This window comes from Raphanus sativus, chromosome 8 (genome assembly GCF_000801105.2).
Source record: "Raphanus sativus cultivar WK10039 chromosome 8, ASM80110v3, whole genome shotgun sequence".
Classification (NCBI taxonomy): Eukaryota; Viridiplantae; Streptophyta; class Magnoliopsida; order Brassicales; family Brassicaceae; genus Raphanus; species Raphanus sativus.
Window position 1 is genome coordinate 6,991,956 of NC_079518.1, and position 111,271 is coordinate 7,103,226.

At 33.9% G+C, this 111,271-nt stretch overlaps 19 protein-coding genes, 1 long non-coding RNA gene and 5 pseudogenes across 27 annotated transcripts; 10 read left to right on the forward strand and 15 right to left on the reverse strand.

The window, feature by feature from the left end:
* Window positions 1-1,277, reverse strand: part of LOC130498936 (disease resistance protein TAO1-like) — a 2,644-nt pseudogene extending 1,367 nt beyond the window's left edge.
* A 410-nt stretch (window positions 1,278-1,687) lies between these two features.
* Window positions 1,688-5,300, reverse strand: LOC130498680 (probable disease resistance protein RPP1; annotated as a pseudogene).
* Window positions 5,301-5,365: 65 nt separating this feature from the next.
* Window positions 5,366-6,766, reverse strand: LOC130498937 (protein SCO1 homolog 2, mitochondrial-like). The gene is made up of 6 exons (XM_056992803.1): window positions 6,687-6,766; window positions 6,345-6,393; window positions 6,160-6,262; window positions 5,998-6,087; window positions 5,789-5,921; window positions 5,366-5,693 (listed from the first exon to the last, which is right to left on the reverse strand). Exons 1-6 carry the CDS (start codon window positions 6,764-6,766, stop codon window positions 5,585-5,587), a joined length of 564 nt encoding a protein of 187 aa, XP_056848783.1. The 3' UTR covers window positions 5,366-5,584.
* Window positions 6,767-7,603: 837 nt separating this feature from the next.
* LOC130498682 (disease resistance protein TAO1-like) lies at window positions 7,604-10,903 on the reverse strand. The gene is made up of 4 exons (XM_056992234.1): window positions 9,945-10,903; window positions 8,665-9,781; window positions 8,266-8,541; window positions 7,604-8,171 (listed from the first exon to the last, which is right to left on the reverse strand). Exons 1-4 carry the CDS (start codon window positions 10,448-10,450, stop codon window positions 7,791-7,793), a joined length of 2,280 nt encoding a protein of 759 aa, XP_056848214.1. The 5' UTR covers window positions 10,451-10,903; the 3' UTR covers window positions 7,604-7,790.
* A 729-nt stretch (window positions 10,904-11,632) lies between these two features.
* On the reverse strand, window positions 11,633-13,562 carry LOC130499216 (protein SCO1 homolog 2, mitochondrial-like). Its single transcript, XM_056993246.1, has 7 exons — window positions 13,301-13,562; window positions 12,933-13,071; window positions 12,770-12,845; window positions 12,453-12,677; window positions 12,284-12,373; window positions 12,077-12,209; window positions 11,633-11,993 (listed from the first exon to the last, which is right to left on the reverse strand). The coding sequence occupies exons 1-7, from the start codon at window positions 13,369-13,371 to the stop codon at window positions 11,885-11,887; spliced, it is 843 nt and encodes a 280-aa protein (XP_056849226.1). The 5' UTR covers window positions 13,372-13,562; the 3' UTR covers window positions 11,633-11,884.
* Window positions 13,563-14,266: 704 nt separating this feature from the next.
* LOC108819828 (F-box/kelch-repeat protein At4g39753-like) lies at window positions 14,267-15,637 on the reverse strand. The gene has a single exon (XM_018592857.2). It carries the CDS (start codon window positions 15,567-15,569, stop codon window positions 14,418-14,420), a length of 1,152 nt encoding a protein of 383 aa, XP_018448359.1. The 5' UTR covers window positions 15,570-15,637; the 3' UTR covers window positions 14,267-14,417.
* A 1,664-nt stretch (window positions 15,638-17,301) lies between these two features.
* On the forward strand, window positions 17,302-18,640 carry LOC108819829 (F-box/kelch-repeat protein At4g39753-like; annotated as a pseudogene).
* A 1,370-nt stretch (window positions 18,641-20,010) lies between these two features.
* On the forward strand, window positions 20,011-21,261 carry LOC108819830 (F-box/kelch-repeat protein At4g39753-like). 2 transcript variants are annotated; one of them, XM_056991730.1, is made up of 2 exons: window positions 20,011-20,856; window positions 20,932-21,261. In XM_056991730.1, exons 1-2 carry the CDS (start codon window positions 20,056-20,058, stop codon window positions 21,181-21,183), a joined length of 1,053 nt encoding a protein of 350 aa, XP_056847710.1. In that variant the 5' UTR covers window positions 20,011-20,055; the 3' UTR covers window positions 21,184-21,261. The 2 variants fall into 2 exon arrangements, with proteins under 2 accessions (XP_056847710.1, XP_018448360.1); XM_018592858.2 differs by having other exon boundaries at window positions 20,015-21,261.
* Window positions 21,262-22,546: 1,285 nt separating this feature from the next.
* Window positions 22,547-23,928, forward strand: LOC108822544 (putative F-box/kelch-repeat protein At4g39756). Its single transcript, XM_056991938.1, has 2 exons — window positions 22,547-22,653; window positions 22,735-23,928. Exon 2 carries the CDS (start codon window positions 22,746-22,748, stop codon window positions 23,874-23,876), a length of 1,131 nt encoding a protein of 376 aa, XP_056847918.1. The 5' UTR covers window positions 22,547-22,653; window positions 22,735-22,745; the 3' UTR covers window positions 23,877-23,928.
* Window positions 23,929-33,652: 9,724 nt separating this feature from the next.
* On the reverse strand, window positions 33,653-36,176 carry LOC108820754 (probable trehalose-phosphate phosphatase H). The gene is made up of 12 exons (XM_018593762.2): window positions 36,075-36,176; window positions 35,796-35,989; window positions 35,569-35,709; window positions 35,400-35,471; window positions 35,182-35,274; window positions 35,010-35,063; window positions 34,775-34,876; window positions 34,618-34,695; window positions 34,466-34,535; window positions 34,307-34,377; window positions 34,069-34,161; window positions 33,653-33,939 (listed from the first exon to the last, which is right to left on the reverse strand). The coding sequence occupies exons 1-12, from the start codon at window positions 36,076-36,078 to the stop codon at window positions 33,883-33,885; spliced, it is 1,029 nt and encodes a 342-aa protein (XP_018449264.1). The 5' UTR covers window positions 36,079-36,176; the 3' UTR covers window positions 33,653-33,882.
* Window positions 36,177-44,622: 8,446 nt separating this feature from the next.
* LOC130498666 (ethylene-responsive transcription factor ERF060-like) lies at window positions 44,623-45,663 on the reverse strand. The gene has a single exon (XM_056992218.1). The coding sequence runs from the start codon at window positions 45,516-45,518 to the stop codon at window positions 44,691-44,693; it is 828 nt and encodes a 275-aa protein (XP_056848198.1). The 5' UTR covers window positions 45,519-45,663; the 3' UTR covers window positions 44,623-44,690.
* Window positions 45,664-47,959: 2,296 nt separating this feature from the next.
* Window positions 47,960-49,241, reverse strand: LOC108819831 (inositol-3-phosphate synthase-like; annotated as a pseudogene).
* A 212-nt stretch (window positions 49,242-49,453) lies between these two features.
* Window positions 49,454-50,942, reverse strand: LOC108821939 (protein NEN4). Its single transcript, XM_018594934.2, has 4 exons — window positions 50,309-50,942; window positions 50,096-50,142; window positions 49,951-50,014; window positions 49,454-49,852 (listed from the first exon to the last, which is right to left on the reverse strand). Exons 1-4 carry the CDS (start codon window positions 50,744-50,746, stop codon window positions 49,622-49,624), a joined length of 780 nt encoding a protein of 259 aa, XP_018450436.1. The 5' UTR covers window positions 50,747-50,942; the 3' UTR covers window positions 49,454-49,621.
* Window positions 50,943-51,069: 127 nt separating this feature from the next.
* Window positions 51,070-52,736, reverse strand: LOC108821938 (uncharacterized). 3 transcript variants are annotated; one of them, XM_018594932.2, is made up of 2 exons: window positions 51,519-52,735; window positions 51,070-51,339 (listed from the first exon to the last, which is right to left on the reverse strand). In XM_018594932.2, the coding sequence occupies exon 1, from the start codon at window positions 52,705-52,707 to the stop codon at window positions 51,520-51,522; it is 1,188 nt and encodes a 395-aa protein (XP_018450434.2). In that variant the 5' UTR covers window positions 52,708-52,735; the 3' UTR covers window positions 51,070-51,339; window position 51,519. The 3 variants fall into 3 exon arrangements, with proteins under 3 accessions (XP_018450434.2, XP_018450433.2, XP_018450435.2); XM_018594931.2 differs by having other exon boundaries at window positions 51,070-51,347; XM_018594933.2 differs by having other exon boundaries at window positions 51,339-51,454; window positions 51,519-52,736.
* Window positions 52,737-53,134: 398 nt separating this feature from the next.
* LOC130498372 (uncharacterized) lies at window positions 53,135-54,305 on the reverse strand. Its single transcript, XR_008937272.1, has 2 exons — window positions 53,706-54,305; window positions 53,135-53,395 (listed from the first exon to the last, which is right to left on the reverse strand). It is a non-coding gene; the product is annotated as an uncharacterized LOC130498372 (long non-coding RNA).
* Window positions 54,306-56,341: 2,036 nt separating this feature from the next.
* On the forward strand, window positions 56,342-58,048 carry LOC108821940 (uncharacterized). The gene has a single exon (XM_018594935.2). The coding sequence runs from the start codon at window positions 56,427-56,429 to the stop codon at window positions 57,870-57,872; it is 1,446 nt and encodes a 481-aa protein (XP_018450437.2). The 5' UTR covers window positions 56,342-56,426; the 3' UTR covers window positions 57,873-58,048.
* Window positions 58,049-59,841: 1,793 nt separating this feature from the next.
* On the forward strand, window positions 59,842-68,104 carry LOC130498790 (ABC transporter D family member 1-like). Of its 2 annotated transcripts, none has more exons than XM_056992390.1 (26): window positions 59,842-60,085; window positions 60,577-60,682; window positions 60,860-61,130; window positions 61,214-61,438; window positions 61,534-61,731; window positions 61,849-62,303; window positions 62,592-62,727; window positions 62,807-62,885; window positions 63,350-63,588; window positions 63,667-63,971; window positions 64,052-64,163; window positions 64,249-64,398; window positions 64,581-64,680; window positions 64,760-64,868; window positions 65,025-65,115; window positions 65,386-65,510; window positions 65,607-65,756; window positions 65,841-65,913; window positions 66,110-66,290; window positions 66,383-66,541; window positions 66,657-66,803; window positions 66,877-67,110; window positions 67,257-67,426; window positions 67,540-67,592; window positions 67,679-67,757; window positions 67,837-68,104. In XM_056992390.1, the coding sequence occupies exons 2-26, from the start codon at window positions 60,621-60,623 to the stop codon at window positions 67,930-67,932; spliced, it is 3,999 nt and encodes a 1,332-aa protein (XP_056848370.1). In that variant the 5' UTR covers window positions 59,842-60,085; window positions 60,577-60,620; the 3' UTR covers window positions 67,933-68,104. The 2 variants fall into 2 exon arrangements, with proteins under 2 accessions (XP_056848370.1, XP_056848372.1); XM_056992392.1 differs by having other exon boundaries at window positions 59,845-60,085; window positions 67,263-67,426.
* Window positions 68,105-68,244: 140 nt separating this feature from the next.
* Window positions 68,245-69,527, forward strand: LOC130498791 (uncharacterized). The gene is made up of 2 exons (XM_056992393.1): window positions 68,245-68,926; window positions 68,991-69,527. Exons 1-2 carry the CDS (start codon window positions 68,245-68,247, stop codon window positions 69,005-69,007), a joined length of 699 nt encoding a protein of 232 aa, XP_056848373.1. The 3' UTR covers window positions 69,008-69,527.
* A 7,254-nt stretch (window positions 69,528-76,781) lies between these two features.
* LOC108837109 (uncharacterized) lies at window positions 76,782-78,386 on the forward strand. The gene is made up of 2 exons (XM_018610179.2): window positions 76,782-77,269; window positions 77,370-78,386. The coding sequence occupies exons 1-2, from the start codon at window positions 77,231-77,233 to the stop codon at window positions 78,369-78,371; spliced, it is 1,041 nt and encodes a 346-aa protein (XP_018465681.2). The 5' UTR covers window positions 76,782-77,230; the 3' UTR covers window positions 78,372-78,386.
* A 4,236-nt stretch (window positions 78,387-82,622) lies between these two features.
* Window positions 82,623-84,068, reverse strand: LOC108822545 (F-box/kelch-repeat protein SKIP6). Its single transcript, XM_018595657.2, has one exon. The coding sequence runs from the start codon at window positions 83,916-83,918 to the stop codon at window positions 82,821-82,823; it is 1,098 nt and encodes a 365-aa protein (XP_018451159.1). The 5' UTR covers window positions 83,919-84,068; the 3' UTR covers window positions 82,623-82,820.
* Window positions 84,069-84,217: 149 nt separating this feature from the next.
* On the reverse strand, window positions 84,218-86,201 carry LOC108822546 (uncharacterized). Of its 4 annotated transcripts, none has more exons than XM_018595659.2 (7): window positions 85,982-86,201; window positions 85,463-85,574; window positions 85,272-85,339; window positions 84,910-85,149; window positions 84,753-84,819; window positions 84,539-84,647; window positions 84,218-84,442 (listed from the first exon to the last, which is right to left on the reverse strand). In XM_018595659.2, the coding sequence occupies exons 1-7, from the start codon at window positions 86,006-86,008 to the stop codon at window positions 84,358-84,360; spliced, it is 708 nt and encodes a 235-aa protein (XP_018451161.1). In that variant the 5' UTR covers window positions 86,009-86,201; the 3' UTR covers window positions 84,218-84,357. The 4 variants fall into 4 exon arrangements, with proteins under 4 accessions (XP_018451161.1, XP_018451160.1, XP_018451163.1 ...); XM_018595658.2 differs by having other exon boundaries at window positions 84,907-85,149; window positions 85,982-86,199; XM_018595661.2 differs by having other exon boundaries at window positions 84,777-84,819; window positions 85,982-86,198.
* Window positions 86,202-87,317: 1,116 nt separating this feature from the next.
* Window positions 87,318-89,735, reverse strand: LOC108818703 (ubiquitin carboxyl-terminal hydrolase 3). The gene is made up of 6 exons (XM_018591628.2): window positions 89,437-89,735; window positions 88,960-89,076; window positions 88,638-88,736; window positions 88,339-88,539; window positions 88,091-88,272; window positions 87,318-88,018 (listed from the first exon to the last, which is right to left on the reverse strand). The coding sequence occupies exons 1-6, from the start codon at window positions 89,551-89,553 to the stop codon at window positions 87,613-87,615; spliced, it is 1,122 nt and encodes a 373-aa protein (XP_018447130.1). The 5' UTR covers window positions 89,554-89,735; the 3' UTR covers window positions 87,318-87,612.
* An 11,411-nt stretch (window positions 89,736-101,146) lies between these two features.
* On the forward strand, window positions 101,147-104,838 carry LOC108830734 (adenylyl-sulfate kinase 2, chloroplastic-like). Its single transcript, XM_018604326.2, has 6 exons — window positions 101,147-101,477; window positions 101,571-101,720; window positions 101,848-101,966; window positions 104,167-104,251; window positions 104,337-104,383; window positions 104,464-104,838. The coding sequence occupies exons 1-6, from the start codon at window positions 101,147-101,149 to the stop codon at window positions 104,563-104,565; spliced, it is 834 nt and encodes a 277-aa protein (XP_018459828.1). The 3' UTR covers window positions 104,566-104,838.
* Window positions 104,839-105,721: 883 nt separating this feature from the next.
* Window positions 105,722-106,361, forward strand: LOC130498938 (DNA repair protein recA homolog 3, mitochondrial-like). The gene is made up of 3 exons (XM_056992804.1): window positions 105,722-105,826; window positions 106,003-106,089; window positions 106,185-106,361. The coding sequence occupies exons 1-3, from the start codon at window positions 105,722-105,724 to the stop codon at window positions 106,359-106,361; spliced, it is 369 nt and encodes a 122-aa protein (XP_056848784.1).
* A 3,958-nt stretch (window positions 106,362-110,319) lies between these two features.
* Window positions 110,320-111,265, forward strand: LOC130498708 (cytochrome P450 79B1-like; annotated as a pseudogene).
* Window positions 111,266-111,271: the final 6 nt, after the last annotated feature.

A 111,271-nucleotide genomic window follows, 5' to 3' on the forward strand; every position in this document is an offset into this window, starting at 1 on the left:
ATCTTACATTTGCTGACCAAAATAAATTTGATACCTATATATGGGGTCAGATGGTCCCTTTTCAAGTTTTTCCCCAATATTGGTTTTACAGCATAAGCTCGTAAAGAACCGTAGAAAAGAAAAGAAGCCCACTTTGAAAGGAGGAAGATGAATCAATCGCGACTCTCAGATCATCTCGCCAGAACCATAGTTGCATACTTTGAATGACAAAAGTACTAGCAAAATCGTTTGACCGATGGAAGGAAAAAGGAACTTAGTAGGTTCATTCTGTGAACATCTGTCTTTTAGTGTTTGGTCATTGTGAAAGGGAAGTAAGAGGATGATTATTGCAAGTTCCTTAAGGTTTGGTCCTTAATACACATATATGTATATGTATATATAATATATGCGTATATAATTATTTGCTAAGGACTTTACGGAAACCGAAACCGTTTAGTCCTTAATTAAGGTTCTTAAAGAACCTCTTGTGAGAGGTCATCTGGATTATACTCAACCCCAATTCAGCAAGTACCTATACACCCAACATTTGAACATTTTAGCTCTCCTTTTTTCTTATGAACAAACAAGATTATGATTTGTTATTCGAAAAAGGTTCTGTGCCTGTTGAGCAGTTCCGACAGGCAATCGAGGGCTAAGATCTGTCCTTCCATGGCTACTTCTATCTTGTCGATGTTGAATTATCTAATGTACCTTGCGATAGAGGCTAAGCTGTCACAACAAGATGTGAGACAGACCGTTTGCTTCACCCAACAGCTCCTCTACGATTGAAAGCAGGACTTGTAGGCTGGTTAAGCAACATAACTTTAGAAAAAAATTGGTCAACCCAAATGTTTGAGTTTTTGACAAAGAAACACATTATAAAAAGTCAACTGCAGTGATGTTAGGCTTGCTTCACGGCATGTTGACTAACTGCAATGGTTTCTCGTAAGGGAGAGAATACAACTGAATGATGATAATGAAGTTGAAAGCCAAAATAATTGCTAAAATAAATTGATTCATCTTCTATGTGTTTTCTAGTTATAAGAATGGTTGCAGTTATCTCATGTCATATAAATGATACCTTTCCGTCTGTCATTGCAGGACGTATGACGCAAAATTTTACCAGGGAATGAAAGATGAAATAGAATCACAAAAGAAAGTTGTCTCTTAACACCATCATCTTCCCGAACAAGCTCTGGTGATTTTGCACTGCCATTCTTCGAATGCTTCTCTCTCTTGCTTAGGTTTATGGTTTGTCTAGATCTCAATGTCGGAAGGTTCAAAATCTTCAACGACATATCTGACTGAAGCTCTAAACAAAAATAAAAATAGAGGCCCACATTTATATTGTAAAATTATACAAAACAATAAAAAAGGGATAAATCAGAAGGCATAAAAGAAAATTTTAAATCGTGGAGAAATAATAGGGGTCAATATTCTCTTTTCAGTTTTGGTACTAGTTTTTTTTTTTCATAAGTGCTCCAAATTTGACGTCAAAAAAAAATTCTCCAAATTTAGTTACATAGCTTTCTTTAAAAAAAAATAGGGGTCATGAAAGAGTGGGGCCCATAAAAGAGTGGGGGCCCTAGGTTCAGGTTTCAGTTGGCTGTGCCCAAGGACGCCACTGTCTGTGAGTTGGAATATTCCACATTCTTTTATCTTCAATCTTTTGAAATTGTACGACGACTGCTTATAGTTGATGTCGAACTCAAAAGACAAGCTCGGTGGAAGTGACCTCCTCTGTTTGAACCTCAACCTCGAATGTGTACAGATGCCACACGAAAAATACTTCTACTTTTTTATTACAATAAGTGAGAGAATTCCCTCCAGACGTTATGGTACAACAGACAGATCCCCGGTATGTATCGTCCCTACCAGAAAATATGACGCAAGCCTTAAATTTTGTTGATTTGCAAAGAGGCATTTGATTCAACTTCACAGTTACAGAACTCCCGGAAGATCGGTAAGTGAAGCACATAGGTACTGATATAGCTGGAAAGACCGCATATTGATTGGTCCGCGTGTGGATGATGAGATCTTTAGCTTCTTGATTCAGTTTGAAGCAGTATGCGAAGTTAAGACGAATATCTGGATTGCGAAAGGAGCAATCAAGTCTCTCCAGGGACCCACAATATTCTGCTTCTAAATACAATAGGGAATCCGGAAGCTGTGGGAGCGATACCAGCTTCTTCATTCGTTTCATTAAAAGTGTTTGTAGAATAGATATTCTCCATATGCATGGATCAAGCTCTTGAATGTTTGTGGAACTCTCAGGATAAATTTCCAACAAAGAGCAATCTGAGAGATCGAGTTCTTCTAGAGATTCCAAGTTGATGCTGGCCAGATTAACCTGTAACTTTGAGCATCCCTTTAACTCCAATTTCGACAATCTACCAAGGTTTCTCATAGAGGAAGGGAGATCCACCAGACTCACACAAAAATTGAGGTTTAGTTTTTGGAGATTAATTGCGTTCCCGATAGAAAAAGGAAGCTTCACCAGGCTTGAGCAAAAGCTGAGATCCAAGTCATATAGATTAGTGGCAGCTGAGAGATCAGGAAACTCTTTCAAACTTTCTGAATGTCTCAAATCCATCCACTTGAGATTTTTCAGCGGCTGTTATGACAAAATAAAGGGAGAGGAGAACAGCAAGTTGACACAATTAGTATTAAACACATAAGAAAATTGGTTAGATATCCTAACTTGGGCAGTTATTTTCAAACTAAAAATTCTACTTACTTTATTTTCTTCCCACAATTTCTCAAGTCTGCTATTATTCATGCGTAGTACGACAAGGAACTCTGGATTGAATCTTGAAGGAAAACATGCCATGGGGAACATCGGCCAAATTAGTACTTTGAGTTTTCGGGATATGTCGTTCATACTTAGCCGACTGATGCCATAACTATGAATTTTTAAGAATTGAAGATTAGACAATCTTTCAAAGCCTCTTTCACTCGTCCATGTTATTTCCTCATTCCGCTCAAGATTTATTCCTATAACACTGCTATTACTCTGTAAAACAGCCCAATGGAACACAAAGAGAGGATTGTTAGTTATTAAATAATCTCACATTTGAAGAGAGTACTGCAATGAAAATATCAATCTCAAAACGTACTGCTTTATCATCACTAAGTACTTCACCAATATCCCTTGCATCATTCAAAAACTGGCGTTTTCCAGGTTCACTAACACATTCTTTTCTCACAATTTGTCGTCCTAGTTGGACTAGCAACTCAGGCATCTTTATCCATACCATATCCATATATACGAGAGATTTTTCACATAAGACGCGAAGCCCTCGTCTCACATCCTTAAAACATCTTTCTAGACATCTTTCCACCACACCATCTTGTTCACCATCGAAAAAGCAGGCTATATGGAGAAATAAACTTTTATCTTCATCATTCAAGGCATCATAACTAAACTTTAAAATGCTCGCAATTTCTCCATCTCGTCAAGGTGTGTCCTTAATCTTGGTACTGCCTCTGTCCAATCTTGCTCAGACATTCCCCGAAAATAAGATCCCATAACCCTCAGCCCCAAGGGAAGTCCACCTACAAGATTCCTAACTTCATAAGAAAGCTTCTGGAAACCATCCTTAGGGTATTTCTGATCAAAAGCATACATGCAGAACATTTGAAGAGCTTCATCATTTGATGGTAAATCCACCTTGTGTAATGGTTGATCCCACTTGCTTTTAAAACCCTTTGATCTTGTGTTGTGACTATAATCCGACTCCCAGGACCAAACCAATAAGTTTCTTTTGCCATGGCTTCCAGTTGTACTAAATGATCTACATCATCAAGGATGACAAGAACTTTCTTGTCTTTCAACCTATCTTTGACGACTCCCAAATGTGAAATACTGATACCTGTCTCGTTGGTTAGTTGAGACATAAGCTGCTTCTGTAAATGCAACTTCACACTGTAGTCATCGGAAGAAGCTGGTATTGCATACTTTGTTTTGATATTATCTATAAATACACTCAGTTGGAAATCTTGAGAATGTTGGTTGAATAAAGATCTAGCAATAGTGGTCTTTCCCAATACCAGGCGGACCCCAAATCCCTATTTTTCTCACTTCATCTGAATCTAGCAGTAACAACGGTCTCATTCTTGTCATATGAGATTCCATCCCAACTAAGTCTTCAAAATCACTAGATGGTGCAGAAAGGTTTAACTTGTTTGAAACTTCAGTGGCAATAACTTCAATCATCTTTGCTTCAGTCTTCCTGAACAAGGGGATGATCAATAACTCCGTCATTTGGTCATGGAAAAATTGCACGTATTATACAAATATTCTATCAAAGAAAGAAACCAACACTTATTCAATATTTCGATCCAGGGTGGCTATTGTTTAAAAGCTACGTATGTATAAGATTGTTCATGTGTTAGAAAGATTAAGAACATGTGGGGGAAGAAGAGGACGACTAACCAGTTGGTTGAATGGTAACCTGTGATTTGAGCCACTTCTGTCAAAGCACATTTCCACCTTTGGATGTCTTCCTTTGTTTTCCCTCTACAAGTTTTTCGGAAGACCTTCCCAAAATCACCGGTCTGCTTCTTTACATCAGTTGGATCCACTTCATAGAAAAGGGGCATCACTGTTTGACCAAACCTTTCTCTGCACTTTATGATCTCCACCAGCTCGTTCAAGCACCATGTCGACGAAGCGTAGTTCCTCGAGAGCAAGACAATAGCAATCCTCGATCCTCTAATAGCTTCTATGAGCTCAGGACCGATCAGCTTACTCCTCTCCATATCATCGTCAAAGAATGAGTTGATTCCTTTGCTTCTCAGCTCCTTGAGAACGTGGCTGAGGAAGGTTTTGCGGACATCTTCCCCGTGGAAGCTTGGGAAGACATGATGTATCCAATTACGAGGCAAAGAAGACACAGGAGCCAAAAGAGTTAAAGAAGAAGAAGCCATTTTGGTGTTTTCTTGATGTGATCTTGATTTTTTGTTGAAAAATATTGTACCTAAAAGGGCGTAGAAGCATATTGCAGCAGCAGCAACATTGGTACCGGCAAAAAAAGAATCCATTGCTATGTTGAAGAGAAGATCACGATCGTAGAGCTTTTTAGTTAGGAGGAAGAATTAACAAACAAAGATAGACTCTTTCTATATACAAACACGGAACTGATGATCCCGTTGACTTTTAAATATTTGCAAGACAGCTTCGTGGAAACAGAAAGCCCAGCACGATGTTAGAGACAATTCGAGCATTGACAAAAAAATCTTAAAATAATCTCTTAAAAATTCGTTTCTTTTTCAGTTCAAAAGAAACTATTTTCTTTTCAATTTTCTTTAAATCAAAAAGCACAAGATTACCTTACCATCCTTAATGAGATTTGATTATTACAAACCCAACTCACCATAACTTGGAGATTACTAGTGGTGGCTATTAGATGGTGATTACTAATTTACTAGTAGTGTAAGATTAGATGCACAAGGTAAAAATGCCAATTTTGTTATAAACTTGAGAATCCGGAATCTTTTATCATGACCAAAGGACTTAGCAAAATCGTCTAAATGAAATTTGACCAATGGAAGGAAAAAGGAACTTGGTGTTTCCTTCAATGAACATCTCTTTTTTTGTGCTTGGTCACTGTGAAAGGGAAGAAACTTCTTTAAGAACCTCTTGTGAGAGGTCATCTGGATTATACTCAACTCCAAAGCATCTCACAACCTCCATCTTCGGATTCAACAAGTACCTACACACCCAACATATGAACATTTTAGCTCTCTTTTTTTTTCTTATCAACAGACAAGATTTTGATTTGGGCATTCGAATAAAGGTTTTGCTTACATGTTATGAGAAGTATCAACGAGGTAATCATCTCCATCTTCTTGAACCTTCTTGAAATAAACACGATACTCCTGTGCCATTTGCCTCATTGCACTTGCTGATCCAGTCAATCCAAGTATTCTATCGTCAAATTCTGCAAATAAGAAAGAAAAAAAAGAGTTATAAGCAACTCAACGGTAGAGAGTATATAAAGAAGCTGGAACACGAACCTTTCAAGTAGGCATGGAGATGAGAAGGTGTGTTTCGTACAGGGTCAAGAGTAACAAAGACAGGCAGAATCTTTTGGTCATGATTAGACTCTGATCAAGACAAGAAAATGCTTAGTAAGATAAAAAAATGGGCTCGAGCTTTGTTTTAAGTGGATTCAAAACCTAATTTATCAACAGCTCTGGAGATCATCTTAAGCAGATAACAAAATGCTGTTGTATTAGAACCACAGCCACAACCGATCCTATTGCTGCTGCTTGGTTGACACTGCATAACATAAGGAAGCAGAGACAAGAAGATCTGAGAAACTCTCTTATCATACCAAAAGAAGTATCTCTGTATCACATACCTTTCGGAACAGCTCTCCTTTCGTCTTTAGTGTTTGGTAAAGGAAGTAACTTCGTTAAGAACGTTTTTGTGAGAGGTCATCTGGATTATACTCAACCCCAATTCAACAAGTATATACACCCGACGTATGATTTCTAGGCTGATTAAAGCAACATAATTTTAGAAAAAAAATGGTCAACAATTTTTTTTGACAAAGAAACACGTTGTAAAAGTCCAACTGCAGTAAAGTTAGGCTTCTTGCTTCATGGCATGTTCACTAACTGCAATTAATGGTTTCTGGTAAAGGGAGATAATACAACTGAATGATGATAATGATGTTGGAAGCCAAAAAAAAATAAGAAACAGAATCACAAAATTAGTTGTCTCTTTAAGTCTTGAAACCATCATCTTCACGACTAAGCTCCGGTGATTTAAAGCTATCATTCCTCCGAGGCTTCTCAGTCTTTACTTGGGTATCAAGGTCTGTCTCAGATCTCAATCACTGAAGGTTCTTAATCTCTATGGACATCTCTGAAGCTCAATAAAGGGACCTCCGGGAGCTGGAATATCCCGTATTCTTTTATCTTACATATTTTGGATTTCGAACCGAGAAGCTCGAAATCAAAAATAAGCTCGGTGGAAGTGACCTCCTCTGTTTCAACCTCAACCTCGAATGTCAACAGATGCCCCACAAAAGATACATCTACTGCCTTTTTACAATAAGCGAGAGAATTCCTTCCGGACGTGATGGTACAACAGACAGATCCCCAATATGCTTCATCCACATCAGCACAAATGATGCCAGCCTTAAATTTGGTTGATTTGCCAAGAGGCATCTGATTCAGCTTCACAGTTAAGGAGCTCCCATAAGATCGGTGACTGAAACAGATAGGCACTTCTTCAGCAGGAAAGACCGCATACCGATAAGTAGGCGTCTGGATGATGAGATCTTTAGCTTCTTGATTTAGTTTGAAGCAATTTTTGAAGTTGAGAATAATATTTGGATTGCGAAAGGAGCAATCTAGTCTCTCCAGTGTCTCACAATCGGAAGCATCGAGATACAATAGCGAATCCGGAAGCTGTGGGAGTGATACCAGCTTCTTCATTCCCCTTAGTACTAGTTTTTTTAGACTAGATACTCTCCCTATGCATGGATCAAGCTCTTGAATGTTTGTGGAACTCTCAGTATAATTTTCCAACAAAGACCAATCTGAGGGATGTTCTCCTAGCAAATCCGGAAGCTGTGGGAGTGATACCAGCTTTTTCATTCCTATTAGAAAAAGTTCATGCAGACTAGATATTCTCCCTATAGATGGATCAAGCTCTTCAATTTCTGTTGAACTCTCGGTATAATTTTCCAACAAAGAGCGATCTGAGGGATGTTCTCCTAGCCAATCCGGAAGCGTTGGGAGTGATACCAGCTTCTTCATTCCCCTTAGTACAAGTCGACGTAGACGAGATTTTCTCCCTACCATGGATCAAGCTCTTCAATTTCTGTTGAACTCTCAGTACAACTTTTCGCCAAAGAGCAACCTGAGAGATCGAGTTCTTCTAGAGATTCCAAGTTGATGTTGGCCAGAACAACCTCTAACTTTGAGCATTTGTATAATACCAATCTCGACAATTTACGAAGGTTTCTCATAGAAGAAGGTAGCTCCACCAGACTCGAACAAAGACAGAGATCCAAGTATTTCAGATTAATTGCGCTCCCAATAGAGGAAGGGAGCGTCAGCAGGCTTGAGCAACAGTTGAGGTTCAAGTCATATAGATTAGTGGCAGTTGAGAGATCAGGAAGCTCTTTCAATCTTCTTGAAGAACTCAAATCCATCCGCTTGAGATTGCTTAGCGGCTGTTGACACAATTAGTATTAAACACATATAAGAAAATTTGTTTAAGATAGCCTAACTTGGACACTTATTTTCAAAACTAAAAATATTACTTACTTTATTTCCTTCCCACAATTTCTCAAGACTGCTATCAGTCATGCGTAGTTCGACTAGGAACTCTGGATTAAAATTTGAAGGAAAACATGACATGTTGAACTTCCGCCAATCTAGTACTCTTAGTTTTCGGGACATGTAATTCATACTTTTCGGATTGATGCCATGACCATGAATTTTTAAAAACTGAAGATTAGACAATCTTTCAAAGGATCTTTCACCCGTCCATGTTATGGCCTCCGTATGCTCAAAAGATATTCCTATGACACTGCTACTACCCTGTAAAACAACCCAATAACACACATATATATATATATATATATATATATAGGATTCTTAGTTATTACGTAATCTCACATATGTAGAGAACAATGCAATGAAAATACAAATCTCAAAACTTACAGCTTTATCATCATGAAGTACTTCACCAATATCGATTGCATCAATCAAAAACTGGCGTTTTCCAGGTTCACTAACAGATTCTTTTCGCACAACTTGTTTTCCAAGTTGGACTAGCAACTTATCCATATATATCCATCTATTTTCAATAGATATGAGAGATTTTTCAGATAAGACGCGAAGCCCTTGTCTTACATCCTCAAAAGATTTTTCTAGACAACTTTCCACCATACCATTTCGTTCACCGTTGAAAAAGCAGGCTATATGGAGAACTAATCTTTTATCTTCATCATTTAAGGCATCATAACTAAACTTTAAAATGTTTGCAATTTCTCCATCTCGGTCAAGGTGTGCCTTTAATCTTGGTAGAGCCTCTGTCGAATCTTGCTCAGACATTCCCCGAAAATATGAGCCCATAACTTTTATCCCCAACGGAAGTCTACCTACAAGATTCACAACTTCACAACAAAGCTTCTCGAAACCATCCTTTGGGTATTTCTGATCAAAAGCATACATGCAGAACATTTGAAGAGCTTCACCATATGATGGTAATTTCACCCTGTGTATATGGTTGATCCCACTTGCTTTTAAAACCCTTTGATCTTGTGTTGTTACTATAATCCGACTCCCAGGACCAAACCAATAAGTTTCTTTTGCCATGGCTTCCAGTTGTACTAAATGATCCACATCATCAAGGACCACAAGAACTTTCTTATCTCTCAACCTATCTTTGACGACTCCCAAATGTGAAATACTGATACCTGTCTCGTTGGTTAGTTGAGACATAAGCTGCTTCTGTAAATACAACTTCACACTGTAGTCATCGGAAGAAGCTGGTATGGCATACTTTGTTTTGATATTATCTATAAAGACACTCAGTTGAAAATCTTGAGAGTAACGGTTGAATAAAGATCTAGCAACAATGGTCTTACCAATCCCAGGCGGGCCCCAAATCCCTATTTTTCTCACATCATCCGAGTCTAGCTGTAAAAATGGTCTCATTCGTGTCATCTGAGATTCTATCCCAACTAAGTAGTCGAAATCACTGGATGGTGCTGAAAGGTTCAACTTGTTAGAAACTTCAGTGGCAATATCTTCAATCATATTTGCTTCAGTCTTCCTGAACAAGGGGATGATCAATTAACTACGTCATATAGTCATGAAAAAAAATAATATTTCGATCCAGGGTGGCTGTTGTTTAAAAGCTACGAAAATATGTACATATATGTTGTACATGTGTTAGAAACATTAAGAACATGTGGGGGAAGAAGAGAACAACTAACCAGTTTGTTGAATGGTAACCTGTGATTTGAGCCACTTCCGTCAGAGCACATTTCCACCTCTGGATGTCTTCATGTGCTTTACCTTTGCAAGTCTTTAAGAAGACCTTCCCAAAGTCACCGGTCTGCTTCTTTACATCAGTTGGATCCAGTTCATAGAAAAGGGGTATCACTGTTTGACCAAACCGTTCTCTGCACTTGATGATCTCAGCCAGCTCGTTCAAGCACCATGTGGACGAAGCATAGTTCTTAGAGAGCAAGACAATCGCAATCCTCGATCCTCTTATAGCTTCTACGAGCTCAGGACCTATCGATTTACTTCTCTCCATATCATTGTCAAGGAATAGGTCGATTCCTTTGCTTCTGAGCTCCTTGAGAACGTGGCTCAGAAAGGATTTGCGGACATCAGCCCCGTGGAAGCTTGGGAAGACATGGCGTTCACAATTGGGAGGCGAAGAAGAAGAAGAAGACGTTGGTGCCAAAAGAGTTAAAGAAGAAGAAGAAGCCATTGTATTGTTTTCTTGATGATGAGATCTGGAAGATTTTCTGTTGAAATAATTGTATCAGAAAGGGATAAATAGGAATTTAATACTAGGATCAAGATCTGGGAGGAAGAATTGATAAAGAGGAGGCTTTGTTAACACAGAAACTGTTGACTTCTGAGACTAAGAGATAAAAAGATAAAGCGAGAAAGGAAGTTTCGTAGAAAAAAGAGGTCGTCCAGCTTTATCCCTTCCACTTTTAGCTTTTCTGAGGTTAATGAAACTTCAAAACCCTTCCTTTTGTCTTCTTCTTATCCATCTGGAAGATTTTCGGTTGAAAAATATTGTACGCGTAGAAGCTGATTGCAGCAGCAGCAACATTGGTAGGGGAAAAATAGAATCCATTGGTATATTCAAGAGAGGATCACGATTGTATAGCTTTCTTGTGAGGAGGAAGAATTAACAAACAAAGAGACTCTTTCTATATGTACCAACACATAACTGATGATCTATATGGTAGGGAAGACAGGTTCGCGGTAACAGAAACCCAGCACAGTGTTGGAGATAATTCGAGCGATGACAAAAAAAAAGTTCTACCAATAATCATCTCTTAAAAATTCATTTCTTTTTCAGTTAAAAAAATTAATCAATTTTTTACCATTTTCCTCAAATTAAAAGTTTAAGATTACCTTACCATCCTTAATGAAATTTGACACACTCAACTCACCAAAATTTGGACTTCTCAGTGGTGGTTATTAGATGTATTCAGTGGTGATTACTAGTAGTGTAAGATGCCATTTTGTTATAAGCTTGAGAATCCTAATTTTTTTATAATTTCTTTTCTAGCAAAAGGTTGCTGAAGAAACCATAATTAGGTTGGTTGAAGGTCCTGAGAAAGATAAACAAACGTGACAATGGGATTGATCTGTAGATGTTGTATCTTTAGGTTTTTTGCTCTAAGATTTTGTGGCTTTAAATCTAAATTTTATTGTTTTAGAATTGTTTCGAATTTTTAAAAGCATTAAACACAAAGTTATAGAAAATTTCAATTTTTGGTGCTAATATATTATCTTTTAAAGATTTTAGGTTCTAATTTAGCTTGATTGTTTTGATTTTATTGGTCCAAAAAGAATTATGATCATGTAGACCCCCTATCTAAGCAAAAGTAACAAGAATATTTGTGGGTTTTCGGTAATGGATTTTATCAAATAATTTCCAATATTGTTTTTTATAACATAAGCCACAAAGAACTACAGAAATGAAAGAAGCCCATTTACTACGCCCACTCTGAGAGGAGGAAGATGAATAAATTGCTACTATCAGATCAACTCGCCAGAACCATAGTTGCATTGCATGACCAAAGGACTAGCTAAATGTCTAAGAAAATTTGACCAATAGAAGGAATAAAACTAAAAGGGAACTTAGTGTTTCATTCTGTGAACATCTCTCTTTAGTGTTTGGTCATTGTGAAAGGGCAGTAACTTCTTTAAGAACTTCTTGTGCGAGGTCATCTGGATTGTACTCAACTCCAAAGCATCTCACAACCTCCATCTTCGGATTCAACAAGTACCTATACAACCAATGAACTCTCCTTTTTTTCTTATGAACAACAAACAAGAGTTTGATTTGGTACTGGTAAATGAGGTTCCTTACATGTTGTGAGAAGTATCAACGAGGTAATCATCTCCATCTTCTTGAACCTTCTTGAAATAAACACGATACTCCTGCGCCATTTGCCTCATTGCACTTGCTGATCCAGTCAATCCAAGTATTCTATCATCAAATTCTGCAAATACATAAAAAAAAAAAGTTATAAGCAACGCAACAGTCGAGAGTTTATAAAGAAGATGGAACACGAACCTTTCAAGTAAGCATGGAGATGAGAAGGCGTATCTCGTACAGGGTCAAGAGTGACAAAGACAGGCAGAATCTTCTGGTCATGATTAGACTCTGATCAAGACAAAAAAAAATTGCTTAGTAATATAGATTAAAAAAAATGGATCGAGCTTTGTTTAAGTGAGACTCAAACCTAGTTTATCAACAGCTCTGGAGATCATCTTAAGCTGGTCAGGTCCAACATCAGGGGAAAAAGAGTAACCAAAGTAGAGGAGAACCCATTTATCACGCAAGTCTTTCTCAGTAACAACCTTGTTCTGTGTACTCATAAGCGTGAACGGACCTCCGATAATAGGACCTCTGACTGTTGTATTAGAACCACAGCCACAACCGCTACTATTGCTCCTGCTTGGTTGACCTTGCATATAACATAAAGGAAGCAGAGACAAGAAGATCTTTAGAAACTCTCTTATTAAAACCAAACGAAGAGAGAATCTCTGTATCAGATACCTTTAGGAACAGCTCTCCTTTCGTCGTTGTAATGAAGAAAGGCTAAGAATCCAGTAAACCCAAGCGCTAGTGCTGGCTGAGCATACAAAAACGAAACATCGAATCAAAACTCAAAACAAGTGAAATCTAACAAAGAGATGTTTTTTTTTTTAAAAGAGTTTACAGCAGCATAACGAGCACGCGAGCGAGAGTAAGTCTGAGCGGTTCCGAAAGGCAACTGAGGTTTAAGATCTGTCCTTCCATGTGTCCCCCCCTGTCTTGTCGATTGACTGTAATTGAATGACTGAGTTCTTCTAGATGACCTAAAATTTTTGTAAAAAATTGAAGATGAAATCTGTGCTTCTAAGTCGTTACAATGTCTAAAGATCGAAACTTTCGAACTTCAATTAGCGCGAAAACCCCCAATAAAAATCGAAGCTTTTATTGTACGGAGATGAAGTAAGTAACAATCGTTCTAAAGCTAAAACCCAGAACAAGCCCTAACGAGTAGGGATTAGGGTTTAAAAGAAAGGAGAGGAGAATATGACTAACCCTCGGAGAAAACTGGCCGCCTGATTCGCACCTTGTTTGCAGGAAAGAAGAAGACGCCGAACAGCAAACATTTTTTTTTACTTTATTTTCTTCTTATTGTCGGAAAATAACTAACATTCAAATCAAACCAAAGCTTAGAGCCATTTTTCCCAATTCGTCTACGAAACCAAAAAAAAAAAGAAAATCACTACTTTTTTCTCCTCCTGTCGAATCTTTTTCTTGGTCAGAAGGCAAAAAGAAAGTTAATTTACTTGTGTTTTTTTCTTGGTGCCCAAGCTCGTCTTCGTGTTTTTCTTTTTTTTGTGTAAATTATTGTTTTGGGCCGACAAGTTACATTATTGTTTCGGGCCCTTTTAAATAACAAAACTGATTGGGCCTCCGTTTCAAGTTGGATAATATACAACAAAATCCAGCTTCGAGATACTTCGTTTTTTACGGTCTGTCGATAAAGAGAGAGAGAATCAGTACTTGGATGTCTTTCTGATCCATACCTATGTTTTTTTTTTCTGAAAAAAAATCCATACCTATGTTATGTGAAGCGTATGGTATTTGACTTATATCAATCGCACATCACGACAATTTCTAATTCAAAGTATAAAACCTCTCTGACCACTCTCCATTCTTTAGCCTTTGCCTCACACGTACAACAAGAAGTTTTCTATACCACAACTGTACTAACTACTAAACATTCGTTTTTTTTCCTACAACATTCCGTTTATTTGTCCTCAGAACGTAAATATAATAATATCTGCTAAGGAAAAGCTTTCTTTGGACCATCTATGTTGTAATGGAAAAGTGGCCAATCTGGGAGCCAGGGTCAGGTATAGTGATTCCCATGTTTGAGTTTTAGGGTCCATAACCTCGCCCTGATTCTTGGATTCATTTGCCCACAAACTCATAGAGATTTAAAATCAACAAGAAAACTTTTCCTCTACATTTATTGTTCTTTTACAATTTTAAAGCCAGCACCAAGTAAAAACAAAAACAAAAAAAAACAAGTGGCACGACCAAACGAATTAATAGAGGTTAAGCAAAGCAAACAAAGAATAAGGTAATAGATCTATATGACTCGTCGGCGCTGCCTAAATATTCTATACAATTTTTTTAAGAAATAAATCTAAAAGCAATTCGCTAAAGAACGCAAGTAACTGTATGAACTTGGAACCGTAAGCACAACATTAGACCACTCAACCTTTCCCCAAACTTCACCATCTTGGCGGTTTTCAAACGAAACCAAAGCACAACAAATACTCTTTTGTAAATTACGACGAGGCAGCGCAAACTTGTCCCAAATGATTAAGAGTTTCCCACAGTACTCACCTGTTTCAATCAAACCACGTCGACAGCTCTTATTCAATGAAGACAACCCCCTGACCGGTCTCCACTCGTCACTCTCTGTGTCATACCACATGCAACTCTTCCTACGACAAGAGTAATGTATATCACCTACCTTACACCTACTTTCACCCTCGACTTTTTTTTCCGCAACGTTCCACTTACGTTTTATGGGATCATAAACAGAATCTTTACCCTCGTTGCTCCTAACGTATAACTTTCCTTCGCTAATCTCTATATTTTTTATCACTGAAGAGAACCGGAGCTCAGCTGTAGGGTTAGGTAAAGGTTCCCATGTTTGAGTATTTGTATCGAAAACCTCACCCCAACATGATTCTTTTACGGATTTATTTCCATCATTGCAACCTCCCATTACATATATCTTCCCATCTAGTTCGCACGCAGCAGGATACGCTCGAGGTACAGTCATGTTGGGGGAGTCACGCCATTCAACACGCTCCTTGTTGCGGACTAGCATGGACGGGGACGGAGGATAGCTTTGTCTGAGTGCGTATTTATCTGAACCAACCGTACAAATATACAACGGTCCGTAAGAATCATAGGAAGAAGGCACTTGTACAAAGACAGATCTCTTGTTCTCCTGCTCGCCAGGTTTTATCCAGAGGGTGTACCATGTTGGAATAGGACGGTCATGAAATTGTAAACATATAGAAAAGATTTCTTCTTGTGTTTGGTGGTGAAACCGTGCGTGGTTGAGCTCAATGGATAAGATGAGGGAGTGAAAAGTTTTGGAGACTAAGGAGAGTTTAGGGTAGTAGGACATCGATACGCGGGCTAAGCAGTTTAGTATGATTACATCTGGAAGCGACAAAAACGACTGTGGAGGTGGGTTCGGTTTCCTGTTTTTCCACGGTGGTTCGACAATGAGACTTGTAGCCGCAGAGGCGACGGCTTGAACCCAAGAGTATAACATTAGTGTAAACCCACGATTAGGTCTTTCCGAAAACACTATCAAGTTTATAAATACTTCCGTTTTTGATATTGAAAACTAAACGCCTGATTTTGTTTACAAAACTAAAACATAAAGGGCTTAATGAATCAAGGATTTGAGAAAAATTTAAGATTTGAGTTAACAGAAAAAAATCTTATTAGATTTGAGTGAATCTTCAAACAATTTGTTACAAGTTTCCAAGGTTTTTAAAGAATTTCAAGAGTTTTTCTTAAATCTTTATGTTTTAATATTTATTCAAAATAATATATTATTTTTAAATTACTATAGACTTGATATTTTTATTGTTTTATTAATATATAAAATATAGTTTTAAAAAATCGATTTTAAAAAAATCATTTCAAACAGTATGTTTTCATTTTAAAATGTGAAGTAAATTTTTTATTATTTTATGTTTCAAAATACCGTCGCTTGAAATAGTATTGGATTCATTGTGTTTTTACAATAAAATCCATATTTTCTAATAAGCTAAAATTTAGGAGAATTTATACAAATAACTAATTTCATAAATTTAGAGACCTGCGTTTTGGACAGAGTAAATGTATGAATAATATTTAAAATATATTGTATTGAAAACTTAGTATAATTTGGTGATAAATAATTTATTTAGCAGAATAGTGATAACAAACTTATGTTTTAGAAAACTTTTCATATGATGAATTTCTTCGTTTCGTTTTATGGTGCACAAACTTGTTAGATTCCATGACACATGCTTGTTCAAAAATTAATTGATGGTACATTTCTTATTTCCAAAATATATGTAAATACACAAATTAAATTTATTCATTACATTATTATTAGTAAGTTCTTTTGCATTCAGACACGCAATTAATATACGTAAAATATGTATTTTTCCTGTTATAATAAATATCTCAAAAATGTGTAAAATGCAAATTTCTATATTTATGATGTAACTATGACCAATGAATCAAAGGAAATAGTGTATTCATTACTATTCCTAATTGTTTTTACGTACCATTTATAAAGATATATTTTTCTTTCCAATTCCTTCTCGTTCTTTTTATTATAGGAAATAAAGAATAATTTTTTTTCACTAAAATTGATAAATAATAATATCTCTTTATTCCTATAATTTATTTGATTTTGTATTTTTCCTACTCATAGACCCCTAATTTTACATCCGCATGATCTTGGGATGTGATCTCTTCGAATAAAGTATATTAATGTATTTTATAAAGACTGAGAAATTTAAAAGTTTTAATTTAATACATACTTACTTTATTGAAAAAGCAATTATAAAGTAGAGATTAGTACCTTACTTATTTAACAAATGAATGTACATTTATTTATAAAGACTACGAAACGTACCTATAGTTAAGTTTTTATAAAATAGAGCTTAATACCTTGGCATGTTATATATTACTAACTATATCATATAAGGTGTTTATCAAATATATAAAATCAACATTAGTGTATGTATAAGTTGAAAATGTAAACCAGAAATATAATAAAAATATGTATTTACCATTAAAGATATATAAATTCCAAAAAAATAAAATATGTAAAAATATAATAACTTATCTAAAATTAGTAACTTAAATTTTCAAATTTATCATTTTTAAAATTTGTGCAAATATATGAGTATGATTTGTTTTAAAATCAACACTATATGTATAAAATTTAAAAAATTTAAAACCAGAAATATAATAAAATTATGTATTTACTATTAAAGACCTAAAAATCCAAAAATAAAAATATGTGAAATAAAAATATACACTTACGTTCCTAACCTAATTGTGTGTTTACCCTAATGCTACACTCTTCGGTTCAGGCCGCGCTATACAGTACAATGATAGACTCTTCGGTTCAAGCAGCCGCCTCTGCGTTAATCAAACCACAGTGGAAAAAGAGGAAACAGGATCCATCTCAAATTCTCAATCGTCGTTTTTGTCGCTTCCAGATGTAATAATTCTAAACTGCTTAGCTCGCATATCCAAGTCGTACTACCCTATACTCTCCCTAGTCTCCAAGACCTTTCGCTCTCTTATCTTATCCATTGAGCTCGGCACCGCACGAGTTCACCACAAAACACAAGAATCGCTCTTTTCTATATGTATACAGCATCCCGACCGTCCTCTTCCCTTATGGTTCGCCCTCTGGATACAACCTGATCAAATCGAGAAGAAGAAAGCTACATTGGTACAAGTACCCTCTTCCTATACTTCTGGAGAACCATTGTTCCTTTGTACGGTTGGTTCAGGTACCTACGCATTCAAACAATGTTATCCTCCGTCCCAAGTCATGTTAGTCCACCACCATGGGAACCTTTTATGGAGTAACGCACCTAAAATGACTGTAGCTCGAGAGAACCCCTCTGCATGCGTGCTCCACGGGAAGATATACATATTTGGAGGTTGCAAGGAAAATGAATCCGCGGAGAGCTGGGGTGAGGTTTTCGATACAAAGACTCGAACATGGGAGCCTTTACCTGACCCTGGAGCCGAGCTTCGGTTCTCTTCTGTGATTAGAAAAATAGAGATTACTAAAGGGAAGATTTACGTTACGAGTAAGAGGAGAAAGACTCTGTCTATGATCCGGAAACACGTAAGTGGGACGCTACAGCAAAAGCACCGGTGGATGATGTTAGGTGTATGGTAGGTAATATACATTACGCTTGTCGTGCGAAAAGTTTCATTTGGTATGACAAAGAGTGTGACGAGTGGAAACAGGTCAAGGGGTTGTCTTCATTGATTAAGAGCTGTCGACGGGGTTTGATTGAAACAGTTGAGTATTGTGGGAAACTCTTAATCATGTGGGACAAGTTTGCGCAGCCTCGTCGTCGTAATTGTCAAGAAAAGACTATTTTTTGTGCATTGGTTGCGCTTGAAAAGCGCCAGAATGGTGAAGTTTGGGGAAAGGTTGAGTGGTCTAATGGTGTGCTTACGGTTCCCCGTTCATACGTCTTCTTGCGTTCTTGCGTTATATGGACTTGATCAATTGTCATCTCTTTTTTTTTTTAGTTTTTTGTCGAGAATGGCTTTTAGATTTGTTTCTTAAAACATAGTTTCAAATCATTGGTGGCTTTGCTTAGCCTTTAATTAGTTTGGCGTGACATTATGTCACTTTTTTTTTTCTTTTCTATTCTGTGTTTGGTGCTGAATATAAAATAGCAGAAGAAGAACACATTTAGATTAAATGTTTTTCTAGTCGATTTAAAACCTCAAAGGAAGCTGGGGGCAGATAACTCTATGAACTGGGGCTAGGTTTTCAACGTTAAGGTGGCAAATGTTATAGTAGGTGTTGTAGTAGGACATAAATTATATAATTGAAACTTCTGGAAACGTTGAGTGGTCTCATGTTGTTCTTTCGTTTAATTTCACTTCCCGATTCATACGTTTCCTTGCGTCGTGAGTGATGCTGGTATGATCAATTGTGATCATGTTTTTTCTTTGAGGGTCAAAACTGGCTTTTATTAACGTTGATGTGGTTAACTATATGAAAAGTTGCGTTGCTTTGCTTAATCTTTATTAAATAGTTTGGTGTGACACTATACATTTGTGCTGATTGTAAGTTTGGTGTTAAATCTAAAATAATGTAGATTATATTAATTGTATGCTAATAAGTGTCGGAAATTGTCTCTATCTTTAACGATCTTAGACTCATTTCAAACATATCAACCATACAGAAGTTCATTTCAAACATATCAAACATACAGAAGACAGAAGTTCATTTCAAATTTGGACCACAGGTCGATTATTGACCTATAATCAAACTTTATCTAGGCGCACGAGAGTTTCTTTGGTGAGAAACCAGAAGAATCACAAGAATCTGTTTTTCAATTGATTAGTCACATGAGTTTCCAGAGCCCAAGAAAAGGCCTTGTGTGAAACCTTCTTTTAAACTTTGATTATTATTGCCATGATTTGGTTCAAGCGGTGATGAATCCCGTTAAATGGCCACGTTTTAGAGCATTACTTCAGAGGATGAATTTGCTATGTGCGTCCTTTGCATCAGTTGCCTTTGAAACCGAGTTGATGTCCTCTAACAAAGTGGCGACAAAGATTGCAAAAAGCGTGCTCCGTGATGGCAGGTTTCAGTCTTACTCGGCATTAGGAGGACTGTCTTGGTTTCATCAACTTATTCATATAGATTCATCTTGTGGTCGTAGATCTTTTTTAGATTGAGCTTCATCAACTTATTCACATAGATTCACCAACCCTAAATTGCAAAACTTAGATGAAATAATAGATAGGAAATTTTATTAACAAAAATGATAATAATTAACCAATCTAATAGTCTCAAGTTAACCAAACTAAATTAAAAAAAAAATCTACACACTATATATCGAACGGGTTCTCTTTGTGTTTTAGTTTTCTAAACCGGATCGACTAGATATTAAACAAAATCAAGGGGTGAGTTTCCAATATTATATAAAACAAAGGTACTTAATATACACTTACGTTCCTTACCTAATCGTGTCTTTGCCCTAATGCTACACTCTTCGGTTCAGGCCGCCGCCTCTGCGGTAGTCGAACCACCGTGGAAAAAGAGGAAACCGAATCCATCTCCACCGTCGTTTTTGTCGCTTCCAGATGTGATCATTCTAAACTGCTTAGCCCGCGTATCCAAGTCCTACTACCCTATACTCTCCCTAGTCTCCAAAACCTTTCGCTCTCTTATCTTATCCATTGAGCTCAACCACGCACGGTTTCACCACAAAACACAAGAATCGCTCTTTTCTATATGTATACAGCTTCCCGACCGCCCTCTTCCCTTATGGTTCACCCTGTGGATACAACCTGATCATATCGAGAAGAAGAAAGCTAAATTGGTGCAAGTGCCGTCTTCCTATGCTCCTCAAGAACCATTGTTAGTCTGTACGGTTGGTTCAGATATCTATGCATTCAGTCAACGCTATCCCCCGTCGCTATTCATGTTAGTCCGCAATAAAGAGAGTGCAATATGGCGTAACGACGCACCTAAGATGACTGTAGCTCGAGTGAATCCCGCTGCATGCGTACTCCACGGGAAGATATACGTAATGGGAGGCTGCAAGGAAAATGAATCCCCGGAAAGCTGGGGTGAGGTTTTCGATACAAAGACTCGAACATGGGAGCCTTTACCTGACCCTGGAGCCGAGCTTCGGTTCTCTTCAGTGATTAGAAAAATACAGATTACCCAAGGGAAGCTTTACGTTAGGAGTAACGAGGAGAAAGACTCTGTCTATGATCCGGAAACGCGTAAGTGGGACGCTACAGCAAAAGCACCCGTGGATGCTGTTAGGTGTATGGTACGTAATATATACTACGCTTGTCGTGCGAAAAGTTTCATTTGGTATGACGAAGAGTGTAACGTGTGGAAACAGGTCAAGGGGTTGTCTTCATTGAATAAGAACTATCGTAGTATGATTGAAGCAGTTGAATACTGTGGGAAACTCTTAATCATTTGGTACAAGTTTGTGCAGCCTCGTCGTCGTGAAAAGACTATTTGTTGTGCACTGGTTGCGCTTGAAAAGCGCCAGAATGGTCAAGTTTGGGGAAAGGTCGAGTGGTCTAATGGTGTGCTTACGGTTCCCAGTTCATACTTTTTCTTGCGTTCTTCAGTGATACTGACTTGATCAATTGTCATCTTTTTTTTTTTGTTTGTTGTCGAGAATGGCTTTTAGATTTGTTTCTTAAAACATCGTTTCAAATCATTGGTGGCTTTGCTTAGCCTTTATTATTTAGTTTTGACGTGACACTATGTCACTTGTTTTAGTCAAAAAAAAAAAGACACTATGTCACTTGTTTTTTTCCTTCTTTTCTATTCTGTGTTTGGTGCTGAATATAAAATAGCAGAAGAAGAACACATTTAGAGTAAATGTTTTTCTAGTTGATTTAAAACCTCAAAAGGAAGCTGGGGGCAGATAACTCTATGAACTGGGGAGGTTTTCGACGTTAAGGTATTGGAAAATGTTATAGTAGGACATAAATTATATAACTGAAACTTCGGGAAACGTTGAGTGGTCTCATGTTTTTTCGTTTAATTTCACTTCCCGATTCATATGTTTTCTTGCGTCGTGAGTGATGCTGGTATGATCAATTGTGATCATGTTTTTGCTTTGACGGTCAAAATTGGCTTTTATTAACGTTGATGTGGTTCACTCTATGAAAAGTTGCGTTGCTTTGCTTAATCTTTTATTAAATAGTTTGGTGTGACACTATACACTTGTGTGGATTGTAAGTTTGGTGTTAAATCTAAAATAATGTAGATTATTAATTAGTTTTATGCTAATTGGTGTCGAAAATTGTGTCTATATTTAACGATCCTAGACTCATTTCCAACATATCAAACATACAGAAGTTCATTTCAAATTTGGATCACAGGTCGATTATTGACCTATAATCAAACTTTATCTAGGCGCACGAGAGTTTATTTGGTGAGAAACCAGAAGAATCACAAGAATCTGTTTTTCAATTGATTAGTCACATGAGTTTCCAGAGCCCAAGAAAAGGCCTTGTGTGAAACCTTCTTATAAACTTTGACTATTATTGCCATGATTTGGTTCAAGCGGTGATGAATCCCGTTAAATAGCCACGTTTTAGAGCATTACTACAGAGGATCAATTTGCTATGTGCGTCCTTTGCATCAGTTGCCTTTGAAACTGAGTGATGTCCTCTAACAAGTGGCGACAGAGATTGCAAAAAGCAAGTTCCGTGATGGCAGGTTTCAGTCTTATTCGGCTTAGGAAGACAGTCTTGGCTTCATCAACTTATTCATATAGATTCATCTTTGTGCTCCTAGATCTTTTTTAGATTGAGCTTCATCAACTTATTCACATAGATTCACCAACCCTAAATTGCAAAACTTAGATGAAATAATAGATAGGGAATTTTTATTACTACTACAAACGAGGACTATTAGAATTTTAATTAAGTCAAGGGGTCAGTCTTCAATTAGGTTAATCAAAAGGTATATATATACACTGTGAATGCTGGTTGAATAAAAAGACCTAATCGTCTCTTTTCTTAACAATGAAATCTACAGCAGAAACAAGGCAAAGAGAATCTCCATCTCGAGGCTGGTTTGTTCTCAATAAGGCGAAAAGGTATTTTTTTCACATAAGATCACTATATGCTAATTCATGTTTTATCATAATCTACAAAGCGTCATCTTACTTTTGTTACAGTCTCAGCCGCTATGAGTTCCGATATCAAACAAAAGAAGAAGAAAACGAATTCATCTCCTCCATCATTGTTGTCTCTTCCAGAAGAAATCATTGTAAACTGTCTAGCTCGAATATCGAAATCGTACTATCCAAAACTCTCCCTAGTCTGCAAGTCCTTCTGCTCTTTGCTCTTATCCATGGAGCTCTACGTGGCTAGACTGGAACTCGGAACACATGAAAACGTCCTTCACGTCTGCTTTCAGTTGCCGGATAAAACCCGTCCCTCGTGGTTTAGTCTCTGGTTAAAACCTGACCAAACCCTAACCAACAACATCGGTAAGAAGAAGAAACAGAACTCCAGTGGTAATACTTTGTTGGTTCCAATACCCTCGTCCTATTCTCCACGTGTACCGATGTTCACATGTGCGGTTGGTTCAGATTTATACGCTATCAGCAAATACAATATTACCCCGTCCTCTGTTATGTGGGTCCGTAATACGAGTACTTACGCGTGGCGTCAAGCCCCTAGCATGACGGTGGCTAGAGCTAATGCCATTGCGTGCGTGTTTGATGATAAAATTTATGTGATGGGAGGTTGCGTTGCGGACGAATCCACGTGTTGGGCTGAGGTTTTCGATCCAAAGACTCAAACATGGGAACGGTTACCTGACCCTGGAGCTGAGCTACGCGTGTATTCGATTAAGAAAGTGGAGGTGAAACTAGGAAAGATATACGTTAGGTGCACTGATGAGATGGAATGCGTTTATGATCCGAAAGAAGGTAAATGGGATATTCCAACAAAAGAATTTGTGATCGAAAGTGAATGTGACATAGATAATGTAAGGTATCGATGTGGTCGAGAAAGTTGCTTGTGGTATGACGTAAAGCATGATGAATGGAAAGCTGTTAAGGGTTTGGCTACACTGAATGGGAACCGTCGTTGTTGTTTTGTTGAAATAGCTAACTACGGTGGGAAACTGTTGATCTTGTGGGGAAAGTTTGCGCCGCCTCGTCGGCAAAACAAGAACATTTGGTGTGCGGTGATTGCGCTTGAAAGGCGCAACAACGGTGATGAAGTTTGGGGAAAGGTTGAGTGGGCTAGTGTTGTGCTTACGGTTCCTCGATCATATGTTTTCTTGCGATGTGAAGTGAAACCGGTCTGATAAAATATTTGTGATCATGCTTTTGTTTTGAGTCTGTTAATTTGACCATCGACAATGCCTTTTCTAATGGTTGTGTATAGTTGTTTTTTATACTTAGCTCTTTAAACAATCAGTTGTCTAAATAAAGGACTATATTCAAATCATTTAGGCTTCGATTGGTGATCACGAATGGAAAAAAGCGAATAAAATGAAAAATAAAATTTCATTTGAGGAATTGAAAAAAAAGTAAAAATTATGCATTTTGGTTCATTTTGTTCTTCATCAAAATTGCATAAGAAAATCTGTTTTTATAAATTTATTCCTCTTTGAGGAATTTATAGAAAATAGTGGGATCCATCTGCTAATAATTTGACAAAAAAAATTAATGTAACTGGTAAAAAAATTAATGTAATTGGTTTAAATTTTGAGGAACAAAGAATTTACCATATATTTTTTTTTCAACGTAGTCACCAATTGAAAGCCATAAAAGCATGATTAACACTAAAACCCCAAATGAGTTTCTATTATTTTTTTTCTTCAAAAATTAAAAACGAACTAATCGTAGATCGCCACGTGTCAATAAGGCCCGCAAATAGTACGAAAACCCAACCAGAAATGCCTCTTAACTGGCGACTTCCCCCTTGATTTTAATGAAATTGTGGGTTTTCCACCCCTAAAAACCACCTAAAGACGCGGGTTGATCATGCTCTAATTGGTAACACGAATGGGAATCCTGATTGCGCTTTAATTAATGAACTAGATTTTGACCTGCGGTTTCAAACCGCGGGATAATTTTTCGAAACAATCTAAATTTATTTGATATAAATTTGTGTTTTTTATTGTATCTACATTTGGATGTTATAAATGAAACATTATATTGAGTATTTTAAAATCTGTCTCGACTCGCTGTTAAATCGACAAATTTTGTGGTCTCATATATAATCCAGTTTAGTTTTTAATAAAAAAAATATTTAAAGTTCTTATAAAACCATAATAACAGCTAATACCCAGGATCTGACTATCGGTTGAACTAATAGATGACCCAATATGCAATCCGGTTTGACTTAAATTATTATAATTAGATTATTCTAATATATATTCATGAATGTTTAGATGAATGATGAATATATAATGAAAGTGATGTTCTAATTTTAATACTATTTTTAGTCAAACTAAATTTTCATCTTGTTGTAAGCGTAATGGATCAATATTTGAGAAGATGCATATTAAAAATAAATATATTTGAGCATCAACAATTTTTATACGTCTATTACAATTTACTGATTTATGTTTGTAAATATAATTTTCATTTATTTAGTAAGTTTACTTTTGTTAGTCACATGTTATTAGATTTTTTGATGTTTTGTTTATGACTTATGTTAAATTTAAAAGTTAATTTCATTAATCGCATTAATTTTGATTTATATTTGTATTATATATTAATTTTTATTTATATATTTCTTATATATATATATAATTATATTTTACAACTAATTAAACTATTGACACATACTATCTTGCATCAATTTATGTTTTAATGTAGTGTTTTATGATATAATTGTGTTAATATACTTGTTGAATTAATTAATATTTGATAAATATATTGCATGTGTTTGAATAACCGTAAAACTATGTTCGCAAAAATATCAATAATAGCATATTTTATTGTATACTAATTATTAATAGTATCAAACTATTACTATATATATATATATATATATATATATATATATATATATATGTGTGTGTGTATATGTATATCTAATTTTAATACTCTAAATATATGAATTATATTTTTATATATTTAGTGAGGGTTTTGAAAAAAATGTTTTTTTTGCATTTCGATTAATATATAGCTGTATATATACAAATTAATAGATATATATCATTATTTATCACATTAATAATTAAAATATAATTAATTTATTATAAATTTCGTATTAGTTAAATTATATTCATTAGTTTAAAAATAATAAATTAGTTAGTTAGCTCCTTATTTTTAGGCATGATGTATATTTAATATTAATTAAGTTAAATATAACTAATTCAAAGTTACAAATAATTATTTTTCAAAAATAAAAAGATCAAAATGATCATGTGGATTATAAATATATTAACAAAATTAGTTGATGTGATTTAAAATTATTTTATTTTGTTATAATTTATTACAATTTATATATTACTTTTGGTTTATTTGGAATAAAATTTATCTTTAGTATTCACATTATACATTTAAATACACATATATTTTAAGTCTTGATATGTTTTTATTTTATATCATAACTCTTAACTTGTTTAAAATTGTTTTAAACTTGTTTTAAATATATTATGTATGTGGAATGATAATAAAAACAAAAAAAAAGTTAAGTATTTTTTCAAAGGTTTTTAGATTATAAAACATTTCTTATATAAATATTTAATCAAACCGATTTTTTTTTGCACGTATGTAGGAATTGGTTGCATATCGAATAATATCTCATTATTAATAAATACTTGTTAGATTAAAAAACATTATGTGATAATAATTAATGTATTTATTTTAGTTGGACTGTTATAACTTTTTTTTGTAGTCCAAAATATAGTCGATAAATATTGCTCCTATTTTAATAGTATTGATAGACAGAACTAGATAATGAATATCAACAGGCGAGGCAAATTGGCATTTACACTGATCAGTGTCAAACAATTGGTAGTTTAGTTCTTCTTTGTCTTTAATCATACTAGAGTATGAATAGTTTTAATAATAACTAGATCTGGATCCGTGCGACCGCACGGATATTAATTTTCTGTTTTATTTTTTATTTATTTATACTAAATGATGTATTTGTAATACTTGATCGTTTTACATTGACTACGTTATGGATGTGTATTTGGATACCCACTGATTCGGTTAAAATTTATTTGAGTTAGAGATTACCGAATTTAAACATTTCAGCAACATTCAAATATTTATAAATTTTGGTTTCGGTTTGATTCGGGTATTTGCGGGTTCTGTTCGAATACGGATAACCTGTTTGAATTATTTTAAAATTTTCAAAATTTATATATACTTTAAATTTCTCAAAACATATAAATTTGAGTAATGTAAGCCAAAATACCTAAATTAAAAATTAAAAAACAGGTTGAACTTCAATATCTGGATGGAGAATAAATATATATTTTAAATATTTTTTGGTGTTTGATTATTGTTTATCTACTTTATATGTTTACTTTTTACTATTTTTACTATTTTTAAATAGTTTAGACAATTTTAAGTTGACAAAAAATACATTAATCTAACACATTAATCTAACTAAAACGACAAACATTAAAATAGGAAAGAAAAAAACACATTAATCTAACTGAAAAGACAAGCATTAAAATAGGAAACAAAAAAAACACATTAATATAATTGAAAAAGACAAGCATTAAAATAGGAAATTTAATTTAATTCTCAGTGGCATGTAATTGTAAATAACACTGAAAACTAAAAGATATTCTATATGTGTACTTCTATTTTAATATGATAGATTTATATCTTACATTTATTTCCCAAATCCAAATTTGTATGTCTAAGATAATCCAATCCCAGCTATTTAATTATTTGTACACAAAAACCCGGTAAGTGAAGGTCCAACAAATGTCAGCCCACTTACTGAGAGTGCAAATCCAAGTTTCGATGTTCTTCTATTTACTTCTGTTCACCTAAGGAACTAAATGATCAACACTGAGCAGTGTCAAACACCTATTGTTTATAAAAAAATAATAGTTGGGCAGTGGAACTACTTCGAGCCACCGGCTAACGTGTCTATACGAAAAAAAAAAATCATATGATAATCACCTAGAAACATCTTGTGTGGTACAAAATCCACAGACTCATGCTCATCTTAATCGAAAATCAATTAAAAGAAAAAATTAGTGGCCACTCGACATGTTTTGTTCTTCATATTATTTTACTGATGATCAAAATTTCTAATCCCATTTGGAGACTAGTGGTTGGTGATACCAGTTAAAATCCGGAAATTTAAAAGAACAATACAAACTTTTTCTCCTACAATTCCACATGGTCTCGTTGGAACGCAAGGTTCTTGCCATCTCTTATTTCTATTTCTTTTTATTGTTTTTTGTACTTTCTTTAACCGTATTCCCTTATAAAAGTATTACTTTCTTATTTCCCTTGATTTGTTTAGTTTAAAGCCCATTAGTCATTCACTAAATCATTTGGACTTTGTAAAAAATAATTATAACACAAGTTAGAGAAGATTGTCCAAGTAAAATGTTGACACATAAGTTCTGCTCCCTATAATGAGGGCATCTGAGTCACATGCTTCCACATGCTGCCAAAGAGTTTGGAACTTCTCATATACATATATAGACATATATATATATATATAAGTTGTGGTATGCGTATGAACACATCATTCAGAGAACACGTGTTAGAAAGTCATTCATAAGAACACCTCAAGATGATCAAAGATGATTCCAGAAAAAAGGAATCTTGGTCATGTGAACTGTTCTTGGGATTTCTAATGAACAACTATAATATATAACTTCTTTTACATTGTAGATACATCCAATGAGAGGTATTATATAATACATAGTACGCAAGTCTTGCTGGTTGGATTAATTAATTGAAGGGCTTCATTTATCTGATTTTTCTTGTTTTGATTAGTTGCTTATTGTTTTACATATTATAAATTTAAAAAATTTCATACGTGTTTCTTCTTTACGTATATTTCTTTAAATATATCTATACTATTTTTTGCAAAATGAAAATTTTCTTATGAACTCTCACGTTAAAATTAGAACGGTTACTGTCATTGATACTTTTAATAAATTATTATATATATTTTTATGTAGTTGATTTAATGAATTCATTATGATAAAAAATCATTGTAAAAAAGGGAACTATGTATGATAGCAATGGTGTTTGATATTATCTAATGATGATCGTCATCTATTTTTGTTTTACAAGTAAATTTAAATAATAAGAAATATTATTATCTCAATTTCTCTCTTTTAAAATTTCTTCTAAATTGTCACCAACTTTTATTATTTACATTGCTTTTATTTTAGTTGTGTACTTTGAAGTTCTTATTTAGTTTCATACATATTGATGGTTACGAAAAAATAACCTGGGTGATGAGTTTTTAGATAGTTTTTAGTTTTTAGTTTTAGATTTTTGGCTTTTGGTTTTTAGTTTTTAGATTTTGATTTTTAATTTTTGGTTTTGGACTTTGAAGTAGTTTTTAGGTGTTGGAAAAACATGAATGCTGATTTTAGTTTTTAACTTTTGGTTTTTCTTTTAAAATTAATGAAATATTTATTTTACTTTTTTGATTTGTTGTAGTTTGGGTTTCTAAAAAACTTGAATGATGATTTTTTAGTTTTTAATTTTACTATGTTATATTATTTTTGAACATGAAATAAAAAATTAAAAATAATATATTATTTGCTATGAAAAAACAAATAATACAAGATACTACCACTTCACTTACATTTATTTATTAAATAAAACCATTTAAAAAAATGCAAACTAAACAGATAAACCAAAATTCATATATATATATATATATGACAATACATAATTAATGCAGTAAAAAGACAATATATAATAAAAAACTAATCAAGATAAAAATTATTTATATTTAAAAACCTTCTATAATGCAAATATTATAAACAAAAATTTCAATAGTTAGATTTTTAAATACTATTCACTTCCACACATATTAAACAATATGGAATTGATTGTTATTTTCTTATTTAAACATACTAAATAAAATTTAAATATATTTTATAAGTTTTGATAAACTGTATATAATATTTTAAATATATTTTGAGTTCTGAATTGTTTTTTCTTTTTTCTTTTTGGCTTTTCCAAAAATTTGATTAATGATTTTTGTTTTGATATTTTAACATAGAAGTTAATTTCTTGTTATCAAAATAAAGTTAAAACTATTAAAAGAATGTATCACGAATTTCATAAATTGTACCAATGGTAAGCATATTATTCTTAGTAAACATTTTTCTATTGAAATTATCATTCTTATTTTATATTAATACATAAATATAATAAAAATATTTTTTCTTAAATGAAAAATCACCTTAGATAAAGAAGAAACCATAAAAACTTGACTTTTGGTTTTTATGTTAAAAATACAGTTATTTACAAAACTAGTTTTCCTACATTTTAGGGAATCTATTTTTTTTTTCAAAATCATGATAGGATGCAAAAAGCTTTTGGAAAAACAAAAGTCAAAAACTAATAAAAAAATTGCAAACAATCATACTCTTACAGAAATAACAATGGTTAAAATGATGAAGGTTTAAATTTTTTTACTTTATTTATTGTATGCTTGATATATTATCATTTTCTTAGTTTTATAGATTTTTTGTGATGTTTAAGAATACGGAAATGAAACAGAAAAATAAAATAAAATAAAAATTGGAGAAAAATGACAAAGAGCATAAAATAAATAACTATGATGATGATCTTATACATATAATGTATATATAAGTATCTGTAAAATTGTTACAAAAAAGTATCTATAAAATTATTGTTCCCGCATGTGCCGTTAGAACACCTAATTTCATTAAACTATTGAAATATTATTGTTACATTTAACAATAAATATGATTTGTGGAGTATATATATAGAAAGAGATATATACACATAAGTAAAATAATTTGAAGAAAAATCAATTATTGGACACGTTTCTTAATAATTTAATGTTTTTTCTGTGTTAAAGTGCTAAACATTTTGATAAAAGGAAAGTGATATCCAAAAATTCTAATTGATAAACCACATGGTCTAGTGTTAAGCAAATTTTGATGAGCTAAACGATCTAGTTCGAAAAAATTCCATGACTAACAACCGAATCTTTCTATTTCTATCTATAGTGGACAGACCTTATATACTAGCCGGTTTGGCCGCAGCCCGTCTTATACCCCAGATTTATCCCAAAAAAAAATCCAATTTATTGTATGTGAAAGTGAAGCACGTTAGCTTGAATACGTTTGCATTCACTTGATATCAAACTTCATAGAACACATGCACTATTACTTATTTGTAATACTTATTCTCTTTTTTTATACTAGTTCAATACTTTCTTGAAAGAATGAATGTTTTAAGATTGACATATGAGTAAAAGAAAGGTCTACGAACTTAGAAAATAACGGGGAACAATAATTGGTCGAATTCTACTATTATTGTGCTTCTAGGATTATGAATTTTAGTCAGTCAATAATTGGAGCCTGAGATATTTATTCTTCAAAGACACAGTTGGAGAAATTAAAGTTAAAAAGGTGAAATTATAGAGAATCTATCTCACCTTTTCTGGTGGATTCCAACTCTTCTCTACTAACTTTTTTTCTTTCCCAACAAGGTTTACGATATTGTTTGGAGTCATGCATTGTTAACCTATGCTTTTTTCTTAGTTGAAATGCCTAAACCGATGGAAAAGGTGTTTAAGCCAAAATAATAATAATGATATAGTACATATATTAAATTTGGCTTGATTTAATCATAGTGGACTTTTATAATATAAGATCAAAGTCTCAAAGCTTGTCCTTCAGTTTTGCATGCTGCCTCTTTCATATTTTAAATTCTACAAATAAGTAATTTTGTTCTCTAAATTTTAATTTTATGAGTAACCATTTTTAAAAAGAATATGATACATGTACTTGCGACCTTATAAGTAGCTATTTTGTTGATAAATAAATTTAGCAGTCAATTAAAAAAAATATAATTTCTATTCAGTGTGAATTTTTTTAAACAAAAGAATATATTTATTAATTCCAATTCATCAACCGGATGCGTACATACTACATTCGGCCAAACGCCAATTGAGATGTATTCAAGAGTTTTTGCCAAAAACTGTAGATGGTAGAATCTCAAAATAGAAAAAGTATTTTGTGAGGTTTGGCAAATAAATATGCACATGATAGAATTTTTAATTTTTAAATGCCATTATTTATTAATTAAACGTAACATGATGTCATGATGATGATGATGATGATGATGATGATGATGATGATGATGATGATGGGATTTCCTTGCTAAATGCTAATTATTTGGTAAAATAGTTGGGATAGTTCGAAACTTATCGTAAATATGTATTTATATTTACAGAATATTGCCGAACGATTCAATTCTCAGACGCATTATTATTTATGAGGCACATATGATTCTATGAAATATTTGGATCTAGAGCTGCTTCCCTTATTAATAAAAGCAAATTAGGGTTTGTATAGTGGATATAGGTTAAATACTCTGAGGTTCGTTGAATAATTTGAATAAAAAATACATTAGTTAAATTTAGTGGTAACACGTGTCAATGGTGTGATTGAAAATCTCAGACAAGCTTCACATTTCACGACCCAATTGGCTTAAGATAGTTATTTTTTTTGTAGCATAGGAGACGACCTAAGAACTTAGGGTTGTTAAAAATATATACGCACTTCATAGAGATTAAAATATTACTGCGATATCAATTTTGGAGCATTAACATTTAAACTAGTTAATAGAGTATAGTTTAAAGCCCACAGGTTAAAGCTATAAATTAATACGCCACCAAATCTCACAACGATTTTCATGTGGCATGTCGGGAGAAATGGGTGTAGTATCACTAATGGTTTGTTCTAAAGTTGACAGCCAATAACGTAAGACAAAACCTTAATTATCGAAGCCTAAATAACGATAATTATTTATCTAATTACCTATATTTATTAACAAACCTTTCTTCCTAATATCTCATGACTACAAACACACTTATAATCAGATCCTCGTCTACGATATAAGAAGTCAATCAAGTTGGTCCTTTGATCATGTTATTTAATTAGAGCTAGTTGTTTTTTGTTTAAGGAAAATATTGAAGTCCTATATGCATCTTCTATGTGAGTCAAAATATTGAATTGACCACATGGGATGATGACCCTATAACAATTCAAATATTAACACTAGATTGTCTAGATTCTATTTTTTTTGGAAAGTATCAAAAATTTACTAACAAATAACTATGAATGAAGGAATTAAATAAATAGCAAACGGTTTTTAAATATTTTTAATAATTAATATTTTGTAAAAACTACTGCATATGAAGTTTAGTTTTAAAAATTACTAATATATATATATATATATATAATTAACAGAGAAATGGAAACAAATAAAAGGCGGTGATGTGTGATTTAATCATTTTTACAAAGATTTGTCATTTTTTGTAAAATAAAATATGCAAAACATAAAATTAAACCTGAACAATAACTCCCAAAACATGGTTAAGAACTTTAAAATGGCAGTCAATTATAACCTACTAAAAATGAAAACAAAAATAAAGTAGTAGTCGATAAACTACTGTAAAAATTAAGAAGTATCTCACTGCCAAAAAAATTATACAGTCAAAATAGCTAATTTGGCAATATAATATAAACCAATTTTATTTATTTCAAATATATTAGTTTAATACTTTTATATATTAAATGGAAATCATGATTTATTAAAGTATATAAAACACACAACTCAAAATTTTGATTTAAAATAAGTTAGTAATATTCATTCAAAAAAGAAAATAAGTTAGTAATAAATCTGATTGACCATTATCAAACTTCCAACCCTGAACTGAACCGTGCTAATTGCATCAATATCTGCTAGAATTTGTTTACTTTGATCAATTGTCATTATTTTGAATTTAAAATCCAAAAAACCTCATTAAAAACAGAAATATAAATTTAACTGTTTTAGTTTGAAATGAAATGAAAGAGTTACTTATACCATAATAGGTTCATTTCATTTTTAGAATCATGATAATATTTAGATCATATATGTCAAGTATTTATATACCTGTGCAAATTAAATTACAAAACTAATCGCAACTATATAAACTATGTTCTTTTGAGAATTGGCAACAATTACTATTAAGATTTTTTACATACGCGTTGAATACACTTTTTTCTTTGTTTGTCAAAGATGCGGTGAGAACAATGAGATAAGGAAAAAACTAGATTAACAAGTTATTAAAAAAAGATCCTTATAATGTACTTATAGCTCCCATCATGCGCCAGATATCAGTTGTTTCCATTCCACTAAACGTTGCAAGAAACCCATAACCTGTGAATAATTTAAAAATGGTGTACGTGATCAGTAAAAAAATATGCACAATAAAGAACAGTTTAAGGAACTGTAAATTATTCAATAGGAACTTAATAACTTAGATCGAACTATAAACTTCTATAATACCTCATGAGGCTCTTGCAGAGAATACGACGCGTTAGTCTCCTTCTGAAATTTGGATACAAGAATGCCAAGACCTTGTCTTTTGTCTCTTAATACCTATAACATCAGTTGAATCAAATTTATATACATTGTTAAAAATAACATTTTCTTGGGAAAAAGAACAATAACTATTTAATTTTGAATATTACAGTAATTACGATGAAGTTGATTAAAAAAATTACGATGTTCTATTTATATATACCTTAAACGCATCTTCGTCTGTGCGATCATCGCCGATGTAAATGGGGAAAACGTCAGTACAATTAGCATATCCTACGCAAGCCAGTATTAATTTTAATTAATAATATTGATCTCAACATTACTCATGTTAGTCATAATTAATTAGTGGTGAAGATTTTACCAAGTGACTCTAACAAAAACTCTAGTGCTTTGCCTTTATCCCACTTAATGATAGGACGAATCTCCAAAACCTGAACGGTTGTAAGAAAACATAAACCCATTAATTAAGAAATTAAACATAAACCCATTAAGTAAATAGTAGTAATATCTTACTTTTCTTCCTTGAGTAATACGGAGTTGAGGGTATTCCTTAATTACTGATCGAACTTGATTAGCCAGATCACTCCAGTTCTGTCGATATATAAATAGTTAATTGATCGCTTCATTTTTTTCCACTAATAATGGAATATTAAATAGAATATTATCGTACTTTCTCATCTACGCGTCGGAAGTGAACAGAGGCGCAAAACTTATTGTTCTCAACGTTGGCTCCAGGAGTTACTTTTGTTTTCTCCACTAATTTTTGATAAACCTGCACAAAAACATTTTAAATAATGTAAGTAAAGTAGTTTTTTAAATTATTTAACAAAAACATTTTAAATAATGTAAGTAAAGTAGTTTTTTAAATTATTTATATGAGACTAAATCTTGAAGGCGAATATGACCTCGTCGATCATGGGGAGGAACTCTGTAGCTGGTTGGCAAAGAAGAGATTTATCCTGTAATTTTCATAATAACAGTGTTAGCAAAAAAAAAAATTCATAATAAAATTTGAAAATGAGAAATATATAAAAAGACATTATTTACATCGTTAATAATTCATAATAAAAACCTTACCTCCTTATACTTGGACCCTTGCGCTGGTCCCTTGATGTCCATGCCATGACTTCCAGCATAGTACAACTCAGTCAATTTCACGAAATTATAAACCTGAAAATTGTCAATTTGTCATTGCTGTAATTAGATTCAGGTATTTAATCATGACTAGTAATTAATCGCGGTTACTGTGTTACAAAATAAATAAATTAATAGCGTTACTTTATAATTGAAAGTACCTTTTCTCTGCACCTCCCACTAACTATGGCAGTCGGAAAACAAATTGCTAGTTTCCTTAGTGTACTTCTCATCTAAAAATCAGACCCAAAAAGAGAATAAGTAAAACATATTTTCCTTTTGAAAAATTAGATTTTAGTGTTCATATTTATATAGGTTTTAGAAATGAACCTTCTTAGACATGAAAGCTCGATCTGGATCATCAACAATGGGGGATAAAGTGCCATCGTAATCCAAGAACATAACGATTTGTTTTCCTTCAGAAACATGAAGAATCTCTCCGAACATATCTAAAGCTGATGGATGCTCTGTCTGCAAAAATTATATAACCCTCATTTATTATAAGAGAGTAGATAAGCAGATATAAAAGTTTGATGATCATTGAAAGATATACGTACGAGCCAAGAGCTTCGTTTCATCAAAGATTTGAGATGAGTAGGAGAACAAGCTCTCATAGAATCAACCCATGAATTGACTCCATTGTTGATATTAAGATCTTGAAGAGCTTTCTTCTTCACCGTTGTTACATCCGTGTTTGATATGTTTCCTGTTTCTTTTTCCATATGTTTTGTGTTTTCTTCAACGAACCTTACTGAAAGTAACAGAGAGAACAGATGAGGACAAGTGAAATACATTGAAGTATGTTTATGTATTATTTAACAAACTCAACAACTTACCCATGGTCTTTTTTTTTCTTGCAAATTTGAGCCGAAAGAGAAAGAGATTTGAGTTGTGAGAATGTAATTTTGTTTGTGGGCTTGAGAGAGACAGAGGCTCAAGTGTGGTATGGTCTGAATTTATAGTTGCAAATTATTGTAGGAAAATAAAACATAAACTTTAATGTTTGGGCAATATTTTCACTTAACTAAAAAAAGAAAAAGGAAAACCAGATATTGCGGTTTGTCTGAACGCTGGAACCCATTTGACTGTGGGGCCTACAAAGCGGCTTTCCCGCTCTCACCGATCGTTAAGTTAACTTCGCGTTGCAGCGTTCCAAGCAACCGCTACGTGGTCCCCTTCCATCACTAGCAGTCTAGCACCATATTCTCAGTTTCTTCTATTTTTGTATTGCAATATTAACAAAATAATATTGTGCATTAAACTGTAAAATTGTAGTTTTTTGGGGGTTTATGAAAGTTACAAGATACATAGACTTTCAACATATGCTAGTCTTCTGGTTAATTGTTTTCTTAGTTTACTTGCTTTTTCAATAAATCACGAGTTCTAACTAATAATGAGTGAATATGGGTATACTATACACTAACATAGAAATATTATATTATTCTTGTAGAAAAAGTTAAATTTAAATTTATTAAAGACACAAATCTAATTTTTGCGTGGAAAACATAGCCCATGACCGGGTGAAAGGTACGGTCCACGACTGATTTTCTTCCGAATATTCATACGGACGGATCCGTAATTATGGTAAGTAGAACAATGTGACTTAGTTTTCGTAACAAAAATATTGAATTCAGAATGTGTTTGCTTCCATAACCCGTCCAGTACCATTAAACCACAAAATCCTGCTCAAAATATAATATTGTTAATTAGTCTAATTCTTTAGTACCCATAGTTTCAAAAGGTTTACTCCTTGATTCCAATAAAAATGCGTTCATACAAAATATTTTCCTGCAGTGAGATATTTGTGAAGTAAATACATCTACGCATATCTTAACCCCTTGAGCTAGCTATCTTGGAAACTATGGTGATATCGACCGTTCTATGTTTTCTTTTAAAGTCGCCTTATTATAAATGTGTTGCATCCCTTGTTTTGAAAATATTAAAATAAATATTAGGCAACAATATTTATTATCTAATTAGGAGTACGATTAAAAAAGAAACCCCGTATTCTATTACATTGCTCCGCAATTAAAAATTTTCAAAATGAGTTGAAGATTTTTTTATTAAACAAAATAATCACGTTAGCGCATTATTTTAACGGTTACGATTTACGATTAAAGACTTTAGTGGTGCATTAGCCAATCATACCGCTAATTTGTAATTTTATAAAATGACAAGTGTCTCGTAGTTGCATCGAACATCTCCATTAATAGTTTCTGCTAGCTAATAGCTATAGTCTATAGACTATATAGATGTTGAATTTTTTTTAAATACCACGTGGGTAAGCAGTTATCACTAATAGAGATTCCTCAAGAGTTCGAATCACAGTTTGTGTGCAAAGCATATATTCGGGTTTATTCCGTCGTAAGTTTCGATCCAATAAATTATCCAAGAATGATTTGCAGAATAGATTATGGATGGTATACGAAAATTAAAAATCTATTAACCATCCAAGTTGATCGAACATTTCATTGATATATTTAAAATCTGCCTGCCCCCGGGCGTATGCATATATATCTGGATTTAATTATGAAAATTTGAAGAATCTGAATAGGGTTCTTAGTAACTTCTAGGAGAAGGAAACCTCATGAAAAACATGATTGTGGGACTAAACGAGTCTAATATTATTCTCGTGGCCTCTCTTTTCAAATAGTTCGGTTTACATTTGCTTAGAACTTTTAATTAGCATATTTAGGATAGATAACATGAAAAGTTCAAACGTCTAACATGCATAAAAACAACTGATATCACATTTTGATATTAGTTTGACAGGTCCATAAAACATAAATGATCACTCCAAAAGTAATAACGCCTAAATTTCAATCAAATTTTTTTTTTTTTTTTTTTGAACACCAAATATTATAAAAACTCCCAATCAAACTAGTTGGGGTTAAAAGAGTGCAGAGCCGATTTGGCCAAAGAGTCTGCCATACAGTTCAAGTTGCGCGAGATGAAAACAAAAGAAATACACAAGAAACTAGAAGATAGAGCCTCAATGTCTCAAATGATTCCGTAGAGGTCAGTCGAGTGATACTTCGAGGAGATGGCAGTGATAAGTGCCTGACAATCTGATTTTATACAGATTTTAGAAAATCCAGCTGCTGAAGCTTGGAAGAGGGCTGACCGTATAGCGAGAGCTTCTGCTATGAGCGCCGAGGAGACGTGTTCAAAGACTCGAGAACCCTGTAGGAGAGTGGTGCCATCGGCGTTCAAAACACACCAGCCGCATCCTGCTCTGTTCGTCGTCGCCATCCAAGCTGCGTCCGTATGGCAAGAGAAAGCTGCGTCTGTTCGTTGGTGCAGGGGAACTTGCATAGTAGTCCTCGTTTGAAGCATTGGAGTCTGTGGCTGAGCTAAGCTCCACTCTCGTACGCTAGTCACCGCTTTGGATATAACATCCTCAGGACTGAAAACTCTGTTTTCAAAGATCCTATTGTTCCTAGCTGTCCATATTCCCCAACAAATCCAAGAGAAGAGTGTTGCCTTAACGCCAAGAGGTGGGAGATTATCAAAGGGAGCTGTAGTCAAAAATGCCGTCGCAAAAGATGGTATATCCAAGGGATTGAACTCCTGCTTCCACATGTTGCCAGACCAGACACGTTGTGCATATTCACAATGCAGGAACAAGTTTATCTGCTTGGCTAGTTATATACAATGCATAAAAAGTTTTTTTTTCGTCGCATTACTTATTGATACCAACTTGAGCAAACCTGAAACTAGTATAAAAATTATGCAAATCTCCAAATTAGTGTTTGAAAAAAATCCAAAATATCATACAATGATAAAACAAAATTCAAAATACTACAAATTAACTAAAAATAAATTCTTTAACTTCTAAACTCTAATTCTATGTACACCTCCTAAATTCCTTTTTTTTGGAAAATTCTACCTCCTAAATTTTAAACTCTAGGCCTTGGTCGCTAAAATTTAAATCCAAATAGGAAACATATATTTGTTTTTTATCTTTAGTAAAAAATTGAGATTTTTACGTCTAATTCTTTTTCATTAAACATGACTTGCTGCTATTTAAAAATATTTTCTACAAATTAAATAATGATATGTATACGTAACTCGCATGTTACAAATATTTACAGTTACAAAAAAAATGTTACAAATATTTCTACGTGAGTTCGTGTGTGTTAATTGCATGATGGTAATACATGCGTCTAATTGCATGGCATTTTCAAAAACAGAATTCCGGACCGACACATCACATGTAACGAATCGAGAGTGTCTCTCTACCAAACATGGGGATCCCTACGAGGCACAATAGTACACATGCAAATAATTTCCCCAGTTGAGTTACAAAAAAAAAAAAAAAAAAAAATTTCCCCAGTTATGTTAATCCTCTCTTATCGAATCTTTAATTACCTCATCGAATGATATTTAAGTGGTATGATGGGCTAATTAACTACGCTTGACCAAAGAAAATTATGGAACAAGATTATAAATTTACTAGCTAATAATTCGCGCCATACACATAACGAAATATTTTATACATAGTTTAAATATTTTTTTAAAGTATTTTTTAAATAATAACAAAACACATGTAAAATATATTTTAAGGATTTTGTCAAATTGAAATTCTAAGAATGTTTTACTTTATAAATTTAAGTATAATACATATTTCTTAATTTTTCAAATCAAATTAATGGTATATAGTCTAATTTAAATGATATTATGTTAATATAAATGTATGTTACATAAACTTGATAATCATATGATTCATAATCATTTGTATTTTGTTATAACAAAAAATTAAGTCAATCTAATAACAGTTAATTTTCCATATGCAAGTATGTAACAAGTAAGTTTCACAATTTGACATCATCCACATTTATTATCGATCCCTTTCTCAATAAGTTAGCACTTTTAAGAAAACCAAGCATAATCTCGCGCGTAGGCATCAGACATTTTTATACTATAGTGTTTGACCATATAATTATATTACATGACATTTTGGATGCGACAAGCTCTTATTGTAAACCACCAAACGAGTAAATTCGAGTACTGTATACTTTATGAAAAAAGCATAGAATAATTATAACCCCGTTAGAGAAAACATGATAAAAATCCTAATATCAAAAATATTACATTTTTTCTTTATGGCAATATAAAAAACAAAAACAAAATGAGAGAAAAAATGTGAGAGAAAAAAATCTTTGACAATTGAGTCAATGGCTTTGACTAAACTGTTAATGGCAACCGCTTCTCCAAACTTTTCGGCGTAACTCGTGATTGGTGGGTCCTAAGAGTGCAACCTCGATAAAATTCGCCACATGGGACAGTCCATGGGTTCACATCACAGGTCCTGCCAAGTCATCATTTACCTGCTTTCCGTCCGGTTATTACTTTTCTTCCATAAAACTAAAACCAAATATATAGTTGTGATGAAATTTATGATAATCTATCTGTACGCTAGGTTTTGTTAAATTTCAAAAGAAAATAAAAAGTTGATAGCCTTTAATTTGAGAATATTAACAGATCAGTATATGGACGTTGCCTATGAAAGGAGAAAAGGCAACGATTCTTTTTGTCAATATATATTTCACTATTCCATCAAGTTGCTCTCGTTTCTTTAATAACAAGTTGCTCTATATTTTCATTCTAGATACCAAATTCTAGTTAATTTTACCTGTCATCCCAACTAACCAGTAAAACATTTTAAATCGTTTAATTTCTTTATCGTTTAATTTATTTTGTAGAGTTGATCCACGCCTACATTATGTGAACCTATGCAATAAACATTGTAATTAGTATGTGATATGAAGAATATTATAGATCACATAGATACTGTTTACAACTATTAAACTAAGATTTTGGGTTCTGAACTTCTGATATTATTGTAATGATATAATCTTAGGCCAAAATGCCCCAATCATTGAGGCCTTTTCCACTATTCATAAAGTAATAAAGCAGAAGCTATATATTAGTTTTTAAATTACTATATATATATATGTATATATATATCTAAATAGCTCAATTATAGTATCTAGAAATGATCGATTTGCTAAGGTTCGGCAGATAAAAATGAACATGTACGTATATACGATCATAATGAAGTCGTATAACTGATTTCCCATGTCATATTTGATTCTTACACTCTCTATATGAAAAAATACATTATTTCAAATGTACATACTATGTAAATTATTCTTGAACAATTGTAGTGTTGGGGCTAAATATGTAGTGCAGAAAATTCATCTTTAAAAAACAAGCACGTTCTTACTTTAAAATCATCGATACATGTGTTAAAAGGAGAATGTCTTAGGTTACTCTTTATCATCTCCAAGAGTCGCCAATCTACAACTTGAGTGGCTTCTCTTTATATCTCCATGGCCTTCAGACCTTTAATGGACCGACACTTTTTCGATAACTATAGCTATGGATTGATATGATCTTCCTTTTAACATATCTAAAATGCATATGTTAATCATCGCAGCTCGTTTTCATGCGATGAAATTCAATATATACACTTCTAATTATTAAAATGTGATCTCCACTTGTATGATATATTGATATCTAGTTGAATTGTCGCGATGTGAAATGTCTATGCTACATTGAATTCATAATACCGTTAAACGCGCAAATAAAATAACTCATGTAAAGCATGTCACTGTAATAATGAATCCAGTTTACACTAAAAATACATATAGTTAGCCATCCCACGCGGACCACACCGTGGATACACGTAGCTAGCGATGTCGATCTCGGAATTATTTTAGTTTTCTTTTAGAAAATGATCATCTGTTTAGCCATTCTAACAACGTGAAAAGACAATCCATTAGAGATCATGTAAATCGCTTGACGGATTTGAACAGAATCCATGTTGAATGATTGTAATATTTGTAAAGAATTAATAGAAATGGATCGTAGTAAGCTTCGCGTTGGAGTTGTTCACTTTCGACGTGTCTTGCATTAGAGATTAACCCAAAGCCCTCCAATTTCTTGTATGACTGGATATATAAGAAAACAAATATTATTCTTTATATAAAATAAAGTTGAAGTATCCTATAATTATCTCTTTGTCCCTAATCGACCAATCACGTACCCTTCTCTATCACATGAATATATAATGAACACAGAATATATTATAAACACAGATATTTAAAGTTTGACGTGTATATTACTGTATACACGTCTAATCTACGCTACAAACACTTATATAGTTATATCATATATCTACTCCCAATTGGATACAAGCATGTCATATATGTACATATGTATAATATATATTTCCGATTACTTTAATCGAACAGAATTTGCCAATTACTTTTTATCAATCAAAATTTGGCCATTTAATTTTTTTTTGAATGAATGTAAAATTTTATTCAATCAAACTTGTACATCAAGTGCTAACTGTTTCTAAAAAATCTGTACATTTAAGAACTAGACCAAAATTGCCTTTAAGAGTTTGAAACTCTTGTTCCAAACCAGGTGATCAATCCTTCCTCCCAGTGCTTTTTTTTCCCAGTCCCTTCCTCCCATTTAATTTTAAAATAGCTTTTAATTAATATTCATATGCATTTTTTCTGTATAAACAATTAAATTGTAAATTTTATATTGATTAATAACACTGAGATCGATTATGATATTTTATTAGTTTGGAGAGAGATCAGTTTATAAAAAGATTATATATGATCTAATATTTATTTTTTATTAGTTTATGAAATATTAATTTATTTTTTTAAAAAATATATTAATTTATAGGGGTTATAGAGTTTTTGGTCAAAAGGGGCTTAAACTGTATATAGGTACATATTTGGCATGCGATGGCAATTGTCAAATTTTAACTTTCATACACCTATGGGCCGATGATTTTTTTTTTTTTGGAACTACTCCATGATGTTTTTTAACAATTTTCTTTTCTTTCTGAAACCTTATCGGGCATGGTTTTACGAATTAAATCAGAGTTAACTCGGACTTTAAATCAGAGAGGCGCCACACCTAACCCGTTAAGTGCCAAGTCCAATTATTTTGGGGCCATATTTGAAGAATATATTAGTATTATATCAGTCCACATTCCGGCCCAGTTATCTCAAATTTTGCCTTGTGTGTTAATAACATGCTCAAAAGGCCTATAATAGTTCTAACTAAATATAGGTAGTTAAATGTTTCAAAAGAAGAATGATGCGATGTTTTGATTGTTGGTTAGGACTTTTGCGATTGCTTTGACATTTGGTGGCTTTGTTTACATCATTTGTAAGATCAAACACATACAAATGATTATCTTCTTGAAAGTGTTGATTTTTGGATCTATTAACAATGATTTTGGCCTTTTGGATTTGAAAAATTAAATAAGAAATTCGCCTCAAACTCTTAATTTTTTTAGAAAAATTAAATACACAGATTTTCAAATTTATAATTTTTTTTTATTAAAATCTTTACTAGATTGCCTACGGTCTCCAAATCTCAGGCCGACTGGTTCTGTTTCTAAGCGGTTATTTCATCAGTTGTTTGGTTTCTGACGGTTTTGGACTTCCAGTAAAGACCTCATATATTGGTGGATGAAGGTGTTGTCGTGGTGGGCGATGTGTCACTCGCTTCATGTCAGTTAACCTTGTGTCTAGATACATGGCAACTTGATCGATTCGTCGATCATATCTCTTTCTTATAGGGTTTTCGTCTTGAGCCTTTGGCCTCTTGATGTAGTTAAGTTGTTTGGATCTTTGAGGTTTTCTCTTTTGTTTTTAATAACAATCAGATGATTAAAAAAGTAATAGAAATATGACAATGCAGCATTAGTTTATTCAAAGTACATGCCAGTATAAACAAATATTAATAAGTTATAAAATTTCAAAAGTTCACAAGACATCTATGTCAATTTATTTTTGGCCTTATGAACACTGTCTTTATGTGCTGAAAGAAAAGAATCACAATGTTGGATAAGGCTCCTCTTTTAATTTTTCCTGTATATGTTAATAATACTACTATACTGACAACATATAGACTTTTAAAATTAGTGATAGACATAATTATTAATCTTTGCCACATTTGTTGTATTCTAAACTTGTGTGGTATATATGTGTTTCCCATATGTCAATTAGGGACCCCCCTCTCTGGTCCTCTGCCTTCCTCAACAGACCCTGGACACAAACACAACATGAAATTTAAAATAATCGCCAGGACAAAAACTAGCCATTCATATTTGATAATGAGAATTCATTAGAAGAAATAGAAAAAGGAACAAAATGAACATAAAATCGTAAAGAAAAGACTAATAATTTACATTCAATAGAAAAGAGACTACACACTAAATTCTCTGATTGGCCAATGACAAGGTTTCTGAAAAAAAAAACATAAACCAGCCAGACCAATCACATGGAAGAACAACATAGATAACAAAGCCTTAATTAAGCAAGTCTCTAGCTACAACTGTAAAAATTTAGTTGCAGAGATTAACTAACTAGCTAATATGAGACATCATTAGACACTGAGTCAAAGACAGACTCCTAAGATTCAGACAATTTGCTAATCGCATCCCAATCAATCTCCACAGAAGGAAACTTCTCCAGCACGAAACTCCCAGTGTCATCAAACCCTAAATCCGAAAACTCCAAGAAAGCATTAGTAATTCCAGAATCCGGCGACGAAGATCCCACCTGAGACTCATAGGAAAGAGAATTTTCATCAGCTCTGAAGAGCCCAAATTCACTTTCTTGATACTCTGTTTTTGGCGGGAAAAGCTCTGTTTCAGAACAGGGGAGATCATCATCCTCTGTTTTTCTCAAGCTCTGACAAATCGCCTCGAGCTTTGCCTGAACAGAGGGATGAAGAGGCTTCAAGCTTCTATCACCACCACCGTACCCATACTCGTGCCTAATCTGTGGGAAGTTAAGCCTAGCTAATTCTCCTCGGAGCTTGTAAGCAGCTTGATCATAAGCCATCGCTGCTTCTTCAGCTGTGTTATAAGTTCCAAGCCAGAGTCGGGTCCGGTTCTTGGGTAAACGGATCTCAGCAACCCATTTTCCCCAGTGCCTTTGTCTAACTCCTCTGTAGAGTTTCTGAGTTGTCATGTTCTTCATTGGCACGGGCTTTAGGGAGAGGGATGAGTTCGTGGGGTTGTGTCTCTGGTTAAGCTGGTTTTGGATCTGGTGGACTTGGTAAGGTGTGAGCTGGTTCAGACAGAGAGGTGTTGTTTGGTTGAAACCGAATATTGAGTTTGGAGTTGGAGGAAGAGAAGAAACAGAGTTGGTGAAAGGTTTAAGTACTTTCATGAGCTCCTCTTTGAAAGGATCGGAGAGATCTGTGCTGCTATTGAACGTATCTATGGCTGCCATGGATCTTAAAAGGAGAGATGTTTGAGATTTAGATTGAAGTAATAACAGAGAAGGATCAAAAACAACCTTCTTGGTTTAATTGATACTTGGTGTTTTTTTGTTGCTCTTGGTTTTGCTGGATGCAAACTTCTTTGCTTATATAATACAAGAAATTAAGACCCTCCCCCTTGAATTCATAGTATATGTTTTTAAATTATATAAAGTAGGTCAATGCAATTTGTTTTTCATTATTATATCTTTGTCTACATTTTGTTTGATGCTTTTGTTCTATTCACATTTTATTTTATTTTAAATTTGATGTCTCACTCTTATTTTGGAAGGTGTTTTCAATAAAATGCCGAAAAGAATATTTTCAGCAATAAGTATACAAAAATTTTATAAGAGCTAAAAGTGTATTGTTGGATTCTGAGGCAAGTTGAAAGGCAAGTTTGCCTTCAAACCACTTATATATTCTTTTTGCCAAAATATTTTTTCTTCATTGCGTCAAATTATAACACCAAATAACATGAAATTTTTATATACTATATTATATATAATGTGGATTAGAAGTGAAACGCTTTGAATAATTAACTGAAGTAGATATATCATCCATGCAAACAAAATGAATAAACTGCAGTAATATACCAACCATTAGAATATTTGGTGGTCATAATATTATTCACTGTTTCAAAAGGTAGATTATGTGGTCCAAGCCATGAAATTGTATCGAGTATACCTCACAGAAGTTTAACTCGTCAGAAATTATATATTGGTATGCATATATAAATCTATGTTTCGTAGTAACTTATATAAATCTATATATGTTAAAGTGGGGAATATGAAAATTTAATATTAAGTAAAGGCTTAAAAGTTTGTGGAGTTGTGAGCAAGGACAATAGTGAGAGAACGTCAAGAAATATTGAAGTTTGATGGAAAGAGGTGAGAACTCAAGGGTGGTTCAAAGTTTGCGTCACAAGGCAGCTAATGGATATTCTTCTTCACCAATAAAGCACCACTTTCTTACATCAGCATATGGTTGTTTTCCCTCTACGTTTATTCCCAAAAAAAACACTAAATTTCAAATTAACGGTAGATTTCATAACAATTAAGAGCAGCCCTCCACGTAATTATATTCTCTTATTGTCTTACTTCAAGAAAAGAGATTCTTCAAGACTATATTACGCGAAAGAAAGCCAGTATGGGGCCAACTATTTAGAGAACAAGAAAATAATTTATGGGACCTGCTTTTGCGTGTTCACACGTAAGATCCTACATGGAAGTCACTATCTCTCGGTTCTGTAAGACCTGACAACTGACAACTGCTAAAGAGAGATTGAAAGAACCCTATCTTTGATCTAATCTAAAGTTATCGAGATAAACTCTGATTACACGTCTGATAAAGTTAGCCGATAGAGAATCTTAACTTTCGATATTTTTCATTCAAAAGATAGCTTTTATCCTTGATCGGCAATGTTAACTTTAAGAATATTCGTAGATAATGATCTAGAATATGGCAAAGACACGTAAACCCACACACAAATCTACGCCTACCCATAAAACAGCTCTTAGACCTTAACTTATCGCATCAAATTTTCAAGTTTTACAACCATTCACTTTAAAATTGTAAGAATGATTATGAAGTTCATGTACATTTTTTTATAATCCCTTATTTTAAGAATGATTATTAGCATGACAACCTAATCTTATCATGGACAATAGTTAATCTCCAAAGTCATCCACGAAGTGTATTTAAATTTATTTTCTAATTGTATATGGACAAGATCATGGTGATGTAGTGACCACTAAACACATCGAGTAATTATTATAGAGATTTGGATATTGTTTAAAATTCAACGAAGCTAGTTGACTTTTATAAATGTCAACTCTTCCTCCACCATTGGAGGCTTGGTGGTCAAGATAACATCAAGTGAAAACTATGATTCCCTGACGGTGACCGAACTTTTTGACTATTGTTCTCTGGTGACTATGATTTTTCTGATCCAACCTAAGCAACGAAGCTCTTGTTCAATAACTAAAATCCATTCGTGTGAACACATAACCGTATTTTCAAAAAAAAAAGAAACACATAACCGTCATTTATAATCTTTGCTTTCTAATTCTAGTTAAATCAAAACAAGTATATTTTTTATAGAATGAAAATATGCAAGGATGTATTCAAAATTGTTCGTGAAGCCTTGAACTATTCTTTCTAATATTTACTTAGTAGATATAGAACTAAATTTAAAATTTGAAAATTAATAGGAAAAATACTAAATTGACAAAATTTCTCTGTACTGAAACAAAGATCAAATATATATAAAAGTTGTTTACACACATATGAAACCGATCATAAAGCGATTATGAAATTAAGGTCCAACCTAGAAATACTGCACAAGATACTAAGTACTAACCCATCCGGATTACAATAAATACAAGTTACTTAACACCCTACAAAGATCAAACTATAAGCTCTTTGATCTCTGAAAACAAAAGCATTCATAAACATATAATAATTAAAGAAGGATACAAAAAAGCCTTATAACATAAAGTCTTGTAAATTCTTCTTGTTTACTTTTATTCCAAAGATCATGTTGTTTTCCGGCGCCAGCCCAATGCACGCCCTTAGAATCTTCTCCAGCATCGCCCGCTACTTTGACAGTGCATTAACCACTGGTGTATCCGGCGGCACAAGCGGTGCCTTGGTGAGCTATCTGTGTATTGAGGCCACAGGATGGAAAGAATGAAACTTCCCCTGCCAACAAAAAAGAAAAGAATCAAAACATCAAAACCAGGGTTCACTGAAACCCCAAATAACTGATTTTGTGAACTGACAAATTAAACTCTCCTTGGATTTGAACAAGATCCAAAATAATTGGAAGAGCTAAAAGAGAGTCCTCACAGGTATTGTGCATTACAATAGTGTTCTTCCTTCCCATGAATATCTCTGATGTCTACTCATCCATGGCTCGCTTGCTATCTGGTACATACGGTACATACTGCAACACACACACACACACATTATATCAATGGACAACATTGCAATTTTCAAGAGACAAAAAGTCTTGAATGTTACTTATTGATAGCTTACCTTGATAACAACTACATGGTCTGGATGTTCTCCGGGCCCAAAGAGGATACCGTTACTACCAACCATATCGTCCACCACATTGCTTTTGGGTATCTCCTTAGATCGAAATGTTTGTGGAGCTGAGAGGTTCATTCCATCGTTGTTCCCCAAGTGCTTATAGCTCACAATTGAAGTAGGCTGTTGTTAACAAAAACACACGATGAAACAAAGTCTTCTGAAAGGTTTCTTGACTGTCAAGAAACATTACTTGAAAACAGACCTTGATTCCTACACAACCAAGGAAACCAAGACAGATTTCATCTTGGTTTGACCACTCTTGAAGTCATCTCCACCGATTAAAACATTGTTCTTGATAGCCAAATCAATAAGACTTGGAACAAAGGTGTTCTGAGGACTCCCACTGATGAACGGGATGCCTTGAAGAACACAAAATAGCGTAAAGCGTCGAATGAGAGAGATCTCAGACTCATCCCTGACCACAGACTTCATAAGATCCTCAATTGTATCGTTTAACCCGACGATCACATTGCTGTAACGCTCAGTGTTAGCCGTACCCATGGCGTGTGCTAAGTTCATATCACTTATGTCCCATCCTCCAAACACAACATTATCTGGATCAGTTGTGACCATGCATGCACGTTTGTACTTTAATAATTTGCCCCCCTTTCTAAAACCTTCTTCTATACTATTTCTCAACACCACATATTTCTCTTTATTCCACTGTTATTTTTTCACTCTTAAATCATGTTATATGTATTGGTTATAACCTGTCTTATTTAGTTGCAACCATTTTACAGTTTTTTGTTCTTACAGATAAATTTATTAAAATTTGACATGGACATATATTGTTTTGTTGATATTCACTTCAGACTGAAAACATGATTTATTGATAAATGAAGTAGCTAATTACTTTGACCCAGAAATGAAATAGCCAATTAACAAGTGTTGAGGGTATAACTTCTACAATGTATATACGATTGAATTCCTTTTTTATTATTTTAAATAAACAAATTAATAATCACTAAGGATATAGTAATCATCTAAGCAAAGAATGAGAATGTTTCATCAAGTTTTGAAGAGCTTGGTTGCCTTGAGCTTTGCTTAAGAGATTCTTTGCATTCTGTGTCATCTGTATTACCTTCCCGAGACTACCACCCTTCGAGTAAGGCACAGCCCTTGGAGCCATTTGTTTATTACTTCGACTTCTTGTCATGATCTTTGAAGAACTTTGCCATTTTCCTTCCAGTTGATTGGGAAGTGTAGATTCCTGTATGAATACATATCATATAATAAATGAATCCGTTTGAATATATATATAATGAAAAATATAAAGAGAAGAGAAGAAAATATGAGAATACGACATACCAAGAAGAGCACTGTTGCACAGTGCTTGAGGACCTCTAAATTCATTCGAACATCGTCAAGACTCCTGCAATTATCAACATATATATATGTGTAACATTGTTTGCGGAAAATGTAACATGAACACACACAAATAATATTTATGTACCTGTGTTTTTGCACTCCAAGACCAAAATAGGCAGCCAAACTTGCCATCTACACAGTTTTAGTCTTTTTAGATTTTGCAAAGACCATGATGTAAATTCTCTTTTATCAAAATACGTATATCCTATACTATATGATTTTATAATAAAGTTTTAGGTCTCTAATCATTTTTTTTTTAATTACGCCTTATCATTTAAGAATATCGGATGTATATTACCTTCATGTTACCAGCTCTTTTACCAAACTTGTTGCTTAACAACCCCAAAGAATCAATGATCCCTGAGGGCTCAGGCGCAGCTTTACCAATCTCAGCAAAAGCTTCTTTAATTCTAACGCAATCAAACCTTCTAATGTTATGACCTGCCCAAATCCGACCGTGCAACAAACCATAGATCTTTTCAGCCACATCTTCGAAGCTTGGTGCCTCCCCGACCTTAGCCCTCGTGATCCCATCTGACCTAGACGACCTTAATGAGACCACCGATAGGTCTTTCGGCTGTATAAGCGTTGTGAAGCTCTCTAGCTCCTCTAGCTTTCTTGGACATACGATGATCGCACCAAACTCTAGGATGTGAAAATGTTGTCCTGTTTTGTTTGGTACGGTTGTTTCCAGATCAAAGAAGACGATTTCGCTGGGAAATGATTGGATCTCCATATCAATTTTTTTTGGTTTCTGTCGATTTGTAGATCCTACGTGTGTATATATTGTGGGTTTGTTACTTGTGATACAAGCTAACTGTAGGTTTGTGTTGGAGGTTTACTTTGGTGGTTATTTAGCTTCATGGAGAAAACTTTGCTGTGTAGGGTACGTAAGAATCTCTGCTTATTCTTTATCTAAACCAATAAAAAGGGTTCTTATGAAAGAGTTCGTTGGTATATCCATATTGTAAGAGAATTTATCCCTTTATTTTTTTATATTGCCCCCAAAATACTTTCTTATTTTAATTAACTTTCATAAGCGAATATATTTTACTATAATGAATCAACAAACTCTCTTATTAGTATTTAACGGCAAGTGTAGCAAAAATCTTTATAGGAAGATGTATATGGCAAAGAATGTAAGAAAGGTACCAAGTGTTTGGGGGCAACAACCATTTCCTAACTCACACAACACAGAACGTACAAAACATATGCAGCCAATACTCTCCTATCAACAGAGACTTGAGCTGGAGGCCAAACCCAGCAAGATCAAGATCCCTTGGTTCTTTTCTTCGGTCTTTGGCTAATTACGTTTGCTTAGCTGAGTACCTGCAATTCTGAATGCTAAACGATCAACTTACATACTTCTATATACTACTTCAGCTTCACAGACAAACAGTCTTCTCTCATGTCCACCTATCTAGATCGTTTACTACTTCTCAACCTATCCAAGTAACCACAACATCTAATCATCAATCAGTTCTAAAGGAAGTTGAAGAACGCAGTACCTCAAACTCTGGTACAAGAAGAATCAAAGTCATCAGGAGCAACACGAGCGATCCAATTATTCAACGTCCGCTTAACATCAGCATGGTTAACATAAGCCAACTCATACATACTACACAAGTTCCCAACCAAGCTCTCGTTCAAAGCCGCGGTCGGCACTCTCTCCAACGCACTCTCCAACACCTTAATCGCATCAGACAAATCCCTCGAGTACATCAAACAAAGCGCCTTGTTATTAACCGCGACAACATCCGAGCCATCTCTCTCGATACACTCTTCATACTCTCTCACAGCAGAGACGTAGTCCTTCTCCACCACATAAACCAAAGCCCTGTTCCTCCCTACAAGATTCTTGAACTGAGTCTCACTCACCAAACTATTACTATTCATCTTCTCGACGCGAGCAAACGTGGCTTTAGCTCCTTGTATATCACCGAACTGCATCTGAACAGAGCCTAGCTTGGAAACCAAAACAGGATCCAAAGGATCACGCTTTATCAACTCTTTAATCAACTCCAAGGAAACACCAAACTCCTTGTGACCTAAGTGAAACCCTAACAAACAACTCATCACAAAGATCTCTCTTTTCTTCCACACCTCATTCGCCTCTTTCTCTCTAACCCTCTCTCTTACGAAGCCGAGCAAAGTGTACAACCGATCCAACCCTTCCTGGCGATTCCCGATCTTCGTCGGAACCAGGGCGTGCATCCACCGGAGCGAGAAAGGCACCATGGATCCCTTCCGACCCGGGTAGATCTCGGGGAAAGACTCGTACCTGTAGAGATCCCCGTCGAAGTCGTTGTGGAGGGAGTCGAGCTCGCGGGAGGCTTCGTCGGAGCGGCGGAGCTTGGTGAGGGCGATGACTTGGTAGGTTAGGTAGGTGAGGTGCTCGTGGGGCTTGGTGAGGAGGAAGAGGGCTCTGGTTTGGGAGATTTTGTCGAGGATCGCTTCCCATTGCCCCCGGGTAGAGAGATCGTGGAGGGAGGCGAGGTCGTGTGTTAGCTCGTCGAGGGAATCGGATCGTGGTGGATCGGCGACGGCTGGTGACGGTGGGGTTGATTCGAATGCTGTCGTCGGTTCGATTGGTTGTACGGTGGCGGGATTGGTTGCGGCGGGGGAGGGGTTGGATTCGGGTCGGGTTTCGGATTCGGGTGATGTCGGATCCATTGACGGAGATGAGTCGGAGAACATGGTGGAAGAGCAGGTTATGAGAACCTCTCTATGATTAGACTGTTTGATAGTTTTGATACTCTTATAAATGGGCCTAATAAAGGCCCATTTTAGTTCCGGCCCATGCTTAGCACATGGTGGTCCTTCTCACTTATTTGAGCAAACGATTTAAGAAAACGTATGTTTTTTTTTTACTAAAGAAAACGTATGTTTCGTTTAGCTTTTCAATAAAACTTATACAAATCAAAGTTTCTGTAAAGATTGGCTCTTGGAGATGCTCTGATGAAATCTAGAAAGAAAAGTTAGCGTATAAAGATAGTATACAGTATACTGCTGGCTTTCTCCCACTATTTGCATAGGATCCGGCGATTTAGAGCATCCTTATTGCTAGGACCAAAATGATGTATCTTAGTATATTTTATTAGTTTTTTTAGATTAAAAAACAAACTTAAGATACATTACTAAATGTGTAGATTATTGCTAAAAACTTTTGGTGTCTCTTAGATAATAAAACTTGAGATGGAAGAAAGAGTTTGAGATGGAACTTGAAACAAGCACATGTAGATTAATGATATATTAAGACAAGAACATGAAAACCATTGAACTGAATCAATAGTGGCACTTATTCCTCTGCCTATACCAATGATATATGTAGGTATCCCTTCCCACTGCAATGTAGCAGTCATCAATATTCCAAAGCTGTATTAAGCTGTATTAAACCATTGAACTGAATCAATCATAAAAATATGAACCTTAAACTGAATCAATCATAACTTTGATCAATGTACAAGAATACAAGTTGAAAACTTGAGAAATGTAAATATGACCCCTGTGATTTCCAGTTGCTATAATAAGAGTTTGATCAATCTCACTAAGAGTTTTTTTTTTTGCCAGAAAAATCTCATAGAAACTAAATGCATTTCATAGAGTAACAGAAGCAATAATCAATCAGAGTTTAACATTTACATTGATTCGTTCTACAATCAATCATCTACACAACTTATCATCAGAATCATTACCTTCGATTCCTAACGGGCTGCAGTTGAATCGAGTGAGTCTAAGGATCGATCCGATTTTTAATACTCCCTTGTTTGAAGAGGACGTTGGAAGCGGCGCTCAGCATATCTTCTTGAGACTGGATCCCGTCTGATACGGCGACCTTGTACCTCTCAACGCTCTGCTCCTGGTTCCTCCGCGCTTGCTGAATCATCTTAATCTCTATGACTTGCAGGATCGGCGTCATCTCCTTCTCCCCCTTCACTTCTCCGCTCAGCATCTTCGCGATCGCTCCCGCCGTCAGATTGGCCGCCGCGCTCACTGTAGAGAAACTCGGATTTTAGAATCTGTGGTAGAGAAGATGAAAGAGTGGGAACTGGAAAAGAGAGGGAAGCGGTGGTGGCCGGAGTGATTGCCGTGGGAGAATCCATAGAGATAAAAAGAGATGTGGAGAAGAATATTAGACAGGAAGGAGAGAACGACGTGTGTCCAGAAGAACCCTTCTCCTTTGTCTCTTAATTAACAGACGTCCTTAGACGTCCTTAGGTAATTGCTATTTTTTCTTTTTTCTTTTTAATCCAAATATACTAAGAGATGGGTTAAGACACCCCGATAATCATGCTCTTAGGGAACAGAACATTAATGTTATGGCAGATGAACAGTTATTTAAATATCAAGGTATTACTCCATTTAGGATATGAGCCTTATAAATAGGAGTAATTATTTATTCGCATTACATGATTACAAATTACATTAAATATAGTGTGCCAAAATTTTGTCAATTATTTTCCAATTCATATGAGTCCAAAGTCCACATTCACATTTTGGGATCTGTTCCCGAGTTTCGGTACACATCATATTCTAGATCAGAGGCCTTGGGTCAACGAATCAAAAAAAGTCTCAGATAACATTAGTATTACTTTTCCGATGAAAGTTACTTTACCTACTATAGTAAATAATCTTATATCTATTCAAAATATCAGGTATCTCTCTATTTACAAAACTCCTGCAATATTTCCGTTCTAATCGCACTTGTATGCATCTAATTATGTTTTCACGAGTTCACTTTTTTATTAAACTCCCTAGTCAAAGACTCGTGAGTCAAAAGTCGTCGATCATTGACTTGGGAGAAATAGGCGAGTAAGTGTTAGGTGTCCAACCAATTTTTTTTTTTCTTTCTTGAAGCGTGTTTTAAGAGAACTAGTACTGAATTTGCGGTGTTCATCAAGCAATTATCGAGTGTTTGTACGCCGTGAGTATGAGTTAGATAGTAATTAACACTCAGATCGTTTGTTATATAAGACAGTGATCTACTTGTTATAAAATATTCATGCAACAACACTTTCTGATTAGTTAATGGAATTGATTCACCAACTGATTCATAAGAAAAATGATTGGTTATTATATTCATCGATATTATGATTTTGTTTATGACCATAAACTCGATACCTGCAGTACTAATGAGTCGAATTCAAGCAATCAATTTCATTTTTTTTTTGTAACACAGCAATCAATTTCATTGTTTTTGATTTTGTTTATGACCATAAACTCGATACTTGCATTACTAATGAGTCGAATTCAAGCGATCAATTTCATTATTGGACACATTTGTCAAAGTTCTAGTTAAAATCAAACTTAGGAATACGTACGCAGATCTGAATGTACGTGCCATGTGAGATGTGACTATATACTCAAGTTATTGATATTGTATATAAAGTACACGTTAATTTTACAATTAACTGAAAAGTTTAACACTGAATGAGACTATATATAGTTTACAAACTTACAGCTAGCCAGTCAATTATTATCAATATGCAATTTGCAAGTTATTAATAAAGTTGTACATGAGGATACATAATTATTAATTTTAGTTTGCTAAACACATGAGAAAGAATCAATTAAAAGCTCGTTGAGAAAGAATAAGAGATTAAAAAGTGTCGTCCATGTGAGTGATCTCATCTTTCTCACTTTCGCATTAAATTCTTATCCTTTTTCTCTATTTCATTTTTTTTTTTTTGGACAAACTCTATTTCATTTTCATGTTTGCTTTGATGAGTAGTACTAGCTCACATACATTATTTTTATTTGTTGTAGATAACGTGTGTACTGTTTGAAACTATAAATTGGCTGAAGTGGTAATAACAGGCAATTTATTAAAAGCTAAAACCAAAGAAAACCAAACCATTTTTATCTTGTTAATTTTGTAGTAATTATCATGATTTTAACAAATAAATAAATGCATCAGGTATATAATTCATCTACAAACCAAATTCAAATATAATTTAAATCTGGAAAGATAGAGAGTGATTTCAACATTGAATCGAAAATCAAGTAGGAGTTGTAGGAGTAACTTACAATTAAATTCCTTTTGTGTTTTTATACAAAAGTGGATGAATATTTTGATTAAAATGTACAGTACACATAACCTTCTTACAATAGATAAGCGACTGTTCTAACTTTTAAATGATTTCAATTTGTTTGTAGTTGTACTTTCCCAGTTCCCACATACATGGAATTTTCAGAAAAGAAATTTACTATTACTAATTAGTAATTACTGAATACAAACAATCACACGGAATAGAAAGAGAAATAAGAATGATATGAATAAATTAGACAAGAAGCAGAGAATCTGCAACATGATGACGGTGATGTACATTGGTGTTATCAAAACGACGGAACTAGTAAATTCTCTGGTCTCCATCTTCTCTCTCTCGTTCACACACAAACCCCTAGTACTGTCACTAATGCTTTTCTCCCCTCTTTTTATATATATATTGACAAGCTTGCGATCTAACTTTTGCAAGATCTCTCGGAGCAGTGAGAGGGTTTCTAGGTTTCAGAGAAAAAAAATAATGGCTCCACTCAAGTACTTGTGTTTTAGAAAGTTACTGTTGTTGCTCTATTTCATTCTCTTCCTATTCTCTTGCTCTTCTTTCTTTGCTACTTTTGCCTCATCAGAAACTTCTGTTGATGATGACAAACAACAAACACAGTTATTAGATCCACATTTTAGAGTGAGAAGATTGTTGGTGAAAGATCTGGAAACTGATGATGAAGAAACCAATCCTCCTCCTCCTAAGAAGAAGAAGCTTACTGGTTCTGTTCCATCAACACCTGGTGCTAAGAAGAATCAAACCAATCTCATCAAACCAATCTCTTCTTCCACCAAGAACCAGACTAAACTAGCTAAGACTACATCCTCCAAACTTAACTCCACCAAATCTTCTTCTAACACAACCAAGAACGGATCAGACATCAAGAAGCTCAGTTCCGGAACCAAATCCTCAAACTCTACTTCTTTGAACAAGAAGTCATCAGATCTGTCCAAATCAACCTCATCCAAGAACAAGACCACCACAAAACCCCCAAGTTCCAAACTATCTCCTCCTCCAGACAAGAAGAAACCACCATCCTCCTCAAAACCCACAACCAAACCAAAACCAGCAGAGAAAGAAATAAAACCAATCTGGCTAGACAACGAGGAAGACGACGACTTCGTCAGCGAGTTCAGAGACCTACCCACAAGATTCCAAAGAACCCTAATCCCAGACCTAGCAAAAATCTCAACCACATCCAAAAACTACATCAACAAAGCCAACAAAGAGATCACCAAGAACTTCAAACCCTACTTCGGCAACAAGTACGCACCAATCATCACCTCCGCTGTCTCCTTCATCTTCATCCTCGTCCCTCTTCTCCTAGTCTCCCTCGTCTTCAACCGTTTCAAAGCCTACTTCTCCCTCCAAAAGCTCCTCATCTTCATCCAAATCTACCTCTCCATCTACTTCACGATCCTGTGCCTCTCCTCCCTCGTCACTGGCATCGAGCCACTCAGGTTCCTCTACGCTACGTCAGGCTCAACCTACGTGTGCTTGCAGATCATGCAAACACTAGGATACGTGTTCTACCTCTTGGTTCTTCTCATGTACCTCGTCCTAGTCTTCTCTACGGACTGTGGCTTGGCCCTCAAGGTACTAGGCTTGGCGCAGACGTTTGTGGGGTTTGCTGTGGGTTTGCATTATTACGTGACGGTGTTTCATAGGGTGGTGCTTCGACAGCCTCCGAAGACGAACTGGAAGGTGCATGGCGTTTACGCCACGTGTTTTCTTCTCATTTGCGTGTTGTCTAGTGCGGAGAGGAGGAAGAAAGAGTACTTGGAAGAAGGCGGTGACGAAGGGAAGAAAAATTGAAATTTTTGCATTTTGTATTTCTTTTTTTTTTCTTTTTGCTTTGTTGTGTTTTTATAATTTCGGCAAAATTTAGCTGAAAACGCAATAGAAGAACAATTACTAGTGGAGGTTGGAGAATTTGCTGCTTCATTTTGTATTTATAAGGCAAATCGATAAATGTGGAACTAAATTTCATACTTTCAGTTCTCTTTTTATCCTTGTAAATACTCAACAATTATAACATTTTTGTTGTTGAGTATATACGAACTGATATTAAGCAACAATTATAACTCGTAAAATGTGTTCATAAAACTTTGTACAATATTGTTTTGGACCCTGATTTTTTTCTCTCTAGCTAATACAATATACAATAGAACCTCTAGAAATTAGTCTTCGATAAATTAATAATCTCTATAAATTAGTAAATTTTACCGGTTCTAACTTTGACATATTTAAAATTTGATATCAATCGATAAAAAAATAAGATAATTTTTTTTTAGAAAAATTTATGTAAATATATAGTCCCATTAAAATTGCAATTAATAATTTATATGTGTAATATTTTATATAAGTAAAAATCTATTATTATATTGTTTGTTTTATATTCACAATAAAATTATTTTATATTTTCTTAACACTTAATACATTTTTGATGAGATTTAGTAATATTATATCTAAAACCACATTTATGTTTTATACAATTTATATTATATACACCAAATAATATAATAAAATTAATATAAATGTCAAATTTTAAAAATAACGATTAATGTCTATAACTTTAAAATAAAATATTTTCTTATCTTAGAATAAACATATCTTAAATAAAAAATCTAAATAAGAAAACCTTTTAATTTTTTTATATTTTGTAGTTAAATATCGGAAGTCAAAATTAATTAAGGTGGGATTCACAGAATCGTAGAGCCGACGGAAGGGGTATTACAGTCATATAGAAGCTGCCGACAGATCTAGGTGCTGTGATTGTAACTTTGTGTCGGTGGCTATGACCATTGACGATGACGACGTGTGTGAGGCAAAGGGCCATTTTATTTCAAGCCCATCCACCATATTACGTATGTCTGTTCCTTTTGGTGAAGGTTTCCAGTTACTTTTAGTTAACCCATTAAAGAAAGTTCCTCGTGTTGTATGTGGCACATGATGGTTCAAAGACCCGTGAACAAAAATAAGCCCATACCTTTTTGCCCATAACAAGTTTGTATGGGGCTTCATATGATGAAGTTAAGATCGTAAAGCACTCCCATCCAAGGTTCAAAGCTTGTGTATGTTTTGTATTCATTTCCTTTTGGGTATGGGTGATGTAATATTGTCAGAAAATATGTGAAAGACATCACACATTGATTTGTGTGCTTCAGCCATTCGGTGTACAATTTGCACTTTGCCCACTCCACAAATTTCAACTTCACAAACATTTTGGTCTCTCATATGATCTAAACATTTTTTTTCATAAAACAAACGCTATTGTCTTTAACAATAGACTTGTAGAGAAGTAATTCATTTTTATTTGTTGCAGTTTTCTTATGGTGATGCAAATAGAACCTAAACGAGAATTTTTTTTTTTCAAAGAATGTTTTGTTAAAAAATCGGTCTAAAACATCCATATAATCAGTAATCTCATATAAAATGACTAATTACTGCGCAACAGTTTCTTGAACATTGGTAAATCCATATAGGATAATGCAATGAATTTGTGCTTGTTTTCACATGTCCTTGTATTTTCAATGAATCTCAACCTGTCTTCCCCAAAAAAATTAAATAACAAATAGGATTTCTGTAGTTAATATGTCTATAAGATCGCACTCCAATTAACATTTTTTTGCCAATTTAAGAAAGACAAACTTACCAATCAGGGAGTGGGCGTAGGTCCATAGGATTCAACAAGTTACATGCATAGTCATGTATTATGATAAAAAGTTTTCATTCTCGAATAAAAACATGAAATCGTAACGAAATCGATTAAAAAGGGAATAAAATAAAAACGACACGAGTTATATATAAAAATTCGCACGTGTGAAGAAGCGTCATCATCTTCTCCTCGCTCCCTCTTTTCTCTCTCTCGATTTGAGGAGTTCTGTTACGGTGGACTGTTACGTGTATCGTTTGCTCGTTTGTGACGGAGTCGGAGTTGAATCTACGGTGGTGTCAAAATTGAGAAAGGCCGGCGAGCTTAGTGGGGTGTTTCCATTTTGATTCGGGTGAATCTCTCTGATGCAGAGGTAAATTAAATTGGTCATGGTTTCGCTAATCCCTCCCGATCGTCGTTAGCTGTTTGTTAATTAGCAAATTTTATATTAAAATTGAATCCTGTTTTATATATTTATTTTAGTTTTCATCAGCTTTGTTTAATCGTGTACTTTATCTCTCGCTCGCTTTATTGATTCCGTGGGGGCAATTAGATTGATGAATCGAAAGTATTACCAGGTGTTTCATGGGGACTCTTTAAACGTTTTGTTCTTTGTTGTTTTTCTTCTTACGCGTGTTAGAATGTCATTTTGTTTTTGTTTTTGTTTTTAAGTGTTCGGTACTGTACAAACGTGTAGTTTTAAGCGTAAATCGCATTTCTTTTTAAATCTTTTAATGCAACTTTCTTCTTTCTCCTCAAGCGTTATTATCTTTTATGTTGTGGTTACTTTTGCTTTGTATTTGTTAATCAAACTGGTACTTCTAATATTCATAACCTTTGGAGTTTGGTTTGGTTTGGTTTCAGGTGTTTGTTATCAAGAATAGCTTAGAAAAAAGTAGTTTGCAGCCATGCCTTCTCTCCAGCTATTGCAGTTAACTGAGCGGGGTCGGGGTCTTGTAGCTTCAAGACGGTACCATTTTTTTACTTTTCCTCTGAATTTTTATTTAGATGGAAACACCAAAAAAAAAAAAACAACTATTGCTTTACTTCTTCTTGGGAATGAGCTTTCGTACTCTTTTTTTCCTGACGTGTGTTTATTAGTTATTTTTTGTTTCATTTCTCTCGAACTCTTGTTAAAATTCTATAGGAAATCTATACTGCTTGCGGCTGGGATTGTAGCTGCCGGTGGAGCTGCGGCATACTTGAAATCAAGGATCAGCTCCCGTTCTTCTTCGCGGCATTGCAATGGACATAGTGATGATGACGAGGCATTGGAAAAGACGACGGGAAAAGATAAGAAACCCGCTAAAAAGAAGAAAGGAGGAGGATTGAAGTCTCTACAGGTTCTGACTGCGATTCTTCTGTCTCAGATGGGGAAAATGGGTGCCAGGGATCTTCTCGCACTTGTGGGCACCGTGGTATGCATTTTCCTCTCAATACCCTTTCTTATTTAATGCGAGCCTAGCCTAGTACTCTTATCTAATCTGTTATTATGTTACAGGTTTTCAGAACTGCTTTGAGCAATCGGTTGGCGAAAGTTCAAGGTTTCCTATTCCGTGCTGCTTTCTTAAGGCGCGCCCCACTGTTTCTACGTCTCATCACCGAGAATATTATCTTGTGTTTCATGCTGTCCACGATGCACTCTACATCAAAGTACATCACTGGGGCCTTGAGTTTACGGTTCAGGAAGATATTGACGAAACTTATCCATTCGCATTATTTCGAGGTAGCAGCCATTGCCGTCTCTCCTCTTACCATTTCTCTTTATACTTCACTCTGCTGGATAACACTTTCATCTCTTTCCTTTATTGTTGTTTTCAGAACATGGTGTACTATAAAATATCACATGTGGATGGTCGGATTACGCATCCCGAGCAACGAATTGCCAGTGATATACCGAGATTCTCCTCGGAGTTGAGCGAACTTATTCAGGATGATTTGACGGCGGTTACTGATGGAATTTTGTATGCATGGCGTCTGTGTTCATATGCTAGTCCAAAATACATCTTCTGGATACTGGTGATTCTTGTTTAATCTTCTACGTTGAGCCATTTATGCTACTTTTCCTTATATCCATTCACAATACAGTTCTTTCGATCTGCTGTTTATGTTCTAACCTCGAAAATTGTTGTGTAGGCATATGTACTAGGAGCCGGTACTGCGATAAGGAACTTTTCTCCTTCTTTCGGGAAATTGATGTCCAAAGAGCAGCAGTTGGAAGGGGAGTACCGGCAACTTCACTCACGCTTGAGGACTCATTCGGAAAGCATAGCATTCTATGGTGGGGAAACCAGGGAAGAATCTCATATACAACAAAAGTTCAAGAACCTTGTTAGCCATATGAGTGTCGTGCTTCATGATCACTGGTGGTTTGGCATGATCCAAGATTTCCTGCTGAAGTATCTTGGTGCCACAGTCGCTGTTATTCTGATTATAGAACCGTTCTTCTCCGGTCATCTAAGACCTGATGACTCGACACTAGGCAGAGCCGAGATGCTAAGCAATATAAGATATCACACCAGTGTCATTATTTCTCTCTTTCAGGCGTTGGGAACGCTTTCTATAAGTTCCAGGCGGCTCAGCCGACTCAGGTAATTCTTTATGTTAGATCTCTTGCCAGACGCTGAGATGGTAAACGATTGTGTAGCTGTTTCTTTCTTGTTTAAGAGAAAAGAGTATGAGTTCAGTTGGTAGTCCCTAAGGAATATTGACAAAGGATGAAAAAGATCTCTACTTCAAAAAAAAAAGTTTGGGCGTTTGATTTTGCGGTATTGGTGAAATCATATACAGAGGAGAGAGGATTAACTAAACTTACTTTTACACCCATCAGTAGTGGTGGCTATGCTTTCTAATTATGGAAATGTATTTACTTCCAACAGTGGTTATGCTGACCGAATCCATGAGTTGATGGCTGTCTCGAGAGAACTCAGTGGCGATGATAAAGTGTCTTTCCAGAGGAATAGAAGCAGAAATTACCTAAGTGAAGCTAACTATGTTGAGTTTTCCGGTGTCAAGGTAGCTGGAACACATATTCATGTTACTGGTAATCCTTTTCCAAAATGTTGTGTTCTTAATGACACTTAATGCACTTCAGGTTGTAACTCCAACGGGAAATGTTTTGGTGGAGGATCTAACCCTTCGAGTTGAGCAAGGGTCTAATCTTCTGATTACAGGTGAACCCTATATATCTAGGAGTGAAAATAGCATTACTTTCCGTTTCCATGGCCTATCAATTATTCTCAGTACAAAAATAACTTGCAAGAATATGCTGCTACTATATTGTTCTATGAGCCTTGAGACGAGTAGAAAAGATGAAATATTTAGTACCCTTGTTGTTCTTATGAAGGAAATAAAAAATGGGATTGTGAATTTGAATTACCATTCTGGAGAAGCAATTATTCTTGCACTTTGGAAGGGATGGCATTATAGCCTTTGCCAAAATTAGATTTGCTATTCCTAGTTATAGACGATTCATTCATGTTCAGTCCAACAACGAAGGTTTTAGTGATGTTGTGTCTACGCATCATTTTAGGTTCCTGGTTTTCAAATTGTTGTTATTTTCACTAATGCTATCTTGGCTTGTCGATTTGATTATTATTCTCCCATTTCATAGTTTATTAATCAATATGTACCGTAGGTCCTAATGGAAGTGGCAAGAGTTCCCTTTTCCGAGTATTAGGAGGCCTATGGCCCCTGGTGTCTGGGCATATTGTGAAGCCAGGAGTTGGTTCTGATCTTAACAAGGAGATCTTCTACGTCCCTCAGCGGCCCTATATGGCAGTAGGAACACTTCGTGACCAGTTAATATATCCTCTTACTTCTGATCAAGAGTCTGTACCGCTCACTGAAACGGGGATGGTGGAGCTATTGAAAAATGTTGGTATCCTAGTTTTCTCTAATTCTCTAGGAGAATGGTTTGTGTGTCTTGCTTATTTCTGTGACTGCTGCTTGTAGGTCGACCTAGAATACTTATTGGATCGATACCAACCAGACAGAGAGGTTAACTGGGGTGACGAATTATCTCTTGGAGAGCAACAGAGATTAGGAATGGCCAGACTGTTCTATCACAAACCCAAATTTGCAATTCTTGATGAATGCACAAGTGCTGTGACAACTGACATGGAAGAACGTTTTGCTGCTAAGGTTCGAGCTATGGGAACTTCTTGCATAACAATATCCCATCGTCCAGCCCTTGTTGCATTCCATGATGTTATTCTTTCATTAGACGGAGAAGGTGGATGGAACGTTTACTACAAGAGGTTGGAATTGTTACTTTACCATGTTTCTGAGGATTATCAAAGTTTTTTGCATTTATTATTTAAAATGACTAAACTTTCAGGGACGACTCTGTACTTCTGACGGACGCTGGAGATGATTCAGTGCAAATTTCAGATACAAATCGGCAAAATGATGCGATGGTTGTTCAACGAGCTTTTGCTGCCGCTAGAAAGGTCTTCAGAAGCTCATGAATATATTTTTTTTAATCTTCGTTGAGGGGTACTGGTGGTTATAACCTTGTTACTTGGTGCCATGCAGGAATCTGCATCAAAGGCTCAGTCGTACTTGACGCAGTTAATCGAAAAGTCACCAGTTGTTGATAAAAGTGTTGTGTTGCCTCGTTTTCCTCAACCTCGAACATCCCCAAGGGCGTTGCCATTAAGAGTAGCTGCAATGTTGAACACATTGGTGAGCTTGAGTTATTACTGTGAATTTTATCAAAATCACTTGTACCAACTTTTGTTACCCTAGAAAAAAAACACATGCATGTCAGTGCATTTCAGTAGCTTCCTTGGAAGCCCCTGTTCTACTTGGTTTATTCGTCCACATTGATGCTAAAAGTATCTGACCACTTCATTGTTACGTTTCAGATACCCACTCTATTTGACAAACAAGGAGCACAACTTCTTTTGGTTGCTTGCCTTGTCGTCTCAAGAACACTGATCTCTGACCGAATAGCATCGTTGAATGGTAAAGATACTCCGATCTTTTACCTGATTAGTTTTATTGATAGGGCTCCTTTTTCTAACGACCGCTTATGATCTTTCAGGGACCACTGTTAAATATGTCTTGGAGCAAGATAAGGCAGCCTTTGTTCGTTTGATTGGTTTGAGTGTTCTCCAAAGTGGTGCATCTTCTGTCATTGCTCCTTCATTAAAGTAATGTTTCCTTTTTATGCATGTTTATAACCTCATTGTGATTTTCTCTTGCGTTTTTGTTTTATGAAGTTAGTTTTTGTTTGATTATTAGTTACAGTTAAGGCACCTCTTACTTATGTGGTTTCACCTAACCTTTTTTTGTTACACGTTCTTCAGGCATCTAACGCAAAGGCTAGCTCTAGGTTGGAGGATTCGCTTGACTCAACATCTGCTACGGAATTACTTGAGAAATAATGCGTTTTACAAGGTCAGTTCAAATCTATAACGTTCAAAGATACTATGCTAACATGTTTTATGCATTTCTGAATTATGACTATGAACTTGAGTTATCCAGTTCAACTTGACTTTAAGGCTAAAAGAAAGTTCCTTACACATGTAAGAATTATACTGAGATTACCAACCTGAAATGGATATCCATTTGTGGCTGTTCTATGATTCATAGAGGCTGTTTATTGTTCTTTGATGTTGCAAATTTAGAGACACTAAAGATCTCATTGGATTCATATCTTCTTTTCAGGTCTTCCACATGTCAGGCAATAGTATTGATGCGGACCAAAGACTCACTCGTGACCTGGAAAAATTAACCCATGACTTGTCTGGACTTCTTACTGGAATGGTAAAGCCATCGGTTGACATTCTTTGGTAAGTACATTTTGTTGGATTGTTTTCCTGATATTTGTTTCATGCTTGTTAATTGGTTTGAAATATAAATAACGCCAAAAAAAAATTGAATTGAAGGTTTACCTGGAGGATGAAGCTATTGACTGGACAGAGAGGAGTTGCCATACTTTACACGTATATGTTACTTGGTCTGGGTTTTCTGAGACGTGTTGCTCCAGATTTTGGTGATCTAGCTGGTGAAGAACAGCAACTCGAGGGGAAGTTTAGGTAAGTTTTTAATTACGTTTCTTCCACTTTGCAGATGATTGCGTTATAGCGTCTAGCTGGACCAACTTCTTCCTGGTAATGTAGGTTTATGCACGAGAGGCTGAACACGCATGCTGAATCCATTGCATTCTTTGGAGGTGGAGCTCGAGAAAAAGCTGTAAGTGTCGTCACTTCCGAAGCTATAATCGTTGGATTTTGGTCTCTATCTACTTGTGATGCACAGCTACGAGAAGTGAAAGCCAATAGTGATTCTCAGTTTTTATGTGATGATGGCCTTTTCATGCTAAATGCGTAGAGCTTTAACACGTCTTATAGGTGAATCTGCCCTTATGTTTGTTTGTTTCATGGAGCAGATGGTTGACACAAAATTCAGGGCACTACTGGACCACTCTCTCATGCTCCTGAAGAAGAAATGGGTGTATGGCATACTTGATGATTTCGTGACAAAGCAGCTTCCCAATAATGTGACTTGGGGATTGAGTTTGTTGTATGCCCTAGAACACAAGGGAGACAGAGCACTTGTCTCCACTCAAGGTGAAGATCCGTCATTCTTTTCAACGCGAGCCAATTAATTTTGCAAAATTCTCTCTATATAACGCTTTCTTGCATGATGTCTTTGATACCAGGTGAATTGGCACATGCATTGCGGTATCTAGCTTCCGTTGTCTCTCAAAGCTTTATGGCGTTTGGTGATATTCTTGAACTACACAAGAAGTTCCTTGAGCTCTCCGGTGGTATTAACAGAATTTTTGAGCTGGATGAGTTTTTGGATGCTTCTCAGTCAGGTACTAAGAGCATATATATATATATATATATTTCACACTTCTTATTATTAGAGGCATGGACATATGCTAAAGAGAACGTGCGTTGATCATATTCGTTTTGTGCTACTGTTTCCAGGTGTTACCTCAGATAATCACAGAAGCCGTTTGGATTCTCAAGATCGAATTTCCTTTTCAGAGGTGGATATCATTACCCCTGCTCAGAAATTGATGGCTAGCAAGTTGTCATGCGAAATAGTTTCGGGGAAAAGCCTACTCGTCACAGGTTAGTGAATTAGTCTTTTATCATTGAACTTATTGCATGAGTCCCAGAGCTAACACTAGCAAAAAAATCTCAGGTCCAAACGGTAGTGGAAAGACTTCCGTATTTAGAGTCCTTAGAGATATATGGCCCACTGTATGTGGAAGACTTTTCAAACCATCATTGGATATCAAAGAGCTTGGGTCAGGGAATGGCATATTTTTTGTCCCTCAGCGACCTTATACATGTTTAGGGACGCTGAGAGATCAGATTATATACCCTCTATCTAAAGAAGAAGCAGAGAAAAGGGCAGCAAAGTTGTACACCAATGGTAAGTCCAAAAGATCAGTTTGATTCTCAAATGAATACTCTCCGCTACACAAGTAATAACTGATCTGTAGAGACACTTATCTCTTACTACTAGAAGTATAAGTTATTTGATGATCTTCCCATTTCTCATGATTTAATGCTGTTAAGTAACAGGAGATAGCTCAGCTGAAGCTGGAAGCATTCTGGACGTTCATTTGAAAACCATCCTGGAGAATGTTCGGTTAGTTTATCTCTTGGAAAGAGATGAAAGTGGTTGGGATGCTACTACCAACTGGGAAGACATACTATCTCTTGGAGAGCAACAGAGGCTAGGCATGGTAAAATCTCTTGTAGACACAAACAGACATTTACAGCTTTTTTTTTTGAGGTTTTACCGCAATACATATAGTTTTATGGCTCACGGTGAATAATCTGAGTTTTTGTATTGTAGGCACGTTTATTCTTTCACAGACCGAAGTTTGGAATCCTTGATGAATGCACCAAGTAAAATGATCAGAGTCTTCTTCTACTAATGAAGTTTGCAATCTATCTTTTTTCCACTTATATCATTGCTCTTTTGGGTTTTGCAGTGCAACGAGTGTTGATGTTGAGGAACAGCTCTACAGGGTTGCAAAAGACATGGGAGTTACTTTCATAACCTCATCCCAAGTAAGTTTTTACCCCCCTTCATTCATTACCATGAAACCACATGACCATAATCTCATTACTCGTTTCTCACAATCGTCAGCGTCCGGCTTTGATCCCGTTCCACTCCTTGGAGCTAAGGCTGATCGATGGAGAAGGAAACTGGGAGCTACGTTCTATCGAGCAGACAACAGAGTAGACTCAGCAAGACTCTTAGTTTTAAAAACAATAATAAAACCAAAGCTATTAGAACTTATACCCCCCACAGATTATATGGTATGTAGTTTTCTCGATTCTTTCTCCTCAGAAGAGAACGCTTCCATGTTTACTGATTTCGTTTGATTTGGAGGAAATAGAATGTAATTAATTGATTTACGTTCTTTCCCTAAAAAATATGATTCAATCAATATGTTATGATTAAGAGTAATAATAGGAAAATCAGACTTGGAGGCCAAGGGTTTATATATTTAATTTAACGTATGGAGTAAAAAAAGAAGCAGCAGCAGCAGCCATGTCTCATCTTCTCAGGCGGCTCAAGCTATCTCTCCGAGTAGGCCACCTCACCGCTTCTTCTCGATACTTCTCTAATTGCATCATCAAAGTAATACCTTGTGGAACTACTCTGAGAGATGGTGACGTTGGACATCTAGCTATCTACAGCTATGTTGATAAAGTGATCGACTGCACACAAAAGAAGGTGCCTATGGAGTTAGTAAAGGGGATCGGAACCATAGGAGCATCCCACGGCTGGGTAGCGACTCTGAAAAATGGGATCGTGTGTCTTCAAGATGACTTCGATCCCTATGCATCGAATACTGACCCAAAACGCATTCCCCTGCCTCCACTTGTAACTCTGCCTCATTGCCAAACCCAAATCGTAACCAACATAGCAATGTCCTCTTCTTCCCCAGACGATGAAGACTGCATCCTTGCTGTAAAGTTCTTGGGACCTCAGCTAAGCTTGTGCAGGCCTGCTCAGAGAGATTGCAAGTGGAGCAACATCAGAATCTCAGACCCCAGCTTCTTCTCCTCACATGTAATGTACTCCAAGAGAAATGGCATGTTCTCCATGCCCGCTGCTGGAGGAAACTACACAGCATCGTGTGATCTTGGGAGACACGTGAACGAACCAAAGATTCAGATGCTGTCGTACCCGGAAGAACGCGTGTTTGAAGACCTGTATCTGAGCACGGGTGAGTTTTTTGACAAGGAGTTTCTGAGAAAAATCGACTGGAAGTTCACGGACTGGTCTTGCAGGATGGAGCACTACTTGATGGAGTCATCATCATCACACACAAGTGAGACTTTTCTGGTGAAATGGTCTAAAGATATCAACCCCCTAGACGGGAAAACGGAATTGGACAAGTTCCTTGTGTTGAGAATAGACGAGGAAGGGAACGCTGTGTATACTAAAGACTTTGGAGGTGAGTGCATTTTCATCTCTAAGGCTGAATCTTTTTGTCTCCCGGCAGCTTGTTTACGTGACAAGAGACCGAACTGTATCTATCACTTAAGCAACTCGAGCTTTGGAATAAATTGCATGGACGATAATGAGAAAGAGAGAGGTGGAGAGTTTACTTTCCCAGTCCCCTTTTGGTTCCCACCAAAGCTAGACTCCAAAGGTAAACGTATCCTTTCTTCAGGTTTTCAATATCAAGGGTAATGAAATTATGCTGTTTCATTTGATTTCTTTCTCCTTGGCCTTTGTTGTTTTTTTTTTGAATTTAGTTGTTGTTTTAAATATATACCTAGCGCTGGTCGCAAAGAATATCCCTCCAGAAGTATTTATCATTATCTTCCCCTTCATTGGTCAATACTGTTACCTATTATCTTGTTACTGTGATCTTAATGACTAATTTTTAAAAGAAAGTTTTACCAAAAACAATAGATAGTGATCACATAGAGACAATATATAAGATCATATAACAACACGGCCACAGTCTCACAGACGTAGAGTACTCACTCTTTGCAGTGGTGTGGTTCATGTGGGAAGTGGACCAAACCATGGTCATTACGTTAGTCTAGTGAAAAGCCAATAACCATTGGCTCTTCTTTGATGATTATAACGTGGAGATGATTGCAGAATCAGCTGTGAAAACATTCTTTGGATCGTGGTATGCAAAAGCATTAGACAATACATTATGTTGGATTAAAATAAGTTAGAAGAGTGATGAATGTGTACAATCTCGTCTATTGAAAAGAGACCAACATATAATATACACTTTGTTTTTTGTCGTGAGAAAAATTGCTTGACCCGTGAGCCATGTCCTTTTCGTTCTGTAGCTTCTCTACAAACACTAATGAAAAGAAAGGTATTAACAGAGGCGAATCATAGAGCGTTGTTGTGAACTCTTTCTCTCTCTCTCTCTCTCTCTGAATCTGCAGTTACGAGGAAGCTTCTTAAATGCATTGTACAAAACACCAACAACAATGCACCACCAGTCAAATACCCAAGCTTCACTGATGCTGGTGTCAAACATAACGCCATTGGTAAAAAGCTAACGATTACGTAGTTCAGATTCAGTATCGTGATGATAAAAGCATTCTAATGAGTAAACTCCTTTTTGGCGATTCATATGTTTTTCCTCTCCGTGATGATAAAAGCATTCTAACTGTTTTCTTATAGTGTTTTGAGATCATCCCTATTCCTTCATCATATTTTTCCTCCTCCGATTCAGAATCTGATTCAGATTATGTATTTGCTTCATTTTTGTATGCACCAAAAGTAACTAGGTTGAGCACTTTGTCTTTTTCTGATTTATTATCATATGTCTTTATGAAAGATCTCTCTTTCTTTTGCATCTCATCGTGTCCAATTTTTCTGCACCTAATGCTTTTGAATCTTCTTCTCTTGGTCGTTGGACATTTCTTTTTGAAATGTCTATATCCTCTGCAGTTATAACATTGCATCTCTGTATTACCACATGGTTTACCAGCTTCTTGCCTTTGTTTGTTAACACCAACTTTTTCATGTCCTTGCCTGTATCACTTTCCGTAGTACTTGTGAAGCATCTGAATCATCTTAACCACCTCATCTTCATTCTCTGACTTTACTTGTTATTTTAGGGACAGGCATGTTGACTTTAATATGATTGCCCACGTCATCAAGCTTTATCTCAGGAGCTTTTAACATACCCACAACTTCATGAAAGTTAAATTTATCTATGTTAGGAGACACAAACATTGTTGCAAGATATGACTCCATGCATGATTTCTATAACCGGTAATTAGATTGGTTTAAGATTTGTATTCTCAATTCAACAGCACAACCCGTTGTTTCCATACTTAGAATAAACATGAGCTCTCTTTAAAACCCGATCTTGATGAGCACAAGATTAGAATAGCTCTAATACCATGTAAAGAAACCAATTTCGATAGTGCTTAACCATAATACCCGAAAACTCTGAAAGAAACAAAAAAACTTCTAATTATCAAGAATAATATTATAGAAGAACTCTCAATAAGATTTAGAAAATTTTGAGTAGAATGTTCTTTCTTTAAGAAAAACTTTCTTATTACTTTACTTGTTCAACTTTTGCTATGTTACAAATGCGAGGAGGGAGCTATTTATAGGCTCCAAAAGTACTTATACACCTTATCGTAATCTCTAAAAATCTCTAACTTAATATCTAGATTTTTTTCTATTAGTACTTATCCAAGGACTCTATACTCTCTAGAACATTTGAAGAGATGATGATCTTTTATGATTTTTCTAGAGAAATTCTGTGACATGAACTTTGGGTTTGGTCCAATAAAATTATTGGTACCCATAACTAAGTATAGTCCATAATCAAGTTTAACTTCGATAGAGTGAAGAAGATGAAGCCAGGATTTAAATGATTTTTCCAAATGTTCTCTCTATAATCAATTTCACAAAACAAATATGACATGATTCTTGAAATTGATGACATGGCTTCCGGAAAAATATGACATGTATAATTTCATTTAATGCTAATATATATTTTTGGAAAACTTTTTAGAATATGTCAATAACTCATATATTACATTTAATGTTGATTTATATTTTTGGTAAACTTTTTAGAATATGGTAATAACTCATAAATCATCACTAAAATAAATATATTCAAATATGACATTTTTAATTTTGAAATATTATTTAATTTTACTTTTATAACTAGGTGTTTATCCCGCATATACAGACATAATTTTTTTTTATAATTACTTATTAATATATATTAGTAAAAAAATGTAGTTCTTATTAATGTTTTCATTGGAAATTTTAAGTATTATATCTTTCTGAATTTTTTTGTACATTATATTCATTGTTAATAAATAAATTTTCAAAATCACTCACTAATCTCTTTTTAATTATAGAAAATAATGTTCTTACTTGATAAATATTTAGTTATGTGTTTTCTGTTTTTCAATTTTTAACTTTCTTATTAAAATATACTTTTTGGATAACAACACAATATATATAAGAATTATCTTTTTATTTTAAAATATATATTTTAGAGTTTATATAATTCTGATTATTATTAATTTTAATCAATTATTTAATCAAATAGATTTTAAATTCATTTTATTTTTTACTAATTTATATAATTTATTCATTAAGAGTAGAACCGATATTAACCAGTCTAACTTTTAACGTGAGAGTTCTATTTTGAAAAATCACTTCGCAAATAATAGCATAGATTATACAATTTTTACTATCTAAAATTATCAAAATTTTCTGCATTTTAAAAGAAAATTATAAACTTTTAATCGTAATATTATTAGTTTCTTTTAGATATATACAATTTTTAGATATATAAATTTTTTATCACTGCACATGGTGCAGGAAAACACCTATATATATATGTATATATATAGGGAAAATTTGGAAAAATACACTCCCATAAGAAAATAATTTGAAAATTATACTTTTATTTAAGATTTTGGAAAAATACACTTATATATATAAATTTACATAATTGCCCATTCCTAGTATTTCTCTAATTCAGATATATTGTTTAAAATTGATTTTTTTAAAAATAAATCATTACACAATCTACAAAATATATTTTAAATATTTTACTGTTTTTTTTACTTCAATATTTTACTGTTTAAAAAAAAAAACAAGATGGCGTCTTCTACTCTCGTCTCCTTCCTTCTAGTTCTTCTCCATCTTTGAATTTTTTTTTCTCCTTTCACAGATTCTTCTTCTTATCTCTCTAGAGGTTTGTTGCTTCATGAATCAAATACCAGTTTGTAAACCTAATTTGTTTTTATGAAAACTAGTTTGTAAACCTAATTCAGATAGATAACAATTCCAAAGAAAATGAAAATTTGTAAACCTAATTTGTATTTTTAACAACGTAACTCGCTCTTTCTTGTTTATATAGATTAAAAATAAAATAAAGAAAAATATGTATAAACTTCATGATAAAGTCAAAACAAATCATAATTCACATATTGTAAAATTAAAATGATAAAATAACATATTTATTTCAACACATATTTATCTTAAACAAAATAATTTAATGATATTTTTTTATTAATTACGAATTTCTATATTAATTTCGAATTAATATATTAATTACTGAAATATCTTGGATAAACAAGTCATTTCATAATTAAAGAAGTGTATTTTTCAAAAATAAAATAGAAAATGCAGTTTTCAAATTTCAAATCCTAAATAGGGTATTTTTCAAATTATCCCATATATATATCCCCTATATATTAAAGGAGAAACATTCCGAAAATTAGATCCTCAAATTATTAGTAATTAAAATAAACCCCTATCTATGTGTAAATCAATTGGATGATTAAAAAATCATATGTGGCATGATGAGATTGAAATTGAAAAAGTGAATGGTCTAATTTGATTTATTATTTTATTTCCTTAAATAAAACCTACGAAATTACCATAAATGACTAATATATATATATGACAATTAATGATTCTAATAATAAAGTTTTGATAACAAATTATATATCCTCCATCATTTTTGTTTAATTTTATATTATTAAAATAAAGTAAACAATCAAATTAGGTACAAAAATTAAATTTGGATTTTCGTATATGTTATATATTGAATTTAAAAACGATAATAAATGATTAAAATATTTAAAATTATTATGTTAGAATTAATGAACAAAGGTTTAACATTTTTGTTATAAAAAGATACACATGATTTTAAAATCATATGAGTAAAAAATATCATTTAATAATAAAAAAATATATATTAAAATATACACCATATAAGATTACATAAATACTTTAATATTAAAACTTTCAATGAATTTTCAAAAACATTTATAAATTATAAACTTATTATATAAGCGCTGATTATAGAACCATATGACGATGAAGTCTCATTTAATAAATAACTATATAAAATATACTATTCTTAGAAAAATATGTTGGTCCATCTTAACTTATACACTTTTTATTAAACTAACTATCGAATTGATAAATAATGTACAAGAAAAAAATCTCGCACTTTCCTTAAATAAAAGTTACGAAACCTAATATGATTAACGTATATATGAAAATTAATTATTATGAATAATAAATATTTGATAAAAAAATTGTATCTTAGTTCTTTTTTTTATTATATTATTAAAGATATTAAACAATCACGTTAACTATATAATAAAAATATTTAGATTTTTCTTATATGTTATATTTAAATTTTTTTTGAAAATGTCTATAAATTATTAGAAATTTGAAGATCTCACTTTGAAAATTTTATGATCAATACCTTAATTTGTTTTGTTATAATAAGATACAAATGATCATAAAACTGTATTAATATGAATTTTTATTAAATAAATATACAAATTAAATAACTTTCATTAAATAAAAGTTACGAAATTATCTAATATGATTAACGTATATATGAAAATTAATGATTATGAATAATAAATATTTGATAACAATTTTTGTATCTTAGGTCCTTTTGTTTAATTTTATATTATTAAAAGATATTAAATAATCACATTAACTATATAATAAAAACATTTAGATTTTTCTTATATGTTATATTTTGAAATTTTTCAAAACGTCTATAAATTATTAAAAATTTGAAGATCCCACTTTGAAAATTTTGTGATCAATAGCTTAATTAGTTTTATTATAATAAGATACAAATGATCATAAAATTATATTTATATGAATTTTTATTTAATAAATTTTCAAATTAAATAATATATATATAAGGTGATGGTTCTAAAATCATTAAAATGGTTTTCAATGATGTGAAAGTTAAATATTAAAAAACTTGTAGAACCTGTTTTTGGAATAAAAATGACTTATTGACCACATTACTGTATTTATAGATATAAACAAGGTGTAAAAATTTAAACATAAATCGATCAGACTCATCATAAATTCAAAATAGATTTCGGTCCACAATTACAATTACAAATGTTCAGCCCAACATATCCCCTATATAATAAATCACTTGAATCACTTGAATTATAATTAAGTAACAATTTATTACAACTGAGACTTCTTATTTTCTTAGTTTTTCATTTTAGATCTTTTTACTTTATTTTAAAAGTAACTAAATTAAAGTAAAGATTATAAAGTTGATGATAACAATTAGTTGAAATTCTTTACAACTTTTTTTATCTTTAAACAAATAGAGTTGTGTTTAATCGAAACATATTAATTTGATGAACACTAAATATGGAAGAATAATAAAACTTTCTTTCATGCTTATGTTTTGTTTTTATTTTAATTTTTTTAAAAAATTTAGAGCTTTGCTATTAATTTTAGATTTAATTATTTTATTAGATGATAGAAGCATTTTTGTTTTTATTCTTTTATTTTAAAATATAATATTTTTAATAAATGACTTTTTTGACAACATGACTCCAAAATTCGTATAATATATAATATGATCTCAAACTAAATAATTTTGTTTTTTGGTATAAAACCGAATAAAATACAAACCGACGGTATAGAAACCAAAGAGAACCGAAGTAAATATGGATTTAGAATATTAGTTATATTTTACAAACCGAAATACCGAAAAAACCAAACCGAACCGAAACCAAACCAATATTCGGATTAAACACCACTAATCCAAATAAAACCGAACTATTATTTTATTCTTCAAAACATAATAAAAATAACAAATTCATCCCGCGCAAGGCGCAGATCTTATATATATATATATATATATATTAGATAACTCTTAGTAAATGGTGCAATTTATCTCAGTTTTTTTCTTCCTCTAATATGCTTTCAGTTTAAAAACAACTAGATCATGACCCGCGCTTCGGAAGCGCGGAATGTTTTATGATTCAAAATTTTGTTAACAATGTTACAAATATTTAATATGTAAGAATTTTGTCTATTTAAAAAACTGCGTTTGAATCAATATTTTTAAATCCAATTTAGATCGTCGAGCTAGTAAACCCGGTAATCCGATATATAATCATGTTTGAATTGGTTAAAAGGTAATGGGTTAATAAGTTTGATTTGTATCCACTTTGAATTAATATATCATATAGTACGACTATTTTATAAAATTAATTGGTTAAGGAGTAATGTATTGCATGGTGATCATCGCATAGACTTATTGGATGGTGATTATGAAATCTCAAATTTAACATTACTGCATGTTGGTTATGAAATCAATTGGGAAAGAAAATATTTTTTTTGAATACAAAGAAAATGAGCCAACTGATAAAATGAATGTATATAAGATATTAAGTTAGCATAGAATAAGGAAATAATTTACTAACATTAATGGTTAGTTAATAGGATCAGAAAATATATCATATCTAATAGTAGGTCCAATTTAAAAATCTACCTAGAAAAAGTTACAATGTTTATGTTTTAATAAGATAGATAACAAAGTGAAATCTATTTGACCCCTATGCATTATATTGCAAAATGCAAGCAATCTTTTTTTTCCTGATAAAACACAACTCAATATATCAAAAGCCAAACATAAAAGATCCTTTTCACAAACTCCGAGGGAGATTCGCTTAAACTGAAAAAGAGATTCAAATCCCAAGAAATTTTATTCAAAAACGACAAATTTAAACCATTAGCAGAAACGAAACACAGGACTCCTTCCTCCAAACACCATTCCAGAACTTCTCAGATTTAGCACTTCGACATGTGGACGATCAAGTCGACCACACGGGTGCTGTAACCCCATTCGTTGTCATACCACGACACCAACTTCACGAAGTTGTCACTCAATGCAATTCCAGCCTTTGCGTCGAAAATGCTATGCAAGCAATCTTGTACCGTAAGTTATTTGGTATGTTGTTTCTTGATTCTTTCTCCCCGATCCAAGGAGCGGAAGATATTTAAGTGTAATTAGTTATTTCCTTAAAAATATTATACAATTAATATACAGAAGTTTAAATGGAAGAAAGGGATATTCACCATGATTATCATTAGCGTAGTAATAGGAAAATAGTGGCCAAGGGTTTAAATATATTAACGTGTCCAGTACAAAGATTTTATGTTTTTATCGCCTTTAGCCAAATAAAAAAAAAACGAAAAGAGAAAAGAAGAAACAGCCATGTCTCATCTTCTCAGGCAGCTCAAGCTATCCCTCCGAGTAAGCTACCTCCATCTTCTCTTTGTCTAGCCACATGACTGTTCTTTTAATTTTCTTTTATTTCGTAAGTTTGGTTTTTTTACAAACTATCATTTCGCAGAGAAACCTCACTGCTTCTTCTAGGTTCTTGTCGTCTTCCCCAATCTATTATGTCAGGGGTGCTGAACCATGTGAACATGGAAATATCGAAACTATCAGGATACCTTCTCTTAAGGTGCCTATGGAGTTACTCAAGGAGGTGGGAGTCGTAGGAGCATCCCATGGCTGGATAACAACTTTGAAAAATGGGGTTGTGTGTCTTCAAGATGACCTAGATCTCCATGCACTACCGGATACTGAACCAAAACGCATTCCTCTACCTCCCCTTGTAACTCTACCTCATTGCCAAACCCAAATCGTAACCAACGTAGCTATGTCCTCTTCTTCTCCTGATGATGAAGACTGCATCGTGGCTGTCAAGTTCTTAGGACCTCAGCTAAGCTTGTGTAGACCTGCTCAGAGAGATTGCAAGTGGAGCAACATCAGAATCACAGACCCCAGCTTCTTCTCCTCCCATGTAATGTACTCCAAGAGGGATGGCATGTTCTCGATGCCCGCTTCTAGAGGTCACTACACGGGATCATGGGATCTTGGAAGACACATGAAGGAACCAAAGCTGCAGATGTTGCGGCTTCGCGCTGAAGAAGATCAAATTCCAAAAATGAAAAAGAGGATGTGGCAGCGATTGGAGTCGTGTTGTACGAAGCAACACTACTTAGTGGAGTCGTTACACACTGATGAGACTTTTATGGTGAAGTGGTACACAGAAAGTCGTCCCATTGCCAACAATACTTTGGATTTATGGGACCATTTCCTTGTACTGAAGATAGACAAGGAAGGGAACGCTGTTTACACGAAAGACATTGGAGATCTCTGCATTTTATTATCCAAGTCTGAACCCATATGTATGCCGGCTAAATTGAACCGAAGAGTCCAAAACTGCATCTATATGTTGACCGAGCGCGAGTTTGCCATTGTCAGTATCAGCTGTAACCAAAAGTTTTGTAGAACACCTTTCGCTTGCTCCTTACCTTACTACTATATTTCAAAAAGTCTAATATAGCTATTGTCTCTCACTCTCAATATATCTATTTATGAAAAACATCTTTTTTATTTCTTATATTTTTTGTCAACTGATTTCGTTTAGACCTCGACAGTAATCCAGTACTTGGTAGTTTAATTATGTATACTTAGCACACAATGCTTCAGAACATCTATACTGTATTTAGATCAACCAGTGATCTACTCACTAACTAACATATCATAACTCTTTGAAAGAGTTATGCAGTTGAGTAAAGATCAAATGCAACAAAGTAATATCGGTATGTTCTAAATAGTTTTAGGGGAAAGCCTCTGCTCTGTCACAGGTTAGTAAAGTAACAAGGAAACCGTCCCATTCCACTCTCTTTCCTCTTGTGGGTTGATATCTGTGGACCATTTCACCATAAAGGTCTCACTCGTGTGTGACGACTCTACCTGGTGCAGTATGAAGTTTAGTGATGATAGCCTAGCCTTTTCGTGCAATATGAAGTTTCACTTGCGAGCGTAGAGCTTTAACACGTCTTATAGGGGAACCTGCCCTTATGTGTCTTTGTTTTTCATGGAGCAGATGGTTGACGCAAAATTCAGGGCACTACTTGACCACTCGCTCATGCTCTTGAGGAAGAAATGGTTGTATGGCATACTTGATGATTTCGTGACAAAGAAGCTTCTCACTAATGTGACTTGGGGATTGAGTTTGTTGTATGCATGCCTTAGAACATAAGGGAGACAGAGCACTTGTCTCCACTCAAAATGAACACTTTTCGAGCCAAATAAGTTTGTAAATTCTCTCTATTCAACGCTCTCTTGATTGATATTTTGATGCTAGGTGAATTGGCACATGCATTGAGGTATCTAGCTTCCTTGTCTCTTCAAAGCTTTATGGCGTTTGGTGATATTCTTGAACTACACAAGAAGTTCCTTGAGCTTCTAGCTAAGCTTGTGCAGGCCGGGGGCTCAGAGGGATTGTTAGTAATAGTAAAGGCTCTATCTGTATAAGTCACCAACTACATACATATGCTGGTTTTACTCTACAGTATATGCAAAAGGTATTGCAGAGACAAGCAAGCCTGAGCACTGGTAAGTTAACAATATTTCGGTAAAGTTGCATAGTTAGTTGAACAAGAGTTGCCTAATGTGTATGATTAGCATATGTTTCTGGGAAGACTGGCGCATTTGTCATACTTCAGTCGTTTTATTCACCACTTAACACAAGGTTCCCGTATGTATCTAGCATAGAAACTAATCATATAAGGGAAAAAAAAAAAGAGAAATTGGTTTATTCAAACCTTAGGGAATTAAAAACACACCGAAAACTGAAATTAATAGAATCAAAATAAATATTATCTAAAAAAATTATAAGATAATGACTCAAAGCCGCTTCATCTTCTTCACTCACACGTTTCTCTTCTTCATGTAATCGCTAACTATCTCTTTGTACCCTTTAAATGATTCTTTTTCTTCTTCTTCTTCGTCTTCTTCTTCTTCTTCAATGCTTGTGTAGATAATGCCCTTCTCCTTCAACACAAACTCATGCAATATTTTACCGTTTTCAACGATATTAATAGATTTTCTGTCTCCTCGATCATCGAACTCTAAATTGCCTAGAGACTTATCGCCGTCTACTAGAACCGTTGCAACCTCAGATGCAAAACTCCACCACAGGTTATGGGTTATTGAATCAGCAGTTGTTGTTTTAGCGGGTATCTTCTCCATGAGACCATCAATGAGCATGTTGAAAAGTATAGTCTCTCTCTCTGGCTTTTTCTCCACTTTCTTAGGTAATAATGTATGCTGGCCAACTTTGCTTCTCCAGACAGTTTCATGATATTTATGTTCTGCGTGAGTCTTTGCAATCTCTTTCTGCTTGTCCTCTTCATCCAGCTTCAGGAAATCTTCAAGTTGTTTGTATAAAATATGCTCTGTAAATGCCATGCCACCTATCGTCAAATAATAGGTCATACCTTTTTTGTCAGAGAAAAGTTTGTGTGCACAATCTCTCACGTCGAAAGCGAAAGTGGTAGAAGCAGTTTTACATATTTGCTCTTTCTCTTCCGCACGTAGTTGTTCTTCCAACGCCACTTTATTTGCTAGTTGCATTGCCCCAAACTCTAGTAACCTCTCCTTTGAAACTTTTTGGTTACTCTTAACGAAAGTCATTACTGATTTTTTCAGAAAAGTAAAATAATATTTGCCAGCCATGGTCGCAAACTCGCAATTAAGCAATCAAACTAAACAAAGAAGCACGCAAGAACGAAAATAGTTGAAAGTTTGGAGAAAGAAGTAGGAGACTCAGCTCTTATTTATAGACTATAATTATAAGTTTCCATTTTCTCTATAGAAAGAGCATTTCCATTTTTGTTCCTTCTTTTTCTTTTAAAAAGACCAACATTGCTGTTTTCCATAATAATAAAAGTATAAATGACTAAAAAAAGTTTACAGTTGATTGAATTTGTTTCCCATATATCCTTTTCTTTTTTACCTTATCACTTCCTAATTACTTACATAGCTTTTTCCTTTTCTATTTTTTTTCTTTGAGTTCAAATATAGCAACCTTCTTTTATAATGGGTAAATTGACAAAATATGTTATATTGAGGCTATAATTTTTTCCTTTTAAAAAACAATATTGCTGTTTCATAATAATGAACGTATAGGAAACTAGAAAAAAAAAACTACCGTTATAGAAGATTGAATTCGTTTCCCGTATATCCTTTTCTTTTTTTTTTATTCTTTGTGGTCAAAGATAGCAATTTTGTTTTTTTTTTTGAGCAAAGAGATAGCAATTTTGTTCTGTATTGCTGTTAATTACATTTAAATATCTTAATCGAGAAACTACATACCCAAATAACTTGTGGTACACTACACGATTGCTTGCATTTTGCATAGGGTCTAGTAACTTTGGCTTTATTACTGTTTTTAGTCTGTATAATGAGTCGTTTATCTTCTCACTATACATACCTAATTAATTTTATTTTTTGAAATTAATTGCATAAAATAAAATATATATCTAAAATATAAAAGAACTAGTCAAAACATCTTCAACTTCTTCTTCACTGATGAGTCGTTTATCTTCTTCTTCATGTCATCGCTCACTATCTCTTCGTACAATCGTACCCTTTAAATGATTCCTCTTATTCTGTAGATAATGCCCTTTATATTCAACACAAACTCGTGTAATATTTCACGGTCATCTGGAGCATCATACTAGAACCCTTGCAACCTCAGATGCAAATCTCCGCCACAAGTTTTGGGTTAATGAATCAGCAGTTGTTGTAGCATGGATCATCCCGATGACATTGAGCAGGTTGAAAAATATAGCCTCCTTATCTCGCTTTTTTTTTCTTCAATTTCCTTGGATAGTGTATGGCCTTCGGCTTTGTTTTTCCAGATATTTGCGAGAGTTTTCAAATGTGCTTCAAGATGTTCTCCTTGTCCGTCTGCTCTTCTTGAATTTTTCAATTTCTTTGTACGTAATCTGGTACGTACGTAAATGGCCTGCCATTCTTCATATGATCGGTAATACCCTGTTTGTCACAAGAAACTTGGTTTAGGATGTCTCTCACTCTGAGACCTAAAGATGATGAAGATTGTGTAGTGGCCTTAGCTAAGCTTATGTAGGCAAGTGGAGCAACATCAGAATCATAGAGGCTTCTTCTCCTCCCATGTAATGTACTACTCCAAGAGAGACACATGAAGGAACCAAAGCTGCAGATGTTTTGGCTTCTTGAAGAAGATCGAATGAATTTCGGAAATGAGAGAGAGGGAGTGGCAGCGATATTGGAGTCTTTTTTGTACAAAGCAACACTACTTAAGTACTTAGTGGAGTCGTTACACACAGAATGAGACTTTTATGTTGAAGTGGTACACAGAAAAGAAGACCTATTTACCAAGACTTAGGACCATTTCCTTGTGTTGAAATTAGACAAGGAAGGCAACACTGTTTACACCAAAGACATTGGACATCTCTGCATTTTCCTCTCCAAGGTTGAACCTATCCCTATCTCGTCTAAATTCAACTGCAGAGCCAGAAACTGCGTCTATTTTCTGACCGAGTTTGCCATTGTCGGTATCCGCGCCCATAAGAAGCAATATAGAGAACCTTCCGCTTGCTCCTTACCTACCACTTTAAGACTAGTAGTGTCTCCCACTCTCAAAATCTATTTATGCGAAAAGCTTATTGCTGTGTTTTATTTTAGAAACCTTTTTTTTTGTTCTCAGTCTTCGTGATAGTAAACACCTCATTTTGCGATTTTTCACATAAGGAAAAGAATGGATCAAGAAAGTTTGTGATGTTTAATCTTATTAGACAATGACAGATGCAGAGAATGAAAGCATTTAAATCATACAAACATATTACGAACTAGAATATGATGATGCAACGCCAGAGAAAGAATTGAAATATCCCCAAATATAACCTTTATATCAAACAAACAGACAAAACAACACAAACCTTTGTCAACTGATTTCGTTTTAGACGTTAACAGCAGCTGCATACAAAACCTCAACGGTGGGACGCCTGAAGGTGTTCCGAAACGCGGCGAGATCTTCAGACCACTGGATCCTTCCCCAAATCTCACCTTCCTCCTCCTCGCGTCTCTCCAAGGAAATCTCAGCACACCAAACATCTCCCTTATGCCCAACCCAAAAGACCACAATGTTCAAACCGAAACTGCTCAGCTTCCTTACACGCTCCCTGAACGCAGAGGACCTAACACTGTTCGAGCCAGAGAAAACCTCCTGTAAAGCCTCTAAACCTTTCACTTCCTTCCACACCACCTCCTCTGACTCGCGCCAAAACACATTCCCGACTTCATCACATCCGTACAACACTTTCTCCACCACACAATAGTAGCTCTTGACTTCTTCTGTCTTCTTTCTTCCCCATTTACCCTCGCACGGCGAGTAGCTTAAAAAGTTGCCGCTCCAGAAGTCCACTCCGTACACCTTCTCATCCATCACTAGCGTCTCCCGGACGACATTATCACCTTCGCTACAATCAGGCAAGGGTGCGAAAGCCTCCCAGGTTTCGGTCTTCGGATCGTACACCTCCGCCCAGTTTGATTCCTTAACCTCCTCGCAGCCTCCGAACACGTATATCTTCCCGTCCACAGCTCCAGCCGCAGCTGCAGCTCGACCAACCGACATGGAAGGGACTTCACGCCACGTGTTAGTCCGACAATCCAGGAGCGACACGTCAGAGGAGCGAACATCTCCGTCTTTAAATCCACCGATAACGTAAATCCCCCAATCCAACGGCACGTAAGAGGAGAAAGTCTGAGGCTGGGAGGGGAGAGAAGGCACAGGGATCAAGGTCTTCTTCCCCGTAGTTTCAGGGCGGAGGAGAAACCAGCTGGGGGTTGATTTAGGCGTGGTGCTCAAGCACACGTAGAGACGCTCTTTCTCTTTCGTGCGACCTAACAGCAATCGCGTCTTGTTCAACTCTTGCGAAGCCAATAGAGAGTGATACCTTTTGGGGACTTGAGACGACGAGGAGGCCGCATGATCTGATCTCAGCACCAGAGGGAAGCACCTCAGAACAATCGTATCTTTGGCGGCGGGTCTGGACATCGTCGTGTGTTTGGTAAAAGGAGAGAATTTGGAGAGAAGTAGAAACGATCAAACTGCTTCAGATTGGTAAAGTTCAAACGAAAAATAGTTTTATATTCAACGGTAAACAACAACACTACCAAGCCCACTAAGGCCCATCTTGGCCCGATTAATAGGATCTCCAAGATCTCCGGCCATTGCAACCATACTGAGACACCCACCTTTTTTTTTTTAGCTTTAAAAATTAACAAAAATATTGTCACTGAGATCTATACTTGGTTCTTTTGATTCTCTTCATTATAATTTACTATTTTAATCAAGACAATAAGCATTCGCAAGTGTTATTCACAGAGGAAGTGTTGGCTTTATCAACATTATTGTAACAAAAAAAAAGAGTTCAGGGAAAAGAGATTGATTCAAAAACAAAGCACCAAATAGAGATGTTTACAGTTTTTGACAATTACATATGATTGAAGCTGTTGTCTCCGTTTATTAGCCTCACTCTCAATGTAAGGTAGATCAGTATCAATGTTCCCACACTTGATCTGCATAATCCAATACATTCATAGTGAATATGCATTGTTATTACTATAATGACTTTATTAAGACGCTGTGGAGTAACTGGAGTTAGTATTACTTACAAGATGGAGAATAAGATGACGATTTTCCTAGAATCAAATGAAGCAGCACGCTTGTATCTTCTCCACCTGTTCGTTGGTGCATCATGCCATCTCTCTGAGATAGCTTTATCTGCAAACATAATAATATTCTCAAGATTCAGTTCCTATACATACCCAGCTAATTATGCAACTCTAAAAAAAAAAGATAATAATAATTATTATTATGCAACTCTACCGAAACATTTGTAATCATCTTTACCAGTGCTCAAGCTTGCTTGTCTCTGCAATACCTTTTGCATATGCTGTAAAAAGACATAAGAGAAAGGCATTTGAATATCATCTTTCAATATGGACCAAGCAAAGTAAACATGTTAAGATAGAGCCTTTACTACATCCGACTCAGCACCGTTCCCTTTCTCGACGTTGATGTCAACAACGCAAGACTGGTAGGAATCTGTGCCTCCAAGTAGCACATTGATGCGGTTCTGAGTTTTCTGACAGTTGAGTTGGGCATCGACGAGCATCTGGTTTTTAGAAGGAAGCAGAGACTTGACGAAGCTCAAGAGAGTAAACCGGTGAGGGGTTATGTTTCCTTCATCAGGTAAGACTGCTATAGTGCACACGTCTTGGATCTAATACAGAATTGGAAGAGAGCTTGTAAGGACTTAGCACACACTTTTCTCACACAATAATTTTCTTATCTATCATGTTCTTAAAGAAAAGAAAATCCTGATCTCAAAAACAGAGAACTCACTAGTGAATGATCGATGCAACGGTCTTGTTTCAAAGGAAATGCAGACTCCTTAACAAGAGGAAACACATCTGCAAGTCGCAGAAAAAAAAAAGGAGAAGGTCCATTTGAAAGCTCATTCATCTGTTTTTTTGTGTGTAATTGATCATGATAATGGAATTTGAACTACGTAATCCTTAGCTATTTTTTTTTACCTATGGAGGTATGTTTGGCAACATCAGTGAAGCTAGGCTTAGGAGCCTTGAAGCTTGGATACTTGATGACTGGGGCATTCAAGTCCGCAACACTTGGGAGTTGTTGCTTCCCCTATTGAATATAAATCATCAGAATTTTGTGTTAAATACATTAATCATAATCACAACATGTGAGATCCGACCAAAAAAGATTCAAAAATGTTAACCAGAAAGAAAAAAAAACATGATTAGATACCAACGGTAACACTGTACAATGAGTTTGCCAATAAGCGAAGTCACAACACTAAACAGTTTCCTAGATATAAAAGTCTTTTCACTTTGATCCATCCAAAGCAAAAGAAATAGTCAAATGCAAGAAGATAGAATCAATTGAGAAAGCAAAAAAAAAAAGAATCGAATCGAATCACAAGAGCCAGCCACCACAAAGTCTCATCATCATCTTCTCATTTGGAAGAATAAGATTCAAAGAAAGAGAAACCGACACTACAAGGAAGGAAGGGAGTGATCTTTACTACTAACCCCTTCACCACAAGTAGTCGCAGCCATCGCAGAGAGAATCGTGTGAACCCACTGGAGAAGTAGTTCTCAAGAGACTTGTTGTTGCATGTAAAGAAGCTTCAGAGAAGCAGAAGTGTAGATACAGAGAGAGAGAGTTCAGAACAAGGCTCTACTCTTACTCCTCAGGTCCCGGCTGTGATTAGCCTGTGACTGTGAATTGCCTTCTTCTTTCATTCATCTAACAGATTATATAACGACAAATCCTAATCCTTCGGCTTTTACCCCCACTTTTTCTTATTTCCTAATATACCCTTTTGCTTTCTTCTTCTATTCTATCATATCGCATATCCTCCTGAATTAATTAAACTTTGATTAGAGATGTCATTATTGTTATATCCTCCTGAATTAATTAAACTTTGATTAGAGATGTCATTATTGTTATTACCATCAACATTAATGACACATTTTAGTTTACTCTGAAGAATAAATGCATGTCTGTACTTTTAATTTTCAGCTCTATAATTCAATTCATACTATTTATGAGCTGTCATATACTAGTAACATCTACCTTTTTTCAGCTCTATAATCATTTTATATAGTTTTGGCAAAACAATTTGATATAACGATAATAACAATTTAGAAGAGTACTTAAAGACTTTTCAAAATAGGGAAGTTGCAGTGTGAAAGTAGTAATGTTTTGTAGACATAACGAAAAGGACATGGCTCACGGGTGATGCTATATTTTCTGGCTGTATCTTCTTCCTCTTCTTCTCCCGTGAACTCCTCTCTCTCTTTTCTAGGGGTTATTTATTTGTTTGTATTCTTGTTTCATAACTTTATTCTCACGGCATAAGTGTTTTGTCCAGGTGTATATTCGAACCAACACTGAACCGAACATTTACAATATCTAAAATGGAACTAAAATTACGCTTCCGACAAGCTCAAATCCATATTAACTCTGAACCGAAATCGATTGGACACCCCTTAGTTTTACCGCGGAGACGCAACTTCACTTTTACCCCCAATTAATCATAATGGGCTGTAAACAGGCTTTATAATCCACATAACATACAACATTTTGTTCTTGTTCGGTTTGTTGCAAACCCATGGCTATTATTATTCAGGAGATTTTTGGTCTTCCAACTTTCAATAGATTTTTTTTTCCAACTTTCAATAGATGATTGTACATATTCATTACTTTTTGGGGGGTCTCAACTTCAAACTTTATAATTTATATCCACCAAGAGATGGGTACACACATTCATTACTCTTTAACTTAACAAACTTGTAATTCAACATAATGTATTGTATAGTTCTTCTTATTCATTGCTTTTATTCACATTGTTTCTTTGAAAAAGATACAAAGACAAGGATTTATTTGCCATTAACTGTACATGGCCTTTCAAAGTTTACAGATTTTTAAAGTTCAAAAGAAAAAAAAACTTTCAATTTAAACTCACCAAATATGTATCTTTGGGAGAGAGGGAGAGAGAGACAAGAGTAAGTCAATAAAAAGTAACTGTCAATTTGAATGACTTTTAAGTCGCAAACATATATAGAGAGAGTCATATACCATCACTAGTAGTTAAAGAAAAATAACCCAAGAACGTCGTCCTTTGTTGGTGGTGGTCCAAGGCCTGCTCTCAGCTGTTTCACTTTGTTGGTGGTCCAAGGCTCTCATAGAACAAGATGTAGCCATGATCAGTATTGCTCGAATACTCCTGCGACGACCCAAAGAACGTTTGCACAGCTGATTCTTCAATCATCTCCACGTTCTCATCATCAAAGAAGAGCCAGTGGTTATGGCTTTTCACCAGGCTCACGTAGTGACCATGGTTCGGTCCACTTCCCACATGAACCACCACCGCAAAGAGCGAGTACTCCACGTCTGTGTACGGCTCCACCGTGTTGCTCAGTTTTAGCTCCAGAGGGAAGACAACTCTGTAAGAGAGCTTCTTGTAACGCCCTAGCTGTTCCATGTACTTGAACCGTTTTAGGTGGATCACTAAGATGTGTGGTGGCTTCTTGATCTTCATCCTCTTCTGTGCTTCTTGTAAGCTGCAGCAATTCAAGAAAAGCTGAGGAATTTCAACTTGTGTGAGCGAGAGAGTAAGAAACCAACATCTGTACCTGCAGCATTTGTCACAGAAGAACTTGTCTTCAGCGTGAAGAGTCTCCGTTGAGCTGAAGTTTTTCAAACAGCTAGTTATCGAACTGTTCTGCTCGATATCAAGGCTTAGATCCAGGAACGTTTCGTCTCTTGCTGTCACCGTTTCGCATCGCAGACACCTGGTCTCGTTGGTAAGTATGCCCTGTGTATGCACTAATTAGTCACAGATTAGAAGGAAAAGAGAACCGTTTCTTTAAAGAGAACCGACCTGAAAAATGTTGTGCACCCAAGTAACAACTGGCTCTTTGTGCACAACACCATTCGCCAGGGGAGCTTTAGGTCCGTTTGCGATCTTCTCAGGGGATGATGACGATGAGGTTTCACGTTCAGGTTTTGTAGTAGCTTTCGCCTCTTTCTCCAGGATGTCAACAACTTCGTTGAGCAAATAGTTGAGGAACTCATGTGCATCCTACATGACAAATAGTAACGCGGGAGTTTAATAAATTAAAAATGAATATTTGCCTTTGTTGGAAAACAATGGGCTCTGAGGAACTTGCAAAAAAGCACCTGGTGCATATAACTCCGGAACAGCTCATTCTGTTTCTTCAACCTTTGTACGAATCGCTTAGGCGCAATAACGCCAGTTTTCTTCTTCTGGGAACTTATCTACGCAATGAAAAGACATCCATAACACACATAAAATGACTATCACTCACGCAATAATCAGAGTAGATGAGAGATTACATTATTGAAGATACCTAACAAAAAGTAACACACCAGAGAAGCACATATAATCTATATAGTCCAACATATAAATAACACGTTCCTTTATAGAAATGATATCCTCCGTTAACAAAAAAGAAAGGTATATATCTCATAATTAAATTACCTGTGAAAATAAGTCAGCGAGACATGTCATAAGATTCTCTTCAGCATCAGCGACGCTTTTATTGCTGGTATAGTACTCGAGCAATTGTTCACGAAACGGAACACAAAAATAAAGAGCCTGCACGCACCAAAGAAACAAGTGGAAGAAGCATTATTATTAACACATAAACTCCTTACAAGTCAACAATGAAGTTAATCAGGACGAAAGCACATTTAATAATACACAAATAAAAAGAGATCAAAACAACAAATGGAGCAGCAGAACACACAATTGCAAATCTTATGGTTCCTGAAAGATTCGAAATTTGAGTAATTTGACAAAGTTCACTATCCCAAATCATCAAAGATGTAACCTTTCGAGTATAATTCAACAAACCCATAAAAAAAATCGAATCAAGGACATCGAATTCGAGATGGAGGGGAATCAATCAGAAGCAGAGGACAGAGAGATTAGAGAGAGAGAGAGGGGGGGAATGACCTGTAAAACGCTGTTGCAGTAACAAGTGTTGCCGAAATTCTCGAAGCCGAAGTAGCGCTCTCCTTCGGGGAACTGGTCGCCGAGAGCTTTCTCGAGTTTGGACCCCGCGGCGCCCATCAGCCCTAGAACTACCCTCCGTATCACCGTTTTCTCTGATCTGCTCGGAGATGAGAGGAGGTTTCGTCGTAATCTGCGTATTTGTTTGATTCGATCCGATGATTGATTGATTCTCTCAGAGTGGGCGGAGGAAGGAGGATCGATTTTAACACCCCCCTCTTGTGTCGAATATTATAAAGCAGAGAGAGAGATAGAGATAGAGGTTGACGATAAACAGAAAAAAAAAAACCATAAGAGTTGAAATTGCAAATTAGACCTCCAGTTTTTTTAAATGTCACGAAATGATCGTTTATTTATGATTATTTAAATATCCCCCCCACCCTCGACATACCCAAGTTCTTGTAACAATTACGTAGTGAGATTGAAATCTACAAACTCATAAATAGCCTCCATAGTCGAACTTGGAAACCTTGGAGTGATGATGTTAGAGAAAGATTTGATTTTGTTCTTCATCTTCTTTTACTTAGACCACCGACTTATTCTTGGGTTCATCCTTAGAGTGAACTTTAAAGTTCACCAACCAATAGAAATCACTTATTTCATAATTGATATCTTTTTAAAAAGTAAATAAAATATTTTCGAGTTATATTAAAAACATAAAAATAATAATATATGCAAGAAATTTTTTTAAAAAAAATTTTAATTTCGTCAACAAAACACTAAACCCTAAACTCTAAATCCTAAACTCTTGGATAAATACTAAACCCTAAATTAAAAACATTAAACCATAATAGTATTTTTAAGATTTAACTAGATTAGGACCCGCCCTAAAAAGCGGAAATTGATTTGTCAAATTTCAATTAATAATATATGGTATATATAATATGTGTATAATATTATATATATTTTGTGTAACATTTATATATATACATATTAGACATATATATAATATTTTATTAAATATATATAGAATTTAATAGTGTTATAATTTGTGTTGTACTTGTTATTAGTTTGTATTTAATCTTTTTTAATTTTTAGTATAATAATTTGCATTGTCGCACCTTTTACCTTTTAACTTATACACATAGTTATGCTATTTTTCAAAAAAAAAACTTATACACATAGTCTCGTAAAATGTAATATATAAAAAACATATTTAAAAAATCTACTGACCATATGCCACCATTATTTGGTTGTTTGAACAAAAAAAATCATGTTCTTGCATAACTGTATATGTTGTGATATGATGTAGGCGAAGAGTAAATATATGGAAGTAAAGTTAGTGATACGAACATAAACCTATGTTGGTCTATGCCACAATTATTTGGTTTTTGGAAGATCAATGATCATAAGCATACACGGTCTTTGTATGCTTACGTTGTAAATGAGTAGGATATTTTTTTCTCTTATGTCTGGAATGATATGGAACTCGTTGATTTAAGAGTGGTTCAGTTTTATATGATCTAATTATATTAAGAGATTAACCAAATATATTATAAAAGTGTTACTGGTTAAGTTTAACTAATCTATGTTGGTTAAGATTTGGTTTAATTTAAGTTGGTAGATTGCATTGTATAGGAGGCATGATATATTCTAGCAACAAATATGAAAGAGTCCAAAATTTAAATGAGAACTTCAAATAGTAGATAATCCCTAAATTAATAGATTAGATGTTTTAGTGTTTAGTGTTTTTGATTTAGAATTTAGGATTATCCAAGTGTTTAGATTTATCCAAGGGTTTAGGGTTTAGAATTTAGGGTTTAGGGTTTGTTTAAAATTATCCAAGGGTTTAGGGTATACCCAAGGGTTTAGGATTTAGGATTTAGGGTTTAGGGTTTTTTGACGATATTAAAAATAGTTTTCAAAAAGTTATTTTTTGTAACGACTATTATTTTTATTTGTTTTTATTTTATTTATTTTAAAAACATAATATAACTTGACAATATTTTCTTTCATTTTTTAAAAGATATTAATTATGAAATACTTGATTCCTATCGGTTAGGTGAACCTAAATGTTCACTTTAGGGGTGAATCTAAAAATAACTCTAGACCACCCACAATTATGGATGTTTGAAACGGTTAGAATATTCAGCAATGAGGTTGTTGAAATTTTGTAGCATATCAAAGTGGTTTCAAAGGTGTTGTAAAGTTCGAACAGTTGAAAAAAAAAATTATATGGCTCAGTTTGGTCATATAGCGCAAATTGATTGGTTAAAAATATAGTATATTTTTTTTTTATTCACATCCATTAATTTAAAACAAGCAATTTCAAATGTTAAAGAAAAGAAGTGGATATTAAATAAATTAGGTGGAATAGATAGAAGATAATGTGAAATGTTAAATAAATATGTTAAAAATAAAATGTTATTGAAACCATTGTACATAGTTTTACGAGTACATTATGTTTCTTTTATTTTTTTACTAACGTCAGATATCTCGAATCTATAGATTGATTCTCAAGAGTAGGTGCAAATTTATAGATTTTTTTTTAATTTAAATGAGCAGAAAACAAAGATTCATATCTATATAAATGTCTTGAACAATGTGATTTAGTTTTACATATTAAATGTATCACATGAAACATATCGGCGTTTCAAGCTCATTTCTTTACCACTCGACAAGAGATCCCGAACTTAATGTGTTTCCTTTCATTCGATTCAAATCATGATCGTTCTTTTTTATATCTATATGGTCGTTTATGATGTATTATTGAATCTTTTTTTCGAGAAAGGGCTTGTATATGTTGGATCTTTGTCTTTTGATTGTTGTAGTTGCATTTTTTTTTTATAACTCTGGTATCTGGGCAGCCACATTCCTAACTATCTTTTCGAAGGGGGTCCAGCGTCCCAACGGAAGGGATGTTAAATCCGTTGTGGCCAAGGCTCGAACCCGGGTGGCGGGCAGTACAGCTGTACCTCCTTTACCACCAAGCTACGAGCACTTGGTTTAATTGCATTTTTTATATTTATAAAATGTTGAAAACATCCCCGTCGTCAGAATATCCTGTGGAAGAAACTTTGTTTCTTTAACCACGAGGCAGTGGTTGGGTGGTACATGGCGTTTCAGGATTTTTAAGGAATCTGAGTTTGAATCAGTTGCAATTCATATTATTCTGACTTGTGGTCACACAAATATGGACCATATGCTTTCGGCCTATTTAAAAACCTGAAAAAAGTTCATCCGTGGGCTTCACCCTTTGGAGATTAGTCTAGGTCTCGGTCCTAGATACCCCTAGGTTAAACAAAAAGAAAAAAAAACTTTGTTTCTCACTTTTATTAGCATAAATAAACATATGAGTATTTTACTAGATAGAATATTTCCACAATATATTATTTCAGACCTATATATCCTATTCTAAATGAATATATGAAAATTATATATACTCTTTCTTTGAATTTGAGATTATTTATATATTAAAGCCTTAAATTTTTCTTGATTATATAGCTTATTTTCTTACAAATTTTATTTTTGATTTTCTAAAAATATTATCTTTTTAGTTTATTTCAAATTCTTTTTGCTAAAAATAGTATACAACTATATATGAACTTAGAAACTAGGAAAGTGAACTGAAGACATTAAAAATTAGGTATAAAATATACACTTAATTAATCTCAAATCATATAAACAATGTTTTTAATTGTGCTTTTGTTATAGAAATAAGATCTTAATCTATTTCTGTACAGTAATAATAAATATAAAAAATATGTTTAAAATAATAGTAAGATTTAATAAAAAAATCCCCCAATTAACCTTTACCCTGGATATGCTACTGTATACATGAGTCGGTTTTTCTTATCCTAATTTTAGTTTTCTTTACCTACCAATTGCTAGATTTTTATTCAAATTTCCAAGAAATCATTTATTTCCTCTTCTAAGTTTTAATCTCAAATTCACTATATATAGACCTAAAAGCCTATATAAAACCTACAAGGTTTTAGCAAAATCCGTCAAAGCCAAAATATTAACAAAAAGCTAAACATACAGTTAAACAACAAAAAAATTAAACATCTACTTTAGAAAAAACAAAATAATGGCACAGATCAAATTTAGAGATGTTGTTAGAACCATTGCAATTATTTTTTTGTTAGTCATTGCAGGTTAATAAAGCATTCTCATTTTAATTATGTTGAAGCTTAATTTGTTAAGTTCGACATTAGTTAAAAGTATACATACTTAGTTGTTTTGGATTTTTATAATAAATATTTTGATTATTGTTTTGTTTGCAGAACAAGCAACTGCAGTCTCTATTGATGATGCCGATTGTTATGGCCTGTGCACTCCCCATTGTGACCAAACTTGCAAAGGATATGGTTACACAGGTTGGTTTTGTCCATCTTTCAGAGCCAAGGCAGGCTGTTGCTGTACACCAAAAAAGAAAAAAAAAATGAACAACTAAATTTTTGATGCATTATGTAATATGTATGATACTAATAAAACCCGAAAATAAAATATAAAAAACAAATCAAAATATTACAAAATGTCTGGATTTGCCTTTTACGTATATAGTGCGGTGTTAAAAAAGACCGTATATAGTGCAAGCTAAACGTGTTATGGGTGAATATGTATGTTTGACGAATCTTTATACAAGATTAATATTAAGCAAATGGAATCCAAACCGAGCAAAAGAACTACTATTGACCTCGGGCTACGTAGAATGTGACTTGCCCAAAACACGGCTCCATATGATTAGTCCTACTTACGTACAGCCCTGAAACAATCAGGAATCATCAACATCACCGACTCAGGGGCGGACTGAGGTGACGACCAATGGGGTCACGTGACCCCCACTAAAAATTAATTTTCCATGAGTAATTAGCCTAATATCTTATATTTTTTTAAGAAATTAGTTAAAATTTTACATAAGTGACTCTAACTAATCTAAAATTTATGAAAGTGCTCCCGATTAAAAGTTTTTCTAGATCCACCTCTGACCACCAATGAAGAATACAAGTAACTTTCAAATGTTTTGAACTCCTCACAAACCTGTCTTCCACCATCTCCCAAACACCAAGTCTTGTTCCGTTCATGTTTTCATTTATTATCTTATTTTATTCGATCAAATTCGTTCTTTTTCTCATTTATATATATATATATATATAATCGTTATGTGTTTACATATGTTAGATATTTGGCTTTGAATGTTGTAGAGTAAATAGAGTGAGAAATGAAGTAGTGAAAAAAAAAGGTATTACTCTATTTGTAGAATAATGCTTTTATATTTTGTTCATTACTTTATTTTCCACCTTATTTACTCTATAAACAGAATAAAACATAGAACTGAGATAAAAATGTTCTAATAAAGTGTCTCAGCTGCAATATTCCTCTTTTTCTCTTCCTCGGTCAAAACTCTCTCCAGAGCTATCCTCCTTTTCCTTTCCCGTCAAAAGTCTCACAAGAGCTATCGTATAATTGTCTTCACTTGACAACAGGGGCGGATGCAGAATTAGTTTGGTATGGGGCACAATATATGACTAGTTTCTGGTAACTAATGTTGAACTTAAGTGAATATTTACATAGCTTAGTACTAGTTGTCATGGGAGAAAAATAATTTAGGGTGGGGTACATGCCACACCCTCTTCAGCCCTAGGTCCACCCCTGCTTGACAAAGCACCATTTCCAGCCCCAGAGAAATAACCAATTTCGAATGTCCTGGCGGCGAGAGCAACAAGTGCTTGAGGCGCTAATTTTTGAAGTTCAATTTCACCGAAGACGGTTCCATTGCTAAAGCGAAAATATAATAAATATGTGTACAGTACATTAAAATCAGACAAAAAGTCTCAGATTTGTGTATTCTTGTTTCTCTATTAAAAAGTACATCCAAATCCACTGTAACAAAATTCTAATAAAATCTGATGGACACTAAATAAAAGTAGATTTAAATTCAATTTTAGCAAATCCACAATTGAATAATACTGGATTTCATTTCAGTTTTAAATTCCATCAAATTCTGTTAAATTACCAAATTCAATAACACCTCATAAATTTAGTTTCCCTTTCCTAACAAGTCACTATATATATGATAAATTGTAGACAAAGTTTTCAAGTTTATATCAGCCATTTAACTGTATAAAGACCTACCAGCTTTTAAGAAAATTCATCAACAAATACGTCAAAAAAATGGACCAGACCAGATTTAAAGATGTTGTTACAACCATCGCAATAATTATTTTGTTGGTCATTGCAGGTTAATCAAACATTCTAAAATTTTTGTTCTTATTATGTAGAAGGTTAATTTAAACTTTGACATTAAGTTACAAATATACATACTTAGTTTTTTGGATTTTACATATTAAATAACTCTTATTATTTTGTAGAACAAGCTAATGCAGTCTCTGTTGATGCCGACTGTTATGGACCGTGCAGAAAACAATGTGAACAAACTTGCAAAAATAAAGATTACACGGGTTGGTTTTGTTCAGCTTTTAGAGGCAACTCTGGCTGTTGCTGTACACCAAAGAAGAAACTTTTTGGACAATCTCTTCAATTGAACAACTAAACTTTTGATGTAATAGTCTCTAACGTGTATGATTATTAATAAAAGCCTCCAGGCTCCAACAATAAAATAAAATAATATTTTAAGAGGTTACAAAATATCAAAATTTACCTTGTTTATATATTATATACTCTCCATTTCTTAAAGGTTTCACTTGTTTACGGAGATTATTAAAATTGTATAAACTAGTATCATTATTAATATATGATTAGTTAAATAAAAATTTATTGATTATTTAAAAAATTGAAAATGAATTTAATGTAACTAAAATTGAAAATCCAAATGATTAACTATTTAAATTGCCATATTTATTTCTTCGTCTAAAATTGAAAATCCAAATGATTAACAGTTTTGCATTTTGGTTGGAAATGACTTTATGGGGAACAACGATCGGAACTTTGCTACCGAAATGAGCCATTGCAGAATAAGCACCATGACATGCTCGAATGCTTCTCTTCTTACCACCACGCTAAAAAATCCAATTCACCTCTGTGAGATAACAATCTAAGTCCCACATTGGATATTAGATAAATGAATGTCTAATATATAAAGAGATGTCCAACTCTAATTAGTACGAGGTCTTTTGGGATGGAAACCAAAAGTAAATCCATGCGGGCTTTTCATTAAAGCCCAAAGTGGACAAATATCGTACTAATCGGATAAATAGAGTTGGACATGGGCTTTGACAATCCCAACAATTGGTATCAGAGCGGTTTGACAAAGAGATGCAAGAAAGACCAAAATACCCTTAAGTAAGAACAGGTAGAAGAGGAAGAGAAGGTCTGTTGCAGAAACGTCAGAAGATCATGGAACCTGTGAAGTTGTGGGAGATACATTCTCAAAGGAAACCCTACGATTAGGAAACACACAAGAGATGAGTTGTGGTCCTTAGCTTGAGGGGGAGAATGTGAGATAACAATCTAAGTCCCACATTGGATATTAGACAAAAGAATGTCTAATATATAAAGAGATGTCCAACTCTAATTAGTACGAGGCCTTTTGGGATGGAAACCAAAAGTAAATCCATGCGGGCTTGCTATTAAAAGCCCAAAGTGAACAATATCGTACTAATCGGATAAATAGAGTTGGACATGGGCTTTGACAATCCCAACAACCTCACTCTTCTTTGTCTTCTACAAACATAAAGATATTTTTCTTGAAGAGCTTCAAATCCTCCCCATCGATTTGGTCATATTCTATTTTTTTTAAAAACCAAACGGTTATAGATTTTTTGTCGGTCAAAGAAATTGAGAAATTGAATAATTTGGACTGAAAACTCATTCTATGATTAAATTTAAATGATATTAATATAGGTATATAATATATCTTCATAAGTATATCTATTAAAGAAGACTTCTTATTCATATTAATTTATGATCATATGTATCTTCTTATGACAAAAGTGTAAATCTTTGATAAAAAAAATTCTATGTGAAACTTTTAACAGTTTGAACAATTTATAATTGTTCTTAAAAATTCACGGCAAATTTAAGAATTAAAATTTAAGTTCTCAATTGTTTTTCAATGAAAATTTTGAAATTAAATTATTTGTTTATATATATATTATTTTGAATATCTATTAAATGAGATTTTTTACTTATATGGTTTTATAATCATTTATATTTTTAATAAACAATTTAAATCATTGTTCTTAAATTTTTTTAATGTGAGATTTTTAAAAGTTTTAGTAATTTATAGTCATTGTTAAAAATTAAAAATATATAAAGAGAGGTGATGACAAAAAACATATAAAATGTAGTTTTATTATATGGTTAATATGATTTTTATTTTATGTTAGTAATACAAATTTAAACATAATAGTGGAGAATACAAAAATTGTTATTGAATATTTATTATTAAAAAATTAATTTCATATATGTACATTTTAATTATATTAGGTAATCTTGTAGGCTTTATTTAAAGAAATGACGGAAAACGTTAATGCACAATATTAATAAATTTTTATGATTAGTTTAATGAGAACTATATTATGTATTCAATAGACCAACATATTTTTCTATGAAATTGAGAAGCATTATAGTGAAGAAATATGTAGTAGGTAAAATATTGTAATACTTCTCTTTTAATATATATAAAGGATTAAAATATCATAAAGTATACTATGATTTGAAAATTTTAATAATTTATTTTTTTTAAAATAAAAAAAATATCATCGGTCAGAAAATAAATTTATCATACTTTTCAAATTATTCATAAGAGCATATATATAGAGCATCAGATATATTAAAATGATAAGTCATTAAAATAACTTTTGCTCATGCGAGCACTTGTGAAATTTAATAAATCATATTATATATTAAATGAAAAGTAAATGAAGTGATTTTTGTTTATGTGTCGATTACTGGTGAAGTCTTAAGAAAATTGTTATAGTTTGATTGGTCGATAATTTTAAATTTTAATTATTAAATTAGATGTAAAAATTAAAGATAAATTTATAATCAATTAACATCACTTACCAAATAACCTAAAGGATATTGCAAATAATAACTTATGGTAATTAATTTTCAAAATAACAGAAAGGCTAATAATGATTGATTAATTATTTTTTTGATATATATATAACTATAATATAATGAACAAATTTATATATAAAATGTAATGACTATATAATACATAATGAATTATATTCGTACATAATTATTTAATAACTCTTAAAATTTTATAAAGTCCAGACATGATTTATTAATAATTAATAAAAATATATTTATCATCGCTAAAAAACAATTTTCAGAATTTTTCAATTATTTATAAGAGCATATAAGTTATTTATAAAAAATATAAGGCGTTCTACTATTCTTTATTTGTTTTTTTAAAACTACTATTCTTTATTTGTGTATCAACATAGGATACATTTTTGAGATTGTATACATGTTTGAGGTTTAAATTTTGTATTGATAATATATAGCTTAGTTTCTTAAATTTTCTTCTTGTTAAAAACACCATATACAAATTTATATAAACTTAGAAACAATGAAAGTGTAAGATACTTAATATAATGAAACAGTTGAAGTTTATAATATATGATATATGTCTAATCATGTTTCAAATTATGTAAAGCCTATTTTTAAGTTCTGCTCTTTATAGGAATGAGATTTAAATTTATTTTGATTCTTAGTAAGATATTTTACTATATTTTTGAAAATAATAATTAAAAATTAATATTTTACTATATTTCACTTTATATGTGATAAATTGTAGTCAAATTTCCAAGTTTATACTAGCCATTTAACTATATAAAGACCTACTAGCTTTTAAGAAAACTCACCGACATCAAAACATAAGAAAATATTTACAAAATTTGAACAACAAAAAAACAACTAAGTCAAAAATGGACCAGATCAGATTTAAAGATGTTTTTTTTTTTTTTTGAAAAAAGCTTCATTTAAAGATGTTGTTACAACCATTGCAATAATTTTTTTTGTTGGTCATTGCAGGTTAGTCAAGCATTCTGAACCTTTTTTTTTATTATGTAGAAGCTTACTTTAAACTTTGACATTAGTTAAAAAACTCATACTTAGTTTTTTTATTTTATATGTTAAATAACTCTCGTTATTTTTTTGTAGAACAAGCAAACGCAGTCTATGTTCCGTCCGACTGTTATGGACCGTGCGAACATTGTCAACAAACTTGCCAAAGTAAAAATTACACAGGTTGGTTTTGTGCAGATTTAAAAGTCAAAACTGGGTGTTGCTGTACACCACCAAAGAAGAAAATCTTTCGACAATCTGTTGAATTCAAAAAACTAAACTTTTGATGTAATAGTCTCTCTAAAAAGTATGATTACTAATTAAAAACTCCAACAATAAAATAATATTTTAAAAAGTTACAAAATGTCAAAGATTTGCCTTGTTTATATATACATTATGAGTGAATAATATAATGTTTGACGTAATTTTTATTCAAGCCGGCTAAAACTTAATTAACTTTGTATAAATGAGGGAGAATTTAATTGTACTATTGATAATGGTCTACTCTGTAATAAAAAAAAAATCTGGGGCTTATGTTAGCAAACACAAATTACGATATGATCGCCAAACGCCGTCATGTAGTTGGTTGGTACTATAGATTATGATCGAACGCTTCTCTGCTCGCCACTACGCTAGAAAATCCAACTCAACTCCTACTTTCTTCCCTCCAACGAGGTTCGATTATCTCTCAAAATCCGCATCGGATCTCAAACAGAGTCTCGATACCATCTCCAAACACGGAGTTTTTTTATTTCACTGGAGAATATTAGCTCAGAAACAGGAGAATGCTGATTGTTTTCTTGTATCATGTTGAGGATGAACCAAAACAGTTTATATTTTTTTATAAATCCTCATTTGGTAATAATAGCAAGTGTGAGCTACGAGCTCTAGTAATCTGTCACTGATTACCCCGCAAACAAAGCAATGTTAAGAAATACCTCAAACATTTCTTTGTTAAAGTATTAAACCTTTACTGTATACAGCAATAGTCGAGCTTCCGGGTACTATACGGCTACAAATAATTTATGAACAACGAGGCCAAATATAAACAACAGCCCGATTTTAGAAAGGTAATAGGTATGAATCGACGGAAAGAAGCAATCAAACAAGTACTGCAATAAGAAAAATATTGATTATGAATTTGGAATATAGTTTGTTAACTCTAAATATTCTTTCATATAACACAGTCAAAACAAATTTATTTGAACAAGAACAAAAACTCTAGTCATAAGCATACTACAATATATAAATAGTATAGCTTTATAAATCACATGGTTTCTGAATGGAGTATTGGTAGATGGAAGAAGTCATATTCATTTCCCAAAACATTGGCCTCCAACAATTACCCACTCACACATACCAAAAAACTATTTTTAAATCAAAAGTATCCGGTATGATATTTACTAATTATAAATTTTTAGTAATTTTGAGATTAGTAAAAATATGAAAATGGTAATCATTGATTTTTTTTTGCTAATGAAGGTTTTTGTAATTATGGAATATAATCATGTGTTTGTTGTGGAAGAATATATAGTCGGATCTTCTCACCAGTTTGCTTCTTCTTAAAGTCTTATTCCTCTCTATATATTTTCAAATAATATATCTTTCTTATACATTAACTTATATAAGCAGATTTGTTTTGTACACTGCAACTTCTGTGATCAAAGCTTCAATGGAAGGGTTAGCTATCAGAGCATCTCGACCATCAATTTTGTGCTCTCTTCATCTTGGCGGTGATTCTCATCGACGACATCTAAGTGACGGTTACCTCAGGCTGCTGGTGTCGTCGAATGCAGCAGCTAACATAAAGTTTGTCGCGAGTTCAGTTTCTTTTCGTCCAGTCTCCGCCATCAATGTGTCTGCACAAGCTTCCCTCACCGCCGATGTCCCCGCCCTTTCAGACAACATCGTGTGGCACGAGAGTTCCATATGCAGATGCGACCGACAACAGCTTCTTCAACAAAAGGGTTGTGTCATTTGGATCACTGGTCTCAGCGGTTCAGGTTTCGAACTCGAAAACAAACATTTATGATAATCACGTTTGCGTTTGTGATAAACGTTCATGATTATATCTGTTTCTTCTACTACTACGTCAGGGAAAAGCACTGTTGCGTGTGCGCTAAGTAAAGCATTATTTGAAAGAGGCAAACTTACTTACACACTCGATGGCGATAATGAACGTCATGGACTTAACCGGGACCTCACTTTCAAAGCTGAGGATCGTACCGAAAACATACGCAGGATCGGTACAAAACTTTTTTTTTACAAATAAACTATCATGTGTTAGTTTGTTGGTTAAGTAATTATATGAAATCTTTTTCAAAAAAAAAAGAAGAAATTATATAAATGATGATCAACGATGTTGAACTTCAGGTGAGGTGGCTAAGCTGTTTGCTGATGTTGGAGTCATTTGTATAGCAAGTTTGATTTCTCCATACCGGAGAGACAGAGACGCTTGCCGGTCTCTGTTGCCGGAAGGCGACTTCGTGGAGGTACGTCAACCTTATACTTGTTGTCAAAGACCGGATATGAGATGTTGGGGTTATAAACATTTAGGTTAATTTAAATATATATATAAAAAAAATTCGGTAATTTAAGAAGGGTGAATTTGCTCAGTAGCCAAATTCTCAATGGAAATTAAAAAAGTAGCCTTGATTTTGACGTTATTAAGTAACTGACTTTTGTCTCGTATTTTATCCGGTTATATCCTTTGCATTAGCAAGTTTCCGGTGAAAAAAAGAGAGAGTGCATGACATATATGAATGAAACACCATTATTTTCACCTCATATAAAATCAGCTACGTCAAATTCTTATTTACCTCGTACACATTCAATATGCATCGATATTACTATGCTAAATCCTTCCAATATATCTTATATTCTATTTAATAACTTCAGTCACTTTATTCCATGTACATGTTAACTGTGCTAGATACATGATCTATTCCATTTATAAAACTACTATGTTTGATACAAACAAATAGAATACCTTCATGTGAAACATAACCATAAACTTTAAACCCAATCCCCACATCTAAATACTAAACCTAAACTTGAATCCCTAAACCCAAATCCAATTGTTAAATCTAATTAAAGTTGCTATATGATTTCTAAAAAATCAAAAAAAAATAATATATAAAATTTTAACTATTATTCTATACTATCTAAAATGGAATAGAGACTACTTACATGAATTAATACATTTGTGTAGCAAACTTCAACCCTTACCCACCTCCAAACCTTAACCCAACAAGCTATTACATGAGGTGTCTATTCCATATTTCATACTATGTTATTTGCTATTATTTGCATAATACATCAAGCATTGACGTACATAACATAGAAAACTAATTGGGGGGGATTGGTAAGTGAAAACATGACAGTGAACACTAAACCCAAATTGGGAGAATATAAACTCTCATCCATTGCAACCAAAATCTTTCAGAAATTAAACTCTTGTGAATTGTAAACGTTTGAATGGGAAAATGATAATTCATTATTACTGGTTCCTATTTGTATAGTACAACCATCATTGATTCACATAAAATAGCTAGCCAATAGGGGATTGGTAATAAAACACCTGACAATAAATACTAAACCCAAAGTTAGAAAAATATAAACCCTCATCCTTTGTAAATTAAAGTTTTCACAAATTAAACTCCTTTTCTGAAATTACGGAGTCATGTAATTACATTCATCCTTAGACATATGGAATAGACTTTGGGAAATATAGACAAGATAATAGAAATACGGGTGGTGGAGAAGGTATGGTCCCACATCTGCAATACTTGACCAGACTGTGACGAAGCCAACATAGCCAAGTCCTTATGAGCAGCTCGATCCAACGAAGATTAAAATAGTTGTTAATCTGTTTCAAATAGAATAGTTTGACAAGATAGTTTATTATATTCCATTTCATATAGAATAGTCCATAGAAATCTTATGTTATGTCCACACGAAGACAAACCTATGTTTTTGCAGATGTTATTCCATACAACAAGCTATATTACTATATTCTGTACTATGTGTATCTCCGATAAAAATCACAATTCAAATTTAATAGAGACTAAGAACACCAGATGAACAGAATAAAAAAAAAACTCCCTAGGAACTTACCATAGTTGAAGAGATCTGGAAAGAATCGTCGATGTGAAGTGGAAAAAGCACGTGGGAGTCATTACGCGACGCTGCGACTTCAACGCCGTCCGGTTGCTGACAATTTCAGATGCGGAGAAGAATATGCCCTTGCAAATAATGGAGAAGAATTCAAATAAACGCTTTGAATACGGTGGAAGTGAAGTTGTGGAGGAAATCTGTGCTGGAGCTAATCACCTTCTACGTTATTGTCAATGAAAATAAAAGGGAAGATGTGAATGCAGTTAGGCCACGATTTATTTTTTATAAATAATAATTATGTTTTTTTTCTTCAGGTTTCTACGGTTGCTTGAAAGGACAAAACATGATTATTATGTAAAACTAACACCGTGTATAGAAACGTTAGGTTAAATGGGTAGATAATGAATTATGATTTTTTTCATGGTTATACGTCCTAATTTCCCATTTAAGAACCATGCGACTATGTATAATAAATTTTAAAAATTTAAGAGTCAAGGTGAATTTTCCATATGACCGGTCATGGTTGTTCCAGCCTGATCCGATTTAAATTGATTAATAATGTTTTAATTGTTTTAGGTTTTCATGGACGTTCCTCTATCTGTGTGCGAGTCAAGAGATCCAAAGGGGTTGTACAAGCTCGCACGTGTCGGCAAGATCAAAGGTATTACTTCATGATCTTAAAACTTGGAAGTTAGTTGGAAGATCAGGAAAAAAAATCTATACGTAATTTTTGCTTCTTTATTCAGGCTTTACTGGAATCGATGACCCTTACGAGGCACCACTGAATTGCGAGGTTCGTTATGTTAATTTAATGATGTCGCCGAAGATTTTTGATACGTAAGTATCTAATATACTATTGATGTATGTTTAAAGGTCGTGCTGAAACACACAGGACACGACGTTTCTTGTTCGCCACGTCAGATGGCTGAAAACATCATCTCTTACTTGCTAGACAAAGGTTACCTTGAAGGCTAAGTCAAATCTGAAAAATCGAAGAGAAAAAAAAACAATAGATTTTTCTTTTGTAACACAACAATAGATTTTATAATGGTTAAATGATTGCTCTCTCTCTCTCTCTGGTTCTCTCGTAAGCTTGAGACGTGATATACGACGGTGTCTCGCTTTTCATCCTATCATTTGTTCTTGAATTGTGTTAAACTCGAGATCCAGAGGAAGGAAACATGTATATTTCTTTTATTTCTAATTAGCATTTAGTTCCTTAGTAGAGAGTTGTTTATTGCTTAATGTTATTAATTGTGATATATATCTTAACTAATAAAATAGAGTTTTTTTTCTCCATTGGGGGAAAAACGACACCTGGCATCTAATGTATAAGGTGGGTCGTTAGTGGACTTTATTAACATGTGATTGTTATTTGTGTTTCATCGAGGCCCGGGATTAAGTTTATTCGTCTTCTTTCTTATGAGCTTTGTAAATCAGCCGCCGAAGGTTCTAGAGGTCGGGAAAGCTTATCATCTCTCCGTAACGTCTTGGCGTTTGATTATCACCTTCTTTATTCCCATGTTCTACGTGATTACCCCACTACGAAGCATTCAATCCGACTCTTTCATTACCAGAGTAACTTACTGGAGCTTCGAGTATAAATAACCCGTCATCCAGATATGGACATCACAGCTTCGACGCAAACCCGAAGATTAGTCTGTTCAAATTTCCTGTTATTACAATGGCGAATTCCTCCATTCTTCTTGCAGATTTGAAACCAGGGCGGTGCTCCAACACTGCAGAGGCTGAATCATAGAAACAAGGAGTTATTGTATGTACCTTTAACTCTATGACTATGTTCTTTTCTGAACCATATTGGATTTGACTTTTCTAAAAAAATGTATCTTTGTGTACACTAACTTGTCCGTTTGTGCATACTGAGCATGCTATTGACTCCTTACTTGCTAGGGTAATCTGTATATACACAGAAAATCTACTTCTATCACAGCCTAATTTGTGTGAACAAACCCTTAGCCTTGTGGATACTTTAATCGCAAGTGGTTCGGTTGATGTTATCGTTACTGACTGGATACGAGATTAATAATGGATCGAGAATTTTGGTCCGAGCTCTTTATTTCTCTCCTCGCTGTTTTATGTTATTTTTTTAACAGGAGCACTTGAGGATGAGATGGGCGAATGCTCATATGGTTATCCAAACCAGCTTGATGAGCCAAAGCATAAACTGAGGCACTCTTTGTCGTTATCGCTGACACTTATCATCTTTATAAGTCTGGTCTAGAACTTATGTAGGTGAGATTGTAGATAAGACTTAGTTATGTGATTGTATATTCTCTGCACAATGCTTTATATCCAAGAGAGAGCTACACTTTCTACATTTGGAGGATTTGGAGGTCCAACAGAAGTTACTTGGGGTAGGAATTTCTTAAGTTTTATATGTCTGAACATCAGGTCAAGAAAGGTGAAGATGTGATCCAAAGCTGGTCACAAGTTTTGACTTTAATGTTGCCTTTACTTAACTGGGCTTTCATGTATGTTGTCTCATAAGTTTCAACATATACTGATCATGAGAAGGATCAAGATTTGTCTATATACTGACATCTGTTTGTGTTTAATAGTGTATGTTTGAGCAGATAACGGGAAGGCAAGTTGGTGTAAAGATAGTGGAGAACAAACGCGCATTGCCGTTTAGAACAGCTCAGTTTGAGCTCGAGCTCGAGTTCGAGAAAGGAAACTGCAAGGTCACTGAGATAATCGAACTGAGCATTAAGCACACGTTCAATGCCTATACGGAACATTCTACAATCTAAGTGGGAAGATCTACCATGGGGAATCGGCTTCGGAGAAGTTTCTAAGATTGAATGAACCTGTTTTGGTTTCACCATGAAAAGAAGGAGAATTTCCTAGAAATGTCTGTGAATGTATGTGATACCGAATGATGTGATGATGAGTCTAACTTTTTATAACAATATTGAATCCTGGTTCGGTATTAGTAATGTGGAAGTGGATTATTCTTGCTTGTGTATCAGTATTATTGGTGTCGGTACGACTAGAGCGGTAAGCTTTAGCCATTTAACATTTCAAAATTAGATTCTGTAATTCCTGTTTTGTCTGATTTTTGGACCGTGAAGTTTCTTTTGGTGGAAACGGACAGATAGAAATGACGGGAAACTGTTTTGAGAAGTTTCAGAGCTCTGAGATCATATCCAACATCAGAACATTCAGTATCCTCCTTGATCCATATGAGAAAAGAGGAAACTAAAAGAAGATGAGTGCGTTGATGGAGTTCATCATGGACCATAGATGTGGTCACTGACGCCTTCGAGAGACTTAAAAATATATATTTAGACCAATGCCATTAGAGAGAATAAAACCATAATGTGTTCATATTTTTTCTTTCTACTCTGTTATTTTATAAGGATTTATGACATTTATATGATTTTGAAAGGTACTTTTCAAAGCCTTACAAAATAGTATAAATCTGAGATCAGTTTATAAACTTTACAAATGATCTATTAACTTTTGTAAAAAGATTATAGATCTTTATAAATTATTTAGAGACTCTTTTTATCAAGTTTATAGACTCTTCTTATACCCTTAAAAATAAAGATATAAATCACTATATTTTCCTTAATTTTTTAATTTTATAATTTTGTTTTCTCTAACAAAAAAATATTAGTGGTCGTTTTTACTCACACCAACAAATTTAATAAAATTTAGAATAAGATCTTAGAATTAAAAACTTTACAATGTTTTTTATTTTTCTAGAAAGCAAAATTTTAAATGTTTTATAAAATTTAAAATATATTTTATTATAAAATAATTTTCATGTAAATTCTCCCGCCCGTAGGGAGTTGTTTATTGCTTAATGTTATTAATTGTGATATATATACACTAATAAAAATGAACTTCTCTGTAATTAGTTTGTCTTAAATTGCTAACTAAAGTGTCTGAATCAAACCCGTTGATCTACACGACAAGCTTAGTTAATTAATGTTCGATAGTTTTATATTGTTACTCTTAATTTACTACATTCATTTCAAAGAAGATATTTGGAATTTTCACTTATACTCCTTCCGTTCTTTTTTACTCTTTCGCACTTCTTTTACTTGACAGTTCTAGCAGAACCCAATGCAAAAAATAATAAGTTATGAATCTTTCCACATTGATTACAATTTCCACGAGCGGTTTTTGCCAGGTGAGAGTAAGAAAAACTTCAAATATTCCCTCTGTTTTATATTATCTGATGTTTTACCTCAATGCACAAATATTAAATAAAGCTATTTTTAATAAAATTATTACTAAATTATAATTTAAAACTAATTTATTTAATTATAGATATAAATAATAAAAATATAATGGTTACACAGTTTTTAATAAAATTAAAGTTACATAGATTTGTGTAAACATCATCTATTATAAAAACAACAATACTTCTCTAAATCAAGTATATTAAAAAGAAAGAGTAATATTTATATAACGGTTTAGTGGTAGTAGACGGATCTTGGATGTAAATAAATTTTGGATTCGATCTTTCTACTGCAGAAATTAAGTTACATTATTTTATTCATCACGGCTGCGAATACGTTTATTTAAAAACCTGAAAGAGGACTTCTCGTGAACTACATCTTCCATCTAAAAGTTAGATTTGTATCTTTAATATATCTGAATCTAACTTTTTGCAAACTTCAAATAATATATAAATAGTTAAAGTGATTTAGTTATTATCAATTGATTTTAAATTATAGATCTATGAAAATTAACATCGTATCAAAACCATATAATGTTGGTGTTACAAAAAAGCTACTTAACGTTGAAATAATTGTATATGTTATTCTTACAATTGTCCATGCTTGAACATGAACTATGAAGAGAAGTGTTAATGAATGAACTAAATCTCATATCAGTATCTAGAGAATCAATAAATTAATATATAAAAGTTAACATCGAATCCAGTTATCATTAACTAGTTTTAATTTCGAAGTCCATGATAAACCCAAATTACCGGAAAACAAAATGTCTTCGATGTTACATACTCCTTCCGTTTTTTTAATATAAGTAGTTTTAGATAAAAAAATTGTTCTAAACTATATGGCGTTTTTCAGTTTTTACGTAAAATTTATTAACAATTAATACTATTTGACCAATGAAAATATACATTTTATTTTATTATTGGTTGGATTATAGTTAAATAAACAATTAATAATATTTTATTTACAAAATGTAAGAAATTAATTATTTTCTTAATCTATATGCACAAGTCTAAACCTATTTATTAAAAAGCGGAAAGAGTATGATTATCCAAAAATACAAATATGAGGAAAAATATCATCTCATAATTAAATTTTGTCTTTGTCACAATAACACTTGTCTATAAATGGGTGTCAAACACTTTGTCTGAGTTGGTTTATGATTCATATATTATAAAAGAGCATCTCTAGAAGGCACTATATAACTTCAAATATAGAATTTTTGTTTTTCAAAAAAAAAACTTTAAAATTCTAAATTTGAAGTTTCATCATTTTATTTGCATTTTGTTTCACAATTACACTTTCTATTTATGATTCTTAAATATTTTTTCATTTATCATTTTAATTTTTTTAAAAAATATATATCTCATAAATCTCAGATTAGTTTCTTTAAATATAAAATTTTACACATAAAATTAAATAAAATTTTTTAAAACAAGTTTTATATTATTTTAAAAGTAAAATTAGACAACAATAACATTACAAAACAAACTTAATAAAAACCTTTAAAAAGGTACATGAAGACATAATTATTATAGAAATTTAAATATTATAACAACACTAATAATCTGGTTTTATATTTTAATGTAAGCTTTTATTAATTAATATTTCTGTGATATTTTTATATGTGTGTTGGTTATTTATAAAAAATTTATGAACTTGATAAATATAAACCACTTTTGTAAAATACAAATAATTTTAAGTTAGTTTTTAAGTTTTACTTTTGAAGAAAAACATTTTAAATTTTAAATATAAAATGTAAAACCAGTGGTTACACATATATATACCTCCAGGGCTCCCCAACACTTGTTTGGAACACTCTCCCTAACACTCTATTAAATCATTAATATCACAGAAGAATAATACTCCATTTGTTTTAATTGTTTTTCAAGTGCCTATCTAGCACGAGGAGTTTTGGGCAGGTCACCTACAAAGGCACTTAGAGCACTAATATTGCAGGTTTCTCTAAAGAGTTTTCAAAGGGGAAGGGTCCACCAAATGCAGAGAAAGAGGAAGAAAAAGGAGAGAAAAGGCGCAGGTAGAGAAACTCAACTGGGTGTTTCTGTCACTATTATGCGGGTCCCACGAACGTGGCGACCCGCGATTAGTGAATTTTTTTTTTTTTTTTAAGAAAAAAGTGAAATTTTTTTTTTAAAATGTTACTCTTAGAATATTTAAAATTCCCAACTAAACAGAATATTATTAAACAGATACTAAAATATAGATATTTTGAAACGTTGGAAATCGTAATAATTCAACAATTAATGGTAGTAGTGCTCAAGATGGACCCGACCCATCCAGCATTTCCATAACCTTTTCAACACATTTTAAGATCACTTGGTAAGATAGTATAAATAGGAAGGTGAGGCTCTTATCCATGCAGAGAAACCAAGAAACAACAACATACTTTGATTCTTCTTTACTCTCTCTCTCTCTCTCTCTCTCCTCTCTCTCTCTCTCTCTCTCTCTCTCTCTCTTCTCTCTCTCTAATATATATATATAATATGTATATATATACACACACAAAAGAATTAACAATTTTACCTCAAACTCTTCGGATCCCACTTCCACTACTAGAACGCAAACATCATTGTTCAGCAACATGTATCTCCTCACAATGCTTCAAGCCTTTGTGACTATAACCCTAGTGATGCTTCTCAAAAAAACTGATCACGAAAACAAAACAATAAGAAATTGTCTCTCCCACCAGGTCCCACAGGATGGCCGATCATCGGAATGATTCTAGCGATGCTAAAGAGCCGTCCCGTTTTCCTTTGGCTCCACAGCATCATGAAGCAGCTAAACACTGAGATAGCCTGCGTGAAGCTAGGAAACACTCACGTGATCACCGTCACGTGCCCTAAGATAGCACGTGAGATATACAAGCAACAAGACGCTCTCTTCGCCTCAAGACCTATGACTTACGCACAAAACGTCCTCTCTAACGGCTACAAAACCTGCGTGATCACTCCTTTCGGTGAACAATTCAAGAAAATGAAGAAAGTCGTGATGACAGAACTCCTTGTCCCTCGAGACACAGGTCGCTTCATCAGAAGAGAGCAGAAGAGAACGATCATTTAACAGCATGGGTATACAACATGGTCAAGAACTCGGGTTCGGTTGATTTCCGGTTCGTGACAAGGCATTACTGCGGTAACGCTATCAAGAAGCTTATGTTCGGGACAAGAACGTTCTCTGAGACACCGCACCGGACGGTGGAACCGACCGCAGAGGATATCGAGCATATGAAAGCTATGTTTGAAGCTAGAGTTTACGTTCGCGTTTTTGTATCTCTGATTATCTACCTATGCTCACGGGACTTGATCTTAACGGTCACGAGAAGATCATAAGAGACTCGAGTGCTATTATGGATAGTATCACGATCCATCATTGATGCAAGGATCAAGATGTGGAGAGATGGAAAGAGAACTCAAATCGAGGATTTTCTAGACATTTTCATTTCGATCAAA

Excerpts from the sequence above, each read along its gene's own strand:
- LOC130498938 (XM_056992804.1), top strand. The coding sequence starts at position 105,722 with ATGGGCGAATGCTCATATGGTTATCCAAACCAGCTTGATGAGCCAAAG. Across the intron at positions 105,827-106,002 it reads TTATCATCTTTATAAGTCTG|GTCAAGAAAGGTGAAGATGT; the intron begins GTCTAGAACTTA and ends TCTGAACATCAG. Across the intron at positions 106,090-106,184 it reads ACTGGGCTTTCATGTATGTT|ATAACGGGAAGGCAAGTTGG; the intron begins GTCTCATAAGTT and ends ATGTTTGAGCAG.
- LOC108819828 (XM_018592857.2), bottom strand. The coding sequence starts at position 15,569 with ATGTTATACTCTTGGGTTCAAGCCGTCGCCTCTGCGGCTACAAGTCTC.
- LOC130498682 (XM_056992234.1), bottom strand. The coding sequence starts at position 10,450 with ATGGCTTCTTCTTCTTCTTTAACTCTTTTGGCACCAACGTCTTCTTCT. Across the intron at positions 9,782-9,944 it reads GGTTACCATTCAACAAACTG|GAAGACTGAAGCAAATATGA; the intron begins GTTAGTTGTTCT and ends CCCCTTGTTCAG. Across the intron at positions 8,172-8,265 it reads AATTGTGGGAAGGAAATAAA|CCGCTAAGCAATCTCAAGCG; the intron begins GTAAGTAATATT and ends TTGTGTCAACAG.
- LOC108821938 (XM_018594932.2), bottom strand. The coding sequence starts at position 52,707 with ATGTTCTCCGACTCATCTCCGTCAATGGATCCGACATCACCCGAATCC.
- LOC108822546 (XM_018595658.2), bottom strand. The coding sequence starts at position 86,008 with ATGGCTGCGACTACTTGTGGTGAAGGG. Across the intron at positions 85,150-85,271 it reads GTTGCATCGATCATTCACTA|ATCCAAGACGTGTGCACTAT; the intron begins GTGAGTTCTCTG and ends ATTCTGTATTAG. Across the intron at positions 84,443-84,538 it reads GTCATCTTATTCTCCATCTT|ATCAAGTGTGGGAACATTGA; the intron begins GTAAGTAATACT and ends TGGATTATGCAG.
- LOC108819830 (XM_018592858.2), top strand. The coding sequence starts at position 20,056 with ATGCTACACTCTTCGGTTCAGGCCGCCGCCTCTGCGGTAGTCGAACCA.
- LOC108818703 (XM_018591628.2), bottom strand. The coding sequence starts at position 89,553 with ATGGGCGCCGCGGGGTCCAAACTCGAGAAAGCTCTCGGCGACCAGTTC. Across the intron at positions 88,737-88,959 it reads TCGCTGACTTATTTTCACAG|ATAAGTTCCCAGAAGAAGAA; the intron begins GTAATTTAATTA and ends TTCATTGCGTAG. Across the intron at positions 88,019-88,090 it reads TTCTGTGACAAATGCTGCAG|CTTACAAGAAGCACAGAAGA; the intron begins GTACAGATGTTG and ends GAATTGCTGCAG.
- LOC108822544 (XM_056991938.1), top strand. The coding sequence starts at position 22,746 with ATGAGTTCCGATATCAAACAAAAGAAGAAGAAAACGAATTCATCTCCT.
- LOC130499216 (XM_056993246.1), bottom strand. The coding sequence starts at position 13,371 with ATGTTTGCTGTTCGGCGTCTTCTTCTTTCCTGCAAACAAGGTGCGAAT. Across the intron at positions 12,678-12,769 it reads AAGGAGAGCTGTTCCTAAAG|GTCAACCAAGCAGGAGCAAT; the intron begins GTATCTGATACA and ends GTTATATGCAAG. Across the intron at positions 12,374-12,452 it reads CAGAGCTGTTGATAAACTAG|AGTCTAATCATGACCAGAAG; the intron begins GTTTGAGTCTCA and ends TGTCTTGATCAG.
- LOC130498937 (XM_056992803.1), bottom strand. The coding sequence starts at position 6,766 with ATGATAGCTTTAAATCACCGGAGCTTAGTCGTGAAGATGATGGTTTCA. Across the intron at positions 6,263-6,344 it reads AAGGAGAGCTGTTCCGAAAG|TGTCAACCAAGCAGCAGCAA; the intron begins GTATGTGATACA and ends TATGTTATGCAG. Across the intron at positions 6,088-6,159 it reads CAGAGCTGTTGATAAATTAG|AGTCTAATCATGACCAAAAG; the intron begins GTTTTGAATCCA and ends TGTCTTGATCAG.
- LOC108837109 (XM_018610179.2), top strand. The coding sequence starts at position 77,231 with ATGTCTCATCTTCTCAGGCAGCTCAAGCTATCCCTCCGA. Across the intron at positions 77,270-77,369 it reads AGCTCAAGCTATCCCTCCGA|AGAAACCTCACTGCTTCTTC; the intron begins GTAAGCTACCTC and ends ATCATTTCGCAG.
- LOC130498791 (XM_056992393.1), top strand. The coding sequence starts at position 68,245 with ATGTCTCATCTTCTCAGGCGGCTCAAGCTATCTCTCCGAGTAGGCCAC.
- LOC108821940 (XM_018594935.2), top strand. The coding sequence starts at position 56,427 with ATGCTTTTCTCCCCTCTTTTTATATATATATTGACAAGCTTGCGATCT.
- LOC108830734 (XM_018604326.2), top strand. The coding sequence starts at position 101,147 with ATGGAAGGGTTAGCTATCAGAGCATCTCGACCATCAATTTTGTGCTCT. Across the intron at positions 101,967-104,166 it reads CGGAAGGCGACTTCGTGGAG|GTTTTCATGGACGTTCCTCT; the intron begins GTACGTCAACCT and ends TAATTGTTTTAG. Across the intron at positions 104,252-104,336 it reads ACGTGTCGGCAAGATCAAAG|GCTTTACTGGAATCGATGAC; the intron begins GTATTACTTCAT and ends TTCTTTATTCAG.
- LOC108821939 (XM_018594934.2), bottom strand. The coding sequence starts at position 50,746 with ATGGAGATCCAATCATTTCCCAGCGAAATCGTCTTCTTTGATCTGGAA. Across the intron at positions 50,015-50,095 it reads CTTGGAGTGCAAAAACACAG|GAGTCTTGACGATGTTCGAA; the intron begins GTACATAAATAT and ends TGATAATTGCAG. Across the intron at positions 49,853-49,950 it reads GTGCAACAGTGCTCTTCTTG|GAATCTACACTTCCCAATCA; the intron begins GTATGTCGTATT and ends GTATTCATACAG.
- LOC130498666 (XM_056992218.1), bottom strand. The coding sequence starts at position 45,518 with ATGGCAGCCATAGATACGTTCAATAGCAGCACAGATCTCTCCGATCCT.
- LOC108822545 (XM_018595657.2), bottom strand. The coding sequence starts at position 83,918 with ATGTCCAGACCCGCCGCCAAAGATACGATTGTTCTGAGGTGCTTCCCT.
- LOC108820754 (XM_018593762.2), bottom strand. Across the intron at positions 34,162-34,306 it reads CAGACGAAGATGCGTTTAAG|GTATTAAGAGACAAAAGACA; the intron begins GTATATATAAAT and ends CTGATGTTATAG. Across the intron at positions 33,940-34,068 it reads CTCTGCAAGAGCCTCATGAG|GTTATGGGTTTCTTGCAACG; the intron begins GTATTATAGAAG and ends AATTATTCACAG.
- LOC130498790 (XM_056992390.1), top strand. The coding sequence starts at position 60,621 with ATGCCTTCTCTCCAGCTATTGCAGTTAACTGAGCGGGGTCGGGGTCTT. Across the intron at positions 60,683-60,859 it reads GGTCTTGTAGCTTCAAGACG|GAAATCTATACTGCTTGCGG; the intron begins GTACCATTTTTT and ends AAAATTCTATAG. Across the intron at positions 65,914-66,109 it reads GTGGAGCTCGAGAAAAAGCT|ATGGTTGACACAAAATTCAG; the intron begins GTAAGTGTCGTC and ends TTCATGGAGCAG.